Source organism: Chelmon rostratus, chromosome 24, assembly GCF_017976325.1.
Source record: "Chelmon rostratus isolate fCheRos1 chromosome 24, fCheRos1.pri, whole genome shotgun sequence".
NCBI classification, from domain to species: Eukaryota; Metazoa; Chordata; class Actinopteri; order Chaetodontiformes; family Chaetodontidae; genus Chelmon; species Chelmon rostratus.
The window spans coordinates 4,579,217-4,681,698 of record NC_055681.1 but is presented as its reverse complement, the minus strand read 5'-3'; the positions used below and the strand labels follow the sequence as shown (position 1 = coordinate 4,681,698).

Genomic DNA, 102,482 nt, shown 5'->3' with positions numbered 1-102,482 from the left:
GAGATTTTCACTTTTTTGTGTTCTTGTTTTAAAAATATAGAAAATAATTTAAGTTTGTAGAAAAAATACGCCCTCATTTTCATTCCTTCTCTCTGGCGCACCATAAAAACTATGGAAGAGTGGCAGTTTTTGTATCTTTGCATCACATGCAGCAAGTAAAAAAGACTTACAAATTTCAATATCGTGTCGACATTGCAACATGCAAAGCAGTATGGCTTTCTATTCCTCCTGCATATGGCTTTGTGTGCAGCACAGAGGGAGTCCCTGAGGAGTGTCTTATTGGTCCTCTTGTCTTTTCTGACTGCAAAACAGAGAACATCACAGTCATACCAAGTTGAGCATTTGTGCATGCATCAGATGGGTCGTGTCACTCAGTTTTACCTCTCTCCTGAAGGCTTGGAGGTCATGACCCAGAGTAAATATTCCTTGGCAGCCATGGAGTCCAGCACCTTGTTCACGTCACTGGTGAAGCTTCCGTCTACATGCCTCCTGCTGAACGCTTCACCCCGCCTGTCCGTTCCAGATCTGAATGTGTACACAGGCACATCACACAAAGTGCCACTTTCACCGGCAGTGCGGCGTTCATCATAAAATCACTTTTCATCATCTTCATTCGTCTGACAGGTGAAGACAGCGCGTGGCTGGCATCGTTTCGTGATTGGCTCGTCGTGTGCTTGTGTGTCAATCATCGCGTAACACATCAATCAACGCAGTGCAAAAAGTTCAGGTGATTTATTTTAGCACGACCACAAAGAACATCAAGAAAAAAAACAAGCAAAGAAGGGAGAAAGGTGGCGCAAGAAGCAGCTGATTAACTCCTGATCTCTCTGTCTCTCTGGCCATGGTGGAATCAGACACAGGAAGGCCGTGAGGGGTTTTGGTACTGCAGGAGGAGGAGGAGGAGGAGGAGGAGAAGGAAGGAGGGACAGCCTACTCTCTTCTGGCTTGTCCAGACTTGAGCTTGGCGACAAAGTCTTTGATTGCCTGGTCCTTGAGGTAGGAGCTCACGTCGCTGGTGAAGGTCCCGTCTGCATGGCGCTTTTCTGCAGCACTGAAAACACACAGTGAGACTGAGTGAGGACAGCTGAGATGTGTCCCTGCATTGGAAGGTTTCAGTGTCCGAAGGCGTGTCTGACAATTATATTAATAGTTACCTTAAAGATAAAGATTTACATTAAAAAACATGCAAACACTTTGCATTGTTAAAGGCCTTAAAATGATATTTTCTCCATCAGGCTCTCACTATGAGAAATTTCTTTTTTGTGTTCTTCTCTCTGGTTTGAAGTGGGCAGGGCCCACCTAGAAATTGGTGATGTCACATACTTAAGTGCACCAATCAGATTTTAACATTTTGGCTCAGTCATGACTTAGTTTGGTCACTGTCAATCAAACCTGGTCAAACTGCACACACACAGATTAGCAGTTTTTGACTGTTAAACTCTAATATAACTCATAATAGCTGCTAATGTTGCTTTTTAAACTTGATGCTGCTCATTATTCATAATTAATATTAACAGTCATTGGAAATACATACAATTTGAGGCTGGATTTTAAAGATTAAACCAGTGGTTTACAGGTTTTTTGGCCCCTAAGTCGCCTCTCTGGGCCCCTTTCATGTTTCCGCCAGAGACACATCCTCCATCGGCTGCTTTCAATTAAATAACTGTTTGAGGTTCAAAGACATCAAATTATCCAATATTTTCATGTGGATTAAAGTGAAAATGTGTGTAGCAGACCTTTCTTCATCTCACAACCCCTCAGATTTATCTCGTGACCCTTTGGAGGGGCCTGACCCCCAGTTTGGGAAACATGGGGCTAAACCATGTTGAGCAGTATTAACAATAAAAACATGTAATCATGTCAGATATAATAATACATAATTTTACTGCAGAATGATTCATTTAGCTGATAATACTTCTGTACTAATGTACTTCTACTTGTGATGGAGTATTCTCACATTGTGAAGTATCAGATCCTTCTTCCACCACCCCCGTTTAAAGGTTATTTCTAACACCCTGAGCTTGAATATAGCTGCCATTTGAAGCTTTTCACAATCTGATTGTCTGATAGTTGTCCGAATGGACCCCGCACTGACCCGCTCCTCTTGTTGTTCATCAGCCACCGAACGAAGTCCTGTGCCTTCCTGTCCTCCAGGTATTTGCTGTAGTCGTTCGAGAAAGTCCCCTCCGAGTGTCTCTTCATGTTGGACAGCTCCCTCGGCTCGTCCCCTAACGTGTCCTCTGCCTCAAAGCTGGAGGACAACACAGTCGGACCATTGCAATCACTTCGACTTCTATGTGGGTTAAGTTGCAGAAAACGTCTCCTCTGGACATATGAGCTTATCTCAGGCTTATCTTAGACATACTGCTTTTTGGAAATTAACCTAAAATGAACCACTTATACCACAACTTTAATTGTGATTCAGTCAGATTGAAGCATTTCTTCTCTTTTCTTTCCCGTACCTCATAGTTTAAATACAGTTGTATTAAAAGTAGTGACACCTGCGGTTCCTTAAAGAAGCACAATCTCGTTAGTTTAGATGTGATTTCTGTACCTTGAGCTGTCATCACCCTCCAGCAGAGGAACCTGCCAGCTGCTCTGGACCAAGCCGAGGACGAGGAGGATGCCAGCCAGGGATTGGATGCTTTTCATGGTTATAACCTGCACCACAGAACAGCACACACACAGAGAGGGGGTTTACACACACAGTGGATCAGAAAGCTTCAACAGTTTCACCATTAGAACAAAACACAACTCACCTTTCCTTTTCTCTTTCCAAAGAAAGCTTCTGTTAGTTCCTCAGCTTGTTCCTGGAGTCTGAATCCAACCCCCCTCTCTCACCTTATATACTGTAATAGGAGGAGCATGATGGGTCTGCTCAGGTGGGCCAATTTCACCACTCTGCCAGGTCCACCTGTTACTCTCGACCCATTAGACACGGGCCCCATCACATCGGGCGGATCAACGAGCCGAGCATTTGTTCAGAAAGGAAAGGCGCCGTTCATGCGTGATGCCAGCTGGTACTTAGGTGTTAAGATCAAACAATCGCGGCTCATCCTGTCAAACAGAAAGTAGAGAAGATGCTTTAATGTGCTACTGTGTCATCATGATGGGAAGCAATATGTGTGCTGTCACATCTGGGAGGTGAGTCAGTATTTGTGGATTCTTTGCGATCAAAGTCAAAAGATGGGAAATATTGACTTTTTTTTTCGCATCCGTGGCGATTATCTCCATTTTTACAGGCTACTGTTCAATAAAGATCGAGGCTTTACAGAAATAAACGTCCTTGTATTGACTCTCACTCTCTCTCATACACATGGCAAAGATATATCAGCGTAGTGTCGAGGCTGAAACAACACCATATTTCTCAGTTATTATTTCCAAAATTTCCCATAGACCCAAAGTTTTATTGAGCGCAATGAAGAGGAAAGCAAACCCTGCTGTGAGTAACCATCCTGAGCTAAACCCTGAAATTTAACCCTGACTTCAATGAGGCAACGAGTCCACAGCCATGCTAACATCAGCATGCTAACATGCTCCCAAACTAGCATGCTAATTAGTATTTGCATTTGCTGATTAGCACCTAGGCTGGAAGCTGAGGGGAATGTCATTAGTGTGTGTTGTAATTAATTTATCTTGAGTGGAACTCGGTTCATGTATGTGAACTTGATTGACTTGTCTGTTGGGTGTGATGATCCCTCAAAGTTTGAGTTTGTCTAACACTCAGCAGTACTCTGTGTTTATTGCTGTTCGTTTCAAACAAAGGAGCTCTCATTATTTATTTCTTTATTGTTTTACAAAACAGTTATTACACCAAACAGTCAACAATGCCATAAATTTAATAAAACTGTATAAAATCACTGTGGTTCATTGTGTTTCTGTGCACAATTTAATACAACACTGTAAAGACTCGTCTAAGTAGCACAAGTACAGACAGAATATTTTCAACCTTCACTTCATTACATCTGTGTTTTCTGCTCAGGTTTCATGAAATACTGAAACAAACAACTTTTCATGTAGATGTGTTACGAGCAAAGAGGTCATGATTCCCAGATGAGCTGCTGTTTTCTGACAGAATGACGTTACGACGCGTTAAGGTTCCTCTCAGGACGTCTTCCTGCCACGTGGAGCTCTAATCATCAAGCCTACGTTTCCAATTAAAGTCTTCAGCCAAATGAGATTTTCTTTTGATTCCCATGAGGCGATGAAAAGAGATATTGGTGATCCAGCGGACTTCATGCGAAACACCTCAGCAGGAAGTGACTCATGTGGGTGTAGACGTGCTGATAGGCTGAGCCGGGGAGCCCGTGATCTTTGTCTGTGTACCACTGAAAGAAGAAGATAAGATGTCCACATCTTTTTCTCCACGCAATGACCTTAAGAAAGCATGAAGTCTGCCAGTGATCTTCCAGATTACTCACCATGGCCTCAAAGTCCACCTGCTCCTCCACCAGAGCTTCAGAGATCTCGGCCGCCTGCTGGAAATGCACGTTGTCTAGACAACACGACAACAATAACAACAACAACAGAAAGCTTTCAGTGCAGTCCACGGTGTCTGAAAAGAAAGGTCACTAAAAAATTAAACTCATCTGAGCATAAAGATTGGTCGGGGGTCTCAGTTTTGCTGCTATGTTGCTGCATGGAATGTGTGCTTCTGTAGTTTTAAAAGAAACTGCAGCGGCAATGCATGATCGGCATTCCTGTGCAAAACATGAATGCAGACAACTCACCGTCAGCTGTCCCGTGAATCAGAAGATAATCGACTGAGTGGAAATTCTTGGCCCTGTCAGTTACTGTTGAGTTCTGCACACAGTCAGATTAGGGTTTACTGGTGATCACAGGCAATAGAATAACTAATAAAGACCGTCAGATGTGTGAAACTCACAGCGTAGAAGCCGTAATTGCTTGAAGGCTCCAACATGTAACGCTCTGTGTAGATGGAATCTGGAATAAACAGGCGGATAATAGTGGGTCATTCAAGTGCATTGGATCTGTAGCAGTTGCTAACATGAAAAACTGTAAATATATATGTATATATACCGTAATAGAACCATTTGGAGACTGGAGCGACCGCCATTCCACATTTGAAAACTCCGCTCCCGGCTCCCAGGGCCATTGACGTCACATATCCACCATAAGACTGCAAAATATAAACAGCTCGTCTTAGACTTCGGAGGGTCAAACATTAACTTATCCTTAGAGCCATAGCCTCTTAGCTATGCAATTGCAATACATTTTTTTTTGCGTTCTCTTGTTCTTTAATAAAAATGTTTATTAATTCTTACCCAGCCCCAAATAGCAACTCTGTCTTTGTCAATAAAGCCCATGTCGATGAATTTCCTGTAACACAAAAGAGACTCAGCTGAGGGCGCTGAATTAAGCACTGCATGAGAGCAGATCCTGGTCGTCACTCTGTGATGCTCATGACATTTCCTGTGTGTACGTCTGTGTGCACCTGGGAGCATTTCAGCCCCAGAAAAACAAGTCGGATCCAGTTTTATCAAGCCTCCCTGGGAAACAGGGAGGGTGAAACTGTTTGTTTGAGCGGGAGATGCGTTGACTTTCTAAACTGCTCCTCGCTCTCCTTACCTGGCTGCTGTTATCTGATCTTCCACCTCATAGGTTCCCAGACGTTTGTAGATTGCGTGCATTAACTTGTCGCCTTGGTAACCGCTTCCTCTTCCGTCAAAGCTGGCGACGATGATATTCTCGGTGCTGGCCAGGTACGTGGACCAGCTCACCCTGTAGACGTAGTCTACTTTCTGGCTGCAGGGACCAGCATACCTGTAGGGTTGGAAAGGTTCAGTATCAGTGTATTTGCCCTCTTTTTGAAAGCATTGACATGTTCTTTTTGGATGGATCCTTACACATCTATTAGTAAAGGGTACTTCTTGGACTCATCGAATCCTGGAGGCAAAAACATCTGGTACCAGAGAGCTGTCGAAACATGAGCGTCCACATATCAGGGTTAAAAACAATGGTGGAAGAGATACCTGATGTTGCAAAGGGCCACAAGATAAATCTGAGCAGCAGTAAGATGCTAAATGAGGTGGTAAAGACGCTTTTTGTGAAAATATTGCATTGCATTTTACCTCTTTGAGCCTCAAACAGTCAAAGGAATAGTTCAGCAGTTTGGAAAATGTGCTTAATCGCGGCCTTGCTGAGAGTTAGAGTTAATGGTAAAGATTAACTCACTGAATCCTTCAATAACGATGGTGTCTCGACGCATGGTGGGCATCTGGATGTCAGATATCAGTCTCTTGAATTCATTGTTATTCTCCAGAACTTTTACTTCTGCAAATATAAAGACATAAAAAGCTCATTAGAATAACAATTAATGTTACATGTAATTTTAAATTTAATTCAAAGTATGTGGACTACCTTTATTATTCAGGGTATCCCTGAGAGAATAGTGAGGAATGCCAGGACCTTTGTGTTAAAATGACAAAAAATATATACTTTTAATAATGCATTTATTTTAAATAAAATGCCATCAGGGAGGGACCAAAGAGATGAAGCATGACTGACCACTGCAGCTCATCCGGTAGAAGGAGGCATTGTGGCTGAAGTAGGCCGAGTTATACTGACAGTCTTCTCCATGGGGCACACAAGTCAGACACGTCTTTGTCTTTCCTTCTTTGGTCCACCTGACACACACACACACACACACATACACTGTAAGTCTGAAGAAATGAAATGAAATGTGTTTTCAAAAGTAATAAAACTGTAAAATAAAGACCCTTACTTGAACACATTCCTTCCTCCTGGCTTTCCACCCATTTCATTACTTGAGAAATATCTGTGGAATAATTGGAATGAATGAGACTTCAGAGGAAATCAGCTCATGGGACATTTCTGTTTTCTCTTAAACTCCATTGTGACTTAGCGAGAATCCAAATATGCCAGAATTAGATTTGGGAAAGTTCTGAAAATGATGCGTTAGAGACATGAAGAATATTGAGATTTGATGGAAAGGTGCAGCTGCAGTAAAGCTATCCAACTTACACACTATCTGCAGTTACTTTCAGAATGTCAATGACTTCCCATTTTCCAGAGGTGATTGCTGTGATTTTTTCCTGCATGAATGAGTCACAACAGAACATGAGTGGGCGGTAACATGAGAAACATTCATGAAGGACATTGTGCAGTGTGTGATACTGGACAAGTGGCTAAAATAAATCATTTTACCTACCGCGGCCACATGATGGATGTGTTTGTACTGTTCGCTGTCGCTCATCAGCAGGTAGTAGCTGCTGCCGTCTGTGTCAAAAACTGGTTCTGATGGAGCAAACTGGGAAGAACAAGTGTGTTAGCTAGTTGGCGACATAATCAGCAGCTCCAAATAGTCTCCTAAAACAGCTGGTCGGTGTAGTTTCTGGCAAACATCAATCAAACAGGAGGAAATAGTGCGTTTGTGGGGGACTATTTTCAGCGGTGGATGAATCCACATGTGGTGCTCCAGGAAGTATTTCTGGGATGGAGTCAGAGTAAACTACAGTGTGTGTTTTATGGTCATTAAGAAACATGTTGCCCAGTGTATTTTTGTGTTATTTGTATAGAAACTGGAAAAGTATCACCAGACGTGTCCTTCATCAGGGTGCTGTACGTACCCGCCCAACCCAACCGCTGGGACTATTCACCTCCTGTTGCTGTAAAAAGAAATACGATTGTTCTTTTATAGCAGCACTAAGCTACATTTTATAACAACACACCCACTTTATCAGAACACAAAGAGATGTTGTCATTCTTAAGCTAACACAGGGAATTTCCAACAGCAAGGCTGCTGCAGCACATGAATCATTTTTACACAAATGAGATCATTGAAGCGGCTGCAATTAACTAAAATGCTGCTTGTTGCTTTAAGCTGGAAATGTCTGAACTTCATGTGATCGACAGAATAAACTGTGCAGATCTGTTAAACCTTTAACTCGTTCTTCCCTTCAAAAAATGGTTTGTGTACTGAAAAACTCTCTCAGTTTCTCCACCGTGTATTTACACTGTTTGATGCAGATAAAACAAAACCACCTGTTCTTAACGTCATGTTTTACCTGAAAAGGTTCCCATTTAGATCCACTGGAATCGTAGATCTGAACGATGAGGTGTTGTTGTACTCTCTTCAGCCACTGGACAGCAATACGATTATCTGTCACCCAAGTGACAGTGGCCAGGTAGTGTTCACTGAGGGCAACAAAGAAATAAAAGAAGTTATGACACTCCAAGCTCCTAAAAATACAAAGTATATATGCATTATAAAAGATATGTCGTTACCTCGAGCTGAATGAGTCTGGAACGACAACCTCAGTGATTAGAGTTGTGTTGTCAGTGTCCACAACAAACAGCTTCACAGTCGGGTTTGGAGTTCCTGGCTGCACGGGAAAGAACAGAGGATGCACCAGATAATAAAGATTACACCAAGCAAGTGTGGACCGAGCGTACCCAGCTCACTGACATACAACAAATAATGATCAAGTACAAGCTTGTGAGGGTCAAACAAGCCTGGAATGGACGCCCCACCTTCGGATAGGGAATGTGAACAGTGCTGGGGTACTCCTTGTCGCCGTACCAGGTGTACTCTATGATGTGGACCTTAGTGTCGTCGGTCTCGATGTAAGCCACGTACTTCCCCCCGGGCGACCACCAGAGGCCTTGACTGGATGAGAACATCTCCTCTGGAGGGGATACAGATGCTTAGTCAAGTAAAGGTACTGGCACTTTAGAAGAAGTGAAAGCGATCATCAAAATAACTGAGCGAGAGTCCAAAAATATATCGAGCAGTGAGTGAATAACGAGCGATAAGGAGAGCTCTTATTAAAACCAGGTGTAAATGCAAAGGCCTGTGGATCAGATGTCATTTTCCACATGATGTATCCAGATATTAAAGCCACGTGTAAACGGGCTTTATAGTTTGACATGAATTACTCACCCTCATACACCCAGTCTGGGATCCCGTTTAAAATCTCATTCTCCTTGCCATTGGTAGTGACTTGCTGTGGCGGCGACTCAGGGCTGCTCTTCACATACACATTATTTTTCCAAACATAGGCCTGAAAATACAATGAGAATACAAACACATTCAGAAAAGACCGTCTGGCTTGTTTTCTGGACCCTCTCAAACCCATTTTGAACCCATTTTTGCTCTGGTCAAGTGTTTGGGGAAGGTTGTGCTCGATCACGTCATCCATCAACACTTCAAAGCCGAACTGCCGCTCACAGCTTTGTACACATAACCGAGCATTCGTCCGCCCAGGCTTACCAGTTTGTTGCCTTGAGGAGCCCAGGCAAAGTACTGAACTTCATCAGGAATGTCAGAGGGGTCGAGAAATTTGCTGAAATTGAGTGGGGGGAAAAGATATAAGCTTTACTTCTCTGCAAAGTGATTTCTACAACTGCTGTTCTGTTTCTAATAAAGGAAACACTTAAAATTAACCAACTTTGCATGCATAACATAGACGGCTTGGCGGACGCTTTTAACTGGAGTGCATTATCATAAGTGCATGGTTTTAACCGTCCATAGGCAGAGTTGTAAAAATGAAACAACGAAATTCACAGTTGGGGTACTTACCCTGATTCCCGGTCATAAAGTGAATATATAGCTGTAAATGAATGCCTCCACAGCTAATGGGACAAAAAAAAAATCACTCTGTAGATCACTTCAGCTTTAAATATGCATCATATGAGTGTGGATAAAAGTTTAGCGTACCTTGGAATGGTTGCTCATGAATGCGACATATCTGCGGTCAGCAGACAGCTGGTAATCATAGGCGCTTTTTTCATCCTGTGTTGGAAAAAAGAAACCTGTTGTGACCCCCTGCTCATGACCTCGCACACAACGCCGCATTTGTTCAGAAAATTTTCACGCTGCTATCATGCGGTTTAAGCTGCTGACACAAAAGAAGCACACAGACACACATGTGGGGAGGATGGCTTACAAACTTGTCGCCGGTCAAGAACGGTGAGGACGCATTTGTGAGCACATCGTGGAGGTGGACTGTGTCCCCCGTCTTCTGAAGATACTCATAATCTGCGGGGGAAGGAGGAGAAAAACCCGATGATGGAACGACATGAAACTGTGCAGTTCATCATGAGGGGACCATGAATATTCAGCTACACTCCAGCTAGTGTGGCGGCTTGTAGTTAGATCAATGTATGAGGTAACTGTGAGCTAACAGTCATTAATTGATGATCCATTAAGTGTTAACCAATCACATAAACCTACCCTGTGTTAATCTAGCCATCAGGACCATCTAAATGTTAAAAATAATTCCATGCATACTTGCACGCATGAACAAACACACGCAGACAGACACGTGAATGAGGGGATCAATCCCAGTGAATTAGTAACCAGAATAAAGGACAATACTGTAGCTGATAGACAATAAAGCATCCTCAGTAACACATTTACAATTCTGAGTACAAAGGCTGTGATCATGGTCACTGTCAAGGTTTAATTCAGACCATAAACGGACCCCACCTGAGATCCACCTCATGCTGTAGGACCTTGGTTTCAGTGAATTGTTGAAGACGTCCTCCAGGGTGAAATAAGTCTGGTCGCCGCCCCCACCCTGATCATCTAACATCAACATGTAAGAAGGTTAGAGCCTGGCAGGGACTTGACGGTCACAGGTCACAGATATTATATCATACACACACATCATGATCATCATCATAAAGGAAGATGAGTGCTGTAAAGGCCGCAACTGATAATGACAAGTGGAAAATTGCCTACGTCAGTGTGTGTTTGCGGGGTAATTATAGGAACTGATACTGAGGGAGTTTGAAGCTATATAAAGGCATGCATGTGTATCATCGAAACTAAACTATAAACCTCCCTTTGTAATATATATATGTATATATATATATGTGTGTGTGTGTGTGTGTGTGTGCACATCTAAATTTAATTGTGTATGTTGTTTTTTCTATATTTTTGCATTACTTAAATTATTGTTCAGTCCTTTGTTGTTGGTTTTGTCTTTTTGTCCTCTTTCAGCTGTTTCTTCCTACGCAAGTAAATGAGTGCAGTGATTAAACCGGAGTCGAATTCCTCGTATGTGCACACACACACACACATATATATAGAGAGAGAGGAAATCAGCCTGTGTGTTTGTTTTTAAATGAAAATATAAATTCTGAGTTGAACTGCTTCACAACATCAGTATTTTGAAGAGGTGCCATTTAACAGTGGTCCAAACGGATCGTGCGTAATGACGCGTGCGTAATGTTCTTTCTTTCCGATGTGTTTAACGGTGCGTCGGGGCGCAGATGATGCACTAATTCCAACATGTGAATCACTTAAAAGCAAAGACTCACCTTTCAAATATAAAGCCGTGGGCACCGCTATCAAGACGACGACGACTGCTACCCCGAAGACTCCGAGGAGCACCTTCCCGACGGAGACCTGATCAGGAGTGAACGGACAAAAGTGAGAAAAGCGCTCCGAAGATCTCCTTGTGGAGCAAAACCCATCACAACAACGACAAGTGAGTATAAACAAAACAGCACCAACCATTGTTTCTGCGCTTTGGTGGAGTGTTGAACCAATATCCGTCCAAATCACAACTCCATCGATCCAGCCAGCTGCGCACGCGGGGAACACTGAAGTTATGCGATACTCTGGCTGTGCTGTTAAATATTATCTGAACCGAAGTTTCAAAGGTGGGACAACAAGGTCCAGCGGTGTAAAGTTCGTCTGGTTTGATGGTGTTTTGAGGAAGTGCTTTTCGAGCTGTTCACCAAACTGTCCACTGTTTGTCACAAGTCATTCATTCGTGCGTCCAGACAAATCGCCCCCTTCTCTCTGAGAATATGGCACTTTTATAGGCTTCACTTACATGATAACCAGGATTCTGCTTGTAAAGTGCCAACGATATAAAACAAGCTTCCCTGTTGCTCAGACGTGCTGTGCGCAGAATGCTCACTGTAACAGGGAGTTGAGCAGTTTACTGAGTGAAGAGCATGAAATAATGTGGCTGCACAGTGAAAAGCCACAAATATGACACTGGTTCAGGCAGTGACTCATGACACTGCTTGCTTACTGTCATCAAGCTGTGTGCAAACAATTTCCCCCATAATAGAACAGACCGCAGAAAAACAAAAGGATCCATGTGCAGAAGTACTGTTAGATGAACAGGAAATACATGATTGAAATGTAATTAATACACAAAACATTAGGGGTGTTTTAGGGAGTTTTCCAGATGTTTAATACTGTACGATACTGTCACACATCTGCAGGACCTTCAGCTGTCAGAGTCCACGTGGGCATCTACTAACACCTCATGAAGGATATTCAGCCCTCACTCCAGACTTCCATTTGCTGAATTGTTAATTTAAAGATACAAGTGGTGGATTTTTTTTTTAATAGTTGGTGTAAAAGGTGTGATTTGGTGCCATATAAATAAAACTAAACTGAATTACATATTCGGTATGCTTAAATTTTGCAATAGTTGGGCTAAAAACAGTGTAGAAATACATTTAATGAATAAAAATGTCAATTTAAATGTTTTTCCCACCACAGTTTATTCCTGGCAGAGTGGATTTGGATTTGTAGAAAGCAGCTTTTAGTAGGGAAACTGAGGACATACAACTAGATTTAAATTAATTTTTTAAAAAAAGTTAAAACATGGAAAAATATTCATAGTGTAGATCTTTTCACAGTCTCCTGGACTCATAACCTCAGGTTACTTAAAATCCAGCTATGACCCTGACTGCTATCTGCTACAGGCAATGCACGTTTATCTGCACAGCACGTTTCATATACTCATGCAATTCAGTTTGCTTTACGGGGTAATAAAGACACACCAAACGTCCGATAAAAGTACAGATGAGCCAGAGAAAGATACAAATACTTTAAAGTGAGACTCTGACTTTTGAAAGAAGGAAGAGCCCACAGTGAAAAGCCTGCTCGGGTATGATCACTGCTAATACTGATATTTCTACAAAAATCACTGCGTTTGTTTCCCGACATCATGACTACTTGTCATACATACTTACTCATATATAACGTACTTGTGCAACTGTCACGCTGTATTTTAGCATTTACTGTTATCCCATAACCGTCCCTTGTGGCCACAGTGGCTGCTGGTCAGCAAAGGTTGCGTAGTGTCACTTTAAAGCGAGGCTATGTAATTTTAGTTGAAGAAGCAGCACATTGTTTTTCTTACAAGCTAAAAGTGAAGCTCTAAAGGAATAAATCACACCTTTTCTCAGTTCAGTACACTCAGGGGTGTTGCATCTGCAGCCTTGCTCTGTCTGCCATGACCAGTAGCTTCTGGAGGCTAAAGTTAGCAAACTTAGGTAGATATTGTTGCGAAACAGACGTAACTGAGTCAGTCTGCTGACTTTGAATCTTTTCTACTTACGCCATGTTTGTACATTTAACGTTATCCCGTAATTGTCACCTGTGGGTACCGTGGGTTCTGCTCAGCAGACATTACATAGGCTTCACTGCTGTATTGCCACAGTTCAAGCTGAACACACTCCTGGCTTCATCGCCTCTTTAAATAAACCCTTTTGTAATACTGGGCAGCTGAAAGCATTCAGGCCTTGTTTGTTGAGTTACTTCCCCTTTTGACTCATGTCACGAAATTTGCCATCATCCGGTCAAATTTTCAATTTATCCAATCCTTTGGTTCTTGACCTGCAAAATAATAGCATTCCCATTAGCCGCAGCTGTTCTTTCTGCATAATGTTAATTAGCAAATGCTAGTATGCTAATATGCTAGATTAAGATGGTGAACACTGTAAACATTATACCTGCAAAACATTGTCATGTTAGCATTGTTCGATGTTTGCGTGCACATATTAGCATTTAGCTCTGCTCTGCTCGCGTGCAGCCTCACAGAGCGGCTGGCATGGCTGTGGACTCGTATCAGCAGCCTCTTTCTTCACACCTCTCACTCCTCATGTGTCTGAATTGTGTCCAGGTGTGACCAGTCTGCTGCACAGCTGAGGCAAAGGCCAGTGAACCAAATGTCATAAATGAGAGTGTTTACATTATCATTAATAAGCTTTTTGTTTCAGTTTTATTTATGCATGCAAGAATTTTTAAGCTGATCTTTAAAAACAGGATTCACAGACGGAAATAAAAGTCCATATTAGTCCATGTTGCCACAGACTGGGGAAGTTTTCCTCTTTGTACATACTGTAAGTGCTGAGCAGTCACAGTAAACGCTAAAAGCCTGTTAAAAGCTTAACAAATACGAAGCTGTGCCTTTATGAGGAATAGACATCATATTCTGCACTCGCTCCCCTCACACCGGACATCCTCAGCAAACAAATTGACAGTGGATGCTTCCCCTAATGCAGCACGGCTTGTTTGAAGAGCGTCACTTCGTAGATGCCTCCATTTGCCCGACACTGAGCGCGACTAAAATCGTTTATAGGTGTCGGTTTGAACACATTTCGTCTTACTGGACAGATGTAGTGTTGGTGTGTGGAGGCAGACAGAAGGAGAATGAATAAGAAAGGAAACAGCCTTTTGTGCACAACAGAGCTTTGATTGGTCATATAATGTGTGTATGAATGTGTCTGAGTAGATTATTTCTTATATATAAAGACATTTAAAGGTGTTTAAAGCTCGTACACATCATGTCTTCCTGGCTACTGTTTCCCTATAAATCAATATTTTTGTTATTAATAACTGAAAATGAGGGGAAAGGATGCTGATGATATGAAACAGTCCTACAAATGATGTTTAATTATCAATTATTTTTTCAATTAATCCAAAAAAAGCCCATTATTAGTTCTCAGAGTCTACAGTGACGCCTCAGACAAAAGGGTACAATTTGTTACAGCTACAGCGCGTAATACTGTTTATATGTTATATCCTGCAATTGATGCTGGGTATTTGCACTTGAAAATGTTCGACCGTGACCAGGTCCTCTCGGGGAAACGTCCAGTGTTTATTCAGAGGGATAAACGGGGATGCTTGGTTTTGATTTCAACAGTTGTGTGTAAGTGTCAGTGCTATAATTGCATTCTTGGCTCGAGTTGCGTTCGAGTCGAGGCGTTTGTGTCTGGGGAACTGTGAGGGAATCACTGGTGTTAGAAATGGGTCAGTGAATCTTCTGCTAACATCCTTGGAGCAGTGTGTGTTTCTGCTTAATGTACTGTAGCAGCAGCTGACCTCAACACCGCCTGCACCTCTGTGCAAAGACACCTAACCTCTCTGCTACTGTTACTGCTGCTATTTTAAAAATGCAGTGTGTGTTTCAGTTTGTCAAACATACAGCAACTACCAAGAAAAGACATGAAAACATGAAGGAGAGGAAATGCATATACGTCTCCTCAGATATTTGTTCTTCACTCGAGTATTTCCTTTTCAAGCTAGTTTATACTTCTGCTAGAAGGTTTACATCTACAACATTTGATCATTATAACAAATAAGATTAAACTACCCAACAATATCTAACATAATTCAAACTCTACCAGCTAAAACGTCAACATTTTGAATGTTTATGTGTAACATCTGTAAACTAGTAACGGCCACATGGAGCAAAATTGTGTTTCAGTAGAGTAATTTAGTAGATGTACTTAGTTATTTTGCACCACTGCTTTTACTTGAGTAAAGGATTTGAACACTTCTCCCGCCACTGCACAATATACACACAGATATGCAGAACACATGTATTCATTGTACATCACCTAAATTCTTTACTAAAATGCTGTGTTTTCAGTTTGAAGTTGTTTGGTGTATTATAAACTACAACTTCTCTGATTCTACTGCACCTTTATTCTTATGATACCTTTAAAAACTGTCCCGGACTTCACACGCTCTTCTGTCGATGCATTTGCATATCAAACAGCCATAGTTTTGTCAGGAAGTCCACGTTTGCAGACTTGAAAGTATCGTGATGTTCAGGACAACATTTTGTGAATGAATAATGAAATAGTATGATGCGGACCGCAGAAAGACAATCGCAGAGAAAAGCACTTTCTAAGTGCTCTCTGGGCTTTTCAAATATGTTACGCCACACTGTCACGTCATGTGACTTTAAATGCATAATAAAAATATGGAGGCGTTTCACAAAAAAACTTAACATTATTCACATACATATTATTCCTACAAGTCCTCACATCTGCATGTTATTATTATAACATTATTTACCTTCATAGCTGCCAGTGTAAGCCCTCAAGAACCAGCAGCTCTGTCAGACACCAATCACACTTTCACTAATCTCACAGTTACAGCCAGGTTTCAGTGCATGACTGTTGGCATGCCACTGTGGTTAGAAAGCTGACGCCTCCCACCACAGATGTTTGGTTAAGAAGGAGGCATGAGACACCACACAGCTTGACAGGAACTTGTGGCGTCCCCTGCACCCTTCACCACCTCCTTCCCGTACAACCCAATACGCTGCTTTTCTGTCGACCTCACGGTACGTTTCCTCTGAGTTTCACTGAAGGGTGAAAACCTGTGCAGGTGTGGGTCCTCTAACCGCTTTCACAGATGATCATCTTTGACATAGAAATCAAGCATGATTTGTGAGCATGGTATATTTTAGAAGCGAGTGTATAATAGTTCCTAAAGTGCTGAAAAATATACACTGTCTCATAAGTTTTATTATATTTAATTTCATTCCAGTTCAAATTTGTTTGATGTTGCTCGTCATTGTTTTTTGTATGTTTAAGGCATTTTATGCTTTATGTAAAGCACTCTGAGCTATCTCTGCTTCTGTTTAAAAGGTGCAAACTGAATCTAAGTGCCATATCTTTAGTTGCAGAAATAAAATACAGAGTAGATTTTTGGCGTTATATCACATGGCATTCGCAAAAGTCTAAAAAGCACCATCTAGTGGTGAGTGTAAGCCATGCTGGACAGCCAAATATTTTTGCGAAAATCATAATAAAAAAAGCTTTTGAAACATAGTTTCTGGATCTCCAGCTTTGTAAAAATAAAAATAAAACAGGTTCTGGTATGGAATTCAAGCATTTGTACAGTCATTCTGCGCCATTAAAAGATCAGAAATACGATTTTAAAACCGATCACATCACAAGGAAAAGAACACTGTCACTTAAAGATTCGTTGAAACATTTGGAAAGTGGACACTTAACGTGATGGCAAATGGGAATGTTATGCTAGAGCTAAAATATGGTATTACTATACTGGGCATAGATTTGTTAACAGCTTTGATAGATGTATATGTTTTTTCTTATTTATACATGTTCTGATATTCAGTTTTTGAGTTTCTACTGATTTCGACTGTCGTTGTAGGGGAATTCAAATTTACGAGAAGTACTTAAAAGCCGCACCAAATACAAGCGCAAGGATGGAGGGCGGGTCGTTTTCTCCCCCCCTCGCCCATTGGTTTCATCTGTTCATCAGTCAACTCACTTCCGCATTCGGCAACTCGGATATGACGCAGTTATTCAGACTTATCGGAAGTTCCAACCGTGTTAACAGAGCAACAGCGTCCGTCACACTTCAAAGATATTAAACTTGTGACACATTGCTCTGTTTCACCAAATGGCTTATCCAGGCTACGGCGGGGTGAGTAAATTACATGCAGCCGTGATTTTGTCGTGACACGCGAGCTACATCCGTTAGCAGAGAAGCTAGCCGGGGGCTCTCGTGTCAGTGAATTTCCGATAATGAGTTAAAAGGTGTGCTGTTACATGTTTCCCTGTCTTCCTGTAGCGCGTTGGATATAATGTCACCGCAATATGTGACTTTGTTCCCGTTTGTCGTGTTAATTCGGAGCCAAACTGGCTTTCCCAGTTTATTCGGAATCTCTTCCGGGATGAATTTATCTTAAGCCTCATTGCCTTTAGCCTACTGACTGTGAATGTGAGAGGAGGCTTGACCAATAGTGTGATATGCTAATCAAAACCCTCTTAAAAGCGTAAACACTGTATTTTAAGCTGTAATAGAATTAGTTTGATATAATTTATACGACACCTTGTACAGTTAAATGTGTGCGAGTGAATGCACTGCCCCCCAGGCAATCATTAATTGATTACATGGCCCACAGGTGTGTCTATTCTATTTTTATTCTCCTGTCTGAGAGTCATTTGGCCTGCAAAGTAGAAATGAAATCTTCCAGAAATGGTGTTAGAAATGCTCCGAAACATTAGAATGAAAGGCAGGACTGAGGTTTGTACTCCTAAAGAAGTTAACCTTTTGCTAAGTGAGCCCTAAGTTTTGGCTGGAGGCCAAAGGCAGGCCTCCAGAGGCGACAGGGTCAGTGCTGCAAGTCAAGACCTCAAGAATAATATGGGACCCGTTGGAACATTTTTGACACACGTACTGTACAAAACTAAATCTGAGTCTGTGTGTCTTTATCTCTGCTCTCTGATCTGTTTTCTGCCTCAGTATGGGGGCCCAATGCCAGGCATGCCAGGTCAGGGGATGCCGCCTCAAGGAATGCCAGCAGGGCCCATGGGAGGCCCCATGCCCGTGCACATGGGTGGGCCCATGGGAGGCGCACCACCCCAAGGGGGATATGCCCACTTTGGAGGAGGCTATCCAGGCACGTACGGCGCTGCACCCCTAGCTGCCAATGATCCCATGTGGGGTTACTTCACAGCCATAGCAGGCCAGGTAAGCTAGACAAATATCTCATGAATAACTAGAAGCGTGCATGTTTATTCTACATGTAGCCTTTTCTCTACAAGGCCACGCAGGCTTGCTGTAACCTTCACATTTCAGTTTGGACAAGAACAGGAAATTCCTGCAGATATTTTCAGGTTTCATGAAACAGTTCATTGAGCTCACAGTTGAGAGATATTGGGGATCTGTCTCAACTTGATTCCACTGTGCCTCAGTTGTTGTACGTTCCATCAGGGCAAATGACTGGCTTTACAGTGAACAGTGTAAGCAGCTTAAAACAGTGGATTCATTTAGAATTTGTATTTTATGGAAAGTTTAAAATCGCTAAATAAAAACATGGAGTGAACCACAATACAAATTGTTATGTGTTTCATTTTTGTCTGCATTAATGCGTCATAAATAAAAATGTGTTAACATGACAGTTATTTAGCTTTCTGCCTTTATTAACTGAATGAATTGTTTCATAGGGAAGTGTCGACAGCTAATTAGCATTATCTTACAGAAAACACTGGTTTAATGGGGGACGATATGCTAATGCTAATAGATGTAGGTATATAGTTAGAAGAAATACAGGACAGATTGTGCACAATGTCACTGTAGCTGACTGCTGTCACTTTGGTTCTGACAACAAAACAAGGTGCTGCATTTCAGAAAATGTGACCTAAGACCTGCTTTGAGTGTCCTTTATTCACCCGTCCTGTAGCCCTGCATTCCGCCCCTGGGCAGGGAGTTCAAGCTCTCTGCCTTGTGGACGTCTGTTAGCAATTATTATATCCTCTGTTAAACCAGTCAGAGTTTACTTTAAGTTAACACAAGCTAGCTAAGACTAATGAGCTGTCACCACTCCTCCTGTAAGTGTCTGTTTGAACAGCTTCCTGCAGCAAAATCTATTCATAAAAAGGAAATACAGTGTGTTTTTATTTCTTTATTTGTTTTCATTGAGGCATTTTAAATCTTCCACACTAGACATAATATTTAAGAGTCCACTAACGCTAGAGTTGCTCCGAACTCAAATGTTCTCCCTCTAGCTTTTTTCCCTGTTTTCATTTAGCGTAGTGTATACAGCACTTCAGTGGTATCATACACAGCGTTTCTCCACTCTCATCGCCTCACACTTGACCAGCAGACCGGTCTCCTCAAAACGTTGTTTATTCCTCTGAGAGTCACACATGACTGAATATCACTTCCTATTCCGTGCAGGACGGCGAGGTCGATGCCGAGGAGCTCCAGAAGTGTCTGACCCAGTCTGGTTTCACCGGCAGCTACACTCGTGAGTTCACTCTGCCTTCCACACAGGAGCAGGACTGACTCCTGAATCATAGTTCTCCCATGAGTTATTTTACAATGCTCAGTTAGGCTTAGCTCATGTGGGGTGTTTTTATTCTTGCAAGGTCGGCATGTAGGCTGTATTATTTCATGCATTTAACAAATGAACAGCTGGGGCAGAACTCAAAAAGGATCTTATCTCACCAGCAGCACCTGCAGTCAGTGTGCTTTAATAATTGTGGTCTATGCTCTTTTTCACTTCCCCCTGGTGCTTCATATCAGGATAAAAATGGAGCTAACAAACAGCTAAAAATGGTATTTAAATCACATTTTCCTGGATAACATTGGAGGTACAAAAACGCAGTTTAGTTGTTAATGTCCTCTCCCATCAGTTGTCGATGACGAAGGACTCCCGCATGTATCCGCAGTCTGTGAGAAGCCGTCAGATGTGCACTCTGTTGAGGGGAAGTGTCTCGTTAAAACCACGATTGAAATGCGCGGACTGTGTCCACAGTGATTGGTTGACAGCTGACTGACAGCTGACTCGAAATGTGCTCCAGATTTCTTGCATGAGACAAAGTCAAATATTGACTTGTCAAGTAGGTTGTTCATCAAACACCATCTGCATGTTGATACGCTTATTTATTTATTTTTTGACGAGTCTGATTGGTAATCCTGCACATGGCACTGATTTCTCTGGGCAATGACTTGAAATCAGCCTTGTTTATTCATATATTGCACTTAATGAAATATTAAACCTAACACGGTGAGAAAGGGAGAAGTTTTGGGTTGATGCAGCGCTGAAATCCATCTCTGGAGTTTCAGTTAGTTGAAGTTATCTGAAAATGTAGAAGTATTTGCTGAAACACTGATGCAGTGAGCGCTTTGCCTGCAGCAGTGACGTGGTGACTTCAATAAAATTGGGGTCAAGGGTTGTGGTCTATGCTGACTCAGACTGTGAGGACAAAACTCGAAGCCTTTTTCTGAACACGCCCCCACACATGAAAGCAGGATGTGCAGCTACTGCCCTTTGTTAACCCTTGTACCTTTTAAATGACTCACTGTCTTCCACTGTGATGCACATTCTTCATTAACTTGGTTCTTATTTGCATGCATATTAGTAGCATATTGGCTCTTTTTTAGTCATTACAAAGCAGTTCTTATGTTGTCATCTGCATATCCATATTTAGGATATCTATATTTAAGTACAAGGCCTTTAAGTAAGAGTCTTCCCTCTACAGCTGATTGATAGGAAGTAAATCCACTTGTCAAAATCGGACAAAAGTGAAGTTTCTAAAAAAACAAAACTTCAGAGGTTTGAACCATTTGAATATCTTTGCATCCACCAAGAGACACACTACTTTTTTATTATTTCAATACTAAAGTCTTTCAAAAGATCTGCATACCTGCACATTACAAAATTGGCAAATTAAGTAGTGTACTGTACTACACCGTGTCGTCGAATTTTTCGATTGTTTCAGCTTGACCTACATTTCATTTTCGATCAATGAAAGTGACATCATGTGTGCAGAGTTTCTGATCGGTGCTGGAAGATTTCAATGTCCCGAACAAACGGGGGGAATTCCAGTCAAATATAACCAAAATATGATTATAGGTCCTGTTTCCCAATGTTTTTATGTCCAAGTGATTAATGGAGACCACAGTTTTTGTTAGGGATTTTGTTTTTTGGGTTTTTGTGTACGTCCACTAACAAGTTCAGACTGTTATTCTAAGTGTCTGACAACATTATGCACTGCAAAAGTAAAATAAGTCAGGATGTCTGACTGTCATTGTAGACTCAACCTGACTTCAAGCTATCTAGTTAAGCCTAGTTAATGCAAAAGGAGCCTATTATTACTCAAAACTAGGGTACTTTAGCTTCAAATGACTTTAAAAGAAATCTATGAAAGTCTAGTTTTTAGGGAGCAAAATGAGACCTCATGCTCTTAAGATAAGGAAGCATGACAATTCTCTCAGAAAAAAACATGTTTTTTATTAAGAACTGCAGCTTTCAATATTAAAACTGCAATTTTACAGCACTTTGTTTAAGTTTGTACTTCTGAACACACAGGATCACTTTTGAACAAATGTGAAAGGGACCCCACAGTTTCAGGGCAGTAACAGACTATGACACACCTACCTTAAGTCAATTTTATGTATATCAGTATTATTTCTAGTCCATACCTTAAGGGGAGGGTGTTATGGTGGTTATCAGGTCATTGTGCAATGTACAAATTATGTGAGAATACATGTATACAGTGTAAGCCTCACTGTTTGAATTGTGACTTTCACTGTAACTTTACCAGCTGGGACCCACAGAGCTGATGCTTGAAATGAGATGTCTTTGTCCTGATGCACTACTGATTGAAATAAGACATGTAGCCTTGAAATGTCCCTTGTACGTAATTAAAGAAATCTGAATTAAAGACAAAATTGCTTATCAAGGCAAGGCAAGTGATATTTACTTGAATTAAGGAGAAGAAGGATCTTCCTTAGACGGCATTAGATAATCCATTTATACTAATAACAAGACCAACTAGATTTTTTAAAAATCTAAATATAAGATTATTGCACTTGGTTAGATCAGCAGATTTTTACAGTGTGGAAAGAATTCATACAGAGATGTTTGTTCAAGAGTAAGATCTGTTTATTTTCCATTATTTTCATTGACAGGAGAGACATGTCTGACTTCAACAGATGTTCCCAGTAAACAAACAAAACAAAAACAACAATAATCTCTGCACAACAGAAACTGGCCCCCGTAGCTCCTGTCTGCTCTGCAGCTGCACCAGCATGATTGATTGTTTGTCTGGATTTTTTTTACAATTTGAACATAAATTTGGATTTATAATATTTGTTGACAGCTCTAGTAAGAAAGGAAGCATTTGTACCCTCAACCCCCAGAATAAGGCATTAATAAGTGCTTGATAATGACTAACACAGAGCCAATATGCTACTAATATACACGGACTGTTGCAGCTAACTTAATTAATGCTTGGCTTGTTTTCTTCACAGCGTTCAGCCTGGAGACTTGCAGGATCATGATCGCGATGCTCGATGTATCCTTTCTGCTTCCCTCGCCATCTCTGCTCTTACCTTTCATTCATGCTCATCGTGGAAATGTGTTTACAGTCGCTGTGTGCAGTCAGTAGCTGTTAGTAAACCTTAAGCACGCTTCCACCAGAGGGACTTTACAGGCAAGATGGGTTTCAACGAGTTCAAGGAGCTGTTCACGGCTCTGAACGGCTGGAAGCAGAACTTCATGATGTTCGACCAGGACAGGAGCGGCACTGTTGAATCTCACGAGATGAACCAGGCGATCAACTCGATGGGTGAGAGTTTTAACAGTTTAACATTAATGTGGTCGTGATAGCATGACTGCTGTTGATTAGAATCTTTAATGACACTTAATTAGACTTCATAGGAGTCAGTTAGGCTCTAATCTGTGCTGAATGGTGTGATCTGTGTCTTTTTGATCACAGTAGAGCATCCAGGGGTCAGACAGCCATTCTACATATCATCTACTGTTCAACAGAGGAAAACATTACACTAATTACTACCTATGCTTCATATTCTAATAATCTGAAATTCAGATATATTCCTCAGAACTGACAGTCAGGTTACAAGAGGAAGGATTAAAGCAGGCAGATAAAAATATTTATTTACTTCTGTTGCATTTTGTTAATATCAGCCAACATAGTCTTTTTGTACATTAACATTCAGATTTTTTTGAGTAGAATAGAAATATGACCAAGATACAAACTTAGTATGTTGTTTTACAGTGTAAAAATCAATTTGTCAGTGCAGTAAAAAAAAAAGGTATATAAAGTATGTTTATAATATACCTCTTATGACCTGCTATAACACATTTGGCCACTTGAGGGCAGCAGAAAAAAGTTGTGAGCAACACTGATGCACTGTCGTCATTTTGAGTTGATCAAATGAATGTTTTAGCTGACAGTTGCTTATTTATACATCCAGCAGTTACGCAGCAACATTATCGTTTATATACAAGTCCAACATTCAGGCTCCTTTTTGCTCAGCTTTTGGTCTCTAGCTCCTGACAGACATATCTGGCTCTTTAGCGGCTGAACGCTCCACTGTGTCCACCAGCTAGCGTCTAACCGTGTCTGTCTGCAGTTTGCTGCTGAGCAGGTGGCGTTCAGAGCTTTTTCAATGAAAACAGCAAAGTTGCAGCTGGACAGCTAAACAATGGGCTGAAACCCAGTTTGCAGAAATAACCTGATATAAAACTCATTGTCATCAAGAAGCATCTCTGTCTGAGTGTAACAGAGTTAAAAATAACTATCATGAGTTTCTTTAGATGGGAGTCATTTCCTAAATAATAAAACAGATAATTTGACTCCTTGTCCTAAAAGTAGGACCATAAATGCGACACTGGAACAATTTTTGGCCAGTTAGGACTGATTTCCTGCTCTGACGCATTTGTTAATGTGCTCATTAGAGACCACAGTAACTGATGCATGTAGCATTGTTGTCTGCCACCCGTGTTTCAGTCACTGAGTGTTGGTAGTGAGTAAAAATACCTGCTGTTTTCCAGACTGATGCGTTCATGTGAATAGAAAAGGAGCTGTGTGAAGCTGTGGGATGAGGGAAATAATGTGAGGTGTGAGCTGGCTTACTGTGACACAGCGAGCGTGCTGATATGATCATTTGTCAGCAGAGATGTAGCAAACGCATTTACAGTAAAGTGTTGTTATTTTTAGCGCTTTGCGTCCATGTGAAGTCGCTCCTTTGACCCATATCTTGACAGGGAACAGTGGTGTCTGCCAACATGCCACATGTTGAAATGGGAGAAGATAATCTGACATTTTTTGTTTCAGGCTACCGCATCAGCCCTCAGGCCCTGAATGTCATCATCAAGCGCTACAACAAAGGAGGAAGGATCTTCTTTGACGACTACGTGGCCTGCTGTGTCAAACTGCAAGCTCTCACAGGTAGGAAACGCAGAAGCGGGATGAAATAACCTGGCGGTGGACAGCCACATGTGTTTAACGTGGGCTGACGGTGAAATTGCGTTTGGTTTCATTCCTCCTGTAATCCCTGTTGTCACCTCTGAAGTGCTGTGGTATTCTGAATCTGTGTCACAAGGTGTTGTGGAGTGAGCTTTATTGAAATCGTGACGCTTCAGTGCTGTGAACGTTTACTCTTCCTGTTACAGAGAACTTCAGACGGAGAGATACCATGCACCAGGGATCTGTCAACTTCCAGTATGACGACGTAAGTCCCGGTTTCTTTTTGCAGCCGATAGGTTGCAGGTTATTCAGCCTATAACAAAGGTGATGATGGGATGGAGGAATGGAGAGGGAGATTAACCGTTTGTTTCACTTCATAAAAAAGCCTTTCCAGCTTTATTAACCTTCACTTGAATGTTAACTCAGATTTAGATTCAGCAAACTCATCACTGAACACGCTTGTCACACTGAGGCCTTGACACACGTGTATGGATATTTTATTAGCTAATTTAAAGTTAAATTATATGATCACACAAACGATTCTGTATGCTCAAACAAGCACGTCGGGCCAGTAGGTGGCGATAGAGACAACATCAATGATATGTAACTTTAAAACAACAAACTACAGTTGCTTATTATTTATTACTTTGCAGTTATTTAACATCTTTCTGTCACACGACCTGGCTGCACTAACCAAATACAATTTGTTGTTTATTACACAAAGCAGCAGTGTGCATGCATTAGTTAAGGTTGCACGAATACACAGAAACTAGAATTGTAAAGAATCTGTTGTAGTGACCTAAAACACTATTTGCATGTAACGAGAGGCACAAACAGAGGAAAACATTTGTTTTGCAAAATATCAGTATACGTGTGGTCAAGGCCCAAATCAATCCGCGAGGGGGTCATGAGGTTTGATCATTTGCATGCCAAAGAGCTTCGAGTCCTGCAGTAACAGACCCCGGAAAACATAATTTCAGGCATGTCAGCAGCTGTGTTAGAGGGAAAAGTATTACTACAAGCCTCAAACGCTGTGTCATCATAGAGCTGTACTGTGACAGACAAAGACGGAAGAGTTTGACAGTTAGATGCTAAAAAAAAAAAACTTCTGTCCATGACTTACATGATATCTAACCTCTCCGGCCTTTGGCAGCCATGTTGATAATGTGGTGGACAGAAAATCAGTTTTGCATTGAGCTTATTTATTTAAGAAAAAAGGAGGGACTGGAAAAAATGCAGATGAATGATTAGGATTCACCTGCTTGTTTCATTGTGCCCTGATGCAGGAGAAAGCTCCTCCTCTGCTGTCCCAGTGACAGAGAAACCTTACCATACCCTCGCTCCTTTGGCCCCTCACTTTCCTGCAGTCCCTAAATCCACCTGATTGCCCTGCTCGTCTCATTGTTAAGGACACCGGTGCATAGGCGTGTTGTTCTGAGCTGCAGTCTCAGTGTTGTTTCAGGACGTCACTTCGAGCTGCTTGTGAAACAGCGTTTCCAGTCGAGGACTGTTTGGTTGACCCCTCTGTCTCTCATCTCCCTGTTAATAGTTCATCCTCTGCACAATGGCCATCTAAGTGCTGCTGTGTGTCCCACACCACGAGGTCAGGGCGTCCAACGAACCAATCGGTGGTGCTTCTGGACCGCTGCCTCAGAGGAATGCAAAGGGAGGCCAGTATAGTCGACTGAGTTGCCATGAGCTGCGACAGGAAAGTACTCATTGCTTGTAATGCTTGCTGTAATGCTTTAGTGTTGTATGTCACACAGGAACGTGCTGAAGATGTATCAGGTGCACACACACACATATATATATATATATACAGACTGTGTATTAACATTAGAGGGGAATGGAATTGATTTCAGAGGGGATTATTATACATTTCAGCGTTTTTAAAGCCCTTATGTGGAGGACTTTCAAAATAAAAGCCTCAGACAACAGCACATTGGTGTTAAAATATTTTGAACTGTTCTGTACACATAGGGGCTTTAAAGAAAGGGGGTTTGACAGTTTCAGTGGATCAGTGTAGGAGTGAATCTACCAACTAACTTCTATGAATTGGAATATTTTGCTTTGGGTCTCAAGTTTTGGAATGAAACTGCAACGTGAACTGATACTGAAAGGCTCATCTGACCTGTGAGACACCTATTGTGCCATGATAATCTCTGAATGTATGGTCTAATACAGTATATAAGAATCATTTATATAGAACTTTGTAGTAATGGCAGCATCATGATTAAATGTTAGCACTTACAGATGACATGATGTTGATTTGACTTATACACTGAACAGTTTTGCTATCGCTAATACATTTTAACATGTGCATTTATCTGTTGCAATGATATTTTTTGTGCAGGAAACAATGTACACTTCTGTTTTATAAAACTTCATTTGAGCCTAACTACAGTAGATTCTAGGTGCATATTAATGTGATAACAAGCCAAAGTGACTGACAGCTGCCATAAATGATACTGAGATATAAAAGCATTACCGTGCAGCTGCAGGATGTTCATCAGCTTCAGATCTTGCAGCTGGAAACTTTTTGCTCTCCATGTTTCAGTTCAAACACAGCTGGTTTTTCACATGTAAAACCTGCAGTGAAGTCACCTCTGCACATACCTGATGTTGTAGTAAAGATCATATTTTGTTACTCATAATAAACACTTTTTAATCTGTATGCATTCAGTTTATTAATTTATACAATTGCGCGTTTCCCCCCCAGTCTATTTACACAATATATTTCTTTAAATATAGTTAAGAACAGAAACATTCAAATTAGCTGTTGAGTGTTGCATTGTATAAAATACAGTGGCAAACATTTAAAAAATGCATAAAAACAATTGTGAACAGCACTAGATTTAAAAAGTGACATTTATATCCAGTACAGCAAGTTTTCTAATCTGTGCAAAAGTTTGCAAATCCCGTGAAAGTTCAGTAGACGACTCTTCAGGCGTCGGACACGTCGAGTTAGGCTTTAGCAACTTTTGTTCTACATCTGTGCTCGAGAAAGAAAGCTTATCAAAGAAACCCCCCCCCCCGCGCTCTGCTGGAAACATTTGTATTGTCCATCGTAATCCTGCATTCGGATAATATTCCCCCGTCATCTCAGTTCTTACAGTGTAGGAAACGTGAGCCGCTTCATCCTCACACCTGATGAGATTTCATCATTTGTCTCACACCTTGCAAACCCCTTGCATCACTTCCCCACGTGGTGATGTCATCACCGGGAGTGAGCGAGGAGGCTTCCAGGGGCACAGAATGAAGCTCGGCCTTAAGGTGACAGTAAAGTGTAGAATAAATTCAGAGGGAAAATGATGTGAAAAATCAATGTGCAATATCAAATCAAGATTAACCATCTGAACAGTAAACGCAGCACAAAGCTCAAAGCGCCGCCTGTCACTGACGTCTTGCTTGCTACATTGAGAGGCTAGGCATCGCATTCATCACCTTCCCATCAGCAGTCAACAGCGTTCTCACTAACAGCAGGGGTTTTAAAAAAACAATAAGGTACATAGAAAAATAATGGCAAATGAAATACTTTGTTTTAGAAAAATAGGTCTAACCAGTTTCTAAATCTCTGTTTGAGTTATGTGCGGGACCTTACGATACATGTCTCACATGGCCGATCGAGACCTTTACGTAATTTAGTCGAGTGCGGTCACCATGCAATACGTGAGCTCGTGTGGGGATCTGTAGTTAGAAAACTAAAATGACTAATTCATTTCTTGTCATGCAGTTCACCCTAAAAAACCCAAAATGGTTCAGTACATTTACATGTGTGACAGTGGAGAAGCAGGTTTCTGTTGCATTGGATCGATAAAGGCTAGAGCAGGCTTATAAAGCTAAGGCTATTGAAGGCTGAGCTGCGTCCTCTGCCAAAACATGACTTTTTTTTTTTTTTTTTTTTGGATTTTTTTCCTCATGATGTTTTGTTAATGATTACATTGGACTTTTTTAGAAGATAATGGAAGACCTAAAGCATGCAACCAAACACTATTGTGTGGGATAGTCAGAGTTCCTCCAGCTGGGAGGAAACCTGTCCAACTGTCTTACAGCTGCAGTCAAAAGTTAACATACACTCATTAAGGACTGTACGTGAAGGCGGAGTTGGGGATTCGAATCATTGTTCCTGTGACACACTGACTGAGAAATGCACTTCCACAAGGTGCTTCTCATCTCACACAAAGCGTACAAAAGAAGCCAAACCTACTTGCTTTTTGTACATTTTTCTATCATTGTGTCACAGAAAGTTTTAGAAATCATTAAAATCCCCAAACTGCCTGCACATAAATGCCTTTTACATGCATCTTGACTGCGGCTGCAGATACCCCACAACCATGCTTATGTAATATTGATATGATGCAGGTGGTTATATGGTAGTTCTATGTTTTTAAATCTACTACATCCTCAACTTTAAGCATTAACTTGTTGAACATTTACAGTTAACCACTGAAACGTCCTGCGCGTGACAGCTGAGCTGTTTAATTCACAGACAGATGACATAAAATGCTGCAAAAAGATGCTTTTTCCTTCGCTCGGTTGTATAAAATTATCTCCACAGCGTATTAAACTCTAGAAATATCTCATTATTGCTCTCAAAGACAAAAGTCTTGTTGTGCTATGGGATGTCCACGCAGCCTCTACACACATTATTGTTACACTGTGTTCTGGCTTTTGAGCTGAAGAGGATTTTCGTCTGATTGTGGCGACGTTGCGTACAGCAGGCACGCCAAATAGTTTGTCGTCGAACGTTTGGGGCTGCTGATGAAGCTGCAGAGCGGAATATAGAAATGCCTCGGACGGAGTTTCAAGTAGCTTTCGTCCCCGCGGAGAGGGAGGAGTGATAGAAAAGGAGACTTGAGAGCTACAGTAGTCTGTAAGCATGCCAAGATCACACCTGATTGCCCGGTGAGTAGCAGTGTGTGTGAGGAACATGCACCAGAAAACCGAAAGAGACCGTGAGAAACTAAAACATGCATATCTCTTTTAGAAAAAGCACATTAGGTGCCTCGTGTTGCTGGCAGTGTTCTATTTGACGTATGTACACGGTGGATGGTGACTTTATACATGGTAATAATATAGTGTATAAATACCTCTGTATAAATGGACTTTATACATCAGATAGTTGGAAGGGTGGGGGAGTTTTTTTCCCCCAAAAGAACAGAAGAAAGTCTACAGTTTGTTTTCCTTTGCATATTCAGTCTCTTTCGTAGACCCTGAGTCAAGCTTGAGAGAAGACCTTCAGTCAACATCGAAGCGCAGAGGGGAGGCCTACTTTCCTGGAAGCCCCGGGTCAGAAACTGGCCTGTGGAGTCCCAACATTCCTGAGCTGCTGGGGACGTCGGGTAGAGAGGCTTGTCGGCCGGAGGGGAACCTCGGCGGCGGCGGCTGCTGCTCTGGAGAGTCCGCGCTGTTGTGAGTGTGTCTCTGCTCCGTGTCTGCGCCGCCCTCCAGCAGCCCAGCAAAGTTCCCGTCTGGAAGAGTCTCTGTGTGAAGGAGGACCGGGCAGGTTTCTTTGGATTTGTTCGGGGCCTTTTCTGGGCCAGGGCTCTGAGGGAGACAGTGGGCGTCATGAGCCATTTGGCAGATACATCAAAGGAAACAGACTACACACAGCTACCATACAAATGTCTGTTCAGACAAAACTGAAAACTGGACGCGCTGAACAAATGTCTGTGATAGAAACTGGAAACGGTGACAGTATTTTACGATGGCTCGGTGTCTTCAGCTCACCAATACAGTTTAACATGCTTCAATAAATGTGTATTTTTACTTCAGAGATAGTCAAAACAACTGGGTATCTTTAGTTTCCCTGTGAGACAAAATGCACTAAAAAACCCAGACTGATATTCACTGATTTGTTTTAGACTGCCGAAGCTTGATAGCAGCTGCAGGACTTTGGACTCACATTAAGAAGGGACCTCTGGAACCCTGTTCCAATGATCATATGAGTGCCTGACTGTGGTTTGAAGACAACGAGCAGCATGTGTTATCACTTGCAGTGTTACTGAAGCTTCCTGCATTTTAGGTGATTAAACTTGTTATTATATGAGGTTTGGTGTGTTGGGAAAAAACAAACTGTAAAAATTACAGAAATGCTCTCCGTGACTACAGACATGTGGCACTTACATCACATGTCATGAGGCTAGTACTGCAGCATTCGAGGACTAACTGCGACCTGACCTCCTGGACCCTCTGCAGTTTGCATACCAAGCTCTCGGTGGAGTGGAGGAGGATCACCCTCCTGATCCTGGAGAGAGTCGAGCTCTTTGACGCCTGCGGTGCTCTGCCCCTGGCAATGCAGCTGCACCGTGACACTGTATCCTACATCAAGGACTACCTCATTTATCTTTTTTTTAGCAAACTGAGCCCTACTGTAAGACACTCCCAAGTTCCCCTCCTCCCTCCTCTGAAGCAGAGTGAAGAGTACCTGTGGCCGAGGCGGAGCTGGAGCGAGGCTCAGGTCTGTCTGGACGCCAGAAACCGGCTGGACCCTGATGGCTGGGCTCTGGTACTCTGAGGTGACGGTGCTGTAGGCTGGAGGGCCGGCTGTGGTTTGCCTCTGGAGGAGCTGCAGGATGGCCTGTATGTCTGAGGTCATCTGCGACTCCAGTCTGACGGCCAGCGAGCAAAACATGGAACAAAATGAAAAAGGGAAGTTGTCAAACACTGCGGCTGCAGGACGTCTTCCTGAATGAAGGCTGGAAGTGTTAAGAACAAATTTAGCATGTTTGTGGATCTGTGATGAACAAAAAGATGCTAATGCAGCAAACAGAGTTGATTGTCTCCATGCTCAGTGTTCCTAATCAATAGTGATTTGCATACTGATGACAAACAGCTGCTGCAGTACAGTAGGATTAAAGCAGTACTATAAAGCCTCAGAGCGCTTGCTGCGATGCTGTCAGTGTCACATCAGCAGTGGATTAAACGCTGTGTTGATGTCAGGACGCGTGCTCGCGCTCCATTTGTCTTGTTTCTGCAGTGACCTAATTTCACCACAGGGATCAATAATCATTTCATCATTACCGTCGCTTGACTGTCAGCCCAATAATTAATATGATGGTTATTATCTTCTGCCCTACTTTTCTCAGGAAGAAATAAACAGTGGACTGGACTACATCAGTGGTGAACAGCGTGAATGTCTGAATATGTGTGTGATCTGCTGTGACACTGGATGTTTCTGGTCAATACTGATACCGAACACTGGGGGGCAGCTTAAACCTTACAACTGCAGGTAGTCTCTATGGAGCATTACAGTGCTTCTGTATATATGAAAATCATGAGTGAAGTATCCTTTACTTAAGGAAAAATATTCCATTACAAGTAAAAGTTCTGCATGCAAAGTCTTAAGTAAAGGAGTATTATCAACAAATGTACTCACAGTATCAAAAGTACCGGGTCTGCAGAAAAACGAATACACGGTGACTGATACAGGATGTAGTGAAGTACACGTACATCAGAATTATACTTGATTAAATGTACTTTTAACTTGAGTGTTGATTGTTGGAGCATGTGGTGCACTAAGACCAGACAGATGATGGTTACTTAATATTTCTGAAATCGTTCAGAGAGGTAAACTCACCTGAAGATCAGGTTTGCTGGACCTAAACACGGAACATCTGCACTATGTGTCATCACCTAATGCAGCAAGTTACATCATGGAGTGTCTGAGATGGTGATTCACCTCTTTTCTCCACGTTTTTTCAGCTCATCAGCAAAAAAAAAAAAAGGCGACGCAGAGAGAGCGAGCAGAGGGGAATACCTCTGTCGCTTTGCCAGGTGCCTGTTTGGCTCTTTAGAGGACAATAAGTGCACATAAACACTTTGGCCCCCAGCCTGGTTCTGCAAAAAAATGCCATGCCCGCTGCCTCGTATCCCCATAACGGCATCAAAACTCTGCAACTTCACCATGACATGCACCATCCCGACCCCACAGGATGACGTCAGGAGTCTTTGCAATGTGTCTGCATCTCATGGCTGCGCGCTATAAATAGACGGCCGCTGACTGTCTGCCTCCCCCTCATCTGTATCAGAGCAGCAGCCGAGAATCACATGAAGCTGCTCGCACAGTTCCCTCGCCGCATTAGCGCGGCTGCGGCGGGTGTCTGGCCTTAAAATGTCTTCAGCCAATTACAGGCAGAAATGCGGGGGTTTGTAACGGCGGCGCCGAAGGATGACTGCACGGACATGAAAGAAAAAAAAAAAAAGCCTATGATGGGAAACGGAGCCAAACGGGATCCCAAAGGTGTCTTTATTCATTGTAAAGGTCAGGAGCCTCATCTCTGAAAAAACACATTCAGCTCAAAGTTTGAAATGATGTGATTCCTTTCATTCATTTTAACTGGATTTATGTGATATGAAAACTAAAGGAGCCCTGCACTGATTTAAACTGCACTCTTCAAAACTATCATATTTAATATTATCATTGCTATGGACAGGTTAAAAAAAAAAGATTAAAATTAATGCATTCTTCTTCCTGGAATTACCCACAATGCAATATAATGCTAATATAACCACACATGAGGACATTTATCCGACTCTGGGGACACTTAACGGTTTATTTCACATATGCTGTAGTACTCGCCAACACCTGCAACCACACCTGGATGTGTGAAATCAGTTTTCCTCTAAAAAGTGTGAGTACGTGATTTTCATAATATCCTCTGAAACTGATGGGATCTAAGATAAAGCCAGAGAAGGATTACATAAAGGAGGCCACAGACCATCAGCTAGAGCCCACGTGGGAAAAAATCATCCTTCCACTGCGCTCTGAACAGCGTGTGGCGTTCAGTGTTTCCACGAGAGCGGCCCACCGTCTCCTCACCTGTTGAGGTGCTGCTGCAGCAGGTCCAGCCGTTGCTCCACCTCTCCGTAGGTGAGGTCTGTGTCGCTGTCGTCCTCCCCGGCCGGCGTCTCCTGACACTGGGCTGACTCCTCGGCGCCTTCGTCGGGACGCTGACGCACCCACTCCTCTGCGTGGAGCTCTGGAGACACACACACACACACACTGGGTAAATGATCTGTGTTATTAGAACAGCGCCTCAGGGGAAGCATCTTGTGTTGTGCCTTCTCATCATTTAGCTTTTACTAAGCTGTGATGAGCTTACCGCCTCCTGAATCCTAACATCTATCCTACAGAGGAAAACACACATCTGACCCCGGCTGACAATCGTACCCTCGGCGGGATTTCTGCTCTCCTGCTTTTGGGTTTGTGCGAGTGATGGCTGGAGATTAAATTGACATTTTCTGTGTGTTTGTTTATAGGAATCAATATCACTCTGCTCTCTCTTCTGGCTGAAATACTTTTATGGCTGCAACAGCTGAATTATGGGATATTACTCTCAAATCAACACACAGCCTCCTCATCCCAGCGAGGAATCACGCCGAGTTTAACTTGGCTGTTGAAATATAGGGAGTACCTGTGTGTGTGTGTGTGTGTGTGCGCGCATCAGCTTTTCTTCACACTGGATGATTTTATGGGGGTTTAAGCCGACAGCACACGCCTCCTTCAGGCGGGAGGTCACGGGAGGTCGAGGCCGCGGACACACACTGCTGTGTTTGCTCACCGTGTCGCTGCAGGCAGACGGCGAGAGCGAGGATTTCTCCTGCAGCTCGGCGGGAATCTCCATCGCAGCTGCTCAGTCATGGCGGATTTTATAACTAGCTTGTCTTGTCTGGATGACTGTTCTGTCTCATTTTCTGCGTAAATGATTCAACCCCAGATTTCCTAAAAAGACGGAGATGTGACCCGACTCAGCAGATACACTGATGTCAACATGATTTTACCTAATGTGTCCTGTAAATCCTTTATTTGGTCGTGACCTACGATCAAAAGGGGGTGACCCCGGACCGGTTGCTGGATATAATCCTCTTACGTTTCATTACTGAGTGGGTTTTAGGTTTCACCATAATGACACATAATCCATGTTTGGATTTTTAATAGGTGTGACATTCCTCCTCTGGGGCTTAGGGATTTTTTGGGCTTTTCTAAATTAACTTCTGAGCCAATTACCATTCTGGAGTAAAACTTTAGAGGGCAAGCTGGCAGATTTATAGGAAATTTGGTGTCTGTTTAAACAAGACAGTGATTTGTTTAACACAAATGTTTCCGCCGTGTTTGCTTGTTTAAAATGAGAAATCTGAGAATGAGAAGTCAGGGGTGAGGTGGATATTTTTGTCGTCACCTTTGTATGTCTGGTTCTGCGTGTTGTCTCCGGCCTGTGCGTCTGAGGCGCCGCTCAGCCCCAGGCCCAGGGCGTGGTCCCTAACCACCGGGTATCCCAGCACACCAGAACACAAGGGCCTTTGCTCCTCCTCCTCCTCCCTGCCTTCCTCGTCCTCCTCATCCTCCTCGTCCTCTCCCTCCTCGGCGGACTCGCGCCTCTCCTCGGTGTAGATCTTGGTGTTGCAGTAGGCGGCCACCGGCTCCTTGTTGTGGGCGCCTACAGGGAGAAACGGCAATCAGGAGATCTGCTGGGGGAACACTGACTTCTCTGCTCAGCCTCCTCTGGGGAAGTCGGGCTTGTCTCATTATCTTATTATTATCTCTGACAACAGGTAGCGAGTGTTTTTGCTTTAGGGTTGAAGTGAGGACAAACAAGGTGAAAGGGAAACTGAACAGTGAGTCTTTCGAGTTCTCCGATGACGTTACGCAATCGACAGTGACTCTAAATGCGTCAACGAGTCACGTATGATTAAACGAGCGCTGCTCACTTTCATCTGACTGAGTTCTGCAGCTTCACACCTGACGGACGGAGGCAGGCTACGCCGGCTGCCAGACTGTGAAATGGACTGTTGGGTACAGTCTCTGTCCTCGCTCGTGTTATATTGGGAGGTGGCGATACTGTATTCAGACGGCCTGTAACCATGGCGACCAATTAGATTTGCCTGAATCAAAGCCATACTGCTGAGTGCTGCTGTGCGGAGGCTGCGTCTCCGACTCCCAAGTCTCCAGGCTGTTCAAAGTGAAATTACAAGTGTTCCCACGGTGCGGGTCACTCTCGCTCAAACACTCAGTGTACTGTCATCTTGAAAGCTGCGCTACATCCTGACGGCAGGGACGCTGCTGTGTGTATATATCGTGAAACTGATCTGAGGACACTGTCTAAGCGGAACACACAGTGTTTCACAAAGCAAGCTCAGAAAATCAGGGTTCAGTCTGCCTAAACTAAAGTCTAATAAACAAAAAAAGAATGAATGAAGACATGTTGAGGAGCAGCAGTGAGCTCACACTTAAAGCCGGCTCCTCTGTTTGCACCGTTTGCTGCAGCATTCTGCTCTAAACATGCATCACACAAGATGTAGAAGACGAAACATGACAATAAACACTTTGAAACAGGACCCCGGTCATGTGATTTCATCTATTGCAAGAAAATACCTGCTTTTAGAAACAGAGGTTATGCTACGTGGAGAGGTTTGTGAATCCCAGCAGTGAAAACACATGTGAAGGTTGAGGAAAGCAAGAATCCTGGATTTCATCAAACATGGAGTCTCTCAAACGTGAAGCAACACCCACGAACACATGTGCAAACAAACAAACAGCCCCTCATCAGCCCTTCACAGTTTCAGGAGTCACAGAGGAAGGTCTTATATTAACTCTGCTCCACCCAGTCTCTGTGCACAGGTGGAGGGCAATCTTCTCATCTGAGTGGGAGCATCTCTTAATTATTTAAACAGGCACCATCGGTTTTACTGAGACCAAAGCCAGAGATGCACAAATAATCTCACATACTGTAGAATAAATCAGTTTTGCAGCTTTCATACTTTATTAAGATCTATCTTTAGCAGAGCTGGGTATTGTTGCAAAGTCCTGTTTTCATTTAATAATGTGCAAAACTTTGCATACTTGCATCAGGGAAAGGTTAAGTCGAGACCCAGAGCTCTGTAACCTTGCACATTCTATTGATGTTAAAATAAAACTGATTTTTTGGGACTCGACAGCTTCTCCTATTGCTTCATTTAAAGAACCCAGAGGACCGGGGATTTCAGAGACTGTCCTCGACAGAAACTATATGGGCATTTGAGGAAGGCTGTAACACGACCATGCAAAATGCAGAAATCTGAATTCAACCCTCTCCAACCAACAGATGTGCTTAAATCTGCTTAAAAAATGACGCTTCGACGTGGGAATTGTCAGTGAATCAGTATTATGTTCTGATGAGGCTGCAGCAGGACTGAGGTGTTGGTTACTGAACAGGGTCTGAATTAAAGAAGATGCTTTTAAAGCCAGCAGTAGCATTAGCGGTGTGTGGTGTGGCGTGGTGTCTCTGACCTGTGGAGGATTTCCTCCTGTAGGACACTCGTCTTGAACACTTGATGTCGTCCACATTAGAGTCAGTTCCTTGTTTGCTCGTCTGCAAAGGGACATCGAATAAATCACTAGTTATCTGATCCCAGAGCAGCCACCAGCTGGTGGCTGGTGGCTGCTCTGGGATCAGATCTTTCACCATTCAAGCCTTAACTAAGCAACATAAACTCCTGCTGGTCGTGTTGGATCAGTGTGTAACCTCCTGTTTTTGATGTAATCCTACCAGAACCTTCTCATGTCTCTCCTCTCTGCTCTCCTCTTTCTGGTTGTCTGAATAAATAACAGAAGGCCGACACAAAGTGCACTTCCCACTCTGTGTTAAAAGATAAATAAAACAACTGACTAATGCGGCTTCTCGTTCACATAATGCCACCGGCCCGGTCTTTCCACTACACTTAATTCATCACAATTACAGCCCACATCACGTCCTCCGTCCGCCCCACCCTCAGTGCCTGACTGATACTCTCTACAGTATCGCTCACTCGTCTTCCAGCAAACGTCTACATTAGCCCTCGTGCTTTCATTCCCAGAATCGTGGATAAATCGAAGCACTGAGGAGAATTAATAAAAAAAGCCATTCATGCAATTCAAATGGACGTTACAGAGATACGCTACAAGGAGCGGATTGTTTAATTTAAGTTCATGGTCCCTACTCGGAGCTGTCTTACTGTAAAGTAAAGCAGATTGATTTTACAAAAGCCTTCAATCCATCCAGGCTGCTGCTTCCCAGAGCTGTCGGTGGCGCCTCCATTACCTTAGAGTTTTCATCACGGAGGTCAAAGGTCAGCTCCAGGTTGGTGAGGAAGTGGTCGGCGAACTCTGGATACATGTCCAGCACCTCCAGAATCTCCTCCCTCTGAATGGTGTGGAGGTCGCAGTAGCTCAGCGCCCGCACGTCTGCGCAGGATTTCCCCGGCTTGGCGAACAGGTGGATCATCTCGCCAAAAATGTCGTTCTTACCTAAGGAGGAAACAGACGGGGTGAGAGGACAGCAATCAAATATAAGTAACCGAGTAAGCTAACAAAGGACATGAGCTTTTCTCCGCATCTATTTTCAGCTTCTTACATCCACAGAGGAGGCAGCTTTAGAGATTGTTATCTAACTCAGCTGTATGCAAACAGACAGTATGTAATACAGTATGTGACGACCTATAAAGAGACGGGCCACCTGGCAGAGGAGCTTGAGAACGTTAAAGAGGCTAAAGGGCATCACAGTCATCTAAAAAAAGGATTTACACAATGCCAGTCAGCCTGCATGGAAGTCACACACCAAACATCCTGCCGCTGTTCAGTGAGTAATGACCGACATGCTGCTGCAGGATTAAAGTGTTAAACAGAAATAAATTGAACAAATTGCTCAAGAGATTATTAAATGTTAAATCACTGTTATGAAATGATATTTCTTATTTTTATAACGACAGGATTTAATGGTCATAATGGCATGTTTCCCGATATTTTTCATGTCAGTGGTCAGCCAATGAGTGAAGTTAAACCGTTGCTAAGTGGCTAAATCAGGAAGCTGTTTGTCCTCTTACGAGACAGAGCACGTGATTGGCTGAAAGCTGAGGGGGCGGTGACAAAACCACTGTCACAAAAAGTGATACGACATAAAAAGTGACATTATGAAAAACAGCATTTTCTAAATGAAGCGAAATTAAAACATGTCCAATAAAATATTTTATACAATGCGTTCATATGAGTGTACAGTATTTGATGACGCCTTTTTTATTCAGTTAATATTGACACTTCAGGCTTCCATAGTGGACGTCCCTGCACAGGAGCAGCATCAGGTCTAACACTGCTGTGTGTGTGTGTACTCTGTCGGTGTCACATTTGTATTTGCATTTTCCATGTGTGCTGTAATGTAGTGCAATTTGCGACCATATGACAGTGGTGTATCGGCACTGTAGAGTGAAAATTAAGTCATCAGCACTTCTCTTGCCGGAGCAGAGCGAATGTGCTGAGTTGCGTGCGACCTACAACTTCAACCTCCATGCTTCTCGCTCATCATGACCCTATTGTGTCAACGGTTTCGCCAAACCTTATTGGCTGCATGAAAACAGACATTAAAGGCTAAAAAAAAAAAGTGCCAACAAGGCTTAGAATGACGCTGGGATGACAGGAGGCGGAGGAGATTTACTGCGATTACATCTGGATGCTGTCGATAAAACATCCTGTCATCACACCACACTGACAACCACATGAAACTCTAACTTTCTTTCTCCCTCTGGCACTTTATTTCTCTCCTGAATTCCTCAATCTTCCCTTTACTCTCCTCTTCTTTCCCTCCCACCACTTGTCTTTTCCTTCTATCCCGCCCACTCGCTTAGCTCTCAATCCCTTCCTGCTTCTATTGTCATCCATCTCTATTTGAAAGCAATCATGCTCTCTCTTTTTTTTTTTCCATCAACACAGATCCTCCGTTACCCTCGTCCCACCATGTGTCCTCCCCCACTCATTCCTGTCCTCTCCCTTCATCTGAGGCACGACTGTGAGGCGGCAGCAATCACAGTGTTCTTTGAAATAAGTTATTACAACATACCCAACAGGGATCTCAGCTGCCAACCCAGCCATATCACAGCACAACGGAGCCATCTTCATTTAGTTGGCCCACCCGCGTCTGCACTATGGAGGCGAGTTCAGGCAAAGCTAAACAGGCTGGAATGACAGGACTATCAGACGTACTCTTCTCTGGTTGCTTTTGAGGTGTTTTGAGCTCCACACTGGCTCAACAACAGAACTGACTGGGCTAATTAAAAATGTTTGGACGTTCTGCGTGCAGAAACGTTAGATGGATGTCACCAAGTTTCTGCATCACTTGTGTGTGAGCCTGTGTCAAGCTCCACGCTGACACCCCTTGACTCGTCAGACTTGATATCCAACAGCCAGACAAGCTAACGGATGCTTTTTAAATGTCTGTGTGTGCGGTGGAAGGTATGTAGAGAGCTTATAGTAGCTTAATTCAGGGATGTATGTGGGAGATTTAATGTCAGGGCTAAATGTATAAACGTGAATATTTCAATGCAAACCGCTGTTTTAAATACAGTAAATTAGCCATTGAGAGTTTTAGCTGAATTTTTGGGGGAATTTTCTTATTTGTTTTCTTGCTGAGAATTAATTTAGAGGATCGATACCACTGTTTGCTTAGCTCAGCAGACGCAGGTTGGCAACGTGACTCCAGGAAGTCACTGCGTACAGACCAAGGAATATTTCCAGCACATCGTCGTTTTTACAGCTCAGTTTTTGTGATATAATGTGTGGCAGACTAATGTTTTTTCTGCCTAAGCTAACCGTCTGCTGGCTCTAGCTTACTATTTACTGTACAGACATGAGGGTGGTATCTACTGCACGAGTTTGACTCTACCTGATAAGCAGGTTAAATAAATTATCCCTCAAAAGAAGGATAGAATATAATATTTGTGTGACAGAGGCGTGGTCCAGATGTACGGTAGACCCACCCAGGATGGCCACAACAACGTCATCTTTGAGGATTTCGATGGAGCCGCGGGAGACAAAGTAGAGTGCGGTGAGAACGTCCCCGCTGTGGACTAAGGTGTCTCCGGGGGGCGCGTGGGTGGTCTTGAACCTCATGGCCAGGGCCCGGAGGCAGCCCTTGGTGGCTCCGCAAAACGCCTTACAGCCCTGGAGGAGGTTCTTGTTGAGGTGGAGGCAGATATCCGCCTGCAGGCACTCTGGGAAACCCTTCAAGACCTGGAGTCAAAGCAGACATGATTGTGGTCAGATGTGACGTGGAAGTCATGTTTGTTTTGTGTGTGTGCGTGCGTGTGTGTGAGAACATTTATAATGAGTGTTGAATTTTGGTTCTGGGATGAAGTTGCACGTCTAATTGACCAGATTGCCAGAGAAATTTGATACAATTGCCACTTGTGTTCTTTCCTTCTTCTCAAAACCTATTATACCCTGCAGTGGAAATAGCCTGCGATGTCTTTCTACACAGAGCTACGATTCACTGAGCCTTTCAGCAGCTTTAGCAGCAGACGACAGACAAGACAGAACATTTAGAGGCTGAGAAGCTGCAGATAAATGACAGCACAGACTCAAAGCACAGGTTCAATATTTGTTATGTCTCCTCTTTGTTTGTGATACTTAAGCACATTTGTACAAATTTCACTGCCTTCATGTGCTGCGATGTAGAAACTAGTCTGTGAACCACAACCTGGTACATGTAAGACCAACAAGCAGGAAAACAGTCTTTTCAGTACTGAAACATTCCTCGATACTCTGAACCATAATATGCTATGTAGTAAAAAATAGATTACAAAAAGGAAATATCACAAATGTTGATCGGTCAAGAATTCCTTCCCATCCGAGTTAGCCTGGGAGGCTGTTGAAAATACAATGAAAAATATTTAACATTACATTGTTTGTGAGGACTTCCTGATGCATAAAAATAGACTTATAACAGACTTACCCTTCAAAGACAAAGATACAGCGACCACTGACAAAACAACTAATGATCAAACGTTAACACCATAACAGACACTGGAAGGCGAGGGGGAGGGCTTCGAGGACACATAAGGGACATTTGAAACGAGAATAAAAACACATCTGTCAACTTTGCCATTTACACATAAAATGCAATGTGCCAATGACACGAGCACAGCAAAAAGAAACGCAGCCTGAACTGGTTTTGTGGCTCTGATGGGCTTTTTGTTTGCTCGGAACAAAACCTGACCAGTAGATTTGGAAAGGAAAGACTGAACAACATTTGGCAAGTGCAGGTGCCACCGCGGAGCGTGCAGCCAAGCCTCCCACAGTGGGAGGGAAACCTGGCAGCGCCCGGCGAGGCTGTGCCCACTCTCACAGGCGTGATTCACTCTGTCTCTGGTACCAGATGAATATCATGGGGTTGTGTTTGAATACACAGATTTCATGCAAAAAGAGACCTCGAGGCAGGCCACATGCAAGTCTACCGGTAATGGACAATTAATGTGGCCTGCGAGAGACTTTCAGCACTCTGTGGGTCGTCTGCAATAACCGGCATGCACGAGTAGATACTGTAAATCCCTCCATGATGTGGCATCACAGCAAGTGTTTACAGTATGTGTTGATGTATGTACAGATAAGACACTGAGGGAACCTGTCCTCCACTTACATGCATATTTGGGGCAATAATTACACAACTTGCATATTAAAACATTACCGCTATCTGCACAAGCTAAAGGCTAACAACACTACCGGTATCAGACACAGTGAGATGAAGCTCTACCACTGAGGAACAGTCATATCAACATTAGTTGTGTTAACACATGTACCTCCTGCTCTTACCAGAGTGGTGGGGTCATTCCATTTGACATGAGGCAGACATGGAAAAGACAAACTTATATAAGTACCATGAACAGTATCATGATGAGGAAAGCCACAGTTACTGTGTGCATAAGACGTAACTGTGGCTTTCGTTTCACTTGTGGCTATGACTGAACATTGCACAGTATAATCTGGATGAAAACATTATACTATGCCAGTGACATAGCAGGATTGCTTCACGACGTGGTAAGAGCATTTTTTCAGGGACAGGAAACTGGGCAGAAATGGTTCAAACTCACACAAATGATATTGGGAGGAGAGAAGAAGCAACAAAGAAAAGCACCAGCAGACTTATATTTTGAGCTAAGACACACTGATGCACCCACAATCCCTCACGTACCATATTCATGTCGATGCCGTTGGTGTACGTCCAGGCGTGTTGGAAGTACTCCTCCAGCCTCTGCCTCAGCGGGTTTGGGATCTGGTGGAAGCGGATGAATTCTTTGACCCGTAGCATCTGGAGGTGATACCTGGCCGTACCTGAATACAACCTCTGGATGATGGCGGACACGTTCCCAAAGATGCTGGCGTACATTAGAGCTGGGAGAGAGGCCATAAAGGGTACTGTTGAGCCATGGCGGCTAAGGCTGCTCATGCACAGTAGCTACCAAACAAACCTTGTCTGCTTCCTGTGTGGCAGCAAAGACCTAGCTTAGGAAGGCATTGAGTCATAATTGTGTTAAACCAATACATTTAGAATTCAATATTTACAAATGGACTCAACATTTAATGGTTTGTATCTGTAAAATGTCCTGCAAAAGTCTGGTTATAGATTAGATGTTCCTGGTCAGGAAGAATCACAGGGTTGAAACGCTGTACGTTGCTGTCACTCACATCCAATGAGCATGACGCAGATGGAGAAGATCTTCTCAGAGTTGGTGTTGGGGGAGACGTTCCCAAAGCCCACACTGGTCAGACTGCTGAAGGTGAAGTAGAGCGCTGTGACGTACTTATCTTTGATGGAGGGGCCTGAGCTGGGGTCGCTGTAGTTATATTTTTTTCCTACAATGAATAACAATGCTAGCATCAAAAATTGCGTCCCTAAATTTTGTCTTAAAAATACTACAAAGAGCAAGAAAGATCACCTATCGACACCCCCAGGTTGTCCAGCCAGCCAATCTTGTGCTCCAGGTAAGGCTTCTCCACGTTGCCGATGGCGTACCAGATGCAGGCCAGCCAATGGGCGATGAGGGCAAAGATGCACATGAGCAGCATGAGGACGGCAGCACCGTACTCTGAATAGCGGTCCAGCTTACGGGCGACTCGTACCAGCCGTAGGAGGCGGGCTGTCTTTAGCAGACCGATCAGAGTGGTGGTCTAGGGTGAAAAACGAACAGAGAAAAGGAATTAGCTCGTCATCTGGAGGTGTGTGTAAAATCCCCCATTGGTTGATGGATGTTAACATGTGGCAACATCTGCTGTCGTCCCTGCTTCCCCCCAGACAATGTGTATTATGAGCTAAATACTTAAAGCATGAAAAGCTCATTCCACTGTGGCTGATATGACTCTGACATTATTAGATCGTAAACACAGATGACTCAGTGTGTGAGCAGCATTATATGAGGTGGAGCTAGCATGAACTACAGTCCAGTGGTTCCCAACCTAGGGGTTGGGCCCCTCTGGAGGGTCACAAGATAAATCTGAGGGGTCGGGAGATGATCAGCGAGGGAGGAAAGAAGGAACAACTAAATATTGGAAATCATTTGATGTCTTTGCGACTCAAACAGTTGAAATGTGGCAAAACGCCTCAACTAGACTCTACTTTTTTGTAAGGGTAAATCTACTTAGTTACTTTCAACCACTCTTCATCAGGTTTTACATTAGTCTCCTGTAGATCAACTTATAAACTGTGAAGCAAGGCAAAATCTAAATTTCCAAGTCAGACCAGGGTTTCTTGAACACGGCAATGGAAAAATCCTGCAAGTATGTCACTGATAACAACCCTTTTCCTGCAATCAAAGTGAACAAGCTGTTTGTCTTCTGTCAGAGTCAGGGGTCGGGGTCATCAGGACGATCCGGATTAGAGATTCAAAAACATATGTAGCTTAGGAATGCTTAATCTTATTCACACACCGCACATGCTAGACACACAGACTAGACAGTGGATCATTCCTGCTGGTGTAAACAGATCTTTCAAGGTCTAAGCATCCCTCAGTGTCAACACGACTTCACTGACTAAGACACGGCTGCCTGTGGCTCTGAAAATCATGGAAGCCGCTATGGAATCGGCTTTTAGTGGAGCAGGCTGGCATGAAAATAAGCGCGCGAGGGTGCGAGAGGGAGAGTTACGTGATTCACTCATTTGGCCGATGATGAAACTGGATATGATGATGGAAAAATTAGCTCGCGAAAACATAAATATCAGCAGCTTGGAACGTTTGTCAAAGCCTCAAAGCCAGTCAACGGGAAGAAAACAGCATGTTAGCAGCCATCAGACTGCATACGCGAACAGACTCGCATGCATACATTACAATGTACACACACTGCCTTCTGTTCCGTTTAATTCAAAGCACTTTAATCCTCTCCTCTCAATATTCTAGCCAGACTTAATTAACACAGAGACTACGGGAGGAAGAGTTGGGGTGAACGGGGCCAACATACAGCCACGGCACAAGTTCCGATCTATCAGTGTCGCGCAATCTGTAAACACAATAAGTGAGGCTTAGAGAACACAAATAAGTCCAACCACTCCCTTTCACACCTGACAATTATCCTAATATGCTTGGGGAAATCATTACCCGCAGCCTCGTGCAGCAATTGTGCTTCCTCACATCTGCACTTGGTTATTTGGGCCTCTTGTGCAGCCGTGAGGAAATATGACATGGGGTATTCAAAGTACTAAAAGCAGGAAAGGTGGTGGATTTTCATTTTTTTAGAAGGACGATGATTCATGAGGGAGAGCGAGTCTCCGTCATGGTGAGGAAGAGCACTGTAGCTGCTTCTGATGGGTCCATTAAAGAGCCTCCATCCTCCCAATCTCACCTCTAAATCACCGCCATCATTCACTGCTGTGCATCTGGCCGGCGAGCACTTTCACTGACAACTGAGCGAACAGTGAATGAATCATATATAGAAACAGATGAGCCCTCAATTATCCAGTGAACGTCGCCTGTGAGCATGCACTGCCTTAGGTGTGGTGCCTCTGAGTGACCTGCACAGCTGACACAGCACACGCCGTATGATGTGTCCCACACAGTGTAATTTTGATTAAAATCTGGGCTTACAGTAAGTCGGAGGCGTTCGGGGCTGAGGAGCGAATCTAAAGCTCCCATTAGCAACCAGCTGTATAAAACATATCCGCCGAATATCCCTCTGGCCATCTGCCACTGTGGCTTTCCAGGCTCGCCTGGCCACTTTAAAACACCAAGAGTCAACCAAGGTTGTGCTGTAACCTTTCGACTTTGTGTACATCCATGCTATCACATGTTGTTCTCATATGAAATCACTGGGAACTTTTACTGCCTGTGTTTGACTCACGGTAAGATTTTTCTGTGTTTCACTGTTTTTTTATTCTTGATCTGAACTTGTCATTTCTGTTTCTTGAACTTAAACCTGCAATATTATCACTTTTTATAAGTTGCTAGCACAGAGTTGTTTACTTACACATCCAGCAGTTACGGAGCAACATTAGCATTCATGTGCAGTCGTGCTTGTGTCCACCTTCTGAATGCAAGTCCAATATTTACCCTCCTTTAAGCTCTGTGTTGCTCTTCATAAACTCCCCAGGGAAATATCTGGCTCTTTATGGCTAAATGCATCACTATTTTCACCAGCGAGTCTGTAACTGCGTCTGCCTGCTGCTGATTCTTCAGAGCTTTGTCACTGAAAACTGTAGCAGGAAACAAGCTGACGAGAGCAGCGAGACTGAGGTAAAGTTGTGGGCTTGAAAAACAAAAAGCGATGAGCTGAAAGAGCTGCTTAAAAAGCTCCGTCGAGCTGAGAGGAACTGCAACATTTTTGTTAATTCTCTGTGGGTTAACTCCTGCAAGCGACACCTTAAGTATTCCCTCCATGCACAAGAGCTGCACAGGTCACAGAACAAGTCAACCAGATTGTTTTACTTATTCATCTAACCTAAAAAGAAAACACACAGAGCACAACTATATTAATGTCCGAGCAGACAGATTAAAAATTCATCTGTGGCTATTCTGTGTGCACAAGTGAGACTGTGGGGGCTGCTCGTTACAATGAACCTGCCTCCTCTCTCGGCTTTGTTTAGCACAGACGTTGCTGCAGGTTTTTTGCAGAATAATAGAGCAGGAGTGCATTTCTGTACAGTCTGCTTCAACCAAAGCCAATGCCCATTTTATAATCTGACAAAACAAATGCAGAATTTGGAAATGTATACAGAAAATCTGCCATGAAAGAGCTTTTGTGCGCGTGGCTTTCAGGGAGCGTAACGAGGCCTCGCCCCAGGATGAGATCCAATCAGTAATAATCACTGCCTCATTGACAACAAATAAAAACCTGACGCTGCAGACTTGCTTATTCGAATTCACACTGAGCACTAAACGATATTCCTCTTGTGAGCGTTTAGGACTACCGAAGCAAAAAATCGACTCATATTAAACTAAGATCACCCATGCTCTAAAACATCTCGGCTTCGTTCAGAGCAATTTCTTGCGCTTGTTTATGTGCACAAATCTACTCTACCCTGCTCCGGGTTAAAGGAAAACAATATTTGAATTCTGGCTCGAGATGATTTTCACAAAAAACCTCCATTATTTGCAATTACCTCAAATTTGAACACTATGTACATGAGAATATGAACACAACAGGCAAATAGTCTCATGTTATCACAGGATGTTGATATGAAAATGATGGAGGGGCTCAAATGACTCCTGTAGGTAAATTCAGCACCACGCCACATCTTCTCATTTGCCAGCCTGCACAGCTGAAATCCTACACTGACGATGAGCCTTTCACGCGAGTTTTCAACCTGCCATGTTTCTAATGAAATCAACAACAAAAAAAAAATCTTAACATACTGTCAGAGATGGTTTCCAGGCAACAAAGGTGCAAGAGATTATGTCTAAAAATAGTCCTCGTCTCTGCACGAAGAGCTAAAATAACACACCTTAAAGACAAGAGCTAAAACTGTACATGGATGTGTTATTTTCACTTTGTGCTGGTGATTGGAGGAGCTAAAAATACAACATTTTGTCATTCCTGTCACTGTGTGCTGTGGACACAAGCTGTATCGGGGGCACACATTCTGTCACTGCAGCACTCATCTGGCTGCATGATGAGGACATACATCGTGCAGAGGTACCGTGCCGCTGTCTGCTCTTTTTTCTCCACCTGCCACTCACTGCAAGCCTCCAGCCATGGACTCCCTCACAGGAACACACACCTACTGGTAAATAATGACTCTGCAAACCGGCGGACCAACATCTGGGGGGGCTCGCCCTCAACACGCGCATCAATCTGGGGTGTGTTTGTGTATATTTTGGGCGGTGTAATCACACATCCTGGCATCTGGCATTTGAAACTAAAGAGGCTAGGTGTCATACATGAGCAAAACAGGCAGCGTGGTTGGGGAGGCGGAGACCTCTTTAACTCATTTGGACTGCCTGGGGCCCTTTCAGTCTGGCTGTGATGAACAGAAAGCGGAGGGAAGCGGACGTGACAGCCCAGCGTCAGGTTGATTTAGCAGTCTAAACGCTGGAGAAAGCTGCTCTGAAACATGACTGCTGGAGCTGTGGCCTCGCGTCATGACACAGGGGTGACCGAGGAGGGACTCGGCTTTGCTGTGCAACAAAGCTGCATTGAATTTGGGCGAGTATTATAAAGATGCATGTAGCCAAAGTAAAACAACAATATTATTTGTATATACCAATTATGGCACAAACGCCATCCAGATAGAACACAGATTAACGAGTGATTGTTACGAGCCCTGTAAGCCATGACAGGTAACAGCCTATACTGAAGGCCTCTGCTGACTCTTCACAGCAGAAGCAGCAGGTACCTGTAGTCTCTAACTGCACACTGTCAAGCCACTATTAAACTGTGTGCAACAAGCACCAGACTGCAGAATAACCACAGAATCCTCTGTGGTTACCTGCACATCAAACATGTCGTTTTCATTAACCCCTTGACGCCTGAATTTATTTAGAATTGTATCAAAAAATTAATTCTTTGTGTTTTTGCTTTCAAATTGATCCTAAATTAAGGGGAGTTTGTTAATTGTTCTGTAGCACATACAATAGGTATAAATGTAGGTAGGTTCACCAACTAGAATAGGGTTCAAACAAACAGTATATGTCCACTTTTTTCAATGCTTAAATGCAGTAAAAACAATTTTTTTGTGTATTCAAAATACACTTATTTCATCAAAACAGCCTCAAAATTGGCTTACAACCATTACATTGTAACACCTAGGTTCCTAGGTGTGTGTTAAATATGCACAAACTGGCATTAGAGGAATGCATGCGCGATTCGGCTGCAATGTGGATTAAAGCGGTATGATGCAAATTCGCGACAATCAGCGTTAAGGGGTTAATTTTTCTACAATTTTTTCTGCTAATCAATAGGCGTGTTGGAAACTGACACACTGAAAACAGTTCACACAGTTCCATGAAATTGCAGATCAATTTCTTCAACTTCTCTCTCTGCTAATAGCTCCCTCAGGACCGTCTGTTCCTGCCAGCCCTCCCCCTGTGTCTCCCTCCAAAACACCACCAAATTTGTCTGGCTCATATGCAGGATCACTTCCAGTTTTATGTAGTGATACAAAGATTAAGAAGGCACCCATTTCATTACCAGACAGTTAAAATCTAACTGAATTACACTTTTAGAAACGTGCAATAAAATATACATTTAAATTCTGCTTTCATTATATTTATGGCACTCTGGAGGTAGATGGTTATTGTATGGTTCCCTGTGACGATAACTAAAATGACCATTGAGTCTCAACATCGCCAACACATGTAGGTGCTCATACTTTTCACATATGTATGTTAAGAATGTGAAATGTTTCCAGGCTAGAAGGACATTTATTGCATCAATGCGCATTTTGACATAGTTTTGGAAATATATAGAATAGTGGTTGCACTTGTCATAGAAGAGCGGAGTATTGGCCTTTGCAGTTTGTTACTGTACTTGGAAAAAAAACTATTTGAATTATCGGAAAGGTGGAAAAAAAGCAAAGAGAAAAAGGCAAAAGAGGACAAAGGTAAGAATCTAATCCAGCCGTTCTTACAAATTAACTTTCTTACATGAAAAACTAAATGATGGACAAACCGATTGATTTGTTAATTGATTGGAACAGCCTACCTCGGAATCATTAATTATTTGATAATAGTAATTGATAACCCCCTCTCACCTCATCTGATCCTGAGCCAAAGATGAGCAGGTCAAACGGGATGGCGGCCACCATGTCTATGAGGAACCAGCCTTTAAAGTAGTGGATGGCGATCTTGGCCGGGTGGCTGACCACCTCCTCGTTGATGTTGACGTATGTGGTCCTGAAGTTTATAAGGATGTCCACAATGAACATAATGTCCACGATCAGATCCACCACGTTGAGGGGCGAGCAGGAGTAGCCGCACTCCCGCCTCCTCTGCTCCTCGATGTCATTGAGGAGGAAAGCAGCAGAGTAGGGTGTGAAAATGGCCGTGTAGATGACCAGCAGCAGGATCAGCCAGTCCCACACTGCTTTGAAGGGACTGTAGTGAAGGATGGTCCACTTGTCCATGCGTGGCGTTTGGAGCTTGTACTCAGGCAGCACGTCAGCACCCAGAGAGAGAACCTGAGGACAAAGACGGAGAAATGATCAACTTCCTCGAAAGACATTTTATCATTCTTTCTGCTCTGCTTTCTGCCCAAACTGTTAGCTGAGAAAAAAGTGTCACTTAATGGAGTTGGCTGCAGATTTCTCTCCTGCTGTAAAGATCTAAGAAAAGATGCTATCAAGTTGCGTAATATCTCAGGCCCCTCTACTTCCATTTTGAAGATTTTATCCCAAAAAATATATGAAAGTGCAAATGCAATACAAATTTAATATCACTAATGTTGGTCTTGTAAACAAAAGTACTCTCTAATTCTCCACTATACAGTATTTCTGCATGAAATTTTCTGGTTCATGAACAGCCGAAGAATCTTAAACATGCCTTGTGGTTCAAGAAAATAGGTTAAATTCAGTAAAATGTAAATACAGTTCAATAAAAGCCAACATGCATTAGCATTTCTCCGCCATTACCTGCTAGTATGTGGAATTGCATTATGACAAATGACTGAAGATTAGGTCAAGTAAAGGTCATGTTTGTTGATATGTGAGTAATCTGGCTGTAGGAGCTGTAGGTAATTCAGCACTAAGGCTGTACACGCTGTACATCCTGTCCGATCCAGACCTTACTAACAGAAAACCTTGCATGAGCAGATCACTTGAGGCATGAATTTCCCATCCCTGAAATAAATTATTCATGTGTTAAGTGAAGGATGAAAAAAATGGCTTCTATTTGAAATTTTAACTATGCATTAAAAAATAATTTCACATAATCCATACAGGAGCGGGCTACGTTACAGCCATGGTTTCATAACCTTGAGAAAATCCACAGCTGAACAGAAAATAATATTTTTTCGGAAAAAATACAAACAACAAAAATGTGCATGGGTTGGCTACAGAAAACACAAAAACAAAAACAAAAGCATGCATAAAATCTTAAGTGTTTTGCATCGAGGGCGGAGGTATAATCCATTCCAGCAAGCCTGGATGTCACTATCATTACCTGTGTTATTGCAGTTACCGTATATACTCAAATAGCTTTCAACATCAACATTACAGCCGCGTCATGGACCATTTCGGATAAGAGTCTCAATGACTTGCAGGTAATTATAGGTGCGGGAACAGGATACATCTATTCATCTGAGTGTCTGACACTTCAATAACCAGGAATTTTCAGGCCATGGCTTTCCCTGCTGATTATTTTAGCTCCGAGGAGGAATGCAAAGAGAGAGAGAGTGCATGAGCTGCAAGGGCAGAGAGGCAATTACCGTGCACTTGTGAGCGACGGATTGAAACAGAACAGCAGAAACTTGAATGGCTATTTTGGCAGCCATCACTTATTGTGTGTTGCCTTATCTGTGCCCTGATCACCTTCATCACCCCTGTGACTGAGAGGAGAGGAGTGGGGGCAGGAGGATGATGTATAGCACAAGAAAAGGCTGAAGTGTTAATAATTGAAATGGTTATTAGAAACTCCTGCCCTCTGTGTGATGGGGAGGGTCAAACGCTTTTATCCTCTGACATGGGATAACCTCTGAAATCGATCAAGAAACCAGCAGACAGACAGAGGGAATGTGTTCTATTATTCATCGGGCTGCCACTTCATTAAAAGCTGCCGTGTCAAACGCTTGTTTCATTACGCTCACAACACAATGTGTAATTGCTGGTGACTTTCATATAACTGCACTTCAATTGATGAGACCTTAAATTGGTTTCTGTTGGAAAGAAAACAGATACAGACAGGCTTGCATGTACTTCAGATTGTTTTTACCAATATGTCTTAATTTGTGCACGGACACAAACGCTGTTCTGCCATCATGCAGTTTAAGATCAATAGCGTTGATGCAAACAAGATGGTTACTCTGCACTGCATGCAAGGATTCATTACCACGCGGCCTGCTCAGAAGCCTGGGAGGAGTTGGTGGGTTGGCAGAATGACAGCTCTGGATTAACACGTTGCAGCCAATCTGTTCCGAAATAAAAGATTTCATCTTAATTATTTAACCTACCGACTGTAGCTATGTGCTCTTGGCGCAAATTAACTCTCTCTTGTGGGATAATAGAAGTCGCATTCTGTGTTTGGCTGGGCCTCAAACGATATGCAAATGAGCATTAGCTCTCTCCCCTTCTCCGGCTTTTTGACGTGCACCGTTAGGGCTGGGCCATTATTTATAAGAGCGGAGTGTCGTTTCATGTTCCTGTGGCTAATCACGTGGCTTCCATCATTAAAAATGATGCCACTGGTTTGATTCAGCTTCAGAAAACCCCAAGAAGTGAAAAATTAGACATTAATGCAAAGTTGTGGGCATCTAAGACTCGAGCTGCAAGGGCTGAGAGTTTCAAAATGAGAGAAACAGCATGAGGGCTGCTTTCTTTCTTCGTTGACCAGCTTCCTGGGTGAACCCTCCATCTGCCTGTGGCGTGAAGGCAGCCAAGGCCAGATGAGAGCGTGTCTGTTATGACGCCTTGATCGTGGCTTCAGAGGTTTCAAGACATCTGCTGTTACTGTGTCCCTCACAGTCAGGTGTCTGGAGACAGTTTACAGACCTAAACTGTGGAAGACGGGGATATGGTGCAATCCCCTCATGGCTTATTTATCTGTTTGTTACTATGATCATTTTAGCAGTAAACATGGAAATGACAGTCTGTGTTGAACACCATATGCTCAGTCACAGAAGCAGCAAGAGGGACGGTACATAAGGACATACTGGTATACCTACCACTGTATCCATAGAAACTGGTGTTTGATAGCTAATTTCCAGGCAGAGCAGTACTTGTAAACACAAGAAAGGAGGAGATAACACTGACAACAAATTAAACCGTGCATTACAGAAAGAGAAGATTAAATGCTGGGATGTTACACTTACATGATTGCATCTTTGGCCACTAGCACAGTCGTGCTAATTTATGCACTCACCTCGCTTCTACAAAGCAAATCCACTGGTTTCCAGGTCCTCTAGTCTGCCACATGTTACAAAAGGCCATTAAAATCACATTAGCAGGCCTGTCCTCTTTGCTGCTTAATAACTTTGACTTTAATGCTGGATGGAGAGGTCAGTGTGGTGCACTGTGGTCTGCTCTGTCTCCACCTCTGGCCCCGGTCGAAGGCCCACAGCTGAGGTTGCCTTTGAGTATCAACGGGGGTCAATTTCCATGCCCTCTATCCGTTACACCATTAATGGGCAAAATGCAAAACCGAGACCTAATCAGTGGCTTGGGGCAACTACCTACCCCCGGGAAAACCATTAACTTACAGTCCCTGTCTACTCTGTGCTGCCTCTCAGCCGTAGCAGGGAAGGTGAGAATAACCTCTAACCCTGTCCGTAACTTTAGAAATGTGGCCTGAGCTCTGGACACGGTCTGCTAGCGGTAAGAGTATCCCTGATTATCTGCTGCAAGTGATAGACACCTCTGCTGTTTTACGTATCGGACCCCAATTAATTCAATTAATCATTGTGAGGCGCGCAGAGGGCAGGTGGGGGGGGGGGGGGGGGGGGGGGGGGGGGGGGGCGTGGATGCAATCTGCTGACTTCACCGGCTGCTCAATCTGTGCGAGTGTGATTTGTGATGATAGTAAATGATATTGTGATGAACATTACAGTTTCAGTGTCTCTCCTCTGAAGTCTGCACAACCTCTGAAAGTCAACAAATAATTGGTATATGAATTATTAACAAATGCAAACTATATGTGCCCACTACTGTTCTTAATTGTTTTTTTTATCTTTAGTCTCAGCAAACGTACCCATAATAATCATGACAAAGAACTTAATAACAGATGGTCGGATGATGGATTTTATACTAGTAACATCTGAGTTGTGCAAAAGATTAGTTTTTAGAGCTTTAACATTACATTTAAACTGGAATTCAAACGGGGGAACAAATTTGTTATGTTTTAACCTGGATGAACATAATTTGATCAACCCTGAGCTAGAGCTCTACAGCAAGCTAGACCTGCAGAATATACTCTGTAGGTATTAGAGGTCTTCATGGGTCCAAACTGTTGAAACCACGGCAAATTCAGATGAACTCGGCCTGCAAAAAAGAATCCTTTCAAAGAGACCTGATCTGAAAGAAATCCAAGCACAGCCAGACCCAACCCGAACAGACCTGAGGATAATTACACCTGATCCCAAATGCAGTCCAGACTGGAACAGGGTGAGAACACTAAACACCGGCAGCAGCATGATGAGCTATCAATTAACAAACAGCTGTGGTCAAAAACAGCAGCAATATAATAATAATAATGTCCTTGGAACGATTGTAAAGTCATAGAAAGTAATTTCAGTAATAATTTATTTATATGCCTCTAAGACTCATTTAGAGAAATAACTGAAAGTCTTTTTTCCACTTCCTGCACCAACAATAAATCATTCTGTATCCAACAGACAGAGGATAATGTAAAGTAATTGTCATTTAATAGCATCATTTTTTACACGAGATACAGATTTGCTAAGTGATCTCCTCTGCAGTGATGATGACAAAACCGTCACAGCTGATAGTGAGTGTGCTTGGACTCAGAAACATGTGCAGACCCTCGCTTGGTCGGCATCTCACCTGTGTGACTTTGTCGGTGACGTTGTGTGTGCGGTCCTTGACCTTTGGGGCGATGATGGTTTTCTCAGAGGACGGAGGGGAGGGGCACTTCTTCTCATTGTTGGCCTCCGAGAAGTTGAGCGTGATGAGGGGGATCTTGTTGATGGTGCTGTACTTGTTGAGGTTGGAGTCGGAGGTGGAGCCGAGCAGGCTGGATTTGATCTGGCTGAGTGGCCCTGAAAGAGCGGGAGGAAGTCATCATGAAGAGCTGCCACACTCTTGTGCCATGTTTGGGCTATTGTTGATCTGAATTGCGGACATCAGAGAACAGTTGAGTGTTCATTTGCGACTGTTGTGACATGGCTAGTGAGCATGGAGTGGCCCTTACTTTTGGAGTGAGTTCAACCACAACACAACACATGAGAATACAACAGATATTGAAATACAAACTCTACAGCCACTGATTGACCCGTCTAAGGTGAACAGGCCTTTCAAAGTTTCTCATTAAAAACTAATGAAGAACACTGTGGGTGAAAGAAAAGAATGATTCAATGCACAATCAAAGAATGCAACCTCACACAGTTAGTCAAACCATCTATCTGTCTTGGTGAGCTCACAAAATGTTCCCTCATGGAACCACGCAATGTCCTCCACGAGTTCACAGCATGGCAAAAACTGACTCTCAGAAATTAACTCCCTGACTTATTGTGAGAGCATTCGACACTGCAACAACATGTGACACACACAGTCATGTGGCCCGATGAGAGTGATAAAAAAAAGTGAAAAAGAGAGGATCGCTGATTCAGCTGTGTGAGCCAGCAGAGGGAAGGTTGCACTGTTTTTATTTTCTCCCCCCTTTTCACCAAGTACAGTACAGTGATTGAGAGTCAAGGACACAGAAACAGACAGCTGAGGATGAGAGATTGCATGCACAGCTTCAATACATGCCACAGTAAGGATACATCATAAAAATAAAACAAAAAATAACTTAAAAAGGAAAAGCTGAAGCCATACCCCCAGCCATCCAGGAGCGAGATACTAGCAAACCAGGAGAGAGAAGAAATAGGAGGTAAAAGGGGAAAGTGGGAAATGGAAGGGTGGTTGGATTGTAGGGTCAGTAGTCACGGGTACAGACATTTCTTAAAATATCATATTATGGCATTTATCAGGAGCACTTTGGCAGCTCTGTGTGTAAACCTTAATAGAATTCAACTTTTCATACTGTAATATATATATATATGGTCAGTTATACTTTAATTTTGGGAACTTGATCTTAAACAAAATTAACAAATCAAGTCATAATCTGTGTGAGTGACATGATGTTGCATGCAGCATACACACTGCTATGCTTCCACTGCATTTCATATTACTAGGGGAAAAGGACAAGGGCAAGCATATAGATTTCATATGGAAACAACAGTCAGGTTTCTTTTCATTCGCTAAGACATGGCAGCGAGGAGCCAGAGGTTGCAGAGAAGAAAACAGGGGTTACAAACAGTGGGAGGTATCATCTTGTAAAGGTTCATTGATTTTCTTCAATGAATAGAAGCAGGAAAAGAGATGTAATATGTTGCTTCATGCAAGCGCGTGCAGAGGTTAGTGGGGGGTTTTTTTCCTGAGACTTCCCCTGGGCGCCTGGCTGGGGTTCAGCGGGTCATGTGCACAGAGACTGAGTCAGTTAGTGCCAGTGTTTCGATGCTCCGGCCCAAGAACTTACAAAACTGTCAGTCACCCACCACGGCATTTGCATTCAACATAAACCTCAGTCTTGTGGAACACGCATGCAACAAGCAGGATTTGTGCAGAGTACACGCAGTATCCGTGCTAAAGTTTAACAGCAGGCCGCTGTTTGTTACCTTTAATGTTGCGACCATTGTCTGATGGCAGCAACACAGCGTTGGAGAAGGAAGAAAAAAAAAGTGTGGAGGTGAGAGAAGATTTTCTGGATTTCTATGATGACAAATGGCGTCTGGCATTAAACCCCCGCTAGTGCACCCATGAACAATTCATTACTGTGAAGTAGACAGATTACTGTGTCAGCCACTGGGAGCTATTTGAATGAGGATTGCAGATAAGGGAATGGGGGTAGATTGATTGGCCTGGAGGAAACGGGGCCAGTCTGGGGCACTTCTACCCTCATCCAAATGAGGGGTAAAAGGCTAATGAGTGACTTAGACTTAAGGGAAGATCCATAACACACAGCATAGATGGTGGCACCCTGTAATGTTGATTAAGAGAATGGCACGCCAAATCTCACATCTCCTATTCTAGGACGACAGGGAGTTGGTAATTAATATCGCCAAATTCTAGAGCAATGTTAGTCAAGAGAAATAAGTCCCTTAATATAAAACACAACATTTGGGAATTAAGCACATCTGACTCTGTTATTACTGGCATCGCTTGGCAAACCAACTACGCACTGTTGAGGGCCACAATTGTATTTTTTTTTTTTTTAGTATGTTTTATAATATATAACAATTACTTGATTTAAATAACAATGTATGAGAGCACAGAGAAGCTTTGCCCCTTCAGCAGAGGGGGTCTTGAATTAAAAAGAAACTACAAGAAGAACAACTGCGGCCATTGAGTGGGACACAGCTAAAAAAAACCACAGGTTTGAAATTCAAAAGGGCTGCTTCACAACGTACGCTGAGGGCTGAGGAGAGCAGGAGATTCCTACCTTCGCTGGCATGTCTGTCCCTGAACGGCATCTTGGAGTTGGACCCAAAGCCTTCCATGTCATGTACGGAGGAGGCTCTGCGAATGCTGCACACGCTCTCTCTGGAGGCAGTTGGAGTGAGGCCCGGGATTGACGGAGCTGCATTGAGTGTGTCCTCCTGGCTCTGGTGTTGGGTCTGGGCGACGGCCTGGTCCGGGTATGTCCGGTCCCAGGGGCCCTTGGGCGACGAGTGGTCCAAAGGGCCGGACACAGGGGTGGAGCAATGGCTGGGGCCGATGAGGGCGCGGGTGTCGTTGGCGTAGGAGGGACTGCAGCTCTCGCGGGTGGCGGGAATTTGGTAGTCGCGCGTAGCCACCGAGCCGTCGCTGTGGCGAGGGGAATCCACCATGACGGCGTCGGGGTCTTCCTGGGGCAGGGACTGCTTGCTGATGCCCAGGAGAGGTAAGGCTGGGAAACGGAAGCGGAAGAATCTCCCTTTCCCTGACAGAAAAGAAGAGAAAGAAGTGAGACACAGAGTATATAACTGTCATATTATTCCATACTAATAGCAGTTAATGGTGACCAATGACACAAAGTATGGAGTGCCTTAGGGCAACTGATATCACATGTAAACATAAACTCAAAGGCAGTGGATAGAGTAGCTCAAGTCACTCAATTATTGTGGAGAGTCTGCAGTAAGTTGTTTGACTGCTTGGAGACCAAAAACAGCATAGAAACAGAATGCACGGTGGGTTTTAATGAGCCAGCGGGATCCACATAACCCCCACTGACCTTGTGCTGTGTTTTCATGGTGTGTTTGCAGCCGAACTTGCTTGCAGTCTTCAACATCCCTGCTGATATCTCGCACTTGTTTGCCAGTAGCACTGAAAAGCGTGCCAATGCAGCTATCTTAAAGAGACCCCGGCAGATCAAAACAAATGCCGTTCCGCCTTGGGCACTAGTTCAATCTTCAATTTCTTTTAATTATTCATGGAGGAGGACATTTGTGGAAACATTATAATGGCAGTAGTTCGCTGACGAGTCAGTCCGATAAAGGATTATGTGCAGGATTTTAATGAGTGATTGATAGCTCCTGGGGAGATAAAGGAGCAATATTTAGCATGCTGCTGTAATATAATAGTAGGTAGTGTTGAGGGAGCGTTGTGCAGGAAAAAGGTGAAGAAACAAGAATACAGTGAAGTGTAGTGTGAAGTCTGTTAAAATGAATGCGTGTAGGCTAGGCTACATACACACCTACGCACACACCATTCACAAACAGGCACATTTAGCTGCATCTAACAAACATGTCATGAGAGATTTCACATATGGAGCGCAAACTGCGGCCTGCATGTTGTGAATCATTTAGACGCCTGAACATATGTCACACATATCAGAGCGCTGCCTCAGCCCTTAGAAGCTTGCTGCCATGCAGCGTAGACAGAGTCCCTTCATACAAGCATTCAGAAAAAAGGATAAGTAAATCTGAAGTGATGAAAAACCACCTCACACCACATCACCACGTCCCCTTTGTATACCTGCTTGAGCAAACTACAACACCTTGTATTTGACATACTCTGTTCAACTCCAATATCTGCAGCGAGTACAACAGCTATGGATGTATTCAGAGACGCAATAAGTGGTAAAACAGGAAACAGAATTAATGCTTGCGGCTCAACAGGGACCAGCATGCTGCATTATCTTATTGCTGCTCCTCCTATTGGGGTGAGACTGAGAGAAAGAAACTAATTTTAGACACAGTGCCCCACGTCTGCTTGGGTCAGTGTGGTGTGTTCAAATTAACTCTGGAGCCAGATGCTGATGATGCTGGAAATGGTCATTTGCATTTAACTGGTGAGTCAGAGCTGGATCTGAGGCTGGCGCTTAAACCTACAGTGCAGTATGACTAAACAAGTCATTCATTTGACTGACGGAGAAATGAAGCTACATTTTCTAGTTTCTGCAAAAGCATCGGCAACAAAGTTTTGCTACATCTGAGCTCAGCGCTATGGTGCTGCTGATCAAAAATACCATCTGATTCCTCAGTCTGCAGCTGATCCCCAACCAGCAAATCAAATTTATATGCCAAAGCACAATATATATTGGGGTTTTCCCCCTCCAAAATAAAACGGTTCCCTTTTGCGATATTATAACATTGTTCAATCGTGCATCACACATTTCCGCCAGTTTGATTTAAGCACTCGGTGAATGACGCCTTAACAAAATAATGAATGGTAGCTCATGAGCATTCACATGCTCAGAGCTCTGTTACTAATTACTGTGCCTAGAGGATAAACATATACACCACAAGTATTTTAATTAGCTCATAATTCAGTCACGCATCCATGGTGTGTACTGAAAACATTGTATGTTGCTATATTTAAAGGTGATATTGAAAGGGCTGAACCTTGCAGGAATATGCTGCCTTCTGAGTGCTATTACTGGGTTGTGTGTGTGTGTGTGTGTGTGTGTGTGTTCACTCTCACTCGCTCTCCAACCCTCTCATTCTATGCCTGCAAAAACTCACCACCAGCTTTACACAACCAATGGCCGCACAGTGGCCCTAGTTGCTATGATACCAGATAGCAATATTTGCATTGAATGTTAATTGGGCCCTCAGATCCCCGTGTTGGAGAGTGGAATGTCTTTCTGTAATGTGAGCATGATTCGGATGTCAGAGGAGAAGTAGAAAGAGAACACTAAACCTGCTTTTTGTCCTTTTGTTTCGGTCTCCCTCTCTTGTGATTTTGCTGACGTGAAATGAAAGAAAAAAAATTATTTGCATGCAGTGTTCTTTCACCTTAAGGAGTGTTTACCTGGGCTCCCCATCCTCCTATTACTCACAAGCTCTAGAGAACAACATGGATAATTCTGCTGTGTCCCCACTTTGCCCCACACTGTTTATAGAGAGAGAAAATTAAAGTAGGATTGCAATCAGTTAATAGTTTCTACATTTCTATTTTTTTTGGCATTTTTCTTAATTACACAGCAAACATGGGGAGGATGGACTTAAAATGGACAGAACATTACATGCATCTTAGGCTTTTTGTCACTTGATTCTTGACTGACAACATTTCACTATGCTCTTCTTCAGGTGTTTGTAAGTCATGCAGGTACTTTGTCCCATCTTATTGTCTTATTTGCATAAATGTGGTACCCTGAAAAGAATTCGTGGATGTGTGTCTCCGCTTGGAGATCACATCATGTTGCCTTAATGCTCCTGGTCCTGGTTTAGTGATCACCCTGACTTAGTATAAACAGACTTTTATAATCAGTTTTATGAGGCTGTCACTGGACAATTTCAGTGTCCAGCTGCATCATCGCTCCAGGGGACAATTAAAGCTATTATACACCTCTGGTGAATGACAGCAAGTCACTACTCCCAAATGCACTTCGTTTTGGCTTTATTTTTCTTCTCTGGTGGTCACAAATAGGCCTTTTTTCATGACAGGAACTGGACAACTCGTGACTTTAGATGTAGCCATTGTTGGGTTGTTGGCTTCAGCTTAAGGGTTGTTAAGTTCCTGTCGTGGAAAGGAGATAAAAGAAGTAATGAAGCAGATGGGTAAAACTATGTTGTTAAGCTTGTAGATTTCCATTAAAGTCCCATATCGCAGACTTAATTTGATCAGATAAGGTGTCAACATAGATCACCATTTAGCAAACGTTGCATTTTGATCTTTCAATATATTGTTTTTTCAAAATCTGCATTTGGTGCATGGCAAATTCTGCTCTTTATTTTCGCTGTTGGATACCAGCGAACATAAACATACATTAATCACAATGCATAGCCTAGTGTGCCTGTGAAGTCACGCTCTAAAGCACTACTGAAGCACTAAAATGGGAGCTGTACCCAATACGTTAAAAGCCACTTGTCTTTTTTGTGTAGAAGTGGTTCTTCTCAGCTCACAACAAATATGGCTGCAGAATGGCTGCATCTAACACATGGCTGCTCATTCCCCAGGAAGAGTCTACTTAATGCAACACATGGATCATCGCCTCGCACCATCTAAAGGCAGCTGCTCCTACACATAACATAGAGCTGCTCCTTAGAATAGTAACACGATGGGTTTCACTGAGTTACATTTACATCTGTAGCAGTTTGTTCATCTGTGATGTTCTCTTGAATTATGCAGAGTTATTCATAATTTGTAACCTGTGTCCATCTGCTAGTAAAAGTGCAACACTAGGTCTCTGGAGTTATCTGTAATGAAATGATGCCAAAGAAAACCAACTCTCTGCGGTAATTTGTACGAAGGCAGAGGTTGCGTGTAGGCAGAGAGGGAGACGGTGTCCAGCACTGAGACTCCACCTTGTAAACAAATATGGACCTCTGCACCAGATTTGCAGGGACGCCCACTTGGATATTCAGATAGGCATGAATAGACTTTAATTTATGGAGGCATGCCCCATTAGAGACTGCCCGTGTGCTCAGGCTAAGCAATTAGCTCCCATAGAAGAGTGGAAGAGAAAGGATTTATCAGTGACACCTACACGCCTGCTCAAACAACACTCACAAACTGAAAAGATGATACGTTCATGCACGGTTTCATAAGAGGCCGAGTCGTTACACAAACACACACAGAGAAAACTCGCTTAATACTCAACACACGCATACACACTGTTTCACCACACACCCCATGAGGCAACGCGCCTGTTAGGGGCCTCATCCAATTACAGTCATCCATTGGTGACCTCTGGTCTTCCATGCTGCTGCTTTATATGTCACAGTCAGAAAGTGGAGAAAGAAAGAGACACAGAGGAGAGAGTCGGCATCAAGAGCACCGCAGGGGAATGGCATTATACAGTATAACACCGACAGCTCTGGGAAGCAGAGTGCTCTGCAACACTGCTCCAGTAGTTCATCAGGCCATCCTGGCAGGCTCTGAGCTATAATTGGGCCAGACCTTTGAGATGATGGCAGGCTAACACATCAGTGTCTGCTAAACGCTGGTGTCAACATGCCAAAGGAGCTGTCTAGCAGGGATTTCCTGTGCTGCACTGCTGCGAGTAGAAGTGGATGCAAGCTGGAGATCACCACAAGTTATGTCTGGTTGGAAACATGACACTACAAAGGCTAAAGATGCTGGACAAATGCTTTGCATTATAGCATGTAACATTAGTATGAGGATCAGGTCAAGTATATAAAGACACAGCGGGGATTGGGTGAAGGCACAAATAGATGTGGATGTGGGAAAAGGTTACAAGTAAAAGGTCACGACTGGCTGTTACATTACTATCACTGCTTTTCTTCCTCCTCGCCTCTCTGATCTCATCCTGTAATGACTTCTTTCATCTGTGTATGCAGTACATGTGAGAACAGACATGTTTTTAGTACTGTAATTTCTACATGGCGCCAAAAAGGCCAGGATTAGGGATTAAGAGCATCCACCACATCAAATATGTTAAACCAAGTCAGTTCACTTAGATAGCACATTTAAAAAATAACAGGAATTGACCCAAAGTGCTTTAAAGTCCGTGCGCACTGCTTAAAATCTACCTCAATATAGATATGCATGCTCAAAAAAGTACACAGAGGGCAAAGGTACAAGAATAAAAACAAACAGATTAACAGATTAAAAACCAACAAAAGGGTGTTAGAAGTAAGTCAAGAAGGGACTTGACGAAAACCATAAGACTGCCTCAGTCGGAACGAAGAGCAAGCCAAGAAAAGGCAGGTCTTAAATTTGGTTTTAAACTGTCAGTGGTGGAACAGGACTTAATGTGGGACGGGAGACCACTCCAGAGCCTGAGAGCAGCCACAGAAAAAGCTTGGTGACCTTTGGCTTTAAAGAAAGAGTGATGAACTGAGGGGAGTCGTTTTGAGGATGAACTAAGTGACCTCAGGTATTGAACTCACAGGTCAGGAACGTACTGCGGAGTCTCAATAGTAAGATGTTAAAACCAATTCTGCATTACACTGATAACCAATGCATATGAGCCAGCCCAGCAGCTGCATTTTGGACCATTTAGAGTTGAGAACTGATAAAGTCCTTCACAACACAACACACTGAAGTGTCCAAGAAAACAGTCTTTACTCACATTGGTCGGCTTTGGATGGCGAGGTGTGGTTCAGTCTCTCCAGTGAGTCACTGCTGCCTTCGTCCAGGATGTAATCGAAGTTCAGGATGAACATCATCACCACGCCCTCCTCGTTCTTCACCGGGATGATATGGGTGGCACACAAGAAGTCTGAACCTAACCAACAGGACATTAAATCAAGCTTAGAAATGGGTAATAAGCTTTCATATTTGGTGTTTGATGGACTTGGTGCAAGACCAACTCCAATCAGTGATAGAAGGCTGGAATTATGAACCCCATCAATCTAAAAGGCGAGCTTGCCTGATTTAAAATTCATAACGTGCAAAACAAACCGGTAAAAAGACTCAAAGTAACCCAACAGCTTTTCAGATACAGTACAGTCTGACCCTGGAGCTTTCCATTAACACTCTTTGACATTCAAACATCTTATTCCAGATAAAGCTGTGTGTGCGGAAACGCCTGGCAGAGAAATGAGAGGGAAAAGGTCAAGAGGTCCACTGAGAGGAAGGCCTCTGGAGCTGAATGATTTCATATATCCAGACGTGCCCCGAGTCCGTCCTGCTACTGGGTACTGCACAGTTAAGTACAGTCAAATATAGTGCAAACATCCATTCGCCTCCAGTTTACATTAGCGCCTTAATCCAATTACTTCCGCACTGTGTCACCCTGGATGACAAGACATGCAAACTCATCACTATGCAACACAAATAACAATGTGTATGCACAATGTATGCCTGGTATGCATTTCTTCAAGAATATACAGCAGCAGCAACAAATGTTTCTCACAATTCAGTCTCAGGGGAGAAAAAAATAATTGCTCTCAGTTCTAAAACCCCAATTAGAGTTTCCGATGGCTCCACAGTGGGAGGTAAATTTAATGCAACCCTGCTCAGTTGCTAATGCCTCATGTCTAAATGTTCCTAATTTATCAAACAGCAGACAAGAGGTTAACAAAGATGGCACGCTGTTTATACCAACTGTCTTGTCTTAGCTTCAAATTGAATATTATCATTCAGAAAGAGAAAAAGAAGGAGACAGTTGTTGAGATATTTTAGATTTGCCTGGCTTTGGCTTCATTGATAAGTTCAGGCTTATGCGGTGGTATCTCTGGGTGCCAGCGCTGGCTCGATGCGATGTAGAGAAGCTGTGCCCAGGATTACTGGTGTGTAGAAAATGAAATGTATATTAAGTCTTAAATAATGAACGGGGACAGCTCTGGAAGATGCTCTCCCTCACATTAAGCTCTAAGTCCTGCTGTCACCAGGAGGCTATTTATAGCAAACCCAGCAGGCACCCAGCCTACAGCATTTCTTTTCTGGGGGGACGCAGAGACACAGACACACTGCTGCACAAGCAACTCTGACTATGCACACGTGTGTGCGCGCTTGCAAATATGAGCACAAAATAACTGCAGAATACAGTCTCTCTCGTATTTTATCGTCAGGCTCTGAAACTCTATTGTGCCGCCCCGTTACAAACCAACTGCTTCACCAGACCGGGGTTTGATTTATGTATTGGGGAGCCCTGATTCCGCTGGGCTAAGCAGCAACCTGCCCCTAATAGTACATCAATGTCATCGTGAGTGGATGGAGCCATTAATTTCAGTCAGAGGGAGTTGGGGAGGGACGAGGGGTATCACGCCTCCCCTGCCGTTAGTGACAATATGCAAAAGAAGCTCCTACTCCAAGTGTAGGTGTCTCTTTGCTTTCATGGTTTCAAGGAACAGTCTGGATACACTGGAGTTAAAGAGAATACACACAGTGAGCATCAGTGGAAGCTTTAAGGGTCTCAACTTTTGGGACATTCAGATGATGCTTGTCTAATAATGACCAATAATGTGACTGAATTCTTGTATTTCACTACAAAAGCCCTGAACTAACAAAATCATGAAGCCGTCATGGAGACATGAGCATGTAAACGTGTCTGTTTTATCTCCTTAAACACACGGAGCAGCAACGACAGTGATGATCGTCCTATTTTGTGAAATCCTGACAATTCATTTCGTTTTCGAATTCAAATCAGAGCGATCAACTTGCGTCTCCATGGAAACAAGTGAGCGCTCTGGAGAAAAGCTAAAGTTCCTGTGCCAAATTGGATATTAGTTTCATTTGTCTCCGGCACAAAGCAACTTCAAGGTGTTTTGACAATGAAATGAGATCAGCTTTCTTCTGCTGAAGACATCTGTCAGTTTATGGAGAGCTCTGACAAAGTGAGAGAAATATCTCTCTCAAAACAGGCACATTTTCACATTTTTGGACTTTTTGTTGCAGTGTGTCCACCATCACACCCAGCCCCTGCAGCAACGCTAACAGACGCAGGAAAAAGCTAAATTCATGATGACTGAACGTCGTCCTGTGGCTGAATTCACAAGCACACACACATTTCTCAAACATGAGCAAATCAATCACAACAACTGCATCAATATATGCACAAAAATTCACACACACACACACACACACACACACACACACACACACACACACAACAGAGTGCTTAGTGTAACCTCTGCCTGCTTCAGGACGGGAGGTAACCCCAGCTTTGTAAAGCAACCTGTGTGTGTGCGTATAATCTAAAAATAAGCTGCTTGGAAACCATTGGCATTCATAATTCATTGGAGCTAAGTATTATGTTCTAGACAGTATAATGGACTTGTTTAGGTAATATAAGAATGAGAGGAGACTACATGGTTATGTGCGTTTGCGTGTGCGTGAAGAGAGACAAGTATGGGGCTAAATACCCATCTCTAAGAGAAATACATTACCTTAATTCAACTAATGAGGTTGTGATGGGTGTAAAGATACATTCATTGGACTTATTACAGCTGTGTGAGTATGTTTAGGTCTTGTGTAAGTGGATTTCACAATATGGGAATGACAAGTAATGTAAGTGTGTATGTGTGCGTGCATGCTGTAGGTGTGTGTTCTCTGCATTAACCTCCACTCTGACTTGCATGTCTGTCAATTTGCGCTTTAAATCTGCAACCAAATGTAAAAATGGCAACATCTACTTGTGCCGTTAGTGGCACGAGTCGCGGCGGTGCTCATCTCGTTTTTCCATTACTGTCAAAGATATACACACGTGTGTGATGAGGCACAACACAATGAAGCCATTTGAAGTAAAACAAATCTGTTAATACAATTTATTTTCCATTTCCCTCTCTTTCCCCTCCATTTCACATTATCACTTACTTCTTTTCACTCACTATCTGCCTCCACCACTCTTTCTCTAGCTTTTTTCTCTCCATGTCCTTGTCTGTCACTCTCTTCTTCCTTCAGTTATTAAATCCTCCCTTGTTTTCATTTGAATTCTCTTTCTGTTGCCATTTCTCTCACTATCCCTGGTTCTCCCTTCAGCCTCAATGTACCTGTGCTCCCTCTCTCTCCCTGTGTATTTCTCTCTCCCTGTGAACTGAGATAGCTGTCCAGGTTCTCTGCAGGAAGGCCACCTGACATGTTATAAGTGGACAGATCAAACAGATCCCCGGTGCTAATGCAGATGCAAATTTCTGCCTGTCTGCCTGCATATCCTGCCTCAGCAGAGGGTCAAAGACAAACACACATATGCACAAACACACACACACTCACGCAAACAGAAATAACATTTACATTTTTTAGTTGCACACTGTGCACACTGGCATGGACGCAGACAAGCATGCACACAAGCGCGCGCACACAAACACTAATGAAGCTCACAGATCTGGGTTCAGCAAACTACGAAGCACAGAAGGACAGACACACACACACATGCACGCACGCACGCACGCGCACACACGCTCACAACCCCAGCCTGCCGGCAGCGTTAATTAGCAGAATGTTCTCTGTCCAACTAAATCTAATAAGCAGGCGATGGAGCTGGTTTACACGGCGCAGTGTAATGAAAGAACGCAACTTTGAAAGGTACTAAAACAGGTTTAGTCAGAGTGTCTCTGACCTGAATATTCATCAATAACACAGCAAAACATAGTCAAGCATCCTAACGTGATACATCAGGTGTCACTGCTACTTCTTTAGAAATACATTGAGAGAAACAGCATGACTCAGCATTCTCCAAACCAAACTAAAATTGACAGTCATGGATGGACGGACTGAAACAGAAACAAAATCTTTTCTTTCCCCGTCTCTAATCCTCTGAGGATGATAGAGGGAAGAAAGTGCTGACTTGCGGTTTGCAAGGGAGGCAATCTTAAACTTTGGCAAGGTGAAGTGAGCTGATAAACACAGAGCTGTCAATCATCCACATAAAGATCATAAAATCCTTGAGACAAACCAGAAATCATATATACATATACATATATATAAAAAACTGCCTGATAAGCCCTCTGCGTTGCTAGCATATTGTTGCACTGGCCTGGCGTGTCAAAGTCAAACCTTAAGCCTGAGTGGAAACGTGGGTCTTATCGATTTAAACATTTTCCACTCGGCTTCATTTCCTCCCTGACGTGGTGCAGCCTACCTGGATTAATAGGGCTACCTGGTAATCTGTTGCTACACAGATGGCCCGGCAGGATGACAGCGCAGCGTGGAGCCAAATTCATACACAGAATACGCCAAATCACAGTATGCTGAGGGGCTCTTTAATGTTTGCACACCAAAGCTGCATTGTTTAGGGTCATCTCTTTTGAACACACCGCTCCTATGGCAGTGTGGGGATGCAGTTTTTAGTCTGATAAACCGAAAGATTAACAGGCAGGTCCACACAAAGCACACAAAGTCACCTCCACGCTCGTTTGTTTTGGACTGGATGCCTTTCCAATAAACTACTTGGATGACTGGTCCAACCAAAGAAATTAGTCATGGAATAAACACAATTATATGCGCAGACAGATGGATAAATGTGGCTACTCATCCAAAACGTACTGGAGAAAGGTCGATATTCTGCATAACAAACACGATGAAGGTGACTTTTTATGCATAAGAGATCTTTTGGCTTATTTGACCTTGAGGTATTTGGATTGGAAGCTGCGCCACTGCTGGACATGGGGACCACGTTCAGATGAGGACACTGATACACTACCGACCAACTGTTCCCACAGAGTTGTGCCTTCATTACACGGAGCTTTCAACACAACCCTTTCCCAACACACACACACATACAACTCTGAAATTACCTCCCTGCTCACCTCACTTCACTCACCCTTCGTCTCCTGCCACCTCCCCATTTCTTTCCTCAAGTTATATTAATTACACTCTATGAAAGTTACGTCAGCTCAGCCTCATTTTAAGCTTGAGGGCTCTCTACTTCTCTGTGGTCAAGGTGATGCACCCCTCTTGCTTCTTCAGTTAAGTAGTGATTAGTTTGCTTCAGTTTTTCCTCCATGTTTTGTGTAGATGAGGTAGACCACATAAACCACCATATAAATGAAGCTCCTCCACACCTTCTAATGCCTGTATTAACTATGTAAGTTTAGATTTCACTTGATTCTGGGCAATTTATGCTGACATGGGTTTTAAAATCTCATTTTTTTTAATCACACTTGACTCATTTTTCCTTCTTTAATATTTGTTTGCTTTTGTTTATTATCTGGAAGCAAGGTAACACATTTACTATTCCTTTTGTCACATGCTTTAATCACAAAATGATTTCTTAACATAATGCTTGAATATTTTATGGTTTGGTAAAATAGCAGCCAGCAGATGTGCAGGAAGTATCCAGATGTTTTATGCTTTATCATTTTGTGTCTGATAAGAGTTTTTCCATAAAAACAAAAATAATTTTACCAGTTAAAATTCTGAAAATTACATCTCCTCCATCTCCCTCCTTTAAAAATCTATGAATATGCAAATGAATGGAAAAAACAGACTCTGCACATCAGTCATTCTGCACAGAGAGGCTCAACCACCACAATGAAGAAGCAAGAGGCAAAACACGGGGAGAACTTCAAGCGAAAGCAGCAAAACCACAATATATAACTCTGTTACGACTTGAGTACTACTTGAGTAAAAGCAGTCGGTGATTTGAGGATGTCATCCCCCTTGTTAAGCTGCCAGCGCCCCTCTCAATCCTATAGTGGCAGAGTGAGTGCAGGGGGAGACGGGTTGTTTAGTTGAATATGTTTAGTCTAGTCTGCCTCACTGATACTTTATCTGACTGAGGTCTGTGCAGGTTAAATCTAAGACCCTGATCATGGCTCTGAGATATCAGCAGCCTGTGCCATGTACTGATGAATCCACGGAGCTGTCCGTGGTGCTGAAGTAGCAGATGGATTTGTAATTGTGCCTTTTCCTCTCAGTCCATCCTGTCTGTCAGTTTCCTCTTGGATCTATAATATTCTCTAAACTATACTATAAATACTCAAACTGAAAGGGGCGCTTCAACAATGAAAGATTAACCGGTTGATGAAAGAAAATTAATCAGCAACTAGTTTGATATTCAGTAACCGTTTTCTTTCATGTGAAACATTTGATGATTAGTCTGAAAAAGATTAATCAATAATGACAACAATCATTAGTTCCAATCCTGACTCTGAATAGCAAAAGCAAATATACTGATTATGCAAAATGGCTTTCAGGGTGTTATACTTTAAAGCCCCCAATGTCCTGAAAGATCATGTTTTCACTTTATGTGCACAAGATAATAACATGTGCAAAGAAGTCACTATCTTGTTCAACAAAATCTAAAACAATACCTTTTCAGAGCTTCAGATGGTTTCCTGCTTTGTTGCAGGAAACTGCATCCTTCTTATTAGCACATGGTGTCCTCACATAAATCCCAGCATACACAGATTCATACAGATGCAACCTGAGTAGGCCTGAACAGCAACGTAGTTCACAACACCTGTGTAGATATGCAGGGCCTTTAATCTATAATAATACATCACATTATCTAAGTGGAGCTTAGATTTGTATGTAAAATCAAAATAACTAGTGGCTACAGCTCTAGTACAAGTTCTACTGCATTATCTAATCACAGCAAAACCATATGTCTTTGAAATGTATTACAACTACATTTCTAACACACTGAGGAAACTTTAATGATTGAACAAACAGGATTTGCTGAGTGTGTGCTCACAGGTGGTTAAGTGAGATGAGGTCTGGTTTCAAGATGCTGGAAATTTCATTAGATTCTATTTCCACTATCAATAATTAAGACAAAGTGGCTCAGTATGAGCTTGTTCACGGCGGCAGGAGAGCGAAAATACAGCGCACACACGTTGATCAGCAAGTGCGATTGAAATGCTCACGGTCAAGTCCTTCCTCTCCTCTTTCACACACACACACACAAACACACACACACACACACACCAAACACACACACACATAACATCTGCTGACTGGTTGTGTCTGACAGTGATTGTGGTATGGTGGCATATGGGAATCTTGATAGCCCTCATTTGGAGAAACTGCTGCCAAGAGTACCTCAGTCAAAATCATTTTAAATTGCACCCTGTGCTTTTTTGCCCTTGCCTTCTAGAGTGAGTGTGTGTGTGTGTGTGTGTGTGTGTGTGTGTGTGTGTGTGCGCGAGTGAGTGACACTGATGCGAGCTGAGCCTCCAGCAGCAGGGCGCTGTTGGTTGGTGCTACTCTGCTTGAGGGGTAAAGGTGACACCTCCCTCCTTGTTTCCTTGCCTCACTCACTCTTTCTGTCAAAAGCTCAGCAGAGAGCGTCTTCATCTCGGCACGGCTAATTGTCATCAAATCAGCTTTTCCGGGCCGCTCTCTGACCCTGCGTCTGCATGTCAGCGTGTCTGAGTCAATCACCACTGCACTGTTATTGTCTCCTCTTTGACACCGCATCAGGAGGTGAGCAAAACAAGCGCTGCGCATGCTGCAGAATGTCTAACCAGCGACTCAATCTGCTGAATCTTGAAAATGAGGTCAAGTTCCAAATAAAATGCTTTAGGGGTAGAGAATATACAGTAATTCCCTTCACTCAACACAGCTGGGGCAAGATTATTATAGTGGAGACAATAAAAACATTAAATATGAGAATTGACCTTCCTTCAGAGGGTGGAAGGCTTATTTTTTTTTTGCCGTCCATTCTAGGGAAATGTGATCCCTTCCCCTTCTCTGCCTAGAACATTCAGTTGTACTAAGAGCTGTTTAACTCTGATGCCGGCTCTCTAATCCAGGAGGGAGAGCGCTACTTTATCCCCGGGGATACAGTATCATCAGTGGCGGCACGTTGGCCTGGTGGTTCCAGAGTCCTGTAACCCCAAAGGTCACATGTCAAATCACTTTTTGTCCACGTTTGTCCATCGATGGACAGTGAAAATGTCCACAAGCTACACACCAAGCGCCAATTGCTCCATCACTGTAGCTGTAGAAAGTAAAGCACTCGAGATAACATTAAGATCCTGGTGCTATGTCATGGCTGCTGAAAGGAAAACTAATTGTTTTACAGCAAATGACTGCAAATGTTTGTAATCTGATACACACTATACGCCCCAGCCCCCACCCCTCAAGCTCTAGAAGTTACGGCTCCCACGGCAGAGCAATTTACTCTTTTGCAATTTCAGAGCTCAGTATGTTATCTTCTCAATACCTCTGCAGTGCGTCGATCAATTACAGCAAGACACTTCAGGAGAAAAAACAGGAAGAAATAATGTGATCATTCTGATCTTACACGTGGACGTAGTTGGGGACTTGCTCTGGTGAAGCAGGCAGATGGCTGCTTCAGAAAGTTAAAACTAACCGTTTTAATTCACTAATTGCGGAACAAATCATTGTAATCTTTATTGGAAAGAGTGTTGGAACAAAAAGTAGAACGTGACGGACAGGAAATAAAACTTCACCACAGCTGGACGGCGCTCACTGCTCAAATGATGACTCAGCAGAAACCATAAAGAAATATGTGGTTTCAGGTCTGAGAGTGGACTTCAAAGAAGACATGAAATTCAAAGCGGACATGAAAACCAAACTCAAAGATCTGACGCAGAAAGTTAACTCTACCAAAAACTTCCTCCACACAAAACCACACCCACGAAACTTGATGGAGCTGAAGCACGAATCCATGAGGCTGAGACGACTAACATGGCTGCGAAAGAAGCACTGACTAAATCAATGAAAAAACAAACCCCGCGGGGTTTACGTTGTCTGGAGGTCTATGAATGCAATGTGGGATTGGCTCATTTAAACACCACTTACTAGTGATGACAAAAATAGTGTAAGTGGGAAGACTAATCTGGTTAAAAGGACCATGGTCCTGAAAGAATTGGCTCAAGTACTATTTTTATAAGAAACCCACCAGCCTCAAGGGGCTGGGCGGTGACAAAAGTGAAAGGCTTTGGTTTTAGAAATGCATTTTACAGATACCACAGATCAAGTCTGAGGAGTTTATTAGTGACACATCAGTGCAGGAAAGGGGACTAAACTGCAATCAGCTTGTCAATACACCTGAATAGTAGAAAAATAAATACTGCATGGAGGCTCAATGTGGGTATTGACAATGTCAAACAGAAGTGACTGATAATGGGGATGCGGACCCTGTAATACTGTGGGATAAACACTGGGAGAAAAAAGGCCCATCTAGCCAAGGAGAACTGTAGAAAAAAACATAAAAACACAGGATCAGTCAGTATTACAACAAATTAAGGAAACAAGGGAGAGACAGATGAGAGCCTCAGGGGAGATATAGGAAAAGGGCAAGACTTGCAAAGCAGACATTATGAACCAGGTCCAAAAGCAGCTGGAATCCTGGCCAGATGCCCGCGTAAACAGCCGGCCTCCAATACAACTCAGAAAATAAGAGACCCTCAAAACAACCAATTATTACATGAGCCAGATGAGACAGAAACAATATTTCAACAGTTCTATAAGAAACTCTATTCACAGCAACCATCAGCTGATAACAAAAACAACAAAAACTCACTCAGCCTGCCATCTATTGGTGAGATACAGAATGATACCGTTAGGTCACAATTTACAGTAAACAAAACGCTAGTAAATCTCCAGGCAGCGATGGGTTTCCAGCTTTAAGACAGAGCACAACACCTCTGCTTTTGTCCCATTTTAACTGGACTCTTAAAGAGGGCGGGGCTCCCCGATCATGGGCGGAAACATTTATTACCAATCTCACTTTTAAATGCTCAACAGCTATTCATCTCAAACATTTGCAAAAGATTTGATCAAATCTTTCAAGTCGATGATCCTATTTGTTGTCTATGGCGAGCAGGCGATCCGTGTGTATGATGGATGCTGCACAGCGAGTTGAAAGACCAGCCGCTGCATCTCAATTTGTATAATCACAAGTCGTCCTCAACTTTATGCAAATGAGTCGGTCGAACGCGACGTTGCAGGCTCGCGAATATCTCATAGTTAAACTAGGCAGAGCTGATTAAAACAAGATCGGACTATATTTAGACTTTATATATTCCAATATCTCCCAATTAATGTTTCCCAGAACAAATCCATACCATGGGATAAAATGATAAATGTATTCAGCTGGAACACTTAAACTCAAATCTTGGGGAATAATTTTATGCTGCTCAACTCAGACCCCCGGCCTGTTGGTGGAGATCTGACTATCCCATTCACACCTGGTATATAAATGGGATCTGTTTATGGATAGGTTATCTAGATAATTAACAATGCTATGTGGTCTTTGTCTTTACACCAGGTCTAATGCGTTCTGTCCAAAGCAAAACATGTGCAATATGGCTCCTGATACAGATCACTTTTTAATACCAGGGGTGAATGGGTTGATTGAAAAAAAATGGAGATGCAGGGTCACCAGATCCAGATCTTGGTGGGAGACAAATACTTGCTAACAACTTTGAGACATGTTATAGATCCAAAAGAAGTATTTATGGCAGAAATATGGAATGTTATATGAAAAAAATACAAATTAAAAAGAGGGGTTTGCACACTTAGGAGGTTTACATATGACTCCAAGTTTTAGCCAGGGGTGTGTGGTCCGATATCCAATGAATGGGCACAAAAAGGCATCACGGCAAGTACAAGTAAAGTTTCAGAAAATAGTGAATTCATGAGCTTCCACGATCTAAAGGCAAAATATGATCTCAAAAATAAAGATATTTTTAGAGCTTTGCAGTTAAGGGACTACTTTACAAAAGAGATAAGGCCGGATCCAGACCAAACTTGATGTGATTGAAGTGATTGTGGATGGATACAAACAGAAGGGGCCTCGGGTCATCTCTGCTTTCTGCTGAGCTTTGGAAGGAAAAACTCTCTACATAGAAGCAAAACAGGGAGCAGAGTTAAAGGTTCAAATAACAAAGGTACAATGCAAGTATGTCACTGGTAAGAAGGAAATTCTGCGGGAAGACTTTAACTCGCTTTTTCATAACACTCAAAATAAAAAACAGGCAACCGGCTGCATAACAACCCTGTCGGAGGCTGTGTGGGAGCACGGAGGCTGACCACTCGCATATTTTCTGGAATTGGAAAAAGGCTATATTGGGAAAACTTTATTGCAGTTGTTAAAAATATTTGGGGATATGAAATGTCCTGTGATGTATCATGGGATCACGGAGGATGCTGTGCTGAGAGAAGATCTCTGCTTAAGTTTTACTTGAAGCAAAGAAGAAAAGAAAACAGGAGCAGTGGCTGGAAATTCTTCGAGGTGCTATCCTGACGGAAAAGTTGACGTACCTTTTGAGAGTCAAAGAGAGAATACTTAAAAAGAAGTGGGGGAAAAAATGGAACATTCATAAAAGACAGGGCAACGACTGCAACCCCAATTCCAAAGAAGTTGGGACGTAAAACAAAGGAGAATTAAATCATTTTCAAATGTACTGTGTTTACAGACAACAGTGTTCCTGAGCCCATGTGGTAATCTCCTGTTCACAAAGTGGTGAACATCGCTCCATCCTCGCTGTGAGCGACTGAGCCTTTCCAGGATGCTCCTTTCACACCCAATCATGATACAATCACCTGTTACCAATCAACCTGTTTACCTGTGGAACGTTCCAAACAGGTGTTTTTGGAGCGTTCCATATCTTTCCCAGTCTTTTGTTGCTCCTGTCCCAACTTGTTGCTGCATCAAATTCAGATATTAACAAAATCAATGAAGCTGATGGGGTCAAACAATAAATATATAGTCTTTATACCGTTTTCAATTGAGTATATATCAAAAATTATTAGCACATGATCACATTCTGTTTTATGTTTTATATTGTAAATGAATGCCTAATTAAAATATTTATGTGTGTTATTTTCTATTTACGTGTGTATCTGACTGTATTATTTTTTGTATTGATGCAGGTGTGCTGCTCTACTTTTCGTCCTCCAACCTAATTCAAAACTTAAAAAAAAATGTAATATAATGGCTATTGCGTACAAGAACTGATGAATTCTACATCAGTCAGGGGTCAAAAAATCCATATCGCTGCATCTCTACTCTATTGTGCAATTGCCTTGACCAAACTGATAGGACCTGTGGGTGTGATACACAGTGATCCACTGCAGCGTTTCGAGGATGTGGAGGCAGCCAATATTGCCTGCACTAGAAAACTAGATAGACAAAATCAATGTGGAGGGAGTGCATGATGAGAAAAATCCAGGCATTAACTCTTCGCACAATGGCAGTGCATAATGACTTTGAACAGGACCCGATTGTGTTGGCGAGAGAGTCTATAATTCAGAGACATCCTTTATTTAGAAAATCGCATATGTGAGTTGGGCAATCCTGAAGGTCAATGCATCCTGCTGGTAACACACTTGCCATTGATCAGGTGACACCATATTCGAGTGCATTCAAAGTCAGGCAGAGCGGGATTTGATTTCCTTCTGAGATCAGTCATTCATGCAAAATTAGTTTAGGTTGAATTAGTTTTTAAAGAACTAATTTAGTGTATCCAAATACAAATATTTTAGGAACAGGCCTTAATCTGTGCTTTGGAAACAGAGGATGAGTCACGATGCTCATGTTTAATGTTAGTCATTGATTATGGAGATCTTATTAATATTCATGCCTTACTCTCAGTCTAAAAGTGGCTGGATTCAATATGTTATCTTGCTATTTTTTCCATGTTAGCTTTTTCTTGTGTCTCTGTATTCTATCTCAGAGCGGCGGTGTACGCTATGCACACATCACCACCAAATCATCTCATTTGTTTGCCAACCTCACACCGAGGAGTGCGAGTCTAAACAGAGAAACTGCACACGTACACTCGAGCTTTTGTTTCAACATTTAAATCAGAACAAATTGCTTGAAATTTGCTTTTACTAATGCCCTATTATGATATTTGCTTTTGTAATATTATTTTCACAGCTGGAAACAGGAAATAGAGGCTTACTCTCACAGTGCGTTGCCCCTGTTACCACAAATGTCTGATGTTGGAATTCCATTATTGCTGCAAAGTAAAACACAACTGCACTTTTTGTTGGCCTGCTACGTCAGGTTTGTGATGGTGAGTGAGGAGATAATCTAAGGTCACAGAGCAAGTCCTAAGCAATTCATGGAATACAACAAAGCGCTGCATGGCAGTATTAACAAGAATAATCTGTCTGAAGCTTTGGGCACCATGTGGTGTCACTGCAAAAGGTTATCTGGGAGATCATGGTGGGTGATGGAAGGCTCTGCGGACTCTGTCAAACAGCAAGCTGTGATGCTGCCAGAAATACACCGTTTCTCATTGTCAATGTGGAAAAAATGACTTGATAGATGGTGCAGCACACAACAAACTACAAAGCAAAGTGACTTGATTGAACGTGTTGGAAAATAAAAATTGACTTTGCTAGAACTATGACTATTTGATTTTTATATGCTAAAGATGTTTTTTCTTAATTTCTCCCTCTTATCACTGAGGTTTGGTTGGGTTTTGGTAGTCACATGGTGTCCTCGATGGTGCCCCTGAAGTGCACTTCAAAAACACTGAATTTTCTCCATGCGATACATTTGTGTGTATTTTGTTTTGTCATGTTTTTGTACAATAACATGTAATTTGATCCTGTCCACACAGAAGAAACATCTGCCTGAAGATACTCTCATAAATGTTGGGTTTGTAATAGTTTTAAGGGACACGACAGAAGCCAGGGTCAGAAAAGCCCGTCGGGTCGGTTAGATTATTTTAGAACATGTACAAATATTACATTAATCTGCTCATCTAGACGTATATAGCTGTATAAAGCTGCAGAATGCATACTGTACACATATAAACCTTTGCAGAATAGGTAGAAAAGCCAGTTGATTACGGTAAGGACACATGAAGAGCGTGACGAGTGTGTAGACTGACAATCCGCAGCGAGTACTCTGACACCCATAACATGCACATTACTTCAATCATATACACTACAGACTAAAGCCAAACAGTATAAAGATTCTCTCATTCTCCAAGACTGCACGTCGGCTGACAAGAGGGCATGACATATATACAAGAAAAAGCAATTACAACATCACTGGGATGTACTGTAAGTGCTCCTGAAACAAATTCGATTACAGAACACTATAAAAGCTTGACAGGACCCAACTCCTGTCACCCTTGTCTCATCGCGGCACTGCTACTAAACTACTTTTGTCAAACTGTCAAGGAATCAGCAATCCATACATCTGTCTTACAGGAAAACAAAAAACCCAGAGCACTATGAGTCCTGGTGTGTCTCAGCTGGACAGAAAGCATGAGCAGTACTCTAACAGACAAAGACAAATCAGAGGCTTTAGAAATGTCATAGTTGGACCATCGCGGTCCAACGCCTTGATAATCTGCATGTCAGGTTTTGTTGAGAGTACGACTAGCTGTGATGAAACAGGCCAGTGGCCGTAGGCCGCCCCTTCTGCCTCTAAGGCTTTGCTGACTCAATCTCCATCAAAGTGACTCTGCAGGCGCCGCAGAGCGCTGATCCCTGCCTGGCATTTAGTGGTGGGCAGATTCATGGCCCAAGGCTTTCACCTAACTCAGCTGGTAGAAACAACGCTGGAGTCATCTGATTCAAAGGGTCAAACACAGGGGACCTGGGCATAAAGATACTGGAGTAACATCAACATATAAATCACACTGCCAAGCACTGGGTCTGCCACTATGTCTAGGAGGAGGACTGAAGATGAACAATCACATAAACCATCTAGAATTTGACCACATGCTAAACAATGGCCACATGAATGAAAACAAGCAGGCCAACACGTGATCTGATGAATGAAAGAGCCTGACATGGCTGCTCATTCACAGATGTGCTCATATGCAATCTGTGAATGAGAGTAAAGCAGGGATCACGGTCTGAAGTCACACACTGACAAATATCACTGGTTAGGGGGGGTTGAATCAACATGTTTACCGATAAACCATTTAAACGCAGTCACATGACACACTCCAGGATTTCTTAGCATAAGCAAAATCTATATCATCTTTGAAAATAATCTTCTTGCTCACATCCAGCTCGTCATTCATCTCAGATGTTGGCAGGATGAACGCTATCTCCCATGCGCTTAGTTGTCTGGTGTACAGCTGTGGAGGATGGGTGTTAGCCCCTCCATACAGGCAAGAATGGGGAGAGACAAGGGGGAGGGGGAGCCACAAAGGGATGTGTTTGAGCAGGGAGGTTGGGGGAGGGGGCTGTCAGACTGTTTATGGTCTGTTTGTGGTAAAACCATCACATAATGGCAGCGTGTGTGGGCTTAATCCATAGATCCAACATCAGAATGACCTATATCTATTCTCTGGCACGGTGCCTGCAAACCATATAATAGAAATTTCATTAGCACAAGCTGGGGTTAAATGTGTTGATACAAGCAATCATAAAATGTTGCATGTCAGGCAGTTATATGACTGACTGCTGATATGTCCACAGCCGTCTGCACAACTTTTTTTTAATCTTCCTTACCCATTTTTATGCGTGTGACGGCTTCAACTACAAGCCTGAAAGCACACAATTCTGTAGAAAAGATGAATACAGCTAAGTTACTACACATCAGTGTAAAATCTCCAATTTCAGGCTAAAATGTCAGCATTAAGCCTCAAACACCAAAGACCAAAATCCTAATTAGATGCAACCTGCACAGAGTGTGAGCACATTTCTTCCATTGCATTAGTGTCTGATTTTAACAGATATTACATGATTTTTGATGGAGGGCGGGGGCGAATTTGACTCTGAACATCTTGCTAATGATCTGTTCGTGCAGCCGTGTAGTTCAACTACCTGGATGATGGGATGGCCCTCTGGGAGAAAATTAAGCATCTCTGACTGTAAAGAATAACCCATGAGGAAAACAATGGAAAGGGGATGGCCCCTGAAGGAATGGATTATTGATCCAAATGACCTTGTTAAAAAGAAAATGCAGGGTTTCATGAATTTCAATCAAAACAGGTAAAAAATAGCAAATCATATATCTGTGAGGATATAATCGCTAATTTCTAAATGTCATGCCATGTACGAAACACACAATTGACATAAATATACAATTAATTATTTTCTAATTTTTTGTTAGTTTGTTTTTCATTGGTGTCCCACACAAAAACCTTTACAGTACTTCAAATCGGCATAAATTAAAATGCTTGTGAAGTCAGCATGGCTCTACTCCAGCATCAGCAAGTCAAATTCCTTTTGCATTAGCCGACTCGGCTTCTGGTGGCATTTTTAGGATAGCGTGACTGGATCCCAGCATTCTGTTCAGCTTTGAGCCCCATAGGCAGACATGCCAGGATGAGCTGCAATGATATATCAAGAGCCTTTCAATGGTTGCCAGGACGACACTATGCCGCACTGCACATAAAGATTTCTTTATAGGGAGAAGAAAGTGAAGCAGTGTGACAGACTGGAGACAAGTCAGCTGAATGGTTAAAAAAATGTGCACGTGGTTCAAGTGAGGTATGCTAAAGACGTGCTGCAATGAAAGTCAAGATTTTAACCTTTTTAACACGTCCATATGGTCTTTGTTAATATGCTACAAGATATATCACGAGGGAAATAAGCCAGCAAAGCAGAAAACAAGCAGAGAATGGGAGCTGAGCAGGTAAGCTCGAGCTGCAGGTGAGCAGCAGCAGGGTGGGTGGAGATAGACGCAGGAAGTATTTGCATATTCATATAGCCATGCATACTAAATGAAGGCGAGGAAGAGCTACATCTAAGCCATTTTAAGGGTTTGTGTCATTTTGATGAAGAGAGATTAGTTTTCAGGGCTTTAATCAAAGCCAGGACAGGAACTTTAAGACAAGACTACCTTATACCCGTCCACTTTGCCTGTTTTAAAGCACTCAGGCTTATAGTGGGAGCTACCTAGAGACTAACTACAAATTTGATTTTCTGGTAAATGACCAATCTATAATCCTGGAGGCTCCTCTTCTTGCTGGCCGACTGGAGAAGCCACTGGTTCTAAATGAGATCCACTGTGAGGCATGAACACAGAGGAAATCGAAGCCTTTGATACAACACGAATCTGTCCACGTCACTTTAGATTGAGAGTGGGGGGCTTGCTCATTACGCTGCTTTCTCGCAGGCTCATGAGGACTGATGGGCATGAGCTGGACAGCCGTATTCAAAGTCACACGCCATTTGCCAAGCCTTTATTTATTAGATCCTTTATGTGGTTAGTCTGCATTGGCCGTCTCTACGGCGACACAGGCTCCATTCATTGGAGCGTTGTTTTTTAGATGTACTCTCTGTTTTAATTTGCACAGCCTCTCGTCTTCCAATCAAATCAATGCCCATTGCTCTTGGCAATTTTGCTATGCCTGCCACCAGCCAACCACGTTGAGAGAAGATCCCCTTTCAGCGCCTCATGAAATCAAAAAAAGGCTCTAACAACACTGTGCTGTGGAGAGTTTGTTTACCAGCTTGTTTGCTCAATGTCAAACACCGACAGATTAATATCAATGCAGCCACAATCACATAAACTAAAGTTTAAAATCCCAGTTTAAAGCATTTGTTAGACCAATAGCAAAATAATCAACTAGTAATCTGTTATCTATTACATTTAAAAAGCAACCTTCCCAACACTGACTGGCCACTACACCTTGTACGGCAGTCAATTGTGAGGAATTTTACATGTACTAAGTCGTAAAAAGAGGGTAAGGTGTTGGAGACAGAAGTAGGGCCATCCATAATTGAAGCAGCTCCCAAGCTGCTGGACTGGATTCAAGGGGGCGTTCCCAGAGTGGAAGAAGCCATCTGATATTCAGCTTCACCTGATTTCTCTCTCTCGCTCTCTGACACCTTCATTTACACTCTCTTGCCTGCTCACTCACTTCATCCCTCACCGTCACACAGAACGTCAAACTTAGTTTAAAATGAATGCTCTTTCCTACATGCCCACACTCCCTCCATCTCGTTTATGTGCCTCATTTTTTCTGGGTGTTGCCCCCTCTTTCTCCCCCGCCGCATCTGCTCTCCTCCTTCATTTCATTCTGTCTCGCTTCATGCATATGTCTCTCACAGACACAAGCTGTCCACTGTATGCGGCTGAACCTGGGCATGTGAAAGAGACTGCGGGCGAAACAGAAGAACAGCTTATCTTGTTTGCACAGCAGCGGATGTACAAGAATTGGTTTAACAGAGAATGGTTTCCATTCCAGAGTCACGCCATCAAACCCGAGTGGCATCATCTTCAGTCCTAATGTCTGGCTTAGAGCTATAAACCCTCATTCACTGGTTTCTTGTTATTCTTAAGAGCTGTTCAGTGGTGGACTTGCATCAGCAGCATCTACACTGAGAGAACAATGTCCATCATAAAGACACCTATAAGCTGTTTAAAAATCTGTTGAAAATGCAAAAATATCATCATGTGCTTGCAACCGTGTCTAATATCTAACATTCAATGTTTGAGTGAAAAGTATTTAATTGCATTGTGGGAATAATTCAGTTGGTTTCCATGGAGTTTCCACAAATTTTGAACTGTCAACCAAAGTAACTCAAAAGGAAATGCCTCCAATTTTAGACATCCAAGTGTGTTTTCCAGGTGTGAGATGTGTGAGAACGCACTTAAAGCCTTTTGTGGCTCCAGCGGGAGCTGTGTGAAGTCTGATAAATGTCCTCATGTAATGTTACTTAAGTCAGCGATGGTTGAGGCTGAAGTTAAACTACAAGTTTGAAAATGAAAGAATGTCTAGGTGTGGAGCTAAAGAGAAGTGAGTTTACCTGAGCCTGCAGCTGCTCCTCGTCTCTAACTGAGGCCAGCAGCTTCAGGCTACATAAGAACTAGCATAACACACCTGAATCTCTAAGTGAACGAGCGGTTGAGGGTAATGTGGATGCCAGAAGTTCAGTGTTACATTACATTATTGCTTTTATCCAAAGCAGCTGACAATACATGCATTCAACCATGCGCATGCACAACCCAAAAACTGCAAGAATCATGCGAGTGAACTGCTCCACAATGTTCCAAGTGCTACATTTACGTGGGCTTTTTTCATGGTTCAAGGTGCGGTCTGAACAGATTGTGAGTCCTGCACAGTGTTTTACGAGTGTAATGCTAAATTAGTACGCTGCTCTTTAAAAATGAGGCCAAATAAAGCAAATTACTTCACTGTTAAAGTAAATGGTCCAAGTTCAAGAGTAGAGCTGTAACAAGTTTTAATTGATTAGTCACTGGGTCTCTTTCCAAGCAAGAAATGCCAAACATTTGCAAGCCTCAGCTTGATGGATAAAAGAGGCAATTTGGGAAATTATCATTCGGCATAACTGTCAAGGAAATTATGGTCATATTAAGCAATCAAAACAATCATTAGTTGCCTTATTCAAGATTTAATTATGCATAAAATAGCTTTGGATGTACATGTTCCATAAGTAAGAGAAGGGTATATCCACAGAGGGGTTTGATGGTGATGTTTCCATTACACAAATGTGACACACATGATCATGTCATCATCAAGTGTAACATCTTAGTCCCTGGAGTGAGATATTCTTTTAGCCGTTATTTCTCATTTTAAATGCGGGAAAAAAACCTAACTCTAATCTCAGTGAGCATCACTGAAGCAGCACAGGCAACTTTCATCTATTTATAGTTGACATTTTCAGTCTCATTTGAATTGAGAGCTTTTAGCATGTACTGAGCTTATGGATTTCCTGATTCACCGACGGCCCTGAGAGACGGCTCATTATTGTGGTAAGTAAAACACTGACATTATACTTTTTAAATCACTGAATACAGAGGCAGGTAGAGCAACTGTTGTTGATTAAAGATGCGCTCCACAAGTAACAGTTTATCTATTTATTTATTGTTGAAGCTGTCATTCAAACAAGGAGGTTTAAATGCTTGATCTCTAACTTAAATTGCAGTGTGCTGCTCAATGTGAGACCTGAAACAGAAGGTCTTTAAAAATGAAAGGTTGTGCTTTTAGCTACTGCTTTATCATTTGCATTTGTTTTAGATGAGTAGAGATCATCTCATCTTACAAATCCAATTTCTCACCACTCTATTGTCTAATTGCACTGGGAAGAATTAGCATTTAAATGGGCCATGTGGATATATCTTACAAAACCCTGCCAGAAGAACAAAGAACCCAAATCCAAATTCTTGGCAACTTTCCAGCATTTACTGTAAGGTCACATAAAGAAGTGACTGTCAAGGGCCAATTGACAGGGAATTGATTACATTTTCCCTTTTGCACTCACCTGCAGTTTTAACAACTATACTGAATGACAGTCCCATAGTAATTTTTTATTTCTAATGGCATCCTTGGCTCTAACCCGCTGTGTTAGAGAAAGTGAGCTCCCTTCATTGTGGGGTCTAACACGAAGGATATTTAAATGTTTTTACTGCTGCGTTTTAGGAAGAAATCAGTTTCCTTGAATTTGAATTGAGAGAGAAAGGGGAGATCTAATGGGAATCAACCTTAGACACACCACGAGCAAGAAGAAAAATGAGTAAAAGTACAAGTGGAATCAGTGTGATTTTACATAAGTCTACAATAATGAGTAGCACTGTGAAACATTGTGATTAATACAACCCTGAGTCCAAAACAGTTGGAACACTGTTGTAAAACAAATAAAACAATGTGATTATCTGCTAATAATTTCTGACATCTACTCAACTGAAAACAGCACAAAGTCAATATATTTAATGTTTGACCTTATTGTATGACCTTTGAGCATCATTGATTTGGGTAAATATCTGCTTATTCTGAATTTGACGCAGCAACATGTTTCAGAAAAGTTGTGACAAGAGCAACTAAAGACTTGGAAAGATGTGGAACGCTCCAAAAACACCTGTTTGGATCATTCCACAGGTAAACAGGTTGATTGGTCACAGGTGATATCATGATTGGGTATGAAAGGAGGATCCTGGAAAGGCTCAGTGGTTCACAAGTGAGAATAGAGCGAGGTTCACCACTTTGTGGGAACATGTATAAAGGATTGTACTACTTAGGCTCAGGAACTTTGTGAAACTGTTGTCTGTAAACACAGTTAATCTGAAAGTGTTTGCATTCTGTTCATGTTTTACACAACCCCTTTGGAATCAGGGTTGTACGATTATCATGTTAAGGATTATATATCTGCAAAGTGACAGATACATCCAATTTACATCTGCTCAATAACTACTAGCTGTTTTGTCTGCTAATGCTTTATGAATCACGTTATCCAGCACACATTTGGTTGACAGAGTTTTTGCTTTCACGTGAATGTAATTGTGTGAGACTCATCTGTCAACGTCTGTCTTAAACACACCTCACACAGCACCTCACACACTCACCAGTCTGCGCATCTTACACACACACACACTACATTTTGCATAACGACTGCTGCAGCATCCTCTTGTTCTGTCACACAGCCACGGGTTTGTTTTTTTTTCCGTTGGGTACGAACAGAAACAAAGACTAAAATGCTTAAATATGTGGGATGATGAGAGCAAAGAGCAGAGCAAAATGGCACTAATGGCTCACTCTTTCTTAAAAACTGCTGGACTGAGTTGAGAAGAGGGTCAGAGAATATACACTTGGTTCATTATTAAAAACAACACAGTCGTGTTCAAGGTGAGTAGCTGCAGTGCTGAACAACACTTCCAGAAATCTGGTGCATCTGACAAAAAATTAAATGGTACAAAAGTCAAATTTGAGAATAGCTGACTTTCAAAGAGTGCTCTTAAAGTGAGTGCAGTAAACAGCTCAGCATCTTAAATGTCAAGCATGGGGGACTGGAGAAAACCATGGCCACTTTAATGACAGCTACCTCTCCTATAGAGGTCATCGAGATATGCGCACCAGAAGGCAAAAGGACCGCTGGTTCTGCAAGGGCACAAATCATAAAGCATTAAGAATGTACCAGAGATTGTGCTGACGAGCAGAATCTCCTTCACGGCCTGTAAAGGACAGCGGGCGATGCGTTTACGCAGGCCCTGGGTCAGAGGATTAAAAAGAAGATGATTGGCTCACAGAAACCCCAGTGGTCCACCGCGAGGAGCGCAATCAGTTTGCTGCAATGACATTTCTCCTGGAATTCCAATACAGGACACAGTAGAGATAGGGGCTGAGAGTCGGTGTGTGTTGAATAAAAGAAGGGACAGAAGTAGTTACATCGATTCATTCATTCATTCCTGCATCGTTTACATCGCAGTGTTTCTCAAAATAGGACAGAAAGTACTGTCTTACTGTGCACCATTCTTCTTCTTTTTTGCCCATTTTTATGTTTTCAAAGATGCTCATTTACAATGTATTTTTCCCACCGGAGCTGCCTGCCTCTCCACAGTTTCATCACAGGAATGCTGCACAGTCAAAGACTGTAAATAGTTACACATATGCGAAGTGTTTGATGGACAAAAACATACCAGGATTTTCAACATACATGAAAAAACCCTCTTCACTGTCACTGGATTACAAGGTTACAAACTATGGAAACATAAAATCGTGTCAAAGGATGATCTCCAGTCTGATTAACTGCACAGCCATACTTGCTCATTGTAAAAAGGAGATTATAAAAGCAGCCTGCCTCGTTTAAACAGGTGTATGACCTTCCCTGGAGAAGCTCTGAGTCAGGTGAGAGGAAAACACTGAGGTAATTAGAGGCATAGCATACAGGACGGTAATGAGGCCTCTTCCCCTGCTGCAGGGTCCGACAGTCAGAAGCCCTTCAGCTCTTTTTACTTAAGTCTCCTGTGGACCAGGCAGTACAGGGAGGGCGGTGGGCCGTCATTGATTTCCCCTTTCCAATGCACTGGTCTTGAAGATCAATGCAACATGAAGGTATTTGTGTCCTCATTAAAGCTGTTTGCTCAGTGGATCGATGCAGACTGAACCCCCACCTTGGTCTGGCTGACAATACGCCGGCCTAGAGAGGCATCAGACCTGTTATGGCTGAGTTTAAAGTACTTAAATCCTTTACCTTGCTGATAGTGCAGTAAAAACTACTTCAGTATGAGTGAATGTCCTCCATTCAAAAGTTTTAGCAGAAAATTTTAGGATAAAACTTTTTATGAAGACCACATCTGTAGTGTTTTATGGGGATATTTAGAGTGAATTATAATGCATTCACAGTGCCTTATGATTATACTCATAAACACACATTATGCTAATTTCAACTGTAGTCATAAAAAATATGAATGCATTATAGTTCTCTATGAATAACCCCATTACGCACTGTAGAGGTGGTCTTCACAGACTGTACACGGCTCATCCTGAAGCTTGGCGACGTGTTTCATAGCTTTCAAAGAACATCCTTGTTGTGTTTAATGGAATCGTAATCTACTACGTAACTAGTTTTACAAGATGTAAAATCGGTACTTGAGCAAATGTTAAAAGTAAACATACAAGAAGACATGCTGCAACTTCAAAATCACAGTGGCAGAATCTCATCTCTAGCACTGGAAAGCACAGGCAAAGGGTAGCATTCATGCTTCTGACTCAGCTTCTGATGATGCTTTTTCAGGCAGGTTCAGTAGAAACAATATAAAAAAGGCTATGGGTTGCAGACTGACAGTCCTAAGAGGCACAGGCTAAAGCCCGCTCCAAAAAATAAGCTGACATCTCTCTGTCTATTCCCTCACGCATTTTTCTGCAACTTTATCTTCCGACCTTTGACCCCACACATCTATGTCTCCAAGGATACTATCATTTGTAACTGTTCTGTAAACTGTCCTCCACCCAATCTGCAGCACCTCTCTCTCCCTCTGCGTTTTCTCATACCTACCCGAGGATGTATCACACAAATGCACACACACAAAAAAAAAACACAAGTACAGTAGTCTTGCTCCAATCACATGTCAAAAGTCAAAAGAAATCATCTCCTTGCATCTTGTTGCATTATGTATGATAAAATCCATCTGTTTTTCCAAACCTTTCTCCAGATCTGAAGTTTCACTAATGCCACTCTTAGTTACCTAGTCGCAAATTGTAGTACTTCACTCATGGATGCCCGGTGGGACATCTGTCAGATAGCCTGGTGCTCAAGGATGCAGATGCTTTGGTCACTAGTGCTAACTTTACTGGTGGGAACAGGCCTGAAAGGGGTTTTAGAGAAGTTTTGCAAAACTGGTATATTCAGCAACTATTGTTCAATATTTTGGCAAAAATAACATGCTCTGGATTACATGGATGTTTTATTTATTTTCATCTTATTTGCTTATAAAAACGAGCACTTTTGTAAACTGTTCTCAAGGCTTGATTCATAGATACAAAACGTATTACTGCTTGTTTCAGCTACCTTTTAATTTCTGCAGCAATTATCAAGAACATTCAACCTGATAAAATAGCTGCTGCAAAGTTATGAAAAAATGCTGTACCCCAGGGGCTCAGCTTGAGTGTGGTTGACTGATTTACATTTCATTACACATAACTCACACACAGCAGTAATAACAATCCTTGAGGAGAAACCTAATGGGCTCCTCCAACATACAACAAACAATGACAGCAGACAAACGCGTACGGGTGATCCCCACATACTGTGGGTCTTATAAAACTATTAATCCTCATTTGTGCCATAGTGAAACCTCACCAGTCCCTCAGCATTATGCAAGGAGGCTTAATCATCTGAATACATATGTCATTGTTAGAGGTCACCACATGAACTCTCCCTGAACCAGCGCAGTTGATGCGACTGCTTTGGACTCTCACTCTGGTGCTCGCCTTGTAGCTCATCAAAACAATACCAGCTGTCATGCCGAGTCATGATCTCCATGCAGTATTCATAAGCAGCATATGCATGCCAGTGGATTATCTAAGCTATGGAAAAGCTATACACACTCAGTCAGTCACAGGCAATTTTCAGGTCTGTGAGGACTTACAGGATTTTTAAAAGGCTAAAGTTAGCTGAATGTGACATCTGTGTACACTATACTGTACAGCAACTAAGCTTTTTTTTTTTTGGAGGTGATTAGAACAGAAGCAGAGATACCACACGCCTCACTATATCCACATTAGTCTTTAGGGAAGTGAGCTACATCCTTCCCAGGGTGCCCTATCGAGCGCAGGCTAATGAACATCTTTCCCAGCCACCCAGCGCCTGCATCATTTCAAAACTGGACTTCACAGCAAAGGAAACCTTCGCAGCTGCACTTCCCCCCTCAGGGTTCGAAATGGGTGCACTCAGTGATTTGCTGCTGCAAAATGCTCCAGATAGAGCCGACTCAGAACTAAAAATTACCCGCTCTGTACCTGGAGTGTTAGACATTGTAAAAGTCACCTTTCACACATTTATCCCACAGCTATGTATGTAGCACTGCAGGTGTGCAGCACAAAGGTAACGCTATAATCACAATTCAGTGGAAAGAGATCACTTTTGGAGATGGAGTGAGAGAGCTACAGTGTGCATTTTAAAGGTGGGACTCCTGCAATAGCTTCATGTCATGTGCTGTACATGCCACCTGAGCCCACACGGACGCAGCACTCACCATCCTTGCGGTGGTAGGTGATCTCCACTTTGCGCTCCTCTGAGCCCAGCAGCGCCTGGGCCACCTGGGCCACCGCGTGCCGGTTGGTGAACTGGCCGTGCAGGAAGTCACAGGTGCAAGGCTTCTGCATGACGTCCGGCCTGGAGAAGCCTGTCATCTCGCAGAAGCCGTCATTACAGTAGATGATAGCGCAGTTCTGCACCCGGGCATTGGCTATGATGAATTTCTTATCTGTGGAGGGGTAAAAGGAGAGATTAGGGGAGGAGGAATGTTAATTTGGTCATAGGTAGAACATCACTTAAAACAACAAATCAATTTACTGCAGTAAAACACTCGTCACTGACCATATGCATATTATCAATTCATACATTAAAACAAATACATTAACAGAATATGAAATATGAAAGAATGACAACATGTCACAAAAATCTGAATACATGCATGTGGGTGTAATGGGTTTACATGGAATTATCCTCCATTACATTCTTTAATGTAGGTGCTCAACTGTTCCAGTGAATTAAAAATGAAGCTCCACAGGCAGGCTGGATTGCTTTATAATTGTTATTGCATTTTTATTGACTGGAATAGCCGTAAATTTGACATTTTACTTAAAACACAAGAATGAGAGGAAAGCCGGTTTTCACACATTTATGGCACAACGGACGCTTTACTCAATAGGCCTCCAGCATGGTGTCCAGCAACACAGGCACAGCAAATGATCCACGAAAACTAAACATGACTGCAGGAGTTAATGATGAGGGCAATGAGGGTATTTTGGGGATATGATCTGAAAGTAATGAAATCCCTTAATCCCTTTTTTCCCCACATGCAGCTTTTTAAACCACAATTTCCACTGGAGCAGGAGCATACAGCACTACAGAACTGTAAAACAAACCGGGAGCTTGGTAAGGCAGCAGGATGATTAACTTCTAATGACTTTTCATGGACCCACATTTCAAAATCACTGGAAAAACAAAATTTGTACAGTGCATCTGCATCATAAGGCTTCTTATAAAAGAGGGCCTATTAGGCGATTTCCTCAGGATTAAATAAGTGTTGTCAGGATGCAGCAGGACAGACACAAAAGACTGCACAACACAGCACTGGACACGGGGAAAGGTACTCACTTTGTCCTTCGAATTTCCGAATAATTACTCCCAAAAAGGTGTTTTGTGGCGCAACATGACCCCTCCGGACAGGCATGGTTCCCCGATAATAAAAAAAATCTTTGGCTGTCCAAGTAAGAGCAAGCCGGTCCCCCAGAACGCCTTCCGTCAAGTTCTAGCGGGTGACAACCGAAGCCAGAGGGGCTCCCCGTTTTCTTTGTCACCAGTCAGTCATCCTCGCAAGAAAATCTCCCCCCTCTGCTTTCTTTTTTTCTTTCCCCGACCCCCCGTGTTTCCCTTATTTCAACTCCGACGCGTCCCCGGTTGAGCGCATCGCAGAGGCGTCCCTGCGCTCCTCGCCGATGTGAAACTGCAAAGAAAGGAGTCGGCGAGCCGCAGTTTAACCAACATTTCACCGTCGCTCCTCGAAAGCGCTGTGCGCGCGTGTGCCGGCGCGTGAGTGGACGCGCGTGTGTGCGCGCGGGGGTCTATTGTTGTGAAGGGAAGACGGATTGTCTCTGAGGCCAATGGCTGCGAGGCAGGCAGACCGGAGAGGCGCACCACCGAAAAACCCACATGGATGCGTAGACAAAGCGGCAGACGGAGAGATAGTAGAGGCTGGGCTGGCCGGTAATGGATTACAGTAACGTGTTACAGCGACGTTATCTTACTACTCCCTGTTTTGTTTCATGAACAGGCTCATAGTTAGCATTCTAAACAATTTCAAATTACCTTCCATCTTATTTTTCAGACATATTAAATAAAATCATGAAAGCATTACCTCTCCTCTGCGTTCATTTCCGGTCTTATTTATGTCACGCAGCTGGTGCAATTTAGTTAGCGGGGTGAGTGCTAGCTAGCTTAACTTTTCCTGCTAAAGCTGAAGGCTTACTTTCATTTTATGAGCAGCCTAATTTAACAAAAAAAGCAACATCACTTTTGACATTAATCAGTAATTACTCTTGGCCGCACCTGTGACTTCTCTCCGAGTCACGTGACCAGCAGTGCCGGCAGGGCAGCAAACGCAGGTGTGTCGCCCAGCTCATTAGATGAGAGCCCTTCAGCCACGATTTGGTTGGCCGCTCGTGTTTTAAATATCTTCCCTAGCCTCGAGTTTCAGCCTTGCTTTCCACACATTGTTTGCATAAAATGTGACAGGGCCCCTCCGGCGCAGCCTCGGGAGCAGAGGAGGCCCGCAGAAGCAGGCGCTGGCCATGGTGCTGCGGAGGCTTTTCACTTTCACTCCCACTGGGGCCATCAGCGCAATGTAGACATGTTGTAAGGGGATTAAACACGGTAAGAAGCCAGGGGAGGGACGCTTGAGCCGGACATAGGACAGTCTGTAACTGATGGACACAAAATGGGAAACTGTGGTGCACAAACAGCAGTGAGGCCACCTCTGCTTCTGTTGGGTGATAAGAAAGTGGAATATGTTTTATCTTTAAGATAGATGACCACACCAGCATCGGCTGTACAGAAGACTCTCCTCAAATCAGAACAATATGTGCATCTTCACCAGGACAGAATTAAAGTTTGCAACAAAAACACATGCTTATTATATTTTACAGATATTATCTAAATTATTTGTGATGCAGTAGCTGGTCAGTTTTTTCACTATATCATGTTAAGACTTAATATTGACTGTTATTTAAAAAAATGTAAAATAAAAAGTACAATATTTCCCATGAAATAAAGTGAATTAGAAGTATAAAGTAGCATAAAATGAAAACATTTAAGTAAACTTGCCTCAAAATTCAACCAAAACACTTGGAGTTCTTATGTTGTACAAACACCGTCCTGTTACAGTGTCAAAACAACGGCAGGTGATCTGGACTGGAGGTTGAAACATTTTAATACTCTTTCCCTTCCCCGCGATTTATTCCTCTCGTTCTACTTTCCTTTCAGATTCAATTTGCTTCCCTTCCCTGTGTCGCTTTCAGCGTCTCACCCTCACACACACGCAGGCAAACACACCCAGAGTGTAGTGAAACATCTGTCCTGGTCTTACACCAGCTCTCCCTCCATCTGGTCCATGGAAAGAACGATTCAGTATACACACAGACATGGAGGGGGGGGGTTGGAGAGAAGGTGGCATATGCTGCTTTTACAACCTTTTTGTTTTAATAGCGACCACAGTAGATTCCATGTGAAGGCAGCCTTTGTTCAACACTATCCTCCTTGTCCTGCACCCACCTGCCTATTGCAAAGCGATTGGCTGCTCTGGCACATCTATCAGCACTAATCTGCATTTTGTTGCCCCACATCCAATTTCTCATCACACTTAACACTGTAATGATGCTTGAATCCATAAAAACAAGTTAATCCGTCGCACAAACCTTTACTACTCTCTCTCTTTCAGCTCCCCCCTCTTTCTGTCTCTGTCACACAGCAAGCACGACTCACCGACTCACCGCGGCGAAACAGTAAAGGGTAAGCCCGCCCTTGAGTCATATTCACATTAAAGGGAGTGACAACATTAATTAATTGTATTTTAGCTCATAATATGCTCACGAACACCATTCTCACAGACCGGAGAACATATTCCTTAAGAGGTAAGTAGCTCCTGCACACACACACACAAATTAAAAGCAGCTTCGTTATTATTGTAGTTTAGTACAGAAGAGTTCCTGTTTGCGGTGTTGCAGTATGTTGTTACACACATGTTGAAAGGACCTCACCTATAGTGCTGCAGTCAAAATTCAAAATGCATGCACCAGCTTAGGGGCCAAAAGCCACAATGAAGCGATAGAGAGCTTCAACCTACAGGGCCATTACAGCAAAGCGGACACCACCTCAGACTTGACCCTTTAATTGTTTGGCGTTTTTCTCTCCACAACTATTAAATGGATTAAAAATTGCTACACATCCGTGTCCTTCTTTGGATTAATTGTAATCCATCATCAGATCAAAATGTTCAGTGTCCAATCCAAATTTAGCTGAAAGCACCACTGTGCCTAAGTGCAGCCTCACATCGCCACTGCAGACTGTTTGTCTCCTTAAAACATGAGCCTGTAACAAACTGTTTAGAGTAAAGTGATATAAAAGACATTTTATCTCTTTTTTGTACTAAAGTGTGTTCATAATAATAATTTTAACAAATATATAATGAAATAACATTAGATTTAATTCTGTTCAGTAAGCCCTCTGAAACTAAACTACATCCACAAATCCAGGAGCAGGTTTTCTGCTAGAAAGAGACAAGCAACATGAAAAGGTCTGGTTCTGAAAACCGCAGTGCACCATGGGGATTTTCTGGAGGTGAGACGGCTCATTTAGGCTGAGTTAAGTACAAGAAATGTTTCACCAAGCTATCACAACTCAGACTCACCAAAACCCCAGACAAAAACCTTAGGCTTACTGGTGAACTCATACTGTAAGAGGTTCATTTTGGGTAAATATTTTCTGAGAAGTGACAATAATATAATAAGCTCACATCTTGTTTCCATGTGTTCCCTGAATATCTCTTTCCACATGCTATTGGCAAGGAAGCTCTGTGGTTTATGGGAACCGATAGCTATAAATAGATAAAACTCTATTTACTTTCCATTTATCTGCAACATCACTTATCTGTTTATGCTCTTTATGAGATTGCATCCTACTGATCGGGTTTATTAGTCATGGTAAGAGAAGGAAATTAAGTTTTACCCCGAAGATGCTGTTGAAGGTGTAATGAATAATTAAGTGGACATTTAACAATGCAAGAGTGTTGTGGGTCTTAGCGGTAAAACATGAGGGAACTCTGCGGGAAAGCTGAAGGGTTTGAGAATATTTCAGATGAGATATGAGTGGTTATGAGTTCAGCTGTATTCCATTAAGTGCAACCAAGTGATCATTTCTATCAGCGGGAAATGTTAAGACCCTTTGCCTCTTGGGAAATATTATCTATAGGAGAGTCACTTTATCCAACAATTTTATGTTCAAATGAAACTGATTTCTGCAAATGCAATAATGAAACTTCACTTATGGACACAGGATGTGAGTCACACAAACATGTTGTAGAGGCGTGGTGATGCAGGGACTAATCATGGTGCTGTTGCTCAAACCGTGTTGCTGGCAAGCTAACAGATGACACACTATTAAGCTTGACGAATGCTGGCGGTGGTCATGATCATTTACTCCTTCTGGCATTTTAATACATTATTTCACGACAGAGTTATTGAAGGGGGACAAAACACCTTCCAAGTTAAACTGTAAGCAAGCTTGTTTGTTAACGGGACAATATGTTGGTGCCATGCCACTGTTCTTACGGTCCATTACCTGCGCCATTTCTTCCCCACTCGTATTCCACCCACTGCTTCTGATTGGCTCTGACCCTAACATTTCTTTATAATCCTGACCATCTAAGAGAGGGATATCGGTCTTTTCAGACATTCTTCTGACTATTAGGCTTTCAGAACAATGGGCAGTCCCCAGTAAGTTCACAGTCTATTCAGATGCTGTATTTGTACCATTCTGTCTCTGTTATTTCTCTTAAGTGGAACAGTTTCTGTTCAGGCCGACGAGGTAAAATATAAATGGATGGTGCAACACAACCAATATGCTACAACAGCTTCCATCAAAGGTTAGTCGACAGTTTGCTACTGGTCAAAGGTGCAAAGTTACTTCTGAGCCAAGTTGAACTGTACATTAAACATTTTAGCTGATTTACTTCACCACCGCAAGCGAATCTACTATCTCTACTGTACTATAAGAAGAATCAGAGCGATTATCAGAGTGATCTGTTTAAATGAATTGAATTTGCTGCCGAATTTCAGTTTGTAAAGCTTCTTTTGACCCAACCTCAAGGGGCAACAATTATAAAGTTTGACTCAGGCAAAGGTTTTGTTTTTTTTTAGCAAGGATGGATGTTATTCTCTGGGTTTTGGGAGGACATGCCTAAATTGAGAAAGGATAGAGCTGGAACCGACACTTTATAATTGGAGCTGAGTCAGCAGGTGAATGATTACAACTTTGCCCTATGGGATCATCGCAATCATTATGATGTATTGGAGAAAGAAAAAATGGTTATTACTGCGGAGTGTAACCTTGCCCTGGGCCCGGCTAATTAGAAAGACTAATACCAAACACTGCAAGCTCTTGACAGGCTGTCAGTCTTGGTGCAAAGAGGTCCAGACATGGCATTGCATGTGGTAGCATGACACAGCGATGCAGACGGTGTGAGAGGTGAGCAGGGAGACTGTCCTTCAACCTGGGTTCACGCCCCTTTGACAGCAAACATCCATCCTGCTGAACTGTCCTCGAGCAAGAGCAGACACTGAATTCCCACCTGCTCCTGAGATGTTCAGCCAAATGAGAACTTTCCTTTTCAATCAGCAGAAAATCCCATCATTTCCACCTCCACTGTAAGCACCAGATCATTTAAAATTGTCTATGTCATGCAGAATTTAGAGATGCCGCCTGCTGTCCAATAGCCTCCATCCACTTTATGTGACACAGGATTTAAAGGTTAGGGCCTGCAAGGGGTTTATGCTACAGATTCTGTGAGTGCAAGAAAGCTAACATGGTTAATTACAAAGGCTTGCCAACAAACCAGCAGTGATTTCCCCTGGTGGTTGTAAAAGATCTCTATTACTATGAGACATTTTCTCTGACCTCAGCCCATGAGAGAGGCTTGGTGTACTGTAGCCTGTGCAGCAGTCATTAAATAAACCCCACGTGGCCTAATCCACTCAACATCAGCTCATTCATGACTACAAAGAGGAATGACTTGTTAGTGTGTATGTGAGTGTATGAGTATTTATATGTATGTGGAGCATCTGGCTATTTCTCGACTGCATGTCGTTGGCTAACGGGAAAGACTTTCTGAGAGGCAGTTCAGTAATAGAATGAAAAAAGCCAAGGGTGGATTAAGGTGAAAGTAATAATGTGTGGCTAAACACATCTTGTCTTCTTGTTTTTACACCTCCGTTTTTACACAGGGTGAAATATTTTTTGGGAAACAAACATCATTTATGCAGAAGAGGGATTTAAAGATTGTGTATGAAGACTTTGTAGAGACTGGCCTATGCACAGTGATGCTCTGAGCTAAATGTTAACATCAGCATGCTAACATGCTTCAGTAACAATGCATACACGCTGATGTTTGGCAGGTATAATGTTCACCTGCGATCACCATCTTATTTTAGTGTGTTAGCATGGCCATAAATCAAAGTACTGGACAAAGCATTGATTTTGACCTGGTGGTTTAGGTCATTCGTCTGGGTGGGAACATGAATGTCTGTACCAAGTGCAATGACAATACATCCAATGTCAGTCTGGACAGACCGGCTCAGGTAGCCATCCCTAGAGCCACTCTGCTAGCATGGCTAAAACAGATGAAGATGACAGCGCTGCCCATACTGTAGTGGCCACGAAATTAATCATGATGATGATGATTGAAGTGTTAACGATGATGAGCATAATCATGATGACTGTGGCATCAAGCTTGACAATGATAATTTACCTTGATGGTGATAATGGTTGTGATAATGATGATGCTAAATAAGTAGCATCAATGAGGGTCTACCCGTGCCACTCAGAGCATTCCTCCCTGAGAAAATAAATTGCCCTCTATGTTAATCTCCTAACCAGCATCGGCCTGTAGCCTCCTTGCTGCTGCTGCTGGGACGGTTTTTGAAAGGAAAATATCCCCCCATAAGCCTGGCTCTATCAGCTTGGTTGGTCCATTCATTTTTAGCTTAATCGGTTCAGCGTGTAGAGCAATTTAGATCGGCCAGCCAGGCCGTGGCCCCTAATCCACAGATCACTCTAAGGCAAATGGCTGCCCACACCCAGGAATGACCCCCATGGTCTCTCTTTTCTTTCTGGGTTTATTTCTGCCTGTTCTTGTTTTGTTAGCTCTTGATCTCCACTCTGGCTCTGAACCAGCAAAAGACAATAGGAGAAGGCTGACCATCGAAAGATCACAGCTGAATGAAAACAAAGTAAGGCGGGGCAGAAAAGTCTCAGAAAATGAAGCAGACAAGGTGGATGTAAGAGAAAGGTAGGTGCAGATGACCAACACTGACAAGAACTAATGTTGCTGGCTGGACTTTTTGTTTTCGCCGCACTCACCCGTCCAGCTTTGTCCCAGACTTTTTCCACAGCAGGGCTCTTCCATAGATAAATGTCTCACCCTTCCTCATCTGCTGTCTTGCTATCTTTTGAAAGCCGGGCAGTTCAGCAGTTCATGGGAAATACGTGGCAGGGACTCGGTGTTGGCGTGTAAACGATAACCCACGTGTCACTCTAAGATAGCGCCGGCGGCTCTCCGTAAACCCGTGGCTTTGTCTTCTGTCAGTGTCGCCATCACAGCTAAATGCCTGTGACTGCACAGCTCATCGCCAAACAGAGGTGTCATCCCAGAGATGTATCACCCTGCACATGTACCCGTCTCTTTGCTAGTCCACTCGAGGTGCCAAAGTGGAGTGACTCTGACTCAAGGTAGTCTGTGTGTGTGTGTAGGTGTGTGTGTGTGCACTTGCGTAGCTGTCCTGGTGAGAACAGATTTGAGTTTTAGCCCATTGGAGGCCATTTTGGTAAAGTGAGGTCATTTTGGCCTGTTCCTGACTGTTCATGACATTATGACCATGACCAGATTAGCCTGTTTGAAGGCCTCAGGGCAGAGATTGTCCATCTTGCCTCTTAGTCCCCATCAAGTACAGTGCACACAGCACACAGGCCCAGACACCAACCAGTATACTGGAATATTTCCTGGTCCCAGTTTTATTATGTCTTTGACTAAGATAACTCAATGGAACACAAATGAATTGTAAAATCTACCACGTGAGGACAGAATAAACAAGCCTACAACAAAACAAAGTTGTTAGAACTGGGCATTGACACAGAGTCCCTGTGGAAACTAGGCTTTAGTTGATATTACACTTAAATTGTGCACATTTACAACTTGTTTAATTCCATGACTTTTCATCTATTGCCAGCTAGATGTCAGTTTTTTCTTATTGAGTTAAATCTCTCTATGTTCCGATCAATGCATGAGTTTGGTGATGCCTTTACCTGTAGTGGCACCGTGAGGCTGATGTTTGTGGCTTTGACGTTTGTGGTCTCAACAACAGCTGGATGGACTGTCATCAAGTTCTGGTTCAGACATTAATGCGTCCTCTTCATCTAGCACCATGCATCAGGTCGAATTTTTAACTTGTCCAATACGATGGTTTGTGACCACATGCCTGCAAAAGTGATATAAAGTAAATGTTAGCATGCTAATACACTAAACGAAGATGAAAGCTTGTTAAACACTACCTGCATAACATCAGCATGTTAACATCAGCACGGTAGCATGCAGAGTTTCACATTTAGAGGCTTACACCACATCTTTTATCAGGCTGATTTTGTTTGTTTTTTTCTTATCAAATACAAGATATCAGCCTGTTTTCTCATCCATCACCATCATGAGTTACTGCTGAGCAAGAATCTTAACTAACTTGCTACTTATCTTATCTTAACTTGCTAACTGTTGAGCTCCCATGTGTGCATCTTTGTCACTGTATGTGTGAGAAAGCTTGCTGAAAAACATACAACATGCCTTGCAACCCTCTTCTGGATAAATCAAAATTAGCAGGAGTTTATAAAGCGGAGAGTTGCTTTTCAGACCGTCATTAGCACAAATCCCAAGCCAGGCCTCAGATCAGCTTCTTGTGCCAGTTCCTACCATCAAACCCATGAGCATAGCACTCAGTCCTGTTTCTGCATTTAGCATTACTTTGCCCTATAATGACTCCTGCCGAGAGACCTCAATGAAATTCTTCGTCACTTCTGAAATTACTGCTGTGGTGCCAAGCTCCAGTGTTGCAGAGCTCCTCACTCTGTCTCCTCGTCACGCACAGCTTGTCTTGTAAACAAGTGTTAACGCCCGAGATTTGCATTCGTCATACACCTATGTGTGTAATTACATGGAGCGGAGATTGCCATTACAGATGGTGACAATTGCATCTATTTATGAGAGCAGCTGGATGCTCCCTAGCTACAGAATTACAAACAAGTCACATGAATCATCGTCCTGCAACAATAGTGAGTTGGCGTTTGTATCTAAAGAATGATATTGGAACAAAGTCTTGTAAAAATATCCCTCACTTGGCAGCAGAACTACGCTGGGCAGCATTAAATTTCAAATATACAAAAACAAGAATACAGTCAGAAATGTGATACACACAATGTTCAGACCCTTGCTTCCACTCTGTAGTCATTACAGTGAACAATGTGAGCGTCATTTTTTCTAATTAAGTCACCTTGGAAACAGTATTCATCTGAAAATGAGGTCTAAATGTCACAGCATTCAAGAGAGCTGTAAGATTACAGACGATCAGCTATTCATAATTGACTCAGGGTGATCAAAATGACGATCACATCGCTGCATGCTCTCAGTACAATGTATACTACACGCAGACACGATCACACCAACATTGCCATGCATTGTGATTGGTGTTGACAGAGCACACAGGTCTGAGGTATTTTTAGATTTTGTTTACCTACTGAATTACTTACTATGCTGGTAATCCCTTGTATTTCACTGATGATGTGCAGGGAGTACAGTAGTTGGTCTGAATCTAGCCCTCTAGCTCTTATGGTTACAGTGCATATTCACAAATAGAGTGTGCACGATAAACTCACAGCTATGATCTTTTCCTGAAATACTCACATTTATTCTAAAGGCAGGGCATTGATTTGCTTTACCATCTCATACATTTCTTAAAAACTATGGATTGGAAACACCTACGCCAGTGGTGGTTCCAAGACTTTCTGGCTTGTAAGCCCTTGCAATGATGCAAAGTCTACATACGACCACATTTAAGATGTTTTAAAGGCTCCAAAGAACTGAAAGTTGAGTGTTTATATACACACAGTTTAACAGTATATAGTCAATAGAAAAAAAAATATTAAAATCACAGAAGATTCCAGGAAATCACTGCACCAGGCCAAGAAATAGTCCCACACACAATCCCCTGTAAAACCACAACTCCTTGTTGTTAAAGTAGCCTGTAGCTGCGTATTTAGCATGCAGATATGAGGTTGGTATCAGTCATTTCATAGTCTTTTCTGTGTGTGTATATCTGCATGTGTGTGACACCTACAGCAGAATGCATCCATGTTTGTGCCTTTTTAAGTCTTAAGGCTCTATGTTCTTCCACACTGTAGCCACTGGGAACTTGAAAGTAAATGTATGTGTGTGCAGACTTGTCAGTTAATGAAAGGTTGATGGTTTCAGATGGCCTGACTATTAAGAGGTTATCCCTCCGGAGACTCTGGCTTCCTATGCGATGGCTCCATCCCTTCTGTTCATTACCGTACTGTTGTCAAAACCTCTGGCAGCACTCCAGCCCACCAAAGCATCCCGCCCCCCCCCCCCCGCTTCCCTCTCCTTCAGTCTGTCTCTCTCTCGCTCACTCGCTCTCATTCTGTGCCAGCTCCAGCCGGTCTGGGGGATCAGGAGCCAGGGTTGCCGTGGCAACTTGTCCTATCCCTATCGCTGGATGGATCATCCCTGGATTGTGTTACCCCGCCACCTCCAGCTCCCCACAATGCACACACAAAACAGACACACATGCGCCAGCTTCTTCACCTCTTCCCTCTACAATATAGTTTTTGATGTTTTTTCCCCTCATTTGTTTTCTCGTCCTCTCACTTTCTCTCCATCTGACGCTCTATGTTTCCCTGAGTCAGCCAGATCAGGGAGCTGACGGTTTGCTTGGCAGCTGAGTCAGAAGAAATTAGCCTTTATATATATGTATATGTATATAGGGTCAGCCATGCCTCTGTGGGATTTCCCATCATGTCTGCTACACTGGCAAGGCAGTGGCTGGCAAGGATCGGCTTCTCCAGGGAAGAATTACAAACGCTGCATGTCGACAGCATGCATGCACAAGCAGACACCTACAAGGATACTGCTGCACATGTAGATAAAAACTGCTGTGCACAGATAAGAGTTTTAGACATCTCTAAGAGGGAGAGCTGCATTAGAGGCAGAAATGATCATGTTGGATCAGTTAAACCTCCAAAAAAGCAACAGTAGACAACAATGAAGCCCGCTGAAAAAGCAAAGTGTGAAACAAGAGGTGCTGTTCCTGATGTTATAAAAATGCTACCTGCAACATATATAATTAGCAAGTTTTCCCTGCTTTTCTTCCAAGTACAAAGAAAGGGTTTGCAGTCATGCTAGCAGCTCTGTTAGGCGCTATTTGAACTAAAGGCAGCATGCTCACACTCACAACGACAATGCCAACATGTCGATATTCAGGAAATATCAAGTTCACCATGTCTGCCATCTCAGTTTAGCGTGTTAGCACACTAACAATTTCAAATCAGAAAGTATTTTGTCATAAACTAAAGTATTGGACAACTTCAAAATCTGACTGACCATATTTCAGTCTGGACTAAAATGGTGGACTAACTGATCGACACTGCCGTCCCTGTAGAGCCACTCCACCATCGAAAAAGGATACAGAGAATTTTGATGTATTTTTCATTAACTTCTTTAACTCCCATTCAAACTACCTGCACTCCAAACACAGGCGCTTCCTGCCTCCTGACCAGTGTTGCAGAGCTTCAAATACAACAGCTCTTGGCTGATCAAGGAGTTGTGAGAAGTTGCCAGGTAATGTTATTCATTTGAACATGAATATATTTCCTGCAGCAGCCAGCTCTCAGAGGACAGACCTGCCGACACTGTGTATTAAAAGCACTGTGATCACCACATCGCTTTAGATTAGACACGACAGCTCTGCCACTGTACGTGACCTGGCATCAGCCAGACCCGTTTACCACCACAAGCTCTGGGAGTTGACACGTTGCTCCCCACAGTCCAAATAACACAGCTAAACTTGTGCCTGGTTGCTCGTGACAAATCGAGTCACTGGGGTGTCTGAGAAGATGCTAAATCTAGTAACATTTCCCTGGCTATGAAAAATGCTTGAATAACCCCAACTCTAATCTAACAGAGCACACTACTGCTACTACACACAGACGTATTATCGACCCTGCCTAATATCTTGACAGGACAATCCATTTAAAAGATGTCATACAAGGTGAAGTTGCCCACTGATCAATCTCTCCATTGATTTATGGTTAATGACATTGAGAGATGACTGCAAAAAGCTCCTACATTTAGCTTATTGACACGCTGTATCGAGTGGCAGATCGCTGACTGAGAATCATTTCCTAGGATAGTTAAGCTACCTGCCAGCTAATTGTCGGTGTAAAGAGCTGAAGATAGAATGTGGCTTTAATCCATGGGGATATTTATAGCATAGCTACTGGATGTCTCAGTGAAAAATGTAATCAGTGACTAAGATCAGTGCCTTAGTGTCTCCAGAAGCATGAGCTGGAAGGTTGGCATAGCGAGCAAGGCGAGGGTCCATC

The 102,482-nt window shown here is 42.8% G+C and overlaps 4 protein-coding genes across 6 annotated transcripts; 1 reads left to right on the top strand and 3 right to left on the bottom strand.

Annotated features, from left to right (window-relative positions):
- Positions 1-276: 276 nt before the first annotated feature.
- LOC121627167 (glucagon-1-like) lies at positions 277-2,982 on the bottom strand. Its single transcript, XM_041965870.1, has 6 exons — positions 2,760-2,982; positions 2,555-2,661; positions 2,096-2,251; positions 935-1,051; positions 382-525; positions 277-301 (listed from the first exon to the last, which is right to left on the bottom strand). Exons 2-6 carry the CDS (start codon positions 2,650-2,652, stop codon positions 277-279), a joined length of 540 nt encoding a protein of 179 aa, XP_041821804.1. The 5' UTR covers positions 2,653-2,661; positions 2,760-2,982.
- Positions 2,983-3,786: 804 nt separating this feature from the next.
- On the bottom strand, positions 3,787-16,211 carry dpp4 (dipeptidyl-peptidase 4). 3 transcript variants are annotated; one of them, XM_041966096.1, is made up of 26 exons: positions 16,103-16,211; positions 11,308-11,395; positions 10,472-10,570; positions 9,930-10,021; positions 9,701-9,775; positions 9,563-9,615; positions 9,254-9,326; positions 8,924-9,044; positions 8,515-8,669; positions 8,269-8,366; positions 8,049-8,178; positions 7,611-7,649; positions 7,193-7,291; positions 7,006-7,076; positions 6,746-6,799; positions 6,529-6,647; positions 6,382-6,429; positions 6,196-6,294; positions 5,868-5,937; positions 5,590-5,784; positions 5,286-5,340; positions 5,041-5,140; positions 4,886-4,944; positions 4,731-4,803; positions 4,422-4,495; positions 3,787-4,328 (listed from the first exon to the last, which is right to left on the bottom strand). In XM_041966096.1, the coding sequence occupies exons 1-26, from the start codon at positions 16,106-16,108 to the stop codon at positions 4,236-4,238; spliced, it is 2,238 nt and encodes a 745-aa protein (XP_041822030.1). In that variant the 5' UTR covers positions 16,109-16,211; the 3' UTR covers positions 3,787-4,235. The 3 variants fall into 3 exon arrangements, with proteins under 3 accessions (XP_041822030.1, XP_041822031.1, XP_041822029.1); XM_041966097.1 differs by lacking the exon at positions 16,103-16,211 and adding an exon at positions 11,504-13,620; XM_041966095.1 differs by lacking the exon at positions 16,103-16,211 and having other exon boundaries at positions 11,308-13,622.
- Positions 16,212-17,344: 1,133 nt separating this feature from the next.
- Positions 17,345-27,460, top strand: gca (grancalcin). Its single transcript, XM_041966350.1, has 8 exons — positions 17,345-17,485; positions 18,308-18,535; positions 19,745-19,814; positions 22,826-22,869; positions 22,995-23,142; positions 24,655-24,768; positions 24,993-25,051; positions 26,336-27,460. The coding sequence occupies exons 1-8, from the start codon at positions 17,462-17,464 to the stop codon at positions 26,360-26,362; spliced, it is 714 nt and encodes a 237-aa protein (XP_041822284.1). The 5' UTR covers positions 17,345-17,461; the 3' UTR covers positions 26,363-27,460.
- Positions 27,461-29,323: 1,863 nt separating this feature from the next.
- On the bottom strand, positions 29,324-90,225 carry kcnh7 (potassium channel, voltage gated eag related subfamily H, member 7). The gene is made up of 18 exons (XM_041965917.1): positions 90,150-90,225; positions 89,023-89,253; positions 63,376-63,531; positions 57,358-57,837; positions 56,534-56,554; positions 55,692-55,715; positions 54,699-54,913; positions 49,743-50,168; positions 43,504-43,735; positions 43,253-43,420; positions 42,759-42,958; positions 40,549-40,801; positions 37,845-38,050; positions 37,055-37,136; positions 34,968-35,225; positions 33,608-33,767; positions 31,214-31,397; positions 29,324-30,333 (listed from the first exon to the last, which is right to left on the bottom strand). Exons 1-18 carry the CDS (start codon positions 90,223-90,225, stop codon positions 30,055-30,057), a joined length of 3,651 nt encoding a protein of 1,216 aa, XP_041821851.1. The 3' UTR covers positions 29,324-30,054.
- Positions 90,226-102,482: the final 12,257 nt, after the last annotated feature.

Bases quoted from the DNA above. Each gene is read 5' to 3' on its own strand.
- LOC121627167 (XM_041965870.1), bottom strand. From the start codon at position 2,652: ATGAAAAGCATCCAATCCCTGGCTGGCATCCTCCTCGTCCTCGGCTTG. The intron at 1,052-2,095 runs GTCAGTGCGGGG...GTGTGTTTTCAG, and splicing joins ATGAACAACAAGAGGAGCGG to TGCTGCAGAAAAGCGCCATG. The intron at 526-934 runs GTAGGCTGTCCC...GTACACATTCAG, and splicing joins TCTGGACAAGCCAGAAGAGA to ATCTGGAACGGACAGGCGGG.
- dpp4 (XM_041966095.1), bottom strand. From the start codon at position 11,506: ATGGTTGGTGCTGTTTTGTTTATACTCACTTGTCGTTGTTGTGATGGG. The intron at 10,571-11,307 runs GTGAGTCTTTGC...TGTTGATGTTAG, and splicing joins CACGGCTTTATATTTGAAAG to ATGATCAGGGTGGGGGCGGC. The intron at 10,022-10,471 runs GTGGGGTCCGTT...CTTCCCCCGCAG, and splicing joins CAGCATGAGGTGGATCTCAG to ATTATGAGTATCTTCAGAAG.
- gca (XM_041966350.1), top strand. From the start codon at position 17,462: ATGGCTTATCCAGGCTACGGCGGG. The intron at 17,486-18,307 runs GTGAGTAAATTA...TTTCTGCCTCAG, and splicing joins CTTATCCAGGCTACGGCGGG to TATGGGGGCCCAATGCCAGG. The intron at 22,870-22,994 runs GTATCCTTTCTG...CGCTTCCACCAG, and splicing joins TCATGATCGCGATGCTCGAT to AGGGACTTTACAGGCAAGAT.
- kcnh7 (XM_041965917.1), bottom strand. From the start codon at position 90,225: ATGCCTGTCCGGAGGGGTCATGTTGCGCCACAAAACACCTTTTTGGGA. The intron at 54,914-55,691 runs GTATGGCTTCAG...CCGCTCTTTCAG, and splicing joins TCGCTCCTGGATGGCTGGGG to GGCCACTCAGCCAGATCAAA. The intron at 43,736-49,742 runs GTGAGAGGGGGT...TTTTCACCCTAG, and splicing joins TTGGCTCAGGATCAGATGAG to ACCACCACTCTGATCGGTCT.